The sequence below is a fragment of the Leucoraja erinacea genome, chromosome 23 (genome assembly GCF_028641065.1).
Source record: "Leucoraja erinacea ecotype New England chromosome 23, Leri_hhj_1, whole genome shotgun sequence".
Lineage (NCBI taxonomy): Eukaryota > Metazoa > Chordata > Chondrichthyes > Rajiformes > Rajidae > Leucoraja > Leucoraja erinaceus.
Window position 1 is genome coordinate 15,361,143 of NC_073399.1, and position 141,172 is coordinate 15,502,314.

The 141,172-nt window shown below is 42.3% G+C and overlaps 4 protein-coding genes across 10 annotated transcripts in view; 3 read left to right on the forward strand and 1 right to left on the reverse strand.

Annotated features, from left to right (window-relative positions):
- LOC129708271 (transcription factor MafG) overlaps positions 1-43,838 on the reverse strand; it is a 61,451-nt gene extending 17,613 nt beyond the window's left edge. The window contains exons 1-3 of one of the 7 annotated variants that reach the window (XM_055653918.1): positions 41,227-43,838; positions 30,032-33,922; positions 1,625-1,686 (exon numbers count right to left, since the gene is read on the reverse strand). Coding sequence is in view for 3 of the 7 variants with exons in the window: in XM_055653921.1 (XP_055509896.1) it covers positions 1,625-1,660 (36 nt within the window). In the remaining 4 variants the exon portion in view is untranslated. Of the gene's footprint in view, positions 1-1,624; positions 1,687-20,207; positions 20,232-26,288; positions 26,360-30,031; positions 36,612-41,226 lie in introns of those variants that run through there. The other 6 variants (XM_055653917.1, XM_055653921.1, XM_055653923.1 and 3 more) reach the window with 6 other exon arrangements.
- A 7,756-nt stretch (positions 43,839-51,594) lies between these two features.
- sirt7 (sirtuin 7) lies at positions 51,595-86,254 on the forward strand. Its single transcript, XM_055653925.1, has 10 exons — positions 51,595-51,792; positions 55,719-55,856; positions 58,777-58,881; positions 64,548-64,618; positions 65,736-65,808; positions 71,452-71,550; positions 74,645-74,881; positions 76,197-76,277; positions 78,948-79,054; positions 82,748-86,254. The coding sequence occupies exons 1-10, from the start codon at positions 51,703-51,705 to the stop codon at positions 82,914-82,916; spliced, it is 1,170 nt and encodes a 389-aa protein (XP_055509900.1). The 5' UTR covers positions 51,595-51,702; the 3' UTR covers positions 82,917-86,254.
- Positions 86,255-92,211: 5,957 nt separating this feature from the next.
- LOC129708276 (Fc receptor-like protein 5) lies at positions 92,212-121,552 on the forward strand. The gene is made up of 7 exons (XM_055653926.1): positions 92,212-92,608; positions 96,924-96,959; positions 107,463-107,732; positions 110,384-110,620; positions 112,404-112,643; positions 115,050-115,148; positions 118,542-121,552. The coding sequence occupies exons 1-7, from the start codon at positions 92,575-92,577 to the stop codon at positions 118,562-118,564; spliced, it is 939 nt and encodes a 312-aa protein (XP_055509901.1). The 5' UTR covers positions 92,212-92,574; the 3' UTR covers positions 118,565-121,552.
- Positions 121,553-135,863: 14,311 nt separating this feature from the next.
- The window catches only part of pde6gb (phosphodiesterase 6G, cGMP-specific, rod, gamma, paralog b), an 11,146-nt gene continuing 5,837 nt past the window's right edge, over positions 135,864-141,172 (forward strand). Inside the window, exon 1 of the mRNA XM_055653928.1 lies at positions 135,864-137,123. The gene's annotated coding sequence lies outside the window, so the exon portion shown is untranslated. The remainder of the gene's footprint in view (positions 137,124-141,172) is intronic.

Genomic DNA, 141,172 nt, shown 5'->3' on the forward strand with positions numbered 1-141,172 from the left:
ATTGATGGCTGGTATCAGTGACCTCAAAACCATTCAAGAATGATGTGAAATGGGAGGAACAGGACCCAGGAGAAACAGAAACAAAAATAGGCTTTTGAATCTCTCGAGTCTGTTCAGCAAGAATATGGTCAATCTTTTACTTCTACTCAACTCTCATGGACTATCCCCAAATCCATCGATTCCCTCAATATCCAAAAATCTATCATGACTTTGCTCAATAAGAGAGTTCCATTAGTATTCCAGGTAGAGAATTCCAAAGATTCACTACTCTCTGGAAAAATATGTCTGCTCATCTCAGTCCCAAAAGGCTACTTTTTTTATTTTCAGACCGCGACCCCCTAATTTCAGACACCACACTAGACTTAACAACATTGTTATACCTATCCGACCAAACTCTGCAAGAAATCTTAAGCAGTTCATGGAGATTACTGCTCTAAAGTCAAGAGGGTATGCCCATTTTGCTTAATCTATCAAAGGGAAAACCCCAATTTCAGCAACCAGTCTGGTGAATCTTCACTGCACATGCTCAACCCAAGCATATAGTCTTCTTTAGACCTCTATGTACTATTACAGGAGCAATATAGGCAGGATTGTTTATAAATAAAGACACTTCTCTGCATTCGTATACTTAAATCTTCTTGCCTTAAAGGCGAACTCACCTTTGCTGTGCTATCAAGTTAACTTTCAATGAACAAGGAACAGCAGATGCTGGTTTTCACAAAGGAGTACAAAGTGGAGGAGTTATTTAGCGGGTCAGGCAGCATCTTTGGAGAACATGGATAGGTGACATTTTGAGTCAGGGCCCTTCTTCAGAAAAGAAACCGGTGGAGAATTAAGGAGAGTTTCAATAACTTTCAATGATTTGATTTCAAAAAAGATGCCCAGCTCTCATTCTTTAAAATACTCCAGCTAACAAAGTTGATGTCTTCAGATATTTCAATGTTCTATTTCATCTGCTATGGCCTGACCATTCAATTAGCCTGTTTAAGCTTCTCTACATCCACCAAAACCACTGACATTGCCACTAAGCATTATATGCCTGGACAAGAGACATAACAAAATGAAAAAACTTGAAGAAAGAAAAGTCGGGTTGACCTTAAAATAAAATCTCAGCAAAATCTTACCACATTTCAATCTTAGTTATCTCTAGTCCCTTAACTCGAGGATGAAATGAAACGCAGAGAAAATTTACAAAACTAATTTATTAATGGAAAGGGATACAAAATGCTGGAGTAACTCAGCGTGTCAGGCAGCATCTCTGGAGAACATAGATAGTTGACGCTTTGGGTCAGGACCCTACTTCAGACGCAACCAGACCTTCAATGGACCCAACTTTACTTTGTCCTCCAGATCTGATTCTAAAGAAGGTTGCTGACCCAAAACGGCACCTATCCACGTTCTCCAGAGATGCTGCCTGACCCACTGAGTTACTCCAGCATTTTGTGTCTCTTGTGAAAACCAGCATCTGCTGTTCCTTGTTTCTATAATTTATTAACTGGTTCTAAGGATTGTTGAATCCAATCAAAATTGTTGGTTTTAATACAGGGTCTTGATCTGTCTCAGGGTTTAGTCCACTGGAATTCAGCACCTTGTGTATAAAATATTTGAGGAAAGTCAGTTGTACCTTTAAGGCCTTGTTTCCCTTGTTAGTAGTCGTCATACCACGGCACACTCAATCACGCAAACCTGTGGGAAAAGAAAATAAATGTTTATTCATTTTCGTTCATTCATTTATATATAAGCAGCCAGAAAATTTAAATATTTAATATTCGCAAATGTGCATACTCAAATGAGGTAAGGCATCATTTGGACAAAGGACCCTACCTGGGGTGTCAGATCCATAAAGTTATAGCCCAGATGAAAATGTTTTCAGGATAAGAGCTGGGTTAAGAACCAGTTTGGAAATAAAACCTTTGTCATCATTTTTATACCCTCCCCCCACCTCCAACTGGAATAGCGTGTAGATTTTTTACTTAAATATTGCACAAAGTTGATAAAACATTTTCGTCTCACACTTGCACTGGAGATTTATGACAGAGAGTGTACGGGACAGAGATAATGGGGTCGAAGTTCAGTCACTTACACTAAAAGTGCAGACCATTGATGGTAGCATAATATTGTACCCTTGTTATAAGGGACCATGGAGGAGGGGGTAATGGTGTCCCGTATTGCCGATAGTCCACCATGATGGAGCAAGGGTCTTTCCCCCAGTTACATCACAGCATGCCAATTTCAATAGCTTGTCAATTTCAATAACCTACACAATAATAATATTATTAATTATTTAAACTACTAACGCTAGCAGCCTATGTTTTCAAAGAGATAGTCCGCTGTAAACTGAAATCCATTATAAACAGGTCGGTAATATTAAGGTTTCACTGTACATCTTTAGTTTCTGCTCAAAGTCAACTGAAGTGACTTTCAGAAGTAGAACATGCAGTACTAACACTACCATAGTGAGTGCAGTTCAAGTGCAAGGTTCAATTCCAATGATGTTACCCACTTATAGCAATAGCATGGAAAATCTTCAGAATGATCCAGGATTTTCCACGGGAAAATTTTCCTCGTCTCCAAGACAAGCAGTGGGGAAATGAAAGGCATCATCTTACCTGCAGACAAAGCTCAGCAGAAGAAACAGTGAAACAAAAGGATTTGCTAAAGAGGTCTGTTGGAATATATCCAGGGGAACTTCAAAAAACAGAGCAGTCACCAAGAATTATGTACAAAACTCAAATATACTGTTCAGTGCAAATCGCTCAAGTGGCCAAAAGCAGCAGCAATTTCCTGGTCGAAGAATCCTCATCATCAGACCTAAATGCCGGCCAAGCTACAAGCACTAAATTCACGATGACTCAGCAACTCTCGGTACCATGCTGACAAGGGGACTACACCATAGACACCACCAGGGATCCAAGGGGCAAACCATTGTTGTGTCTTATCAAATACTCTCCAGAAATCCAACGTGGCTGGATTTAGGCTTCCTGTATCCTAAAATCTATAGCATTTTCATCTTTCTGACAATAATGATTCATTTAGGATCAGCTCCACTTAAATGTCATTGTACCTTCAGGAACGCTGCCAGGCACATAAGTTATTGATTAATAAATCAAACTGAAAACTAGAATCCAAGTATTCTTCGTATGAAAAAGCAGAACTGATGCAGTGCTGGTGGAAAAAACAGCAAACCTTCCTATTGTGATCTCCGCCTCTGCTAAATGGCGTCTGCATGGCAGTAATTATTCCATATAATTAATAGGTCAGGGAGTTAAAGCATAGTCGAGCTTTCCTAGCAACTCTCGACTTAGAAATGTCGACCATCTCTTTTCCTGCGCAGATGCTGCCGGACCTAACAAACTCTTCCAGTGTTTTTTTTCTCCTCTCGTCTAGATTATGCGTAACACTAAATAAGAGAAAGGTCCCAATGAGTTTGGTAAAGAAAGGGTCACTTCTTCCTGAAGAAGGATCCCAACCCGAAACATCACCTATCCACATTCTCGAAAGATGTTGCCCGATCCGCTGAGTTACTCCAGCACTTCGTCCTTCTCATTAATAAAGGGCTCAGCTCAAAACCCGCCTTGCTATCATCTGGTAACGAGCTGGCTCTCATCTCCTCTTAAAAGACGAATGGCCATTGAGGAACAGAGTGACTGACACACTGTCGGTTAGGTTGTGCTGAAATTTGCCACATGTTCTGATCAGAGCTCATGGAGTGCGGCCATTAAAACAGAAACCAGCCCTAGTACTCATTGTCGAGAAAGTATTAGGGTTCTGCAGCTTTGCTCAAGAACTTTATCGTTGCAAGAAAGTAGATGTTCCTGAACCTGGTTCTATGGGACGTCAGGTTTCTGCCCCTCTTAGCAGCAAGAAGGCCATGGCCCGGGTGGTGGAGATCCTTGATGAACGATGCTGCCTTCCTGAGGCAATGTCTCATGTAGATGCTTTCAACTGAGGCGAGGGCTGTGATGGACCGGTCCTTTAAAATAAAGTCCTTTGAAATAAAATGTATACAGGAATGGAATTTTGTTACATTCGCTCAGACTGACCTCCTGGACATTAAACACACGTTTTGGTTTCAGACCAGCTTGGCTCTTGAAACCTCACACAAAAAATAATTAAGATACAAAACGACTGCTGTAGGTATCCAGATACGCATTAGTTGACTGATTTCCGGAGATTATACCGGAGTACATCCTGTAGAACAACAGGGATTCAGTCACACCAACTCTGAGATTTCACATTTAACAGCATGACTGCACTCCAAAAGACTTTACACAAGAAACATAGGCAGACCTCGATTTACCAGAGGGTTTCCTTCCAGGAAAAAAATATTGCACGGCAAGAATTCGCAAGTGGAAAACATGCTTCCCATGAGTTTCAATGTAAAGATGATGGCTGCTTGCCAAAATACAAAGAATTTCAGTGCAGATCAACAACTTAAAAATAAACTTATAATAAAAATAACATATAAACTTAAAATAGCTTCAATGCCAAAAAATCTAATATCACTTTACTAACAAGTTAACTCTTAAAATTAATCCAATCCGTAATGTGACCTGACACCCAAGACTCCAAAAATTCTTAACATTGTAGATACAGATCCTTCCACAAAAAAATGTATCTTCACTATCTGTAGATAAAGACATGAAGATAAGATAGACTTGATGTGATTATGTGTCTTGTAGAAAGAAGGATGCAAGTCTTCAAAGTTCCTTTTGCAAAGCCAGTGGAAGTCAAATTTTTTTTGAGGCAGGTTCTTGATGAGCAAGAGTGTGAAAAGGTACATGTGAATTCGGAGGCGAGAGAGCGGTCAGTTCAACCATGAACTGACTGACCAGGGCAGCAGACTAGAAGGGCCCAATGGTCTGCACCTTCTTCAAACTTGTGGCAGCTTTGCTTGACAAGGTGGCCACGGTGTAGGTAAGAGACAAGGTAATCATTGGTGTTCAGGCGATTGTGCTCGTGCATTCAAGCTTAATGGAACTTACACAATTGAAGACGAGGATTGTACTTGGATAGACACAAGGAACTACAGATGCTGGTTTACAAAAAGACGCAAAATGCTGGAGTAACTCAGCTTCTCTGGGGAACATGGATAGGTGACGTTTCATCTCAGAATTTGTCTTCAGATTGATTGCAATGGTGGTGGGGGGGGGGTAAGCAGGAAGGGAGGTGGGGGCAGGGCAAAGGCTGGCAAGTGATAGGTGGATACAGGCGAGGAGGGGGGTTGATCAGAAGATGGTTGGACAAAAGCCAGAGATGAAAAGGAAAAAAAAAGTTTGAGAATGCGACAGATTGCGCGGAAAGGGGGAAGAGCTAGGGGATGGAATATAGGAGGAGGGGGACACAGAGGGGAGCAGGAGGAAGAGAAAAGGGAAGAATAGGTGCATGTCCAGGTGGGCCACAGGACAAAACAGGCGGGGGGGGGGGGGATGGGGGGGAAATGTGAGGTGAGAGGGGGGGGTGTAGGTTTGTAGTTACCCAAAATTGGAGAATTCAAGGTTCGTACCGTTGGGTTGCAAGCTGCTCAAGCTGACTATGATGTACTGTTCCTCTAGTTTGAGTGTGGCAATGGAGGAGGCCCGGGACAGAAAGGTCAGTGTGGGAAAGGAAGGGGAGTTAAAATGGTTGGCAAACAGGAGATGGAGCAGGTCGGGCTCAAGGGTTCGACAAAACAGTTGCTGGGTCTACGCTTGGTCGCGTGGATGTAAAGGGTGCCACATCAGGAGCATGAAATGCAGGGTGGCTAAGGCTCATGAAAGGTGCTCATGCTCATCTGATCAGCTCTTTCATTTTCCATTTGATAAAGCCTCCTGAAGGAAAATTCTGAATTTTCAACAATGCAGCAATGCAAAAGACTACATGGAAACAGACCCTTTGGCCCAACATATCCATGTCCTCCAAGATGGCATTCTGAGCTAGTCCCATTTGCTTGCATTTGGTTCATATCCTTCAAAATCTTTTTATCCGTCTAAATGTGTGTTGAGAACATCATAACAATATCTACTTCTACAGCTTCCTCAAGCGGCTCCAGATATGGACACCTTCCGAGTGAAAAAGTTGCCAGAGATCCCTCTTAAATCTCTTGCCTTAAACCTCGTCCATTAGTTTTACTTTCCTATACTCTGGGGCACAACGACAATGCATTCACTTAGTCCATGTCCCTTATGGTGTTGTCTCCGTCAGCCTCTGATGCTCCAAAGAAATGTCCCAGCCTATCCAGCCTCTATTGCCCCTAGTGTGTAGGGTGTGGATGGGAAAGTGGGATAACATAGGACTAATGTGAATGGGCAATCGATGGTCGGTCTGGACCAAAAAGTTTGTTTCCAGGTATCTCTAAAGTAAACTAAACAATTCCAACCTCAACATAGGATTTTCCAATTTTTAAATAGCCAATTGCATATTTGCAATGCAGTAGAGGTACAGAGCCGGAGATCTGGGTTCAATCCAGACTATGGGTGCTTGTCTGTACCGAGTTTGTATATTCTCCCCATGGCCTGCATGGGTTTTCTCCGGGTTCTCCGGTTTCCTCCCACACTCCAAAGACGTACAGGATTGTAGGTTAATTGGCTTGGTATAATAAGAATTTGTCCCTTGGTTCTTGGTCCTCCAAAATATTCCAAATGGAATTTAAACTGGAGGTGGTGAAGGGAGGGCTTAAGCCAGAAAGGGTTATTGGGAAGCAAGAGCTACTTTAAATTTAGTTGCATCTGGTTGGGTAACTATAGTTGGGTGGAGATTATTCCATGCTTTAATTGTGCGGGGGAAGAACAAATTGCTGTACACATCTGTCTTTGTAGCTGGGATCACAAATTGGATCGAATGCCCTCGTGTGTGTTGGATAGTGGAAGTGTGCAGGGATTGCTGATCAGCGCGGACTCGGTGGGTCTGAAGGGCCTGTTTCCACGCTGTATCTCTAAACTAAAGCCAAATTTAAAATGTGGATTGTAGACCAAAGGCGTTCAATTTTTTGATTCTTGCTTGTTCATGCCACATTTACTGCAGTGTAATAAGCACCTTGTTACATTTTAAAATTTCCTTTGTCCTCCATCTCTTCCTACCTTGACTTAATCCTTGGCACAGGAGACAGGTACTCGGTGGTATCTGACAATGTTTGTTTGGAGCAGGAAGGCCGAGGGCAGAAATTCTTGCTGCCTCGTGAACCTGGTGCAAAGTTCACAACAGGAATGCAGGGAGGGGCCACAGGAAATTCAAGGAAAGAAACTGATATTTAAAAATAGCTGGCAGCAACACAGCCTCATTGTGACAGAATGAGGGGGGTGCTTTGCAATGGAGCACACACACGTATTTGAGATGAATAACCCCCCCCCCCCCCCCCCCGATTTGCTACTGAGCTATATAGGTCACTCATTTTTGAATTAACATTCCTTTCACACTACATCAATAAGATTACAGAAAAAGTACAACTTCACAAGTCTCCATCTAGAGGTTGTAATTTGACGGTCTGCTTCCTTTCCAAAAGCCAGCCTGTGCATAGATTTGCATTGTAAAGCACAACTCGACATCCATTTAAAAAGCTCTCAGGGCGTTAAAGTATTGAGCCAGTTGACACATTGTTCGCCCATGTCACATTTATCACTCATCAATTAGGTTCTTTCCAGCTAAACAAACACGATCATTTATTCTGAACCCAAGATTAGTAGAATTTCCCTTTACTTCAGCATCCTGTCAAACTCTTGTCCTGTTTTCATTCGGAAGTGATTACATGGAGTCAGAGAGTTGTACAACATAGAAGCAGGCATCTCGGCCCACTGGGTCATCATGCCAATCTGTATTAATCTGCATTAACTCTAGACACAAGGAACTGCAGATGCTGGTTTTCAGAAAGGGACACAAAATGCTGGAGTTAAGGGCCTGTCCCACTGTACGAGGTAATTCAAGAGCTCTCCCGAGTTTAAAAAAAAATTAAGCTCGTGGTAAGCACATAGAATGTGCGTAGTGGGTACGTCGGAGCTCGGGACGTCCCTTAGCGGCTCATAACGCTAATGGCAGGTACTCGGGAAACGCGATAAGCTCGTGAAGATTTTTCAACATGTTGAAAAATGTCCACGAGAGCCCCGAATACCTACGAGCGGCTATTACCGTAACTCTCCGAGTTCGAATCAGGGGAAACTCGGGAGAACTCCTGAATTATTTTGTAGTGGAACAGGCCCTTAACTCAGCAGGTAAGGCAGCATCTCTGGAGAAGGTGAATAGGTGGCCCGTTAGGTCTAAAGAAGGGTCCTGACCCGAAACATTGCAGATCCATGTTCTCAATAGATGCTGCCTGAACCCGGTGAGTTACTCCGGCACTTTGTGCCTTTGTTTGCATTAATTCTATATCCCTCTATGCCCTGCTCATTCAAGTAACTCTCCACATAACTCGTAAAATGTTATTCTTGTTCCAGCCTCCGCCACCTCCTCTGGCAGCTCATTCCGAATACCAACTACTCTGTGTATTAATAGTTTATCACTCAGATCCCCTTTAGGCACCTCTGTCATTTGTAAAGAGGCTCTTGCTCTCAACCCCCATCCATGTCTCTCAATTTTATATACTTTTATCACAATCACCTCGGCCTCTTAAACAGGTTTAATTTTGAACTTGATACAATCTATGCAAAATAACACCAGATTCAGGGGGTTTCTTCCCCAGTAGAAATCAGGCAACTGAACCATCCTATCGCCAATTCGAAAGAGTTTCTGTCCTACAATCTACATAATTGGAGACCCTCAGACTATATTTAATCAGACTTTATCTTGCACAATACGTTTTTCCCTTTATCGTATATGTGTACACTGTGGTTGGCTCGATTGTAATCACATCTTTCCGCTGACTGGAAGGCACGCAACAGAAGTGTTTCACTGTACCTCGGAACACATGACAATAAACTAAATTAAAAAACGAAGAGCAAAATGAATGGAATGGTTCAATTTAAAATGATTGCCTTCATTCATGTAAGAAAAAACCCTTCGTCGAGATTGATATTTCAGATAGGTCTGGTTTTGTTTTTCATATGGCAAGAATATTAATCAGTTTAGAGATACAGCATGAAAACAGGCCCTTCGGCCCACCACACAGGCCAGCGATCACCCCATGCACAAGCACTATCCTACACAATGGGACAATTTACAATTTACAGGTCAGTTAACCTACAAACCTGTGCATCTTTAGAGTGTTGGAGGAAACCGGAGCACCTGGAGAAAACCTACGCAGTCACAGGGAGAATGGGCAAACTCCGTACAGAGCACCCGTAGTCAGGATCATAAAGTCATAAGGGTTAGGAGTTGAATTAGTCCATTCAGCCCATCAAGTCTACTCCCCCATTCAATCATGGCTGATCTATCTCTCCCTCCTAACCCCATTTCCTGCCTTCTCCTCTTAACCCCTGTCCTAATCAAGAATCTATCTATCTCAGCCTTAAACATATCCAGGTCTCTGGTGCTGAGGCAACAATTCAACCACTGCACCAACCAAACTCTCCAGAATATTGTTTGCCATTGTTTTCAGTGATGAATGTCACTGCGCATTGACGCAGCTGCAATACATATTGCCAGGCAAACAAACAGATAGCTTAATGTTGGTTCAGACCAGAACTTATTATAGAAAAACTCCTAAGGCCAGTTTGAGTTCAGGGCAGAAAACTCGCATCTGTGGTCGAAAGCTGCTTGGTGGTTACCCAGATTATTTCAATGTGTGCACTACCACATTACAGCACCAAATACTCATAAATCAAGATATATCCTTTAAAAGGAAGCATTCAGAATAAGTGAGTTTCCACCTGACACTATTTTCAAAAATCAAAATTATTCAGGGTAAAAAAAAAATTGTTTTAAAGTCACCTTTTCTGGTCATTGCAGCATGTTAGATCTTCAATTTCTAGTAGTGAAGCACCACTATCACATTTGAGCCAGAGAAAATTTACCAGGATGTTGCCAGGGCTCAAGGTACTGAGCTATAGGGAGAGGTTGAGCAGTCTAGGGCTTTATTCCTTGGAGTGAAGGAGGATGAGGGATGATCCTATAGAGGTGTACAAAATCATGAGAAGAATAGATCGGGTAAACACACAGAGTCTCTAGCCAAGAGTTGGGGAGATCGAGAACCAGAGGACATAGGTTTAAGATGAGGGGGGAAAGATTTCTGAGGGGTAACTTTCTTTTTTACACAAAGGGTGGTGGGTGTAGGGAACAAGCTGCCGGAAGAGGTAGTTAAGGCAGGTACTATTGCAATGATTAAGAAATATTTAGACAAGTACATGGATAGGATAGGTTTAGAAGGATATGGACCAAAAGCAGGCAGGTGGGACTAGTGTAGATGGGGCATGTTGGACGGCGTGGACAAGTTGGGCCGAAGTTTCCACACAAATTTATGACATGCAATTAACATCAGACAGCCATAAACATTAAATAGTTAATTTACTGTGAAGTAAGGAAAAGGTTTACCTAAATTTCTGCAGTAACTCAGCGGGTCAGGCAGTATCTCTGGAGAAAAGGAATAGGTGCCGTTTGTGGTCGAGACCCTTCTTTACAACCTGAAATGTCACCTATCCCTTTTCTTCAGAGATGTTGCTTAACCCACTGAGTTATTCCAGCATTTTGTGTATATTTTTGGTGAAAAACCAGCATATTCAGTTCCTTCCTACACAAAAGGAAAAGGATCAGCGTCAATACAAGTTTTGCACTGCTCTACAATTAATTTTGTTTTCTTGCCATCTACAATAACATTTGATACACAAGGAGGAGTCTGCACGATGTTTGCCGTTTTAATACAGTGTCATGTAAACCGACTAGACTATAGCACTACAGACCATTGTGAAAGGAACACTTCCCCAAAATGACCTTCTGTGCCATTTCTCCACATGTGACAGCAGTTCTGTTCTATCTAGGCCAAGGAGAATGTAACTAGGACAATTGTGTCCTTTTGTTTCTTTCCACTCCCGATCGCAACCACAATCTCCACATTAGAGTTATGCTCAGTTAAATTTAAACAGCATGCCGAAATGCAGGGAGGAATGAGGAAATGGTAAATTTGCCCACTTATCAACGCCTACCCCAAAACAAAAACGCACCCACAGCTTCCAAGAGGTGATCGCATAATTTCCACTAAAAATACTGCCAAATGGAAACTTTGCCTGGCTCAGTTTCCAGTTACTGCTCCAATACGGATAGTGTAAGAAATTGCATTAAAATGTTGAATTCTTAACAGAAAAATATTTTCTTTTAAAAACCGTTCTTTTGCCGTTCATGAACAGGTGGCTGTGTGTCTGTGCGTCTGAGAGAACAGAACATTTAAAAAGGAGACCAAGAAGGGTTTTTACGTCTGCAATTCTGTTAAGAAGAGTAAAAAATATTTGGCCAAATGTACAGGCAGAAAATCTGATGGATTGCCATTTTCTCGTGCAGACGGCAACTGGTGGTGTGCACCCCTCAAAAAATTCCAATCGTTGTTTTGTGGCTTTTAAACTCAACTTAGATTTATTTAAATAAAAAATGACTGAAGAAAAAAGTTCAACCAAAGTTCAATTCAGAACGTTTCAGTCTGAAGAAGGGTCTCGACCCAAAACGTCACCCATTCCTACTCTCCATAGATGCTGCCCGACCCGCTGAGTTACTCCAGCTTTTTGTGCCTATCTTCGGTTTAAACCAGCGTCTACGCAGGTCCTTCCTACACAGAAAGTTCAATGAATTGTTTTTACTTTATTCTCAAAAAGCAGATGTTGATCCCTTGACTCTTCACATCTGTTTTTTTTTTTTTTTTTTTTTTTTCCGAAGATCCAGACTGGGGGTTTAGCCTTCGTGATATAGTTAACTCTCAGGTCAGTCAAAGTGACCCTTGCAGTTGCCTACCAAAGACCACCCAGACACACTTCAAACATGCCCAAGTCTGTGATAGGGTACAAAGGGTTAATGTTGTTCTCCAAATACAAAAAATAATAATTGAGGAAGAGTTGTACACAGGCAAATGGCATCAGAATGTGTCTTAATTTCAAAAGTGCTTAATTTAATTTTTACATAGTTTGCACAGCTGCAATGCAGACGACGAGATACAAAAGAAACTGTCAAAGTTGTCAAATCTCAGGATGCTTTGGTGTTTAACGTGTAGAATTTAGCCGACTGTGCAGATCAGCAGCTGCTGATAGTGCAGGATGTGGGGCTTGTACACGCTGACTATTTTATCACTACAATATGAAACGGAATAATTAAGACCATGTTGAGGTAAGGGGACAGAATAATAGACACAGGACGATCATTTACGTGGTTAACCTCACCATCTCTTTGTTCCATAATTACAGTAAACCCTCGTTTTAAGGGACCCCATTATAATGGGTTTCAGTGCTGGCGGACGGCCTTGCCAACGCCACCCACAGCTCCCACTGCCTCCCCGGCCTCTTACAGCCCCGATTTCTGATGCCACCCCAGGCTTGCCAAGTGCGCCAACGAGCCGCTCTTCACCCACCTAGTTTAAAGGTGAAACGAAACAAAGTACTGGAGTGACTCAGCAGACTGCATCTGAAGAAGGGTCCCGGCCCAAAATATCACCTATCGAGCAACCTCCAGGGGGCAGCACAGTGGCACAGCGGTGGAGTTGCTGCCTTACAGTGCCAGAGATCCGGGTTTGATCCTGACTACGGGTGCTGTCTGTACGTAGTTTGTACGTTCTCCCCGTGACCGCATGGGGTAATTCCATGGGTGCTCCAGTTTCCTCCCACACTCCAAAGACATACAGGGTTGTAGGTTGATTGGCTTTGGTAAAAATTGTAAATTGTCCCTAGTGTGTGCAAGTGTAACGGGGTTTTGCTGGTCGGCGTGGACCGTAGGGCTTGTTTCCACACCGTATCTCTAAACTAACATGAAAAGCAAAATTTCTGATCTGCACAGTTACTCCAGCACTTCGTGCCAGGATTAGTGCAAATGTTTATTTAGTGGTGTGTATGGGCTAGTTGAGCTGAGTGAGGGGCCCCGTTTCCATGCTCGCTGACTGTGAACAGAACCAATTAGGTCCAAGACAGGACCTTTACCCAACACAGTGGCTCACATCTGAAAGGAGATCGCAGCACTAAACATAAAAGCAGCTCGCATACAAAATCCAAATAGAACAACACTGGATCCACAAGGAAAAGATGGCATCAGTTACTAAGAATAACCCAGTACACGCTAGGGGGAATGTTACGAGCAGCATGGTGAATTGATATACACAACGCAAAATTGCCAAATGAGTTCAAAAATCGAATACACTCCCCGACAGTGTGAAACATTAACTAAACAATGCTGTTTCAAGACACTGGCAAAGTCAAGTGTGTAGCTACCAGGACGTCTACATTACTGTAAAAAATAGGACGTTGCAGGTTTGAGAAGTGGGTCAAGGTGCTTTTAATTTTGTATTCAAAAAGCTCGAGCATTTCCCAAATGTGCTTTTAAGGAAACACCAAACGGAGTGCACTTGTAGGAATGCAGAGAAAAGACTCACATTACAGATTCTAACATTTATGTGCAATGACTCATGCTGCAACATTTACATGAGTCCAGATGTTGTTCAATAAATGAATGGTTCAAATTCAGCCACAGGTCAAAAGGTTCTCAGGGAGACACACTGTACAAGGGAATTAAAGCAATGTCGAGGAATTCACCCAGCATCACTGGCAAACAACACTGATTGGAGTAACGATCTGAAAAGCACACCCAGGTACAGACTTCCACAGCTCTCAAATATTTGTCAAAATTCCTACCTTATCAATAGGCTCTAGGGTGGCTCAGCAGTAGAGTTGCTGCCATACTGCGCCAGAGACCCCGGTTCAATCCCGACTACCGGTGCTGTCTGCACAGAGTTTGCACGTACTCCCTGTGACCTCGCAGGTTTCCTCCAGGTGCTCCGGTTACCTCCCACATGCCAAGGACGTGCGGGTTTGTAGGTTAATTGGCTTCTGTAAATTGCCCTGAGAGTGTCCGATAGTGCTAGTGCACTGGCTGATAGCTGGTCAGCAAGGACCCATTGGGCCGAAGGGCCTCTTTCCACAGGATTTCTCTAAACTAAACTAAAAATACTCTTTTGAAGCTTTGGCAAAAGGGCCAGAGATCACAAGAGTCAAGAGTGTTTTTTTGTCATAGGACCTGAAACGGAACAATTAAATTCTTCATTGGACTCAGTAGACACCAACAAAAAACAAAATGTTTAAACTTTAAAAGAAACACAGATTCATAAGGTCATATAATAACTGATTGGAGCAGAATTAGGCCATTCTGTCCATCAAGTCTACTCTGCCATTCAATCATGGCTGGTCTATCTCTCCCTCCTAACTCCATTCGCCCACCTTCTCCCCATAACCTCTGACACCTGTACTAATCAAGAATCTATTTATCTCTGCCTTAATAATATCCATTGACGGGTTCCACAGCCTTCTGTGACAAAGAATTTGACAGAATCACCACCCTCAGTAGATTCATATAACAATGTGGAAGCACTGTCCACAGGAGCAGTGAAGTAACTTTTGACGAGAAAAATTAGGTAGTTAAAATGGCAGTGGGAAGGGAAAATCAGAGCTGTGGGCAACATGACCTCCTTCCATACTGAAGGTCTACATAATGATCTACATAATTATATCAGCATATTGTTAGAAACCTAGAATTGTTATATTATCCATTCTGGTTTTGAGTCGAGCAAGTAAAGTGGCTCCCATAATAGGCTTTGGAAGAGAGTTTAGAATTTAGAAATACAACGTGGAAGCAGGCCTCTGGCCCATCGAGTCCACGCCGTCCATTGATCACCCTGTACACTAGCGTAGGATCTACTGAATCGCACGACAGAAAGCAAAGAACAAACAACACTTAGCTCTTGTGGCTGGACCTTCTTGGGGGGCTGCTGGCGAATCGCTAGCGGTGACAGGCTGTATGCAAAACCAACATGGGCGTGAAGGCGCCACAGCTCCCCCCCTCAGCCACCAAGTCATACAAGATGGCGACTGCCTGGCTTTGTCCTGCCCCGTATCTGGCGGGTTGATTTTATTTTTCCCCCCTTGTATCATATTTATTCCAGATGCCCCTTTTCCCTACATTCTCACCAATCATAACCCATGTGCAGAAAAGGCAAATGAGTGCGTCTGACCTTGGAGTTGTTGTTGAGCTCTAGTGTTGAAAACCACGCTCGTGTTGGTTGTAAAAAGTGTTGGGAAGTCGAATTTTACTTCGTCGACTGACACAGTGTCACTTTTATCGTCATACATTTTGTGACTAAGCGGAAGGTTACGTGTAGCAACGGGGTCACCAGTTGTAGGATCTACTGAATCCCACGGCAGAAAGCAAAGAACAAACGACACTTAGCTCTTGTGGCTGGACCTTCTTGTGAGGCTGCAAGCGAACTAGTTGACAGCGGTGACAGGCTATATGCAAAACCAACATGGTCGTGAAGGCGCCACAATAGCACTCTCCTACACGCTAGAGACAATTTAGAATTTACAGAAGCCAATTAACCTGCAGAGATGCAAGTCTTTGAAGTGTGGGAGGAAACTGGAGCATCCGGGGAAAACCCATGGTCATGGGGAGAACGCACAAACTCCATACAGACAGCACCCGTAGTCAGGATCGAACCCGGGTCTCCGACATTTTAAGGTAGGAACTTTACCGATGTGCCACTGTGCCGCCACAGAGGCAGTGGGATACAGTGATAACCCAATGAGATCCATCAAGTATTTTTAATGACAAGCAGAGCTGCATTCTTCACACCTGGGTCATCCCACACGAGAGTCAAGAGTTGTAGGAAGGAACTGCAGATGCTGGTTTAAACCAAAGATAGACACAAAATGCTGGAGTAACTCAGCGGGACAGGCAGCATCTCTGGAGAGAAGGAATGGGTAACGTTTAGGGTCGAGACCCTTCTTCAAGAGTGTTTTATTGTCATATGTACTGGAATTGCACAATGAAATTTTTACTTGCAGTAGCAGTACAGTAGGTTTGAAAAACACTGTACGCAATAGATAATATAATAAACAAATTAAATGAAGTTTAATAAATAAAAAACCCTGATGTAGTGCAAAAGCAAAGCCCAAAGTCCCTGGTGTAACCCAGGCAGTTTGTATTGACTTGGAGTACGTAGCCTGTGTTGTTGAGAAGAAACTGTACATGGATGTCATAGTTTTCAGATTCCGATACCTTCTCCCTGATGGCGGGAATGAAATGAGAACATGGCCAGGGTGGTGTGGGTCCTTGATGATGCTGGCTGTCTTCTTCAATCAGCGCCCCTTATAGATCCCTTCGATGGTGGGAAGGTCAAGACTCATGATGGACCGGACCGTTTCCACCCATGTTTTGTAAACTGGGCGTTCGAGTTGCCGAACCAGGCCACAATACAACCAGTCAATATGCTCCCTACGACACAAGCTCAAGGGAGTATTTGTCGAAATACCAAATCTCCTCAAGTAGTCCTTTAAGAGGAGAAATCAATTGCCAATTGACACATAATCATCTTGCCTTCTGGGCATTTTTGCAGCATTTCCAGCCAGTGCAAAATAGTGCCAAAGTTTTCAAGAAACTGAAAGATGAAGGGAAGTCCATCTGTTCACTCATTGGGAACTAAATAACGGATCTCACATAATTATTGCATAATGGCTCCAGCTCTCACTTCAGATACTGTAGGGAGCACCAGGCATCTGTGTGAAAGCAACAGTCTCCATTACAAAAACAACACAAGTTGGGAGCAAGGGGGGGGAAGGAGAGGGTTGAGTTACCATCAAATCTGTATAAACAAAGATCTGAAACAAATTCCCAGCTGCACAAGATTCCCCAAATTAACCAAGATTAATGAACCACCCAAATCCAATAGACCAGAGAGCATAGATCAACGTCAAATTCCAAGTGGAAGAAAAGTATTTGCCTACAAAGGGTTTTTAAGATAGTTCAAAGCATCAAGATCTCCAAATACTTGTGTCGTCCTGAACAGTTTAAATTGTTACTGAGTTGACATTCCATTCCTGGTTTTATCAGTTTGCACTTTCAAAGAACTGTGTTATCTTTGTCATATCTCAACAGTTTAAGTCAAAAAGTGACCAGAAACAAGTGCTCTGTGATAATGATATTGATAAGTACTTGTACTGCCCTTGGTGTGATTAAGTTACAATGATAATATATGGAAGACGGAGTGCTGGAGTAGCTCAGCGAGTCATGTTCCTCTAAGATGCTGCCTGAACTTTGTAAACCAGCATCTGCAGTTCCTTATTTTTTACAATGATGCTAGCGTCGTCTTTATTCATTTATGTTAAATACACAAAAACACGAGTGTCTGTTAAAACATAAGCACTTATGGCCATGCTTGGGTTACAAAGACAGTAAAACACAGCATGCATAGGAGCTAGTCAAAATGCATAGAAAGGAACTGCAGTTGCTGGTTTATACCGTAGACACAAAAAGCTGGAGTAACTCAGCGGCAGGCAGCATCTCTGGAGAAAAAAAAATAGGTGACGTTTTGGTTTGGAAACCCTTCTTCAGACGGAAAGTAGAGGTGCGGTGGGGGGGGGGGGGGGGGGGGGGGGGTGCCAAGTAACCTACAAGCCTGTAGGTATTTGGGATGTTGGAGGAAACTGGAGCACCCGTGGAAAACCCACGCGGTCACAGTGAGAACGTACAAACATCTGTAGGCAGTGTCCGTAATCAGGATCAAACCCAGGTCTCTGGTGCGGCAAGGCCGCAACTCTACTACTGCTTCACTGTGCCGCCAAAATAATTTAAAACTATTTAACAAATTTGTCATTTTAATAATCACTGGAGGGGGTGGAATTTATGCAATTTTCATTGACGATAACTATATTCACAAAAGCGCAAGATGGAATGGAATTACAGCACAGTCAGTGGTTATGATATTGAGAAATATCGTGGCCAAGTTCCACAATAGATTACAGGAAAGAAACAGATAATATCTGTTTTAATGTTGTTTCGGAGATATTGATTAAAAAAGGTAGCATTGCCAGTTAATTATATAAACGTTATATATACACAGGATCAGAGTTAGTTGTCCTGAGGTGATAGCATCATAGAAACATACTGTCGAGTTGCATCACAGCTTAGTTTGGGAACAGCTTTGCCCAAGTCCACAAGTGTAGATAGTAACCAGTCTAAGACACAGACCGGACTCCCCATCATTGACTCCATCTACACTTCACGCTGCCTCGGAGAAGAAGCCAACATAGTCAAAGACTTGTCTCACCTCAGTCATTCCTTCTCCTTGATTTTGTTGGGCAGAAGGTACAGAAGATGGAAAGTGCACATCACCAGGCTCATGAACAGCTTCTTCCCCTGTTATCAGGCTTCTGAACGTTAGGGTTCAGTTAGGGTATCACTTCCATAAGTTAGGGTTCGATTCACCTCTACCCCATTGCAGTCATTGGGCTTTGTCCATGGAACTGATACACTGCAAGGCTAAGAACTATATTCTGCATTCTGTATCTTCCCCTTTGCTCTACCTCTGGTACTCGAGTTGAACTTGATTATATTTTTGTAGAGTATTATCTGATCAGATGGATGTAAAACAAAGCTTTTCACTGTACGTTGGAACACGTGACAATAATAAACCTAATTATAGATCCTGCAGGCGTGGCAAAAGGGCACGCACAATAAACACTGCAAAAAATAAGCATGCATGAAGAAAGTAACTAATAACATACTCCAGCACTCCATTAGTCACTCGAGTGAATCTTTGGAATTTAAGCAACATGATTGTGTTCTTTTCAAGAAAAGCATATGTACTGACCAATATTTAAAGTGGGATTACCAAAACAGATGATCTGACATCACATTGTAAGATCTTTCTATGCACAAATCTGACTGCCATATCTTTTATTTTTGAAGAGCCCTCCATATAAATTTTCTTTCTTACTTTCCCAAATGGTCCCCCAAGTCCTTTAAATGTCCATATGATTGAACAGCCAGGCTCATGGTTTAAACACGGCGGCACAGTGGTGCAGTGGTAAAGTTGCCACCTTCCAGTGCCAGGGACCAAAGTTCAATCCTGACCACGGATGCTGTCTGTACAGAGTTTGCACGTTGTCCCTGTGACCACGTAGGTTTTCTCCGGGTGCTCCCATTTCCTCCCACATTCCAAAGAGGTGCAGGTTGGGAGGTTACTTGGCTGTTGTAAATTGTCCCTAGTGTGTATGATAGAACCAATGAATGGGTGATCGCTGATCAGCACAGATTCTGTGGGCCAAAGGGCCTGTTTCCACGAGTTATCTCTAAACTAATCCAAATTGACTGGATATTGAAGGGTCAGCTTTGATAATGGCTTCAAATTCTAGGCTGGATCCTAAACACCACTCTGCTGACTCAGATTCAGCTGAGCAACTGCAACCTTACCCAACGCCGGTAGTTTGAAGTAAGTACATGGCACCCACCATCAGGAAGAGATGTTTAAATCCATTTTGTTACGAAGCGTGAACCTTGCAACCAAAGTTTGCATGTTGAGATGTGTAGGAAGCAACTGCAGGTGCTGGTTTACACTCAAGATAGATACAAAATGCTGAAGTAACTCAGCGGGTCAAGCAGCATCTCTGGAAAAAAGGAATCGGTGACATTTCTGAAGAAGGGTCTCGACCCGATCACCTATTCCTTTTCACCAGAGATGCTGCCTGACCCGTAACTCCAGCATTTTGTGTCTATCTTCATATGTTGAGAGCTGCCTGCTCCGAAATCCAAGTTAAAACAGGAAGAAAAACCATGTGGGTCCAAATACCTCATGGTTATGGACTCATGCTTGCCCGATTCACTGTAATCACAAGACACAAAACGAAAGTCATCGGATTATTTACAAACTTTTCCTTCAAGAATCAAGAAAAACAAGTCTCATTATGCAGTTTGATTACATAAAAGACAGTAGGACGGATACAAAACCCCCCAAACCTGCTCCACCGTTCAGCATCGTTAAGTCAAAAAACCACTGGGGTGGTTATCGTGCATCTGAGCATTACTTTCACTCAGGGGAAAAAAAAACACAAGAACCAGAGGTAAACAATTAAAAACTTAAACCAAACCTGTGTGAAAAATAAAGCGTCACATCGCACCCAATAATCTAGCTGAATGCCGGCAACATGCATCACAGGAAGCCAATTTCCTTGCAAGCCGTAAAACCACACCGCTGCACAAGCCCATCACAAACGCACCCTTACATTGAAGCCTTCTCCTTCTCCGTTTGGGATTCTTCAAGACAAGCAAGCAAATAACATAATGCCGCTCACCCTTGAAAATCCAAGAGGTGTAAAAAGGAGGCTTGGCCGTGGAGCTTTTCACCTCGGTGCACAATAAACTAAACTGGAGATGACAAAGATGAGAAGACAGGACAAGACGGAATTCTGCAACAAAACACTCTGCAAAGGACCAAGAGTTTCTCGTAGTCTTCATAAAGGAACACCATCACATTCCAAACACTGCAATCTTTCACAGTAGATTGAGTGGGTGGAGCATTGGATGGTATTTGCTGAATTGCACAATCTTGATGAATCAGCAACTCCACCTAAATATTATATTTCCCATTTGCTGTTCCATTACCACACCAACATAACTATTCTCGCCAACACAACTCAGACAATTGAGTTCAAAGTACAAGGATAAAGTTGCAATATGCTCCAAGAAAAATATTGTCCTTTATCCCACTTCAAGAACAAAGAAAGTTACTCCCTGTGGCTCTATATCCAAATAAAAGCTTGTGACCAGGTACAACCCGAGGGTCTTTGCTGTAAGGTAATGAACCTCTTTGTCCCTTCCTCAGTCAAGCTTGTGCAGCTATTCTGTGACGCACTTGAGTCTCATTAGGGCCAAACAACTTGATGCAGCAATGAAATAACAGGATTAGAGGGTCTGAGCTATAGGGAGAGGTTGAGTAGGCTGGGACTCTATTCTTTGGAGCACAGCAGGATGAAGGTTGATCGTATAGAGGTGTACAAAATCATGAGAGGATTAGATCAGGAAGATGCACAAAGTCTCTTGCCCAGAGTAGTTGAATCGAGGACAAGAGGACATCCAAGATGAAGGGGAAAAGATTTAATAGGAATCCAAGGGGTAACATTTTCACAGAAAGGGTGGTGGGTGTATGGAACAAGCTGCCAGAGAAGGTAACTAAAGCAGGGACTATCCCAGTGTTCAAGAAACAGTTAGACAGGTACATGGATAGGACAGGCTTGTAGGGATATGGGCCAAATGCAGGCAGGTGGGACTAGTGTAGCTGGTACATATTGGCCGGCTTGGGCAAGTTGAGCCTGTTTCCACACTTTATCACTCTAGGATTTCATGCTGCCTTTTGAAAGCAGCCAACATTATCAAGTTCCACTCACACCCCAGTCATTTGTTCTCTCTCTCTCTCCCCCTCCCCCTCAGGCACAAGATAGAAAAGTTTGAAGCACATACCACCAGGAAACTTCTTCCCTGCTGTTATCAGAGTCTCAAACTGACCTCTCATGTGCTAAAGATGGATTTCAGATCTGCCAGTCTACCTCAGTGCAGAATTTGCATCTTTTTGTTTAGTTGCATTTTCTCTGTAGCTGTAACATTATATTCTGCATGCTTGTTTCTTTTCTATTTTGCACTACCCAATATGCTTGCATATGGTGTGATTTGCTTGGACGGTATGCAAAACAATGTTTTTCCACCGTATCTCAGTACGCGAGAATAATAAACATATGCTACGTACTTCAAAATTCTTTTTCTGCCCAACTCCAGGCTTTTCCAACTTATTTCGTTTAGTTGAGAGATACAGTGCCCTTCGGCCCACCGAGTCCGCACTGACCGGAAATCCCCTCACATTAACATAAGCCTACACACACTAGGGGCAACTTACACTTAAACCAAGTAGACAAACCCAAGCCAATTAACCTACAAACCTGCGCGTCTTTGGAGTGTGGGAGGAAACTGAAGATCTTGGAGAAAACTCTACCGCTGAGCCACCATGCCACCCTATAGTTACTCACTATGTACCTTTTGATACTTGGCATGGCAAAGTTCCAGCAGTGAAATTAATTGGCTGGATCAGCGCAAATAATAAAATGATGACAACTTTAGTTCCTCTAGTGGTGCACTAGACCTGGACAGAATATTACAAGTAAATGTCACTGCAAGGGGAATAGCAGTGCTGATGCGGGAGGAAGAGAGGGCAAGGGGATCAATCTTTGGAATAGAAAACAGAAGGAGCCATCATGTGGAAATAGGTAGAGAAAGCTGGATACACGGAACTGCAGATGCTGGTTTACAAAACAATACACAAAGTGCTGGAGTAACTCAGCGGGTTATGACAGCATCTCTGGAGAACATGGATAGGTGACATTTTGGGTTGATACCCTTCTTCAGTCCGAAGTCTGAAGAAGGGTTCCCAACCCACAACGTCACAGATCTGTGTTCTCCAGAGATGCTGCCTGACCCGCCGAGTTGCTCAAGCACTTTGCGTCAGGTAGAGAATTTTTCTGTTTAATCCATCTAAATGAGAAGGAATGAAATAGTACTGCAGCTGTTCAATATTACAAGAATATATTTTAGATTACATGATTGATTGAAAGATACAGCATGAAAACAGGACCTTCGGCCCACCGAGTCCACGCTGACCATCGATCGCCCGTTCCTACAGGTTCTATGCTATCCCACTTTCTCATCCACTCCGTACACATTAGGGGCAATTTACAAAGGCCAACCTGGAAGCCTGGATATCTTTGGGATTTGGGAAGAAACCGGAGCACCGTCACCAGGAGGGGAGATAGACACAAAGAGCTGGAGTAACTCAGCAGGACAGGCAGCATCTCTGGCGTGAAGGAATGGATGACGATGATGTCGAGACCCTTCTTCAGTCACCGGGAGAACATGCAAACTCCACACAGATAGCACCCAAGGTCAGGATCGAATCCGGGATTCTGAAAGCCCTGTCCCACGGTACGAGTTCATTCCAAGAGCTCTCCCCAGTTAAAAAAAAAAACTTGTGGTAAGCACGGAGAATGAACGTAGCGGGTACGTCGAAGCTCGGGGATGTCTCTTAGCGCTAACGGCAGGTACTCGGGAAGACTCGCTAACGGCAGGTAAGCATGGGAAGACTCGTGAAGATTTTTCAACATTTTGAAAAATGTCCACGAGAGCCCAGAGTGGCCATTACCGTAAATCTCCGAGTTCGAGTCAGGGCAAACTCGGGAGAGCTCTTGGAATTAACTCGTACCGTGGGACAGGGCTTTGACCAGCTGTGCCATTGTGCCACCCAATGAGTGAACACATTTTAGGGCACCAATTGACTTTTTAGAATTGAAACAAAAACTTTCTCTAAGCTTTTTCAACAAGTCAATGTTTTGCAACAGGTGAAATAACCAGGCTAGAATTATCCTCTGTAGTGAGAATGTGCAAAAGCATGGTACATGAGATCCACAAAAGAGAACATCTAGATTTGATTTTAGTATCATTAATTCAAATACAGGTGTGCTAGTGCCAGCAACTTTATAAAAACTTTAAGTATAATACTTGGAATCAGGATGGGACCGGGTAACAAAAAAAGTTATTGGAATCCAGTAGAAATGTCCCACTTATGACCTCCACCTATGTACTCAATAAAAGAAAGCCTTAACTGAAAATAAAGGAGCTCTAACAATAGCACATCGAGTTTCTTGAGCTCAACATGCAAAACCTCCAAACAGAAGCTGCTATCTGTTGCTGTTCAGGAAGGAAGGAAGGAAGGAAGGAAGGACAGAGGCAGTTATCAACTGCACACATGCAAGTTCAAGTTGTGCTTAGTATATATCCACGTTATCACAGTACATGTATATACACCACTTATCTATGCACCAGACGAGAGATTTCGCAGATCGCTTTAAAGCTGCAGGAAACAAATAAAATGGCAAAGCTCAAAAGTTGCTAGAGATAAAATGATATAAATATTCTGTACCTCAGTCAGCTTATGAAGACACTGATGTAGGTCTTAGATTAGACAATCCTATTCTGAGAATCCAGATACAAAATATGAACTCATTCCTCCCGTCCATAGACAGCAGCCGATCTTCAGACTTTCCTCAGCAATTATGGGCGTGTCCCACCTGGGCGATTTTTCAGGCGACTGCCGGAGACAGTCAAGTCGCCGGCATTTGCCTGAACAGCCGGCAACTGGAACGGGGACTATCAGAGCGCGCGCGCACACACACACACACACACACACACACACTGGAACGGGGACTATCAGAGCACACACACACACACACAGCGATGAACAGGAAGGTTCAGGTTGTAATTAAGACGGTGAAAGCACAGTGTACAGGAAGGGTCACGCAAGTCCTTTAAAAGAGGGGGGAAGAGGGAGGGGGAGAAGGAGTGGATCCAACTTTTAAGAATCCAGAGATACACGGCTGTGAAGCTCGGCAGACATTAACATTACCGGTCGGTTATCCTTGGTTCTGAAAACTTCTGCTTACGTTTCCCCAAATCACCTCTCCAAAACAGTACTTGAAAACAAAAATACTTCCAGTTAATGGAACTTTGAATTGAAAAACTTTTACCCACAGATATTAAATTAATAAGCAGGCTACAGTAAAACACTAGGTTTAGTTCTATTATTGTCACGTGCACCAAAGTACGGTGCAAAGCTTTGTTTTGTTATTCGATCAGATAATACTAAACAAAATACATTTGAGGGTGGCATGGTGGTACAGCGGTAGAGTTGCTGTCTTGCAGCGCCAGAGAACCAGGTTTGATCCTGACTACGGGTGCTGTCTGTACAGAGTTTGTATGTTCTCCCTGTGTAAATTGTAAATGGAAATAGTCCCAAGAGTGTGGGATACCGTTACTGTATGGGGATCACTGGTCGGCGCAGACTCAGCGGGCTGAAGGTCCTGTTTCCACGATGGATCTCTAAACTAACGGAAAGTCAAACTCAGTGCAACAGGTAGAGCTTAGGGGAAGATCGAGAGTGCAGAATATAGTTCTCAGCATTGCAGTGCACTTGCTCCATAGGCAAGGTCCAATGTCTGCAATGGGATGGAGGTGAATTGGGCAGTAACCTAGCTTATGGAAGGACCGTTCAGAGGCCCAGTCCTGGGTCTGGTGGTGCACACTTTCAAGCTTCTGTATCTTCTGCCTGGTGAGAGGTCATAGGTCATAAGGAATAGGAGTAGAATTAGGCCATTCAGCCCATCAAGTCTACTCCGCTATTCTGTCATGGCTGATCTATCTCTCCCTCCTAACCCCATTCTCCTGCCTTCTCCCAATAACCCCTGACACCTGTACGAGAGCAGGAAGAAGGATGGGACAAATCTTTATGTTGGCTGCTTTTCCAAGGCATGATGAAGTATCATTGGTCTAACTAGTTCAACTTCAGTCACACATTCAGGATGTCCTGTTGTTTTATTTACAGACTGGAACACACTGCCAGGGGAAGTGGTGGAAGCAGATATGATAGTGATGTCTAAGAGATATTTGGACAAAGCACATGAACAGGCAAGGAATGGGGGGTAGTGAGGGGAAATGGCCATGTGCAGGCAGACGGTGTTAGTTTAAATTGGCATCATATTAGGCACAGACATTGTAGGCCAAAGGTCCAGTTCCTGTCCTATGCTTGCTACCAACATCTCAGTCACAAGATTGTTTCAATGTGATCTTGCTTGTGCTCCTGGGAATTTCCCTTTCTTGTCCATTTAAGTTGTTCCTTCACCTTATCATCACAGGAGCTTGTTGGGCAACCCTATCATTCCAAAGTCTGCAATAGTGGAATTTACTGGTTGCATAGTATCTGGGCTTAAAATCAATTGAAATTGGATATTATGGATTAGCCTTAATTCAACTCATGTACTGTCCTGCAATGGATGTCCCACTATTTCCTTTCACAGTAAAAATCCACCCTATAAGATATATGAAAAAAATGGGCTTTTCCATAGTATGTGGAACATATCAACAATTTGTTGAATTCTAGGAATCCACTTTGAACTCATTTAGTCCAAGGTTATATGAAATGACTTGCATGCAGTTTCCAAGCTTTGTCTTCTATTTACAATAGAGCAACATTTCTACATTGAAGAATCCAACAAGACATTGAATTTATCTGAGTAATGGATGCAACATTATTGTGCTGCCAAATAGCGATTAAAGGAGTGACCAAATTCACACTATTACCTTGTCCCACTTGGATAAGCTCCAGCTTTGCGGACATTGAGTTTATAGGCACAACAGCTGCATTGTGAAAATTTCAGTGCTCTGGAGGAAAGACCAATTTACAGTGGACAAGAGGTCCATGCATAATACTGAGTGGAACAAAGCTCTTGGAAGCAGGTTGCTTTCCATATCAAACCGTTACCAGATTCATCACCACTTACTCGCAGTGATGAGTCGGAATCCTGGAATCCTGCAATTCAAGAAGGTAGCTCTCCACCACTCCACAATCAAGGCTGGCCATGCCAGTCTGACAGCCACACCCCCTGAAAATGAAATTTTGAAAGCACGAATAGCAAATTTGGAAAATTATTGCCTTCATTCAGCAGCTCTTTGCTACATTTCAAATCTGAATGCAATTCATCCCATGTAAAAATATAAATGCCTAATTTGGGATAAAAATAATTTCTGGCTACAATTATAACAAAAGTTACAAAATAAATTGTTAATCTATATCAATTTCATATGCAACAAGCACAGCCAACATTAATTTAGAAAAAACTTTTTTTTTAGAAATTAACAATCTTAAAGTTTCAAAATCAGAAAGTGCAACAGGAGGGTATCAATTGGCAACATGAAGTTTCCTTGTAAGATGGCGAAATGAAAGGTATGTATGGCACAAAGTGAAATTTGATATGCTGCTACCCAGTAATTGATCACACTTAATAAATCTGTTTCTCCCTTCCTTTTATAAAGTTACAACTTTTAGTCAGTCAAAGCCAATGAATCAGCATTCTCTTCGGCAGCATGCTCAGTGTGTAGATGCTTGGGAAATTTAACAAGGTTGTAATTCACCCAGTGGGATGAATCATATCAAACGGATGAAGTGAACGTACTATTGTAATGTACCAGTGTCAGTAAAATCTGTGGCTTGAATTACAGCTATGAACTCTCTCCCCACTAGGGTTTTGATTTTTAATAAACGATATAAAAACATACTTAAGATGGGCACAAAATGCTGGAGTAACTCAGCGGGACAGGCAGCATCTCCGGAGATGCTGCCTGTCCTGCTGAATTACTCCAGTATTTTGTGTCTATCTTCAGGTGTAAACCAGTATCTACAGTTCCTTCCTAAAAATATACTTACACAGTTTGAAAGATAGAACAGAAAAACTATTTCAGAACACAATTAAAGGACCTGTCCCACTTTCACAACCTAATTCATGACCTCTGCCGAGTTTGCCCTTGACTCGTACTCGCAGCATGGTCGTCACGAGGTCATAGGTGGTCGTGGATAGGTCGTAGCAGGAGGTGATGCCAGTCTTGGTACTCGCGGCATCAAGTAGGTCGGGGCGTTTTTCTAGCCCGAGTAAAAAAGGTTGTGAATTAAGTCGTGAAAGTGGGACAGGCCCTTTAGGACTTAGAGGGACCCGGCGTGGGGGCGCTGCCGAGAACAAAGGGGGACTATTGGGACTACATTGAACACTAACTTTGTCAGCGCACTATACCTGGTGGCTCTTTGCATACTTTGTGTTTCGTAAGCAAAACAAAGAATTTCACTGTGACATGTCACATGTGATACTGATATTAAGTATCATTCATTCAGAGTCACACAGCATGGAAACAGTCCCTTCAGCCCAGCTTGCCCATGCCAACCAAGATGCCCCATCCATGCCACTCCCACCTGCCTGCATTGACCCATATTTCTCCAAATCCTCCCTATCCACAAAGTCCTGACCGAGAACAAACAAATCACTTGTAACACCAAGAAAGGGCTCGAAACAAGGTTTGATAACTGCTATTGTGTGGTACACCAGAAACAAAAATACCACTGACACGTCAAAAAGTTGGAAGAACTTTTGGTGAAAAGACAACTTCAAACTTCCCATAAAAGTACAAAATCTTAACAATTCATCATATGGATAATTTTCATTATTAAACTGGAAAAGCTTAACCTTTCTCATGAGATATAACTTCCCCTCGATTAAATAAGTGCCATGAAAACTTTTAGGGTCTTGCTTGAAATCTTCTTCACTAGACCATTCTTCCATTTTCCTCAAACAGCACAGAACATCCTTTCTCACTTTTAAGACCAAGCCCCAAACATAGAAGATGGGATCCCTAACGACTTAGACATTCTTAAATCCGCCTGAAAATGCATTTAGAAAATATTTACACAAACCATTAAAAACATAATTACTGTCATACTTTTTGATTCACAATAATAACAACTGAATAGTGCACTAGTATCATTTTTCTGCATCCATAGCAGCAGATTACCACAATACCCAAAATACGTCATCTTCAAATTAGCTTATTGGCATACACACCAGAGACCAGTGACATTCCTTGTTCACATGAAGTACATAGAGTACACGGTATCCATGGTTGTGACAAATACAATAATAAATACAACAAATGCAAAATAGTAGAATTATGCAAAGATTGCGTTGTAATTTGAAGTAGTGCCAAAAAAAGTTTTTGCAATAATGTAATAAATGAGGTAGAGTTACAAGTAAAACAAGGTGGCCGGGAAGAGGGTGTGAAGGAGGTTATTTGTTCTGGAGTCTGATAGCCATGGGGAAGAAGCTGTTGTTAAGTCTGGGCATCCAGGCTTCCAAGCTCCTGCATCCATTCCCAGAATGTTGAGTAAAAGGAATGGTCAGGGTGGCAGCAATTCCAGCCCTCCTTTCTCATCGTCCCATTAAGATCGACTGGATGGGAGGAAGTGACTAGCTTGTGATGGACTGTGCCATGTTCGTCATCACTCTCTGATGGTTCAGGTGGTCAAGAGCCAAGTAGGTGCCATGCCACGCCACGCCAAGATGAATTCTGTCAGAATACTTTCTATAGCGCATCTGTAAAGTTCAAAATAATCTTCTCAGATGCCCAAGAGAGTAACTATGATGACGTGTAGAAAGGAACTGTAGAAGCTGATTTACACAGAAGATAGACACAAAATGCTGGAGTAACTCAGCCAGCTTCTCTGGAGAGAAGGAATGGGTGACGTTTTGAGGTCGAGACCCCTTTTCATGATGATGTGCTTTCTTGATCACCGCATTGGTGTCAAGGTGATAGAGATGCCAAGGAACACGAAAAAGCATGTTTCCCCATTTAATATCAACACTTATATTTGTGCCAATGCCACAAGTCTGTGAACCATCCGTCTCACTGAATACATTCCTCAGTGCATTGGGATGTATTCACTTAGCGGAGTTGAGTCAGCAGGATTGTTTTGCACACATCAAATTACAATCCTACATTGAGACTCATCCGTTGACTAGTTTTGCATGGAGTGCGTATTTTTTCCCCAAAAATTGTATTCCTTGTAATTATGAACTGCAATATTCTTAAAACATGAACTATTCCAAACAGTCATTTACCCTTAATTACATGTCAAATAAAAATCCCCTGTCAGGTGTAGAATAATCATGGCCCTTTATTTCATCCCATGTAGAACAGTAGTCTGCTGCCCAGGAATGTACCCTGAGTCAGCAGCTCTGCTGAACGTTATGTATTTTCAGACAGGTGCTATCAGATTACACATTGTCTCTGCCCTGCTCGCTCCACTGAAGATCAAGGATGGTCGCTGGTTTCAGTGTGTGTAGGGAGCTTTGGAGTCAGGCTGCATGCAGCCTCTTGTTCACTGTATATGTGTGTGTGCATGACAGTGAGTGAGCGAAAACATAAGAGGGAGAAGGAGAAAGAAAGGAGGGGAAAGGAAAGGAGAGCAAGCAAGCAAGCAAGCCCCTGACTGTGAAGCAGCTTCAGCCCCTGCTCTGCCTCCATTGCAAAGTCCAGTGGCCAGGCAGCCTGACTCAGGGCTGCTGTGACCCGCTGATGAGTCAGCAGCTCTCTCCCCCCCTCTCTCTCCCATACACACACTCATTGCGTTTGCACACTCAGCAAAACCCGGCGCCTTTTCTGCCCCCTTAATCCCACCAAACCCCACCTCTCCCTGACTCACCGAGTCGTGAGAAGCTCCCCGATCCTTCGGCGTGGCTTTGAAGCGGACCCGAGCTGCCAAAGGGCCTGTTCTTCCCCCCTTTTGCAATTGAAGGAATTTCCCCCCACTCGTTGTTTGCGCTTGTGCCGAGGCCAGACGTCAGATGATGTTTTGTCATGTGGCTTCATTCATGAAGCTCTACGCAACGGGAAAACTTTTAAAGGCGCAGGCACTGCACAGCCTGTCAGCAACCTTCTGTTGTTTATATTCCACTTCACCTGCACCTCCAAACCTCTCCACCAGTCTGTGATGATGGAGACCAATCGGTCTCCAAAGAGGTAGATTGTAGTTCATGACTACTCTCTGGCTGTTGGTAGAATGGTTCAGAAGGTGTAGAGGTGTGAAGACACACACCACCAGATTCAGAGACAGTTTCTTCCGAAGAGAGAGACACAAAATGCTGCAGTAACAGGCTGCATCTCTGAAGTTCTATCCTACACAATAGGGACAATGTACCCAAGCCAATTAACCTACAAACCTGCATGTCTTTGGAATGTGGGGAGAGACCGGAGCACCCGGAGAAAACCCACACGGTCACAGGGAAAATGTACAGACTCCATACAGACGGCAGGCATAGTCAGAATCGAACCCTGGTCTCTGGCACTGTAAGGCAGCAACTCTACTGCTGCACCACTGACTCTATGACCCTCCCGCTCAGAAGATGGATCAGTAACTTTGGAGAAAGTTTCAAGAGTTCAAGGGTTGGCATGAATCTGAACCTCATTCTTCATAAGGGTGATGGAGATAGAAAGTCTAATCCCAATTAAAAATAACTTTGATTAGTGCCATCATGGTACACATCAACATAGAGACTAGATTAGATTAGAGATACAGCGCAGAAGCAGGCCCTTTGGCACAACCGAGTCCGCACCGACCAGCGATCCCCGCACACTAACACAAGCCTACACACACTAGGGACAATATACACTTATATCAAGTATACAAATGTAAGCCAATCAACCTACAAACCTGTATGTCTTTGGAGTGCGGGAGGAAACCGAAGATCTCGGAGTAAACCCACGTGGTCACAGGGAGCTCGTAGTCGGGATCGAACCTGTGTCTCTCGTGCTGCAAGCACTGTAAGGCAGCAGCTCTACCGCTGCGCCACTGTGCTGACCTGCAGCTGCAAAGTGTGTTTTTCCCTGCATCGCTTTATTAGTTAGTATGGGCAGAATAATGCCATTAACCTCAACAATTTTATAGAACCCGTTTCTCTACAGCAACGCTCATGATTTTGAATGCCTTCATTCAAGGTTAAATTAACGGTTTAGACTCCAAGCAGGGCAACCTCAACTTCCCCATTCTTCACTTAACTCAGTTCCCCATCAAGAAAAGGGAACTGTAGAAAAGCAAATTCCACTCTTTCTCACACGGAAAGTCCTTCACCATACGGACAGATACATGTCCAAATATAAGATCAAATGAATTATAAATAGCCGCGGATTTTTAAAAAGGAGCGGGTATTTTTAAATGTGGAAACTTAAATGCATTTTTCGAACTCTGCACAAGATTGAAACCCAGATTATGAATCCCAATTAATTACTTTTATACAGAGTACTAAATAAAAATGGGAAAGTTATGGTTGTTAACTGTAAGGGACAACAATGAGGTGGCGATGGAATAGTTCATTCCAGCTGCCTGTCCTTCTCCATCCATATGGGTCTGAGTGTCATTGAGTCTTACAGCGTGGAAAGTGTCCCTGGAGTGGGAGCATGTGGTGCCCATCAGCATGTTCAAAGTCTTGTGCAACTAATGGGCAACTGAGGGACAGGAGCATATTATCAAACCTGCAGAACAGCCTTTAGATTTCATTTAAGTTTTCTTTTTTTCTACTTATTTTTTCTGGAAATTGTTTTCCAGATGTATAAGAATGAGGAAGGGCCATGATGGTGGTTAAGTTTTAGTTTATTGACACAGTGTGATATTCGCATTGTACATAGAATTTGGATAATTGTTTATAAACAGTATATATGTATGTTTGCATGGTGCATATGCGTGTATATATGTATGTATATGTTAGTGTATGTGTGTATATATATATGTAGATGTCAAGGGCCGTGTGGTGGCTGTCTGTGCATCAGTCTCCCCACATTAAACAAAGTCACGCACAGGCCTCCTCCATGAGAAGACAGTCATACGTGTTTCGAGTGACCACCAATGATGATGATATGTATCTAAGATAGTTTGTGAATTAATTGATGAGTAGCGGAGAAGGGGTAGGAATAAATAAGTGTATACTCCTTTTCGAACATGTAAGATTTAATTTGTGATGTTTATGAGGTTATTTAATGAGTTGTTTATTGTTCATTTTATTGTTATTTTGCTTTGTTTTTAACTTTTGTTTTACATGTTCAAAATAAAATATATACAACTACTACTACTGCAGCAACTGTCGCATGTATAAATTACAGCCCAGAGCTTAATAACAAAAGAATGTCACAATCAAATAAAAAAGATATACCAATAATCATCCAGAGAAAACCTTGTGTAACAATCAAGAAATAGCTTTCAGTATCTTGGAGCTTACCTCAGGAAATAAAAAGAAAAAAAGGAAGAGAAAGACAACTCATAAGTTAAAAATCATACAGAAAAGGGTGACATGTTGACAGATTTAGTGAGTCAGGCAGCATCTCTGGAGAGAAAGGATGGGAGACACTTTAGGTCGGGACCCTTCTACAGGGACAGGACCCAAAACGTCATCCATCGTTTTTCACCAGGGATGCTGCCTGACCCGCTGAGTTACTCCAGCACTTTGTGTCTCTTTGTGGTATTAACCAGCAATTGCAGTTCTTTGTTTCTCCATGTGCACAAATGCCATAGTTAATAAAAGTGCTGAAGAAGCTCAACATCATCTTGGTAAAAGCAGCCCACATGATGATACCACATCAGCCACCTTAAACATTAACTTCTTCTATCACTAGCTCACAGTGGGCGCCACATTAAAAATACAGCCAGACTACTGGGGACAATTTACATTTACATCAAGCCAATTAGCATACAAACCTGTACGTCTTTGGAGTGTGGGAGAAAACCGGAGATCCCGGAGCAAACAAACGCAGGTCACGTGGCGAATGTACAAACTCCGTATGGACAGCACCCATAGTCAGGATCAAACCCGGGTCTCTGGCGCTGTAAGGCAGCAACTCTACTGCTGCACCACTGTGCCGCCCTGTACCCACAGTGTACTCCATTTTTTGCATTGCACACGCATTGTAAAAATCTAACACTACCTGTTTGTCTCCCGGATTATTGGTATGCAAACAAGATGGCAAAAAGAAGTAGGCAATCAAAGGGATGACCACCTGGTCTGTACCTGGTGCACACCTCCAGGTAACCAACCGATGCCAGTTCAAGAGTGGAACTGGAAGAAGGTCTATCAACTTGCCTCCTCCGTGGATGATTTTAGGTCAGGGACATAGGACCAAAGTTGAAACGAGATACGGAACAACGGTTAAACAGCAGAAAAGCTCAAATTCCCTCAAATTCCAAAAAATCCTATAATTTTCAGATGGTACAATTACATTTATTGAAATTGTCACCTTTCTTCATGTTTTGACAACAAACGTAATAATATTGCTATTAATAAGACCAATTTGCACATAAAATGCAACATTAAAAATGATTAACAGTCCCCTGCAGAATTTGTTTGACAACAATTTTATTTTCATTTTCCAGTGTCTTCCTGTTGCTCTGTTATGTTTATGTCTGAAGAAGGATGCTGACCCAAAATGTCACTTATCCATTTTCTCCAGAGATGCTTGCAGCACTTTGCACCCAGCTTTGGTGTAAACCAGCATCTGCGGTTCCTTCTTATCACAGTTATTTTTCGTTGCCTCTTCCCGTTGGGAAACTCTAGCAGTAACCAAAAGATCAAAATTAAATCCCAGTTACGTCAATGTAAAGGGAGGGGTGTTAACTTGTATTTTGCACACAAGTTTGCAGCACATAAATATAATGTTTTGGCTGTTGTGTTGCATGCCAGCCGACATAGCGACTTCTCAATTTCATCCCGTGCTAATTGCTGAAGTGAGAAATCAAGGGAAAGTTAAGTTCTTCCCTGTTCACCAGCTTCTCTTCCCTTCCCCCCCCCATTCAAGAGCGACAGCATGATCAAAGGAAAGAAGCAGCTGAAGCCACTCGGGCATAGTTACCGATAGCCAGGAATAAGATATCACTGTCAGGTCACAAATGGGTGAATGGCTTTTGGAATCTCACACAGGAATAACAACTGTTGGGAAGAGGACAACTAGTTTCAGAATTGTTGATGGAATACATTACCACAAGTAGTCACGGCTTAAGTACAACATTTTAGGCAGATGTGGAGAAATGCTTAAAAGTTAGGGAAAATGCTTAAAAACCTAAGCATTTTCCCTAACAATAAACAACTTAGGGAAAACCATAGTCATATGGTGTGGAATCAGGCCCTTCAGCCCAACCTGCGCACACCGACCAACATGTCCTATCTACACTAGTCACACTTGCCTGCGTTTGGCCCATATCGCTCTAAACCTATTTTATCCATGTACCTGTCCAAATGTTTCTTAAATGTTGTGGTAATATCGGCTTCAACTTTCTCCACCACCAGCTCGTTCCATACACCATAAATACTTAAGTAATCTTTATGGATCATTCACCACTTTACCAAAGGCAATTAACCTACAAATCTGCACATCTTTGGACTGTGGAAGGAAACCGGAGCACCTGGAAAAAACCCACGCGGTCACAGGGAGAATATGCAAACTCCGTACTGACAGCACCCGCATTCAGGATCAAACCTGGGTCTGTGACGCTGTAAGGCAGCAGCTCTACTGCTATGCCATTGTGCCACCCCTATCACATGGTGACATCACAAGTCTCATGGCTCATGATTTCCTCCATTTCAGGTAGAAATTGTAACTTAAAGTGCCAGCCAACAAACTTTGCTGATCATACAGAGAAACTCGGAACATATCATGCAGAGGTTGACAATGCAACAAAGAGGCTGCAGGGCAGAACAGTGGCGCAGCAGAAGAGCTATTGCTTCACAGCGCCAGAGACCTGGGCTCGATCCTGACTACAGGTGCTCTCTGTGTGGAGTTTGCACATTCTCCCAGTGACCAAATGGGTTTCCTCCTTCTCCTCCAGTTTCTTCCCACATTTCAAAGACGTACAGGTTTGTGGATTGATTGACATCTTAAGTTGCCCCTTGGTGTGTAAGATGCGTAATTTGGATAAATAGAACCAGTCGACAGGGTGATCGACGGTCGGTGTGGACTCGGTGGGGTGAAGGGTCAGTTTTCATGTTGCATCTCTAAACTAAACTAAAACGAAACATGATATGGCAGCAAAAGAGTCTGCAATGAAGCATCAACGTCCCACACACGACAGCTGCCAGCCCGCTTTCACTAATCAGGGTAAAGGAAACCGTGACAAGTGGTTATCCCAGCCTTTTAGTCCAAATCATGTCAAGGATGCAGAATGTGAACGGCAATTCCTTGATCATGAGTGTGATAATGAGTGTTTTGCAAGATTACATGGTACAAGAGTTTGTCTGCTACTACAAGATCAAAACTGCTCCAAATAATAAAAATCTGCTCAAAGATTGTAGGTCAACCACTTCAGAAATTGTATGAATCATCCTACCATAAAGCCATACTAAGGATGGCCAACAATATTCTGACCCCAACCACATTCTGAACAGGGAATACAATTTGTTACCATCAAACCGGAGATATAGGGTTCCAAAATGTAACAAGGTTAGACTGAAGCACTCTTTTGTGCACCACTCAATCCTCGAACTAAATACGGTGCTTAATCCCAGATCAAATGCACGCTGATGGGCCTCAAATGTTGTCTTCTGTTATTGTAATGTTGTGTTGAATGTATGTATTTTTGGGTCCTGTCTTGATGTCTTAATGCATGACTTTTCAAGTCTCTTTTATCTTTTATGTGATGCTGTAAATGGAGCTGCTGCGATGCAAAACAAATTTCAGACTTTGTTCTGACAATAAAGAAATATCGTATCGTATCAGCATGCAGCTTGTAGTGGAGGGGGCCACTCATGCCCTGGGACTCGACAAGGGCAAAATGTTGGGATAAGGAGGGGTTGGGACCAGCGCACAGTGAACAGCACTGGATAGACCTCCCACATGTTATCACTCACCTCCCAGCAAGTGTTTATGCAGCTGCCCTGAGGTGCTATAGACGAGAGCACCTTCAAAACCAGACATAAGGGGAGCACCACACAGCATTCTTCCTATATAGAACGTACGACAATGCAGCATAAGAACAGTCGTCTTGTTGGGTCTCATAGTCTGTAACTCGTTATACCTAACCCACAGCTAACAATGACCCGTCTCCTTTACCATTGTTGCTTTTTTGCATATCTTTCAATCATTTGTTCTATTTCTCTCTATATCACCGTCTATATCTCTCATTCCCCTTTCTCCTGGCTCTCGGTCGGGTCTCGACCCGAAACTTCACCTATTCCTTTTCTCCAGAGATGCTGTCTGACCCGTTGAGTTACTCCAGCTTTTTGCGTCTATCAGCAGGCCCTTTAGCCCATGTTAATCTTTTGCCTCAATTCTCTGCAGAGAATCCAACTGTGCATTAACCCCAGACACAGCATGTGATTAGAATAAGAAAAGAGAGTGAAATGCAATTTCTAAGCAATGCTTCTTAGTTGAATATTTATTATTACGTTTGATTTGGTTTGCGATGCAAATATTATGTCCTAAACAGCAAAATAAAGTGTAACCTTCGATAGAACTCTTTCATTTGGCAGTGACTATTGCAATTGTAAGTTTTTTTAGCATATTCAGAAAATGTCAGTGCTGTCAACCATTAATTTAAAGTCGCAATCGTTAGATATAACTGAAAAGGCCATAAGAGTCCTCTACACTGCCGAGGAATCATCATTGTTTACCTAAACGCACCAACTAACCTATTACTCTTATCAGGAAGCAGCCTTTTTCATCTTCCTGTAGTGCTAATAGTTAACACCCAAGAGATTAATAATTTATAAGAGAACACGTTCAAGTCGTCAATATGAAATTAACATATTTTACCAAATCCTTCCTATTACCCAGTCAAACTTTTGACATGCGTTCCTTAGTTTTAAGAAATACATAATTTCAATGACTTCCCAAGATTACGCTATCTCTTTCTTTTGCCTCCTGTCAGGCACTATGCAGGGGCAGCACTAGCAGTTGCTTGGACCCTTTGGTGATAGCTCTAAGTCACGGTAATAATGTGCACAAATATTTGAGCCTCTCCAAAATTCCTCCGAATGCTTCTGCCTCCCATCCTTAAATAGCCAACATATTCCTAGGAAGTGAAACTTAACTTTGGACTCAATACCGGGATCTACAATTGTTCTTGTTAATTTTAAGCTCAATGAGTCATTTCAATCCTGATTTTCAGATCGGAAGAGAGTTTCAGAATAGCACACGAGATACACAAGGAACTACAGATGCTGGTCTATAAATAAAGACACAAAATGCTGGAGTAACTCAGCGGATCAGGCAGCATCTCTGGAGAACCTGTGTATGAAGGAACTGCAGATGTTGGTTTACACTGAAGATAGACATAAAAAGCTGGAGTAACTCAGCAGGTCAGGCAGCATCTCTGGGGAAAAGTAATAGATGATATTTCGTGTCTCAAGAAGGGTCGGTCTTGACCTGAAACATCACCTATTATTTTTCTCTTGAGATGCTGTCTGACCCGCTGAGTTACTCCAGCCTTTTGTGTCTAACTCTGGAGAAAAGGGATAGGTGATGTTTCGGGTCAGGACACTTCTTCCAACTGAAGCAGATTCCTTCAGTTATTTCCTGGCAGTTAAGTACAAGTAACAATATAAAACAAAGAGCCCTACAATGACAAATAATACATTGCTTACAATGAATCCTTTCATATCTGGCCTTTGTTCCAACCATCTGCCTATCACAAAACGCCCTTGTCTATGTCCAGCTATCACCTGCCATGCTTTGTCCTGCCTTTCCCCTCTTCCAGCTTTCTTCTCCGTTCCCCTACAATCAGACTGAAGAAGGTTCCTGATCCGAAACGGTTCCTTGTGCTCCAGAGATGCCGCCTAACCCGCTGAGTTACTGTTGTATCCTAAACATGTTGTGAAGAATATGTTGTGAGACATGTTGTGTCCTTTAAGTTTTTCGTTCAGTTTAGAGATACAGTGTGGAAACAGGCCTTTCGGCCCACCGAGTCTGCACCGACCAGTGATCCCCGCACATTAACACAAGCTTACACATGAGGGACAGTTTATACTTATACCAAGTATACACACACCCAAGCCAATTAAAACACAAACCTGGACGTCTTTGGAGTGTGGGAGGAAACCGAAGATCTCGGAGAAAACCCACGCGGTCATGGGGAGAGCGTACAAACTCCGCACAGGCAACACCCAGAGTTGAGATCGATTCCGGGTCTCTGGTGCTGCAAGCGCTGTAAGGCAGCAACTCTACCGCTGGGCCCATGTAATCTTAAGCTTCAGCTTACATAAAAAATGATTCAGAAGTTCACTGCATGTTCTCATACAGCCTGACCAAAGAGGCTACAGTACAACTGTGAAATGTACTCAACAAAGGCCCAAATCTAATTCTGACCACTCGGGTTATGCCTGTTTGATATGATATAGAAATTTATTTATCCCAAGAGGGAAATTAATCTGCCAACAATCATAAAAACACAAAATACATGAATATGAAATTAAAAAGATGAGTGGAATGGATTGTGGGATGTGCAAAGTTTGGGGAGGGCAGGGGAGTCAGTCTCAGTCTCCCCCACGCCAGAAGGGGGAGGAGTTGTAAAGTTTGAAGCCACAGGGAAGAAGGATCTCCTGTGGCGTTCTGTCCTGCATCTTGGTGGAACCAGTCTGTTGCTGAAGGTACTACTCAGGTTGACCTGTGTGTCATGGAGGGGGTGTGCTGTATTGTTCAGGATGCTCTGCAGTTTGAGGAGCATCCTCCCCTCCAAAACCACCACCCATGAATCCAACTCTGCCCCCAGGATGGACCCAGCCTTCCCGACGAGTTTGTTGATCCCATTGGCGTCCGCAGCCTCAGCTGCGAAAAAGATGGTACAGGCTACTGATTGGTAGAACATCTGCAGCATCTTACTGCAGACCGGGTGCGATGGGCCACGATGCACAAGTCGGCAGACAACGGGGGTAAAAGCGTGCCCAACGTCACCCACACCCTGATGGCCACCTTCATGTGTGGCTGCATCAGGCGGAGCGTAGAGCCAAGTGTCACTACCTGCTGAGTTTCTACCTGCCCCCGGTGTTTCGAAGGATGCGCCAGAACTCACCAACAAGCACCAAGACCTGGCTTGGCTGGCGGCGAGGGGAGCCCTCCCAGTCAGATCCTTCCTGCAATGTTGGAACCTCACTACCAGCGCACGCTCCTCTTGGGACAGCTGCTATGGAGAGGCGATGGTTACCCACCTCTTTGCCAAGTGTGGATTCGTAAAGAGAGTCTGGATAGGTCTGCAAGGGTCCCAGTGACGGTTTATTCCGAACAGCTCCATCACAGAGGACTCTGTGATTGACGGACTGTTCCCAGGGACGCATTCAGAGACTGACATCGAGTGTTGCTGAAGGTCATCAACTCGGTGAAAGACGTTCTTTGGTCTGCCCGAGCGTTGTTGACCACCCAGCGGAGCGAGATGTCCGTCGGGGAATGTTGCCGACTGGCCCGCTGCAGACTGCAGGAGTACATGCTGAGGGATGCACAGAAGCTTGGTGCAGCCAACGCCAAGGCTCGGTGGGGGATGACCACAGTCTAGGGTCCTTCCGCTGCTGGACATGGAGTGAAGGGTGTGGTGGAAACGCCATCAAAATAAGGGAAGGGATTCCACGCCAGTGGGCCACATGAGTGGCAAGGGGGTGGGGTAAACATTGTGATTTGGGGAAACTGTATTGTATGAATGTATAGCCTCCGAGAATGTCAGATGGAGTTTTTAAAGGATCATGTATTATTTCTTGAATAAAGTCTATTTTGAAATTTAAAAAAAAAAATCTTACTGCAGATGTTCAAGACGTGGAGCCTTCTCAAGAAGTACAGCCGGCACTGTCCCTTCTTGTACAGGGCCTCAGCATTCCTGGACCAGTCCAGTTTACTATCCAGATACACTCCAAGGTACAGTATTTGTACTCCCTGGTAAACTGCACATTCACACCATTGATGGAGACAGGGATGTTCCTCTCCCCCTAAAGTCCACCACCAACTCCTCAGTTGGTTCTTGTTTATATATATTTCTTTACACGGTTCTGGCATTCATGTTATGGAAACATTCAAGCTGAGGACACTTAAACAACTTTTACTATCTAAGTAAATACTTACTATCTAAGCTTAAACAATGCGGCGCAAATTGTTAATCTTAAAAGCAGTCTACTATCAAATGAAATTGTTCAGTTAAATAAATGTATCTAATATTATGCAACATACACCAACTGCTCACAAGAAGAAATTACATTGTAATTGATCCTTGTCATTTTTTATTCTTAGGGGGACCAGACTATGATCCATTTTAGCCTGGAGTCCACCTGATTTTCAATCATTCTGCTTCATCTTTCAGCTGGAAGAATTTATCACAGCCTAATGTGCTACCCAGCTGCAAACACCCACTGATCCACTTCACAAAATATTACAGTAAAAGGATTGTGCATAGTAAGCTAGTCATTATATCTGTATTTAGAATATTTTTTTTATTTTTATAAACACATGTGGCTTCTGCAGCAATGTGATAACAACAATACGATTTTCACATGATTATATTCATACTACAACAAGCCACACTCATCCACAAGCCATAACAAATTAAATGAAGAGTACAAAACATGAAGCGATTAACAAACTGCTGGAGAAACTCAGCAGGTCAGGCAGCATCTGTGGAGGGAAATGGACAGTTGAGAGCCTCTTCAGATTAATGCACATGCCTAACAGGTAATAGAAGAAAAGGGAAGCTTCGACACATTTGCAACTTATTAAAAACAATTACTGGTCCAACTCTTTAATTTTTAGCCTGCCTTCCAGCCATCCCCCACTTTCAGTCTGAAGAAGGGTCCCAACCCGAAACATCATTCATCCTTTCTCGCCAGAGATGCTGCCTGACCTGCTGAGTTACTCCAGGACTTTATGTCTATTTTTATTGTAAACCAGTACCTGCAGTTCTTTGTTTCTACTTTGTTTCCATAATTCATTGATTTTTATGGGATTCCCATCCACATTCCAAATCTGATCATTCTGATGGAGACATAAAATATTAGAAAAACAAAGTGAATTAGATTTGTAAATGGGCAATAAATTCAGCCCCAAAACCCAATATTTAAAAAAATAGCTAAACCAGAAATCACATGGAGAAAGGTTACAATTTTGGCAGTTTTATTTTAGATTTTATTTTAGACTTTAGAAATATAGTGTGGAAATAGGCCCTTCAGCCCACTGAGTCTGCACCGACCAGCGATCACCCTGTACACTAACACTATCCTACACACTAGGGACAATTTACAATTTACAGAAACCAATTAACCTACAAACCCGCACATCTTTGGAGTGTGGGAGGAAACCGGAGCACCTGGAGAAAACCGGTTATGGGTAGAATGTACAAACTCCGTACAGGCAGCACCCATGGTAGGGATTGAACCCGGGTCTCTGGAGTTGTAAGGCAGCAACTCTACCTCTGCACCAGTGTGCCACCCCAGTTGTGGTAAGATTTGTTAAATTCATGCAAGTATAATGGCTGTAACTCTCCTGGAATTGTTGTGGATTGCTTCACAATTATCCCATGAACCATGTTCTTCCCCTGTTGATAATGGCCAGCTAGAGTCAAAATATGTTTCAACACCACCTCTTACTTTAAATACCTTGCATTTCACAGAAAAGTACTGCCAAGAACACACTGCCAGCAAAATAGATCATTAGATACATGGGGCATAGATACAACTATATAATACAATTTATGAAGGTATATCCCTTAGTTAAGTACTGATCGTAAAAATGAAAGTTAATATAGAGCACTTGCCAGTAAATAAGATCTGCTACCTTCCACCCATTACTTTCCATGAATAGAAAATACTGTGTACCCAGTATTTCTCTGCCTTGCCCATAAACCTCATTCTATCCGCATATGATTTGGGAATCATTCCTTTGTTTCGAACTGGAAATAGCACATTCAAGACTTTTTTCTGCTGTTAAATTCCACAAGCAAGGCTGCTGAACCAAAAGGAGATCAGAGACTGCTGTGTTCTTTGCTTCACTGAAAAATGACTCACTCCGACTTATCTGACCCTGTTATCGAAATGGAGGGTATCTCGATTTATCGCAAGGACCGTACAGAATCCTCAGGCGATAGTCAATGCACTTACACTGCTGTGACGGTCTTAGCTCAATCCTGCTCCCCTGATTTTGAATGCTTGTTTATAAAATGCCATCTTTTTTATCTACCAAGGAAATACTCCTCTACCATCTTGTTGGCAGTCTTCATACCATCCCAGGCCAATGCCGAGACGGTACTGGACAAATTACACTTGCTTGTCAACTCACTTGAGACAGCAAACCTGGATGCACTTTTCATCATCGCAGGCGACTTCATTCAAGCTAATCTCCAGAATGTACTCCCCAAATACCATCATCAAATGTCCTGCCCCATGTGGACTGCTAACTACTCTGCACCGCCATCTAGTACGCCTATCACTCCATCTCTTACCCTCATTTTGTCCAAGCTGATCGGTTGTCAGTGCTTTTTCCTGTCCGCTTAGAGAAAGAGGCTGAAACACAAGGCGTCAACTAATAGTGCAAATCGCCAGTTGTCCGAGGTTGCCAAGGGATTACTTCAGATCTGTCTTGAGTCATGATCAAGACCACTTAATCCAGCCTGAACGAGCGTATCTCAATGATCAATGGTTTCATCAAGAAACGCATTGATGACTGCGTTCCAGCAAATACAATTAGGTCCTACCCAAACCAGGAACCTTGGATGAACAGGGAGATACACTCTCTGCTGGAGATCAGATCTAAGGCTTTCAAGAGGGGATGCTCCTGCAATATTCAAGATGACCATCTTTGATCTCCACGAGGCTACCAGGGATTCCAAGAGAGATTTCTCAAAAACAAACTGGAGGCTCAATTCAGCCAACTGGGGGAGGTCCTGAATGCCATCATGTGCCACAAGCCAAAATTAGTGGCAATCTCTGGCAATGATGAATTTCTACCTGATGAGCTTAATGCTTTTGATGCCTATTTTGACCAGGCTTCAAATGCTGGCTCTTTCTTGACAGAGGCCAGGTCTGCTTTCATGATCGTAAACTCTCAGGAAGTGGCTGGCCATGATGGAGTCCCTGGATGGTTCTGAAATCGTATCAATCAACCGGTCACAGTCTTCACTGCCATATTCAATCTCTCACTCCAATAGTCTTCTGTCCCCATCTGCTTCAAAGAAACTTCCACCATTTCAGTCTCCAAGACAAATAAAGTGGGTCTTTGTCAATGATTCAGTAACTGAAGTATTTTGAAAGAATGGTGATGGCCCACATTTCTTGCAGTCTCTTGGATAATCTAGAACCCCTGCTATTTGCGTAATAGGTCTATGGAGAACACCTCTCTTGCACAATATTCAAACTGGATCACATTGACAATAAGAATACCTATGTAACGATGCTATTCACAGATCAGTCTATTCACAGGTCAGCGTTCAACACACACTGAATAAGTTCATCCCTAAACTTCTGGAATTTGGCCTTGACTCACCTGTAACAGGCTTATTCTCAGCATATCTCAATCAGTTAGAATTGGTCATAACATTTACTTTGTCATGACCCTCAACACTGGTTCCCCACAGGCTGGTGTACTCGTTCCCTTGCTCTACTCCTGGCACTGTATGGTGAAGTGCAATGCACACTCGATCTTTAGCTTGCTGATGGTACCACTGTTCTCAGCCGAATCTACAATGATCAGACCATGTCAAGCAAAGAGATCGAGAACCTTGTGTTATGGTGTCAGGACAACAACCTAGTCCGTAACGCCAGCATGATGAAAGAGTTTGTCGGAAAGAACTGAAGATGCTGGTTTAAATCGAAGATAGACACAAAATGCTGGAATAACTCAGCAGGACAGGCAGCATCTCTGGAGAGAAGAAATAGGTACCACCCACTCCCCTGAAGCAAGATGAAGTTAGGTATTGATCAAATAAAGCAAGGGGTGAACACAGCCCTGTCCTCATTAACAATGCTGCTGCAGAGATGTTTGATAGCTTCAAGTTCCTTGGAATCCATATCAGCAGCAACCTAACCTGATCCCTTTACACTGATGTGGTGATCAAGAAAGCATATCAACGTATTTACCCGGTGGGCCGCGGCCTGCAGGGGAGAAGCTCGGAAGCGGCCGTACTCAGCCTTGAAGACCGGAGAGTCGAGGAGGAGGGAGCTGCTGATGACGACGGATGCTTTGAATGGGCTGGTAGGAGAGGGACCAGGGTATTGTCTCCAGCACCTTCAAGGTCGGCTGCAGGAGGTGCCCCTGGGACACAAAGTTGGTTCGGCGAGATGAGGGACATCAGTTTGCGGGCTGAGCCGGTCGTGGGCAATGGAGGAAGCCTTGCAGCAGCCTGGTGCTTACCCAGATCGGGAGCAGCTCCAGTACATCGACCTTGTGGACTGGACTTTGGAATATTTGTAAATAACGCCAAAATATGGCGACGTGCATTTCTGCTCTATGCAAACAGAATTTCACTGTGCAGTGCATACGTGACAATAAAGCACCATTTAACCCATCGTACTTTCAGAGGCATCTAAGAAGATTCAGCATATTCAGGGGGGATTCTACAGATGTGCTATAGAAAGCATTCTGATGGCATGCAACTCAGCCAGGTACGGCAACTGCTCTGCTCTCGATTGCCTGAATCTGCAGAGAGTGGTGAACACAGCCCAGTCCATCACAGGCTCGTCACTTCCTTCCATCCAGCACATATTCATGATGTGTTGTATCAGGAAAGCTGGAAGAATTGTCAAGGATGCGTGCTGCAATGGCCTTTTCCTCTCCTCTCCTCTCCTCTACTCTCTGGGGAAAGATCCAGGAGCTTGAAAGTTCTCAGGAACAGCTTCTTCCCCAGTGCTGTCCAACTCCTGAACAAATCACCTCTTTCACACCATTTTCTTGGAGATGCTGCCATGTGCTCTTACTCTTAATTCTACCTCATTGTTTATTCTGTTATTGTACTTTAATAGTCTTTTGCATTACTTGATTTATGCACTACAATCTCGCACAACCTGCTGTTTTCCAATGGCCATTGTATTTATTGTTGTCTTTATCATTTCTGTATGTTTACAGTTTTCTCCCTGAGCCTTATATGAACAAGGAATTTCATTGCACTCTGGTGTATGTGGCAATAAAGTAAACTAATCTAATTTTAATGCATTTTACTAGTGTATTAATTACAATATCTGGTCCAACAAATTGCACAAGACCTAATGGTCAAAATTGTGTAATAAAACCTAGTGTGAAATTGATTGCAAGAGAAAAATTATGTGGAGTGAATTGTATGACACTCACTGCATTCCTACATGTGTTGTATTCAATTTATCCCATTACTTTAAATATATATTCATGCACCAACTTTCTCAAAGCTTTCATAAATAGGTGCTTGTTTTACTGCTTTACAGATATTGAGGTACAAATAATTTTGTCTAAATCCCAAGAACCACATGTATGATATATAAATGTACAATTCCATTATATTTCCAATTCTATTTTAGTACCTGTACATGATATAATAGATCTTTTATGCAGAGAAACTGGGGTCTTTAGGTAGACACAAAATGCTGGAGTAACTCAGCGGGACAGGCAGCATCTCTGGAGAGAAGGAATGGGTGATGTTTCGGACTGATGTCAGGGGAGTGAGCGGTGCAGAGATAGAATGTCGTCGGAGACAGTAAGACTGGTGGGAAAACTGAGAAAGGGGAGGTGATGGAGAGAGAGGGAAAGCAAGGGCTACTTGAAGTTAGAGTAGTCAATGTTCACACTGCTGGGGTGTATGCTACCCAAGTGAAATATGAAGTTCTGTTCCTCCAATTTGCGCTGGTCTCACTCTGACAATGGAGGCCCAGGACAGAAAGGTCAGATTGGGAACGGGAGGGGGAGTTAAAGTGTTGAGCAACCGGGGGATCAGGCAGGTTAAGGCGGACTGAGCGGAGGTGTTAGCAAAAAAAAAGCAATCAAGCCTTCGTTTGATTTCGCCGATATACAGGGGTTATTACATATCTAATGACAATATCAAATGAATAGATATAGTTAAAAATCTCATAGCCATTTGATGATTAAGCATGAGAAGATATAAGGAACTGCAAATGCTAAATTACAAAAAAAGTCAGAAAGTGCTGAAGTAACTCAGTAGGCCAGGTAGCATCTCTGGAGAACACAGACTCTCTGGAGAAAGTGGGGTAGGTGCCGTTTAGGGTCGGGATCCTTCTTCAGACTGGATATCGCTGATTAAGTAAATTTGGCAGAACTGCGTGTTTTACCCACTCACTGTTGCTATTAAATGGAATGCTGCTACCATGGTGCAGTACCATATTTACTAAGGACGTTGGAATGCTTGAGTTGCACAACTTGCACGTAGCTGGAAAATTGTACCCAAAACCAATACCCTACAATGTGAGCCAAACACTACCATCAATGGATATTTTTAAAACAAAGATAGATAGATTCTTGATTAGTATGGGTATTAGGGGTTATGGGGAGAAGGCAGGAGAATGGGGAGAGGAGGGAGAAATAGATCAGCCATGATTGAATGGTGGAGTAGACTTGAGGGGCCGAATGGCCTAATTCTGCTCCTATTACTTATGATCTTAAAAATAGGTGGGGGGTTAAATTCAGCATGAAAGTAAAGAAAATAATGGGTGTGTTAATATTTCTTCTTCTTTCCCTCTTCAGGCAGTTACTTAGATGGTAAGGTCCCGACCCAAAACATCACCTACCCATTTTCTCCAGAGATGCTGTCTGACCTGTTGAGTTACTCCAGCACTTTGTGTCTTACTTAGACGTGGGGACGACTTTCTGCCATTTTGTTTTTTTTTCCATTCTAGATCAGCGGGCTGTGAGGTGCCTGACAATGACACAGAATCTGCCGACTGTAACAGATGAGGCAGATCGTTGATCTGAATTCTCCCATTATTGCCTTTGAGATGCCGAGTCCTTGCTCCATTTTGAATGGTCATGGGCCCGCGAGTTCATAGAGGATGTCACATTGTCTCAAGGAGGCTTTGTGAACCCCTTCACCATTTTCTATTGGAAATTGTGTTTTTGGCTGCAACCTTCCGGAAGAAACCTTTTTTTGTGATAATTAAACGTTAAACCACAGGATGTAATAAATTACATTCAAAATAGGGCATCAAGATTGTCATCTCCTGTTCCGTTGTTCCAAAAAAAAAACAAGGAGTTGTGAAACACTTTTGATAAGTAAAATTGTACTTTAATTTTGCCTAAAATATTTTTTAAAGTTAGTGTACTAAATAATTTTGTCTTATCATTGTCTCAGGTTACATATCTGCAACAGAGTTGCAAAAACTCACTTCCGATTGCAAATAGAATCATAGAGCTAAATGCAGCACAGAAACAGGCCTTACGGCCCAACTTGTCCTTGCTAACCTAGCTGCTTAACCGAGTTAGTCCTACTTGCCTGCATTTGGCCCATATCCCTCATGGGATAAAGTTGGGAGACCTTGGTGATTTGGCGGTGGAAAGAGCTAGCAGCTTCAAATTCCTGGGGATTAACATCTTGGATGTAATCCCAAAGAAGCCATACCATGCCCATATTTTCGGAGAAGGTATGGCATTTCCAATGCACAGGAATGCAAAAGATTGTAGATAGTGGTTAATTCAGCCTGGACATGTGACTGAAGTGTCCGTGGGTGAGCCTTTAGCAACCTCATTTCTATTAGTTTTTAAATAGTTATGGATAAGGCCAGGGCGGGTCAACAAGATAAAGTTCTAAATTGGGGCAATTCTAACTTTGCTGGCATTAATCAGGAACTTGCAAAGTCAATTGGAGTAGAATGATTCAGAATGTACAAATATATATATAAAAACATATATGAACGTTATTCAGTATACAGTATATATATTATCTATATTACTAAAAGTCTGATCTTGTCCACTTCCTGTGGTTCTGTATATTGATTTTAGTAAAAACGCTGCCACTTACGGCTGTGATTTTTGGCCATCGTACTCAGTTCCCCTCCGCTGCGCAGGACAAGAGACTTTTTCCCGTCGATGAAAAATAAAAGAGTTATTAGTGTTTAAAAAATGTTGAGATTCTCTCTCCTGAAGGCCACGCCCCTTCCAGAGGGACTGTAAAACCCGGAGGTGTTGAGTGCCTCAGTCAGTCTCTGCAAGATGGGGGAAGCGAGAGGGTCACGTCTCTCAGCCTGAGCTGTGAATAACACGGAACACATGTCTACTAAACTGTGAGTGGTTTTACTGACCTGTCAGTGCCCTTAATGTGGTTTGAAAATATAGTTTGGAAATGCTAGAGGTGTGTTGCCTTTGGTTTGGAAATGCTAAAGCTGTGTTGCCTTTGGTTTGGAAATGCTAAAGCTGTGTTGCCTTTGGTTTGGAAATGCTAAAGCTGTGTTGCCTATGGTTTGGAAATGCTAAAGCTGTGTTGCCTAATTAAAGTTGCCTTGCCTAATTAAAATTGCCTTGCCTTCTATATAATTAAGTCTAATCTTGACCACTTCCTGTTTACCCTCTATATTGATTTTAGAAAAAACGCTACCATGTATGGCTGTGATTTTTGGCCATCTTACACAGAGTCTGCCTCTGCTCATCAGGTGCCAAGGATATTTCCTATCGATGAAAAATAAAAGAGTTATTAGTGTTTAAAAAATGTTGAGATTCTCTCTCCTGTCAATCACGCCATGAAGGCCACGTCCCTTCTGGTGGGAGGGGGGGGAGGAACTATAAAACCCAGAAGTGTGGGCGTGGCTCAGTCTCTGCAAGATGGGGGAAAGAGAGGTCACGACTCGCTGTCTTTAATGGCCTAGCACCCTGCTTGAAATGGTATGAAACTGCACTTGAATTTGGTGGCCTTGCACCGTGCTTGAAATGGAATTTCAAGGAATAGCCTTGAGTCAACTGCCAGCCCACCAGCTGTCGGTGAGTGAGCTGCCAGCACAACAGGCTTGAGTGACTGAGCCGCAAGCCCAAGAATCCATTCGGCCCACAATGTCCATATTAGCCCTCTGGAAACCAGTCCCTTCAACCCACAACACCCATACTAGTGCTCCAGAAAGCCCCTCCCCCCCTTTGTGTGTGTGTGTGTGCACACATACACTGAGTTACTCCAGCTAATTGAATCTATTATAGCGGCACCTGTTGGTGCGCGCCAATATCGAACCGGGCTGTCGGAAGCCGCAGGCGCGTGACCCAGGAGGGGTCGGGGTTTTCGCGCAGTTTTCCTTTTCCCGCGTCAGTTGTTAGACGACCACCGATGTGGCCAGTCGCGTGTGTTGGACTTGTAGTGTCAGAGAACGAGTTTCGAAATAAACATTGTTCAAAGAAACTGATCGTTGTCTCTTCACCGCTAAATTATCTTTACTGTAAACCAGCATCTGCAGATCCTTTCTATACATAAACGTTTATACATTCTGAATAAAATGTATTTTATATATATATATATATATATATATATATATATATATATATATATATATATATATCCACATATATATACGCACATATATATATATATATATATATATATATACACATATATATACATATACACATACATATACACACACATATATATATATACACACACATATATATACACACACATATATATATACATATACATATATATATATATATATATATATATATACATACATATATATACACACACACACATATATATATATATACACACACACACATATATATATATATATATATACACACATACACATATATATATATACACACACACAGATATATATATATATATATATATAGCGATGTTACAATAACTACCTTCAGCGGCGCTGCAGTTCTGCCACTGGCCGTGTACGCAACTTTGGAGCCTTTGAGGGGGGGGGCAGTCAAAAATGCCGTTTTGTACTGCCTATCGGAGGCAGACTTCCTAGGGGCTGTTAGCTGCTGCAGAAAAATCGATCCGTCTCCCAATCGCGCTATATTTAAAAAATAAAAATAAATAAATGAAAATCGCAGGCCGATTTAATATTTGGTTAAAATAAAAAGCGACCGAACGCCCACAATGCCTACAACATTACGGATCACAAGAACGGGACGAAACAAAGTGTGTCGTCTATTTTACATATAATCTTGCTTCTTGAGATGGCTTTAATCTAATTTTACATTGCGAAAATGTGATTTGGGCCCCATACGAACTGGCAGTGTTTTTCCTGCCGATATGGGGTTCAAATTCACCACAAATGCAACGTTCCAATTGATCGCGTTCCAGAAGCAAGATGATTAAAATGCTCTTTTTTTGGAGATAAGCCGTCTAAATTGTCTATATTTTGTGTTATTCTCTCTCTCTCCATGATCATTATTTTTAAACTAAATATTCACAACAGTTGGAGTCACATGTATTGTGCAAACAACAATAATTTGATTATATTTTGGGTGGATGTTTCTAGATTAATTTATGGGAATTAAACATTAAATTCCTTCCATCTGGGATATCAATTCATGACTGCGATTTTAAAATCATGTTATACTGTGAATTCTTGTGTGAATGGGATTAGTTTGTTATTTGGATACTTATGCTATTTAAAAAAATTATCCTTTTCTTAAGAAATGGAATCTACAGGACATTGTTAATGGGAAAGTAGTGGGCAGTTTATTACTACTTCTGTCACAAGTCAGTTTTGTAATTAGCTATAATTAGGTAATTAACTAATGATATGCTTTCATTTCAGGTCATCCAAGTAAGATGTTTCATATTTGTTTCAGAATGCTTCAATCTATAATAACTGAAAATGTCATTCCGTTCTCTTAATTTTTAAGAAAGTTATGGGCTTTTGACTGTCAAGCTTTTGTGTTAAGTCAATGGACAAGCAATAGGGAACAAGATGCTAATTTCCGAGTATGAAAATAGCCATAACGTTTTTAATGCTGAAGATATGAAAGTGAATTAGGTGTCAAATTAAACTTCAATTTATGCTTTATCTGATGAGATAAATTGCAGACTTGATTTTTAAAATTTCAAAATTTTGTAACATTGCTAATATATACATAGTAAAAACTCTTCATGGATTATCTTCAATTCAATACTATATTCATTCCTAGAATATAGGATTATATATATAGATATCTGGATATATAGATATATATGTGTGTGTTTTTTATATATATACACACACACATAAATAAAATTGAATATATATATATATATATTCCGAATAAAGTTCATTTTTGAACAAATTAAGGCCTCCAGGAGGCGGTGGGGAGGTTCGGTCAAAAGATACTAGAGCTCCTCTATAATCTTTGGTTCGGACTCCGACCGCGGGTGGCCGCTGTGGGTGGCAGCGCTGCCCGGCTCCGCGCTCGGGCCTCTCGGTCCGCCGCGCACTCTCCGTCTTTAAAGGGCCCGACGGCGCGGGCGCCCGTCCGCCGGCGATGGCCGGGGTGTCGCAGAGAGAGGCGCGGAAAGCAGCGGAGCGGCGGCAGAAGCGAGCCGTCGAGGAGCAGCGGGCCAGGATCAAACTGGTCAGGTTCCGCCGTTTACTGTGCTCGGCTTGGGGAGGGAAGGAAAGATGGAGGGAGAAAAGGCAGGGGAGAGAGAAGAAGAAAGGGAGGGAGAGGAGGGGGTGAGAACAGTATTTTTCAGTGGGACACAAACATAAAGCCCATTCCAGGGTAATTTATAATTGAGTACCATTTCTCTATGTTCTACAACACTCCACAGGGCCCCCACCAGTCACTGTGATAGTCCTAATGTGGTTTAACGCTCCAAAATGCATCATCTTGCACTTTTCTGAATTAAACGCCATTTAAAAGCATTTACAATTCCTTGGACCAATCTCTCACCCGATCAAAATCCTGCTATAATTCTTCTTAACTTCCTTTGCTGTCTATGACATCACTTATTTTAGTGTCATCTACAAAGTTGCTAACCATGCCTTATAAATTCTCGTCCAAACCATTGATGTGGATGACAAACAGCCCAAGTACCACTCCAAGGCACACCATTTGTCACAGGCCTCCAGTGTGAAAAATGATCTTTCACTATTACCATGTTTGCTATCATCAAGCCAATCTAATAGCCAATTAGCTACCTTGCCTTGGATCCCATGTGATCTAACCTGCCAGAGCAGTCTGCCAGGTGGAACCTCATCAAAGGTCTTGCTAAGTATGTATGATCAATGTGGCCCTGCCCTCATTAACCTTTATTGGCATGTCTTCAAAATATTTGTGAACTTTATTGGCATGTCTTCAAAAAAATTGCATAAAGCTCTGCTGGTTATCTCGAATCAATACTTTCTTATCCCTCGGATTTCTCTCCAGTAACTTGCCCACTGCATTATGGTTTCCAGGATTTTCTGAAATAAAGGCACAATATTAGCCATGCTTCTGTGTTCCAGCACCTCACCCATGGCTAAAGATGACACATGTATTTCAGCCAGGGCTCCTGCAATTTTTTCTCTTATTACCCACAGTGTTCTTGGATATACCTGATCAGGACCTCGAGATGTCTCTCCTCATATGTTTAAGATATATTGCACCTTCTCTATTATGATGCTGATTATTGCCAACACAATCCCATTGACTTTTCAGAGTTCCTTAGCCTTCATGTTGTTCTCCATAATAAAAGCCACCATAACAAAAGGAGAAAAATTCATTGAGGACTTTGTCCATCTATTGTGATCACTGAGGTGTCCTTTCTCTCCCTCTTCACTATTTTTTCTTTTATACTTTAAAAAAATCTATCTATTCTGACAAAGCTATCTTATGCCCCCTTTTTGCCCTCTTGGGTTTCTTAACTGTATTCCCAACACTCTTCCGGGGATTCACAATGGCAACTGTATGTACTTTGCCTATGCCTTCTCCAATTCCCTGACCAGAGCCACAAAATCTACTGCCAGCCTTACCCTTCACTCTAACAGTGACACCAGAACTCTTACTAATTCACTTTTAAAAGTCTTCCACTTGTCAAACCATCCTTTGCCTACTCCAATCAACGTTTGCCAGTTGCTGTTTAATGCCATCATAATCCTCCAATTTAGAACATTAATGTGACCCAGTTCTGTCCTTTTCCATAACTATTTTAATACCAATAAAACTACGATCACTGCTCCCAAAGTGCTCTCCCACTGATACCTCAGTCACTTACCCTGTCCCATTTTAGAAGAGTAGGTCAAGCTTTATTCTCTCCCCAATAGGGCCCTCTATATATTGCTAGAGGAAACTTTCCTGAACATACTTACATTTGAAATACTTGCAAAGATTTCACTATTCAGTGCAAAGGAATATCACATGCCAGCTCTATTCTCCCTCGCTGCTTATCTGCAAATGTGTCCAAGATGACCAAATATGGATCTTAATTCTTGTACACCTTCCTCATGCATTCAAAGTTATTTGAAACACACCAGAGAGGGTTAATCAAAATTGTCTTCTTGAGTGGTCAGTTATTCAATAAACACCACTGTCATAGATGAAGGTTGATGAGTTTGGAGTTCCTATGCTGGAAACCACTATGAATTGGTTTGCAGAATAGTGCTTTCAGAGGAGGCAATTATGGAATTATTACTGTAATAGACTTTTAAAGTGAACAGTGTTGTAGTGTATTGTACTTGGCTCTGGCCAAACAGCTAAGGAGAGCAAATTGGTGCCATGATGCTCCTAGAAGTGTTGTGAGTAATTAGTCATCGATGGAGACCAAATTTGAAAAATGAATTACTTTAGTGATATAAAATGCCATTTTCTATGCAGGGTTGTCTGAAACTGAGGTTTAAGGTAGGGTGATGGGGGCTGGGGAAAGAGTTTTAAAAGGGATCTGAGGGGCAACTTTTTCAGAGGGTGGTGTGTTCGTGGAGTGAAATGCCAGAGGAAGTGGTAAAGGCAGGTACAAGTGTGACATATAAGACATTTGGACATAAGACATTTGTCAAAGAGCCTGTTTCTGTACTGTACAATCCCGTAAATTTCTGATTCTAAGTGGGTAAATTGCATTTCTTAAATTGGGTGTGCATCCTTTAACCATTAAGTTCAATGCAACATATTTCTAATTAGGATGGAGAGAATCATGGTAAGTGCCGGGGGGGGGAGGGGAATATTATGCATCTATGCTTTAATTATATAAATGTTTGCACTGGAAAACATTTCTTTTTTTAGTCCTTCATTACGTGATTAAAGCCAATGAATAAGTATCATGTTGTCCTTTAATGAGGCATTAATGGCATTCTTCCAGTTTTATCCTAATATTAAAACATCAAATGCCTGGAGAGGTGACATTGTTATAGTCATTACCACATGGTGGCAGTGCCATTACATAATAAATTACCTGTTGCTTTCCAGCGTATTTATTCTCCACCATTGATCTTTTAACACCAGAGATTATGTATTTATAAAATTGCATTTTAATTAGTTCCTGTAAAACATAGGTTGACATTTTTTTGCTTTCACACAAAATGCCTGTGTGGTACACAGTTGCCTATTTCTACTGCACAGTCACAGGTAGGTAACAATGAGGATGAAAAGGATTCTAAATTGCACTGTGTCAATAAGATTTTAGTTGTGGGTTGTGATATCTGAATGTTGAAAAGCCCTCGGCAATATAATTTTCTTCCTAATGTTACATGTGCATTAATTTTAATGGATGTGCAGGTTTGTAAACAAGTTTAAAACAATTGCACTATGGAAGAAATTGTAGCCTGTGACCTTGCGCCTAGAGGGCATATTGAGTTGTGTACCTTGCATTGATTTGACAGTTGTGCAGAAATTTGAGATCTATGAAAAATGGTGAACAGGAATTGCAGGAATGAAATGATAAAACTCATCTGACTTGGCCTCTATAGTTTTGTAATGCAAAGGTTGAGTGTTTCCAGTATCTATTAGGTGATAAACTCACAGAATCAAGTATTTTTTTCATTGAGAATTTCCAACTGTTTTCTTTGGATGTCCAAATTGTATAGATGTATAGACCTTAATTCTAAAGACACAATAGATGTATAGATGTATAGACCTTAATTCTAAAGACACAATACATTAATAATTTGAAATTGTGAAGAAAATTATTTTTTACACCAAAGATAGACACAAAACGGTGGAGTAATTCAGCACGACAGGCAGCATCTCTGGAGAGAAGGAATGGGTGACATTTCAGCTCGAGACCCTTCAGACTGAATCGGGGGAGTCGGGACCCTTTCCTCTGATGTTGAAGAAGGGTCTTGACCCGAAACATCACCCATTCCTTCTCACCAAAGACGCTGTCTGTTCCACTGAGTCACTCTCGCATTTTGTATACCTTAGAAAATGTCTCTGATTGCAAAACCTTTGTTGTTTTGAACACTGTTACACCTGCCTGGTCTAGATTCATTTTATAACTACTCAAATGTGCGATTGAATCTGCATCAGCAACAACTAGTGGTAATCTGTTACTTATTTTAAAATATCCCTAATTTATTCTCCTGCAGGTCTCTACAATACTTCAAAAACCAGAAGAGCTACGAACAAAGGATGACGTCACCCTGCTTTCAGCATGTGATGACACTGTGCAGGAGTTGGAGAAGCGAAAACAGAAGACTGAGGCACGAAAGAGGAAGCTGGAAGAAGTGGGTAATTTATACAATTTCTCGTACATGGCTACTGAATTCTTCTTTCAGATATCGATTAGGTCCAGCTCGAGACCTTTTCCTGATAGACACTGGTTTATAATAGGGAATCAATTATTAAAAAAGCTAGAGATATACACAAAAAGTTGGAGTAACTCAGTGGGTCAGACAGCATCTCTGGAGAAAAGGAATGTGACGATCTGGATCGAGACCTTTTGTCACATTCCTTTCCTCCAGAGATGCTGTCTGACACTGAGATACTCCAGCTTTTTGCGTCTGTGTTTGGTTTAAAGCAGCATCTGCTGTTCCTTCATACACATTGAAAAAGATAGAACTAGTCTGCAGTTAAGATCAATACCTGTAGTTATTTCAACGGCGTACAAATAGATTTGTATTCCATCGCATGTACAAAATCCCACAGCATCCTATGTACTTTCAGCTTGTAACCTAATCCTTTAATTATAGCCACTTTTGTACTGTGGGAATACTGGCAGCCAATTAGCCATTAATAATGTCCCGCACTCACTAAATAAAATAATTGGATAATCTGATGGCTTTGTTGAAGGATAAATATTGGAAAATATTAAAAAATAACTTCCCAGCTATTCAAAATAATGCCTTGGGTTTTAAAAAAAAATCTATTCGTGGCACTAGATTAGCTGCTGCTATCAAGTAATTTTTTCAGAAAATCCAATGTTCTATTGGAAAAAAAGTTTCTAGAAAATCTGAAATAAAAACTAAATGTGCTGGGATACTCAGAAGGTCAAGTAGCATCCACGGGAAGAGAGAAAGAGTTGTTGAAAGATCCTGATCCTGAAATGTTAACTCTTGCACTCTTCACAGTTGTGAACAGTAAGCAATTGACAAGAAAAAGTAACCAATGCTATAGGTTAAAACAGGTAATGGTACTTCCAAAAGTGGAACACATTCCTGGTTTTCTAATTTTAGTGTGGACTATATGCTCAAAGGGGCAGCACGGTGGCGCAGCGGTAGAGTTGCTGTCTTACAGCGCCAGAGATCCAGGCTCAATCCTGACTACGGATGCTGTTTGTACGGAGTTTGTATGTTTTCCCCATGACCGCATAGGTTTCCCCTGGGTGCTCCGGTTTCCTCATGCACTTCAAAGACATACAGGTTTGTAGGTTAATTGGCTTGGGTAAAATTTGTAAATTGTCCCTAGTGTGAAGGATAGTGCAAACGGGCAGGGATCATTGGTCGGAATGGACTCGGGCGCTGAAGGGCCTGCTTCCCCTCTGAATCTCTAGACTAAACTAAGACCTTGGAGTAGGGCCATAAAGGATTTCTGAATCGAGGGAGATGCAACTGATACAATAGTTCTCAATGTTGGTGGCCCTTTCACTGCGTTAGAGTTCAGTATAAAAGCAAATTGTTGCTGCTGCGTGACAACCGAAATGTGGGGAAAAAATGAGTACTGGAAATACTGATGAGTGGCCGTTTTACTTGAAATGTTAACTGTTTCTCATGCCACTGCTGCCTGATCAGCTGGGTATTTCCTGCTATTCCTGTTTTGATGTCGTTCATTCATCCACTCCCTGAGCCTGTTATTCCAGGAATCAGTTCTTTGGCAGATAGACTGTTCCTTATTCTGAACCAAATAATGAAATTAAGTGTAGATTTTCTGCTTTTGCCTGAGGAGAGCGGCGGGGTCTAATCTCACGACCTTGATTATTGACTATTATTGGAAATGAATGTAAAGAAATTAAAGAATGTAATTTTCACTTTCACCATAACAATGCATAGTGAGAAACTATTAGCACTATTATTAGTACCATGTGTCCAATGGTAGCACTCTTGTCTATGGTTCAGGTTATAAATTTACCACAATTCAAATAAACGATAATGTACAATGATATTGAGCTGTTAAAGAGGCCCCTGCGGTTTTGCAGGCCCATTTAATTTGAAGAGCAAGAGAATTCTTCTAATGTCTCACCTAATATCTATCCCTCAATATATATTGCCAAAAAGAATAGCCAATCATTTATCTCTCAGTGATATATGACCATGGTGTGCAATTTTTATCTACCCAGAACAGCGATAGTTAAACTTCAAAAAGTCACTTAACAGGTTTTGAATAATTTGATTATCTGAGCGTGTGAAGTAGACCATGACCACTTGTAGATGCACATCCTTTCTTTGCAAGAAGCACAATTAAAACTTTCCCAAATAGATTATAACTCTCACGGTGAATGCAATACAATGCTGTCATCAACAGAATTAGCCAAAGTTCCAACACATGTAAAAACAAAAGCATGATTAACTTTTCTACATTTATTTTTGAACATAAGCGCATAACTAGGCAAGGCATATCAATGCAAGTTCACTTCATTGTCATGGGTGTCATAGTTCAAATGAAATATTAAACCAAGGCCCTGTGGTGCCTATTATACTGCTTCTTAAGTTAAGAGTTCTCTTGCTCTGGTAGTAAAATATCAACACAAGTAAAACAGATCACTTTTCCCACTTGGTGGCATAGGTTTCAGGTTAGAGGGAAAAGGTTTAATAGGCACCTGAGGGCAATTTTTTCGCAGAAGATAGTGGGTATATGGAAAAAGCTGCAAGAGGATGTAGTCTAGGCAGGTACAATGACAACATTTAAAATACATTGAACAGGAAAGCGGATAGGAAAGGTTTAGAAATGTGGGCCAATAACAGGCACACGGGATTAGTTTAGATGTGGCATCTTGGTTGGCATGGACAGGTTCGGCTGAAGGGTCTTTTCTGTACTCCCTGGCACTAATTTGAAGTCATGGGGGTATTAAGATTAGACTGTCAAGCCTTTAGAGCGTTTATTTAACTAACTTTAAGCGATTTACAGAGTGTTATTCTGCAAGATGTTGATGCATAAAGGGTGCATGTTAATTCTTTAATTCCTGATATTTTTTTTGATTTTCCTATGTAGGTCATAGATGAACCTGATGAATTGAAGAAAAAAATTAACCTGCTGGCAGCAGCTATTCAGGCAGCACGATATTTAGTGATCTATTCTGGCGCTGGAATCAGCACGGTAAGGCAGTCATGTAACTAAGCTAGGAAGAAATAAGAACCTGTTATTTAGAGCTCATTAGAACCAACTGTTGAAGCAGCACTTTGTACTCAAGGCAAAATGAAAATGTGACTGTAGATTCAGATTCAATTTTAATTGTCATTGTCAGTGTACAGTACAGAGACAACGAAATGCATTTAGCATCTCCCTGGAAGAGCGACATAGCAAATGATTTGAATAAATAATAATAAGTGTCCGGGGGGGGTGGTGATTGGCAGTCACCGAGGTACGTTGTTGAGTAGAGTGACAGCCGCCGGGAAGAAGCTGTTCCTCGACCTGCTGGTTCGGCAAGGGAGAGACCTGTAGCGCCTCCCGGATGGTAGGAGGGTAATCAGTCCATGGTTGGGGTGAGAGCAGTCCTTGGCGATGCTGAGCGCCCTCAGCAGACAACGCTTGCTTTGGACAGACTCAATGGAGGGGAGCGAGGAACCGGTGATGCGTTGGGCAATTTTCACCACCCTCTGCAATGCTGCAATCTGCAGGAAAAAAAAACTATTGGAGGAAATCAGTGGGTTGAGCAGCATCTGTAGAGGCAAGGCGATTGTCAATATTTCGAAGATCCTCTTAAATCTCTCTCCTCTCATCTTAAGCCTATGCCCTCAAACGTGGAATCCTCTAACTGGGGAAAAGGCTGTGTTCACTTTATCAATGCTCCTCAATATATTGTACTCACTAAGGTCACCCACAACTCAGCTTCCTACTTCCCAAAGAAAAAAGTCCCAGCCTGTTGCCATTACTGTCAGAAGAAACCACCAGAGGGCAAAAAAATATACCTTTCCTTCAGATAGATGTGACCATTGTGAAGGATTTCATTAACTTACATAGCATTGAGTATCCATGTAATAATAACTCTTGTGTCGTTTTCTGGGATAGGATTTGTATAGACTTGTGGTGAGATGCAGAAATTGGTCGCATAGTCTGTATAGGAAGGAAGCAGTCTATTTTGTTCAGTGGGTCTTTGAGTCATGGTTGTAGTTGTACAGCACGGAAATGGGCCATTCAACCCACCACGTCCTTGCCACAGCTCTGAACAAGCCTCATATCCCTTGTCAGTAGGTACTTCTCATTTTGTTCCTTAAATTCTTATTCAACTGCTCTTAAATGCATCATGCTATTCACGTCAACCATTTGTAGTGGTATGTTTTCACATTCTCACCATAAAGTAAAATGGTGTCTCTGTTATTATTAACACCTAACTGTATGGTGTTTAGGTTTTCTTACAAATGTAAACTTTGAAATATCGACTCCACCTAAATATTATCATCATTTTAGAAAATGGGTCACTGGGTTAGATGGTGGCAGAACCATCAGCTTTTTCAATATTTCCTGAGTTGTACTAATTTCCCCACACCTCATATTCTACCACTTTTCTTCACACAAGGAGCAATTTACAGTGACCAATTAACCTACCAACCTACATATTGAGCACCCATAGGAAACTATGTAGTCACCGGGAGTATGTGCAAATTCTATCCAGACAGCCCGAGGTCAGGTTTGAACCCAATTATTGGTTCCGTGTCATCGGGTCTCTTAGATGTCCCACGATGCTGCCACTGCTTACGTTATTCTTTATGTCCGATTTGCACTCTCTGTTTTTTCCACTGGAGACTAGTGAAATTAATTACATTTCATTTCATATTAAACAAAGTACAGGAGCATATATCAGACCATTTTTAAGATTTTTAAGAACATTGAGATTTCAAAGAAACAATCGGGGAAAGTGAAAGTAATTAAAAGTACTGTAAGTGAAGTATTGTAAGGACCATTTATCACTGCTTTTAATGAACTGGCCTCCATAATAAGATTTGAAAAGAGGATTTGATATTTGCCGTATGTTTAATTCCATTCTCAACTTCAGTAACTGAATAATTCAATTTATTCGTGCAACAAAACTTGAATAATGGAGAAACAAGAATCTGCAGATGCTGGAAAGTTGAGTAAATTACAAACTGCTGGAGGAACTCAATGACTCGGGCAGCATCTGTGGAGGGAATGGACAGACGATGTTCGGGTCAGGACCCTTCTTCATACAGATGGGGTAGGGGAGGAGAAAGATGGAAAAGAAAAATTGGGGGAGTGAAGAAGAAAGAGGGGGATAAAAGGGAAATGTGTGATGACATACAGGGAGAGAAAAGGAGCTGGGTGACTAGACTGGTGAGAGATGGTGGGAGAAACGTCTGTGTGGGTGGGTGGAGGAAATAGAGAATTTGATATTCACACCATTGGATTGTAAGTTCATATGTCACTGGTGCAAAATTGGGCTATTTGGCCCATCGAGCCAACTGCCATTCATCACGCCTGATTTATCTTTCCCTCTCAACCCTATTCACCCGCCTTCTCCCCATAACCTCTGACACCCTTAATAATCAAGAATCTGTCAATCTCCACTTTAAAAATACTTAATGACGGCCTCCACAGCAATCTGTGGCAAACTTCTGACTAAAAGTCCTCCTCATCTTCTTTCCAAAGATACATCATTTTATTCTGACAATGCCCTCTGGTAATGGACACTCACCAGTGGAAATATCCTCTCCACATCTGCTCTATCCAGGCCTTTCACTAGTCGGTAATTTTCAATTAGATCCTCCCCCCCCCCCCCCCCCCCCCCCCCCGGTCCCCTCACTCACCTTCCTAAATTCCAGCAAGTACAGGCCAATTGCCAATAACTCATCATGCGTTAACTCCTCCATCCCTGGGACCATTCTTGTAAACCTCCTCTGGGCCCTCTCCAACGCCAGCACATCCCTCCTCAGATATGGGGCCCAAAACTGCTCACAATATTCCAAACGTGGTATGACCAGTGCCTTATAAAGCCTCAGCATTATATTCCTGTTTTTATATCCTAGTCCTCAAAATAAATGCTAACATTGCATTTGTCTTCCTTACTACTGATTCATCTTTCAAATTAACCTTTAGGGAATCCAGCACCAGCACTCCCACATCCCTTTGCATCTCCGATTCCTCCATTCCTCTCATTCCTGTCACTTCACCACACAAACCAGAGCATATCTGTGTGTCATGGTTGGTTAAGATGTATGCTGCCATCTACTGGGACTTTGTGCCTATGCTGAACAATAGGCATAAGAGTTTAACAAACGTGAAGAGCAATTCTACTTCACTCGACTCAACAACGTACCTCGTGACTGCCAAACACCACCCCCCCCGGACACTTATTATTATTTATTCAAATCATTTGCTATGTCGCTCTTCCAGGGAGATGCTAAATGCATTTCGTTGTCTCTGTACTGTAAACTGACAATGTCAATTAAAATTGAATCTGAATCTGAATCTGAATTTTCCCTTTTAAAAAAAAAAAAGGAATAGATCTTTCATCTCCCGTGTCATTGAAGTAAAGATTCTCATTGTACTTTCAAACGCAAGATCACCTCAATCCGGTTTGGTGCCCTTTTTGTTTCTGTAAGGTTTACTATCCGTTTCAAAGGTTTCCTGTTTATTACTTTCTCAACTAGAAAATGTAGCGCACTTAATTTGAGAGCAAAGATAATGATCGTACGATAGTCGTTTGAGCCCTGGACTCCCAGCATTGTTTCCTTCCTAACTAAGGCACAGTATGAATGGCATGTCTGGTCATTAGCCTGTGAATTAGGAGATGGATATATCATATTTGTCTATGTTGTCTGAAGAAAACTGTCCCAACCAGCTACGTCGACTGTCCATTCCCTCCACAGATGCTGCTTGACCCGCTGAATTCCCCCAACACTTTAGGTTTTGTCCATATTTTGCTGCCTGGAGGGTGAAGGTGAGTGGGTCTTATGTGTGATTTCTGATCAACAAATAAATGATGGCCAAGACTCATGAGTATTTATTTACTTTGTTTGCAATCTTCATTTTGTGGACATTAGTCTTCTTGCGTTTGAGGCAGCAGATGGTATGTAACGCCATCCAGGCTCTGTAGCCAGTTCAATGTCCTGTTGTTGGAAACCGCACAATTACCACACTCTGCTTTGGCACTGCAATAGATATTTTAAAGTATTAAGTATTTTTTGTGTATATTTAAGATAAGATAAGATAAGATACATTTAATTGTCATTTGGACCCCTTGAGGTCCAAACGAAATGCCGTTTCTGCAGCCATACATTACAAACAAATAGACCCAAGACACAACATAATTTACATAAACATCCATCACATTGCTGTGATGGAAGGCCAAATAAACTTATCTCTCCACTGCACTCTCCCCCCCCCCCGATGTCAGAGTCAAAGTCAAAGCCCCCGGCTGGCGATGGCGATTGTCCCGCGGCCATTAAAGCCACGCCAGGTGGTGCGAGGTCGCACACCGGGTCTTGGTGTTAGAGCCCCCGGCGTGCGCTCGCAGATTCCCGCGGCCATTCCAAGCCGCGCAGGGCAGTGATGTAGGCCCCGCTCCAGGAGCTCTTCAACCCCGCAACTCGGGCGGGGGAAGTCGCCGTTGCGAGAGCCCTGAAAAGCGGTCTCCCTCCAGGGACCCGCGGGCTCCCGGTGCCACCGTCCACAGACCTGCCGTTGAAGCCTCCGACTCTCCGGTCGGGCCAGCAGCAGCAGCAGCGCACTCCTCCACCGCTCCACCCGCTCCGGACTCGGCCAGCCCCGCGACGGCGACGGTGAGTCGTCGGCACCAGAGTCCCCGGTCTCTTCCTGTTGGAGGCCGCTCCTCGTTGCAGCCCCAACGATAACGGAAACCCGACGAGAAAAGGTCGGGTCTCCCGTGCAGGGAGAGATTTAAAAAGTTTCCCCCCCCCCCCCCCCCCCCCCCACCCCCACCCCCCCCCCACACACACACACCCCAACAAAAAATAACAAAAACTACATAAAAACATAGACAGAAAATAATAAAACGCGGACAGACTGCAGAGGCCGCTGCTGACGAGAGTCGCGCCGCCCACCGGATTTTTAATATTTAAAAAAAATCCAAGCCTAGAACACAGTGCATATTATCTAGGTAATATTGAAGAGTATATTTGCATATGATTTCCATTCTGACTTTATTTTTGAATAATATCGGTTTTACTGACTATTTCCTATCCAAACCCGAATCTCAAGTTCATAAGTTCATTAGTCATAAGAGCAGAATTAGGCCTTTTGACGCATTGAGTCTACACTGACATTCAATCATGGCTGATCTATTTTTCCCTCTGAACCCCATTCTCCTGCCTTTTCCCATAATCCTTGACATCCTTACCGATCAAAAATGTGTCAACCTCTGCCTTAAAAATAATCAGTGACTTGGCCTCCACAGCTGTGGACTAAATACCTTGGCCTCCACCCCTTTGACTAAATACATTCCTCCACATCTCCTTTCTAAAGGTATGTCATTTTATTCTGAAGTTATGGCCTCTGGTCCTAGACTGTGCCACTAGTGGAAGCATCCTGTCTGCATCTATTCTATCCAAACCATCTAATACCATTTTACAGAGCCACCTTGTGACCAAACCTTCAGTTTCCATGCCCCAACTTTGAGAGTTGTATCTCTGCCTCGACTATACTCAGTTTGTCCATGCCTGCCACTTTGATCAAACCTTTGCCTTTCCCAGTTTCCCATGATTGTATTTTATTTATTTATTTAAGTACTTCATTTTTACCTTGCCTTGCCATTAAAACACTGCTCTATTGTTTTATACCTTGCACAGGCTGCTTCAATTCCAGATTACAGGGGCCCTAATGGAGTATGGACTTTATTGCAGAGTGGCAGGACAGTGAGGTAAGAAAAATATTTTTATGCAGGGGAGTATTTCAAATAATAACTTTTTAGGTTTAGATTTAGGGATTAAAGAATGGTTCATAGGTTCATTTATTGTCACATACACCAATTGGTGTAGTGAAACTCAAGTTGCCATTGCAGCGCACTAATAAGAATACAATACAACACAACATTAAAGAAGAATTTCACATAAAACATAAAAACATCCTCCCACAATGGTTCCCACTGTGAGGGGAGGCACAAAGTCCAGTCCCCATCCCCTTGTCCACCCATAGTCAGGCCTATTGAGGCCTCCGCAGTCGCCGCTACGGGGCCCGATGTTTCAGGCCCTTCCCGCCGGGTAATGGTGCTCCGGCGTCGGGAGAACCCTCTCAGCTGCTTGGGATGCCTGGAACGGCCGCTTCCTTACCGGAGACCGCGGCTTCTGAAGCCGACCGGCCGCGCTGGACGGAGCTCCACCACTGGCGATCTTAGCGAAAGATCCCAGGCTCCCGATGTTAAAGTCAGCGCCACCGCCCGCGGCTGGCCGCTCCACAGACCCACAGCTCCATGATGTTCAATCGGCGGACTCAGCATTCCGGAGCTCCAGCGTGGCGACCCGGGCAAAGCATCTCCAGCTCCGCGCCGAAACTGAGGTTCTGGCCGGTCCCGTCAGGAAACGCAGTTCCAGTTTATTTAATGTCAGCAGATGTTATAGTTGAGCTTGCAGTATATTGCTAAAAGCTTTTTTCAGTACTCCCAGAATGATCTATCTAGCTTTTTTTTTAAATGCGCACTTTCATTTATTATATCCTTAAATTGCAGCTAACATAGTATCCAAGAGTTAGCTCCAATAGTGTTGCTTGAAGGAGGCTTAGTCAGAAATGAGAGCCCATTCTATGGTTGTTACAAATTGAAGCAATTGAACGCTTCATGATAATGTGCTTATACTAATATGCATGTAGCTGTTATTGATCGGGTTGTACGTTAGTTGCCAAAGTGCACATCTTGGGATTACTTGGTAAGTATTGAGTTTCTAACGAGTAGTATTATCAATAGACCTTCTTTGGTCATACAAAAAGCAATATCATATATTTGTTCGTTGTTTTGAAGGTTTTTGTTTGTCTTTGTTATAAAGCGCAGGAGACCTCAGTGAGGCAGAGCCCACGCTGACACACATGGGTATCACAAAACTTTACAAAGAAAAGTTGGTAAGGATTATGACTTGTATTTCAACATCTGTTCTTCAGGACACTTTAGTGCACCTTTAGTAAATCTTGAATTTAAAGGGTAAAATATGACATTTTGGCATTGTAATAGACAATTAAGGTAGACATTTCAGAATCCTGGTCACATTGGTAATTAATAAAGTTATGTCGGCATAGCAAGATTCATAATTGAATTCTAAAAGTGATTTTTCAATGAAAAATTAATACAATTTTATTATTCATATCGCAAGCAATATATTTTAGAATCCTTTAGCAACAGGGTCAAATCCACTCAGTAAAAGAGCAGCAGAAGAACGAATATCATTAGTGTATTTTAGGTAAGAGGTCATCAAGAAATCATTGAAACAAAACTGAATTACTCCTAATTTATTGTGCTTACACTCTTTTGGAATTTGAACACCACCTATCAAATTTCTCCAAATTGACTGCAGTATGTAACATTTACAAAATATAGTGATTTGTCATATTGGCTTTGGCTCATTCTCATCTTGTGAAGTCTGCCATCTAGAGGATCAAGGGCAGTGGACTCATCTGCAAGTTTTCGTTCAAGTTACATACAGTTCTAACATATACATTCATAAAGTAAATTTATGTTGTATTTGGTGTGGCAACTCGAATTGCCCTGTAGCACCCATTCATACTCTCTGAAACTGGGTGCATCACTTTAGCCTTTAACATCTTAAGTTGGATAATGTCTTGGTGGTGTGATGCCATAGCTGCTCCTTGCAATTATTCATGGACTTTGATAGAACCCAAAGTTTGGTGAAACATCTATTCCATTGTTAAATCATTTATTGTTTTAATAATTTTCAATTGTCTTCGACATCGTGGCAGCCACAGGAATTCAAAAATAATTCAAAATTCAGCCTCAGTTTTTAAAACCTCAAAATTAATTACAAAAAAAATAAAAACAATTATTGTTTATTTAAAACTATAAATTACATGACTTGGAAATAGATAAAGCATTAAGCTGTAATTTGTTCTTTACCAACTGATCCATAGGCTGTGAATTGCCTTTGACATGAACCCTTCTCCAGGTTTGTCACAAATTAGGACTGGAAAGGTGATTGGGTGGTTTACTTTTTCCCCCTTTACCCTTTTTTTGTGTTAATACACTGACTAATCCCACCAAAGTGGATGCTGCTTCTAGACTCTGCAGAATCCAATAGATGCAGTAACAAAGGTACTGGCATCTGTCACAACAGCGGCTTCCCAGTAGATTCAAGATTTCCATGGGAGGAACTGAATGACTGTGTTAATCTCCATGAATTCCAGGCCATTGCAGGAAGATTCACTTGGTGTTTTCCTTTGTCATCGAGGCTCCTTATCCAACAACATTATCAGATAATCTTCACCCCTTATGGCCATTTAGGGATTCCCAATAGCTATTTGACAACCATCAGCGCAAGTATTATGAAAATATATTCAATGTGTTTCTGGACTGCATTTAATTGAAATTTTCATCCCCTCTGGTGCCATTTTCTAGCTAACTTCCTCAGCTCTCTATCATCATGCCTGTGTTATGGTGACTACAATTGCACACAATACATCTGCTGCTGCCTAACTGCAACATAAATTTAAAATTTTACTCTGCCAAATCGAATGGCATGATATGCCTTTTAGAAACGTTTGCAATTTTACCACTCACCTACAAAATCTTGTTTGCAGGTTTCTGTTATAGCACACACCTTATAACGGGGGTCGGCACCTAAGGTCCCCGGGCCGAATGCGGCCCGTAACCCAAAATCATCCAGGCCGCAGGCGGATTTATTTTGCCGTAATCATCCGGCCCGCTGAGCGCCCGTCCCGAGCGCGGCCGAGCGCCTGCCCCGAACGCGGCTGTACCACATCCTGCCCAAAGCCACTGGCACGGCCGCGCACCTTCCGTGAACACGTTTAAGGAAGAACTGCAGATGCTGGAAAAAATGAAGGTAGACAAAAATGCTGGAGAAACTCAGCGGGTGAGACATGCAAGGATTGCATGAGGCTGCCTCACCCGCTGAGTTTCCTCAGCATTTTTGTCTGCCTTCTGTGAACACGCGATTTGATGCCTGCCATCTGGGGCGGGACCCATGTGTATATGTGATAGATGTGGCTCGCCATCCGCTCACAGACATGCGTCTCGGCCCCTATGCAGACCAAGGTTGCCGACCCCTGCCATAATCATGCCATTTATTTAATTAATGCTACATGTTTTCTGAGCAAAATTTATCTCTCAACTATTCACAGTATTACATTTTATTGGCCATATGTCATTCTATTCCATCCTGGGATATTTTACTATCATCCTTATCATCCCCCATATTTTGGAGTTTTGTGTCATCAAACGATTTGAAATTGTCCCGGGTACACTGATGTTTAGGTTGTTAATATGTATTTGAAAAAGTGTCCTTGCATTCATCCTGGAAGACTGGATAATATTTATTTATTATATTTGGTTTTCTCGTTAATTTCTTAACCATTCAGACCCTTGAGTTACATGGGCTGCAGTTTTATATATATATTGTGATTTATCAGATAGGTTAAATCTGTGGACACAATAGCAACCCCAATGCTGACATTAAGTTCCCTGCTAATTATTAAGAATATCTCAGTCAAGTTGGGCAGACATTGATTTATTTATTTCCATTTATACTGCCCATTTATTTCCAGCTGCACTCATAGTTCACGTGAAATCCCCAAATCTGACAGTCCAGTTTCCCTGTAAACTCCGTCTGTGAGGTTTACACGCCTACTTCTTTAAACTTTAGAGATACAGCGTGGAAACAGGCCCTTCAGCCCACCGAGTCCATGCCGACCAGTGATCACCCTGTACATTAGCACTATCCTACACACTACGGGCAATATACATATTCCAAAAACCAATTAACCTACAAACCTGTACACCTTTGGAGTGTGGGAGGAAACCAGAGTACCCGGAGAAAATCCACGCAATCATAGGGAGAACATACAAACTGTAGTCAAGATCGAACCCAGGTCTCTGGCACTGTAAGGCTGCAACTCTCCCGCTGCGCCACTAAGCCGCCTAATTCTTATTACATTCTGTTTTGAATGTTGTAGTGCTGCCATTTTGGAAGTGTTCAATTTTTTAAATTCCAAATTGGAAAAAGTACCAAATTTATTAGGACCAGTAAGTTGAGAGTGTATGCAGATTAATGGTAGCGCAGTAGGCCTTGGAGTTGGTCAGCTTGGCCCAAGAGCTATGATACAATAGTTCAGGTGCCAGCCATCTTCTGTTGCTTTAACAATGGCCTTCTATTAGCAAAGTTTGCCAATGATTGTTCAGAATTTGCTCCATTCCCAACTCTTTAAAAACTAAATCAGTCCAACATTCCAAAGTTTTACGCTATCTGGTTCAAAATACCCCAGAATATTAGAATCCCGTGCCAAAGCATTAATTCCCTCTGTTAGCCAAATGTGGGTGCACATCTCGAGGGCAAGTAAGGATGGGCAATAAATGCTGGTCATACTAGCATTACCCACATCCCAAAATAATTTGTATTTTTGTAAAAGCACAAATGAACAATTTCCTCGTTGCTTCCTGCTGCCTGGAAATCTCTGGTGCACAAAGGAAATAGCTTTGATGTCACTACTGTAAAGTATGTCATTTTGTTATCCTTGAAAGTTTGTTAGGATGTCAAATTATCTGGAATACAACTGATAACAACCTACCATGGCAAATGATTTGAAACAGATGAACATTTATTCATTGAGCAGCTCACTTCAAAAGATGCTTCACTTTTGAATCTTTCACTGTGTCATTTAATGTCCGTTGCATTCTAAATGGCTTTGGTGTGGTGCTGAAAGACAATTAATGAAATAACCTAAAATTAAATGTGGAAAAGCTAATACTCTTAAACTTATCTTATAAATATAAAAGTAATAGATGTCATGAAATAAGAGTAAATGTCTTGGGTGGCATGGTGGCGCAGCAGTAGTGTTACTGCCTTACAGCGCCAGAGACCCGGGTTAGATACTGACTACGGTACTGTCTATACGCTCTCCCCCTGACCTGTGTGGGTTTTCCCCGGATGCTCCGGTTTCTTCCCACACTCCAAAAAGATATAGATTTGGAGGTTAATTAGCTTCTGTAAAATTGTAAATTGTCTCTAGTGTGTGTCAGATAGTGTTAGCGTGTGGGGATTGCTGGTCAGCGCGGACTCAGTGGGCTGAAGGGCCTTTTTCTGAGCTGTATCTCTAAACTAAACTAAGGTGACAATTTGCTACAGCTGGGTTAAGAACAATCGATGAAATATAAACAAGACACTGAAATATTATGCAAGAACTGTTCTAAATATTATAGAATGGTAGAAACATTCTGGTTACAGTTGAAAGCTGCAGCTGTTAAACAAGTCAACACTTAATAACCTCAACAATCCCTGGAAATTTCAGGATTCTTGCCCAAGTTTTACGTAAGCTTTTTGCAAAGGTTCCTTTGCTGACTGAAGCCACATTCACATTTAACTGTGTCTCGGGTATTTTATTGTTAGCTCAGGATTTCCTGAGCAAGATTAGTAACTATACAATAGGCAGGACAAAAGGATGCCCACAAATGGAAGAGGTATTTGAGCTTTTATTATTGTATAATTAATGCTAATTATGTAGCCTAACAGTCCTGGTTCTTATTGAGGTTATGTTGCTGCAGTCTACCAACTTCTGTTTTGAACATAGTTTCTTCTAATTCACTGAAGACCTATTCATTTTAATTGATTTTCAATATGCAATATAGTTATCTTTTGTGAGTGTAGTTCACCCTTGCTCATTGTGCACAGCCTTACCATTGACAAGTTTGCAAAATCTTCATTCTAAACATTATTTTTACAGTTTCAGCTTTCTAAAGTCATTTGTTGCTGATTTGAGTTTCTTGGAACCTAGTCCCACAATGTCTGTGCTGAACATGGTGCCAGGATCAACTCTTTTCTACCTGCACAAAATCCATATCCGTCCGTTCCCAGCATATCCATGTGCCAATCCAAAAATATTTTAATGCCACCATACTATCTGCCTGAACACCATCCCCAGCAATGCATTCCAGGCACATTCTGGGTAAAAATGAAACCTGCTCCGCACACCTCCTTTAAACTTTGCCTCTCTCACTTTAAAGCAATGCCCTCTAGTTTTTGATATTTAGCCAGGGAAAACAGCTCTGACTGGTCCTTCTATCTATGCCTCTCATCATTTTATTTTCTATCAGGTCTTTCCTCTAACTTTACATTCCAGAGAAAAAATTGAGTCTGTCCAACCTCTCCCTGCAGTTAGAACATTCTAATCCAGACATCATTCTTGATTTGTGAAAATTAGGTTTTGGGAAAATATATTGCCGTGGGATGTTGCAAATTATATTGTTTAACTTGCAAAGTAATTGAAGCAAGGGAGATGTGTTATAACAGAACGGTTCATTTTCACGTGAAAGATTCGCCCTCCAATAACCCCTGAGACAGTTAAAGGTGAATGTGACTTAGGCCCGTTTCAGTCACTGCAAATTGCTCTTTTGGCCTCAGCCTTGAATAAATTAATCTTTCAGAACAATAGCAGGTTGACATTTGAATACCTTTTGTGTTTTTAACCAAATCAGAATTATTTGATTGTAAAAGGTTTGTATTCCTGTTACTCATTTCCTTTCAGGTGCAACATGTGGTTTCTCAGAATTGTGATGGGCTACATTTACGAAGCAGTTTACCTAGGAAGGCGCTTTCAGAACTGCATGGAAATATGTACATAGAGGTAAGGTAATGAAGGGCATTGGAGCACGCGTTGTAACATCGTTCTCTCGGAAATTTGTGAACACCCGTGTGATATGTCATGTATGTTATAGATACAGTCATAATTAGCCTATTTTTTAATTCTCGAGGTTAGTTGCAAATATCAGTGTATTAGTTTTGTTTATTATTGTCACGTGTACTGAGGTACAGTCAAAACTTTTTTCTTGCATGCTATCCAGTCAGCAAAAAAAACTGCAGGATTACAATCAAGTCATCCACAATGTACAGATACAGGGCTGCCATGGTAATCAAGGATGAGTCTCACCCCAGACTCTCCCAAGTCTCCCCTCCCATCAGGCAATTCAGGGACAGTTCCTTCCCAGCTGTTATGAGGCAACTGAATCATCCCATCACCAACTGGAGAGCAGTCGTAACCTACTATCCACCTCATTGGAGACTCTCGGATTTTCTTTAATTCGACTTTACTGGACATTATTTTCCACTAAACGTTATGCCCTTTGTCCTGTATCTATGTCTGAAGAAGGGTCTCGACCCGAAACGTCACCCATTCCTTCTCTCCAGAGATGCTGTCTGTCCCGCTGAGTTACTCCAGCATTTTGTGTCTATCTCCTGTATCTGTACACTGATTATAATGTTGTGATCTTTCTGCTGACTGGATAATACGCAACAAAAAATATTTTCAATGTATCTCAGTAAATGTGACAATCAACTAAAGGGTATAGCATTTAGTTGAAGATAAAAGGCAGTAAAGTCCAATTAAAGATAGTTCGGCCTACAATGAGGTAGTTGGAATTCAAGACTGAACACCACTGTGCTTAAAACCTGCAGCAGCTTAAACAAAGATGATGATATTTGTATAAATGGTCGTTATTTCAGTAAGTAGTCAGTTCCTTCAGGGGAAAATATGATTTGTTTTCCAAAATCATCCCTTCTTTACTCATTGATCTACTTTCATCTTCAAATGGTGATTGGGATTGCGTGTGCATTGTAAACACAACTTGGGGCCGGTTGTTTTCGTGACATTGGTTTGATGGAGATGAGCTAACTTAATCTACCTGGAGGCAAAAGGGGATTACTGTTAAGGTGAAGGCTTGTTTGAGCTTTCCAAATTCTGCAAAGTAAAAATTCAAAATAGTTTATTTTATGTGAAAGGATAAAATTGAGGAATGGTGTTCAAAGAGTAGCTCCAACCACAGTACAGCAACATTTTAGCCTTGGTGATCAAATGGACTAATCTGTTTAATTTTAAATTAAGTGGAATTTTCTATTGTAATCACAATGAAACTGTAGGTAGTGCAGCTCTCTCGAAAAGTTCCAGTAGCCCAAGTTTGAAGCTGACCTATAGCGCCACCCCTGAAAACTTGAAAACACACCACAAGGATCCGGTAACACAATCAAGGCTGTACTTTATTAAAGAGTGCCTGATACAACGGCTGTTGGGAACAATCCAACTAGATTGCTCCTAGAACAAAGATTCACGTGATCTTTTAGAGTTTTCTCTGCTTTCTACGTATCCACTAATTAACCCATAACAGATTTTACAAAGGTACCAGCTTTTCTCTGCTATCAGAAGGTTTTGATAACATCACGACGGTGCAGTGTTAGAGTTGCTGACGTACAGTGCTTTCAGCGTCAGAGACCCAGGTTCGAACCCCACTATGGGTGCTGTTTGTACGTTCTCCCCGTGACCGTGTGGCCTTTCTCCAAGATCTTCAGTTTCCACCCACTCTCCAAAGACATACAGGTTTGTAGGTTAATTGGTTTTGTATAATTGTAAATTGTCCCTAGTGTGTGTAGGACAGTGTTAATATGCGGGGATCGCTGGTCGATGCGGACTTGGTGGGCATCAGCATATCTTTGGTAATTGGAAGCATACCTTGATATCCAGAGATAATCTATACATTCATAAGGAGAACATGCAAATTCCACAGATTGACACCAGAGGTATTAATTGAACCCAGACCATTGGCATAACTGTTCGTGTTCTAGATTTGATGAGTGACGCAGTGATGTAGGTCTATTGTATTTGCTATTAACCATTGCACTCCTAATTTTATTCACTCCAATTCACTGCTCCTTGGAAAAAAATGTTTTTGCATGGTGAGCTCAATGAGATAGATGTGCCTGGTTTGGAAGTGGATAAACAGGAGATGCTGAGAAATTGTTTACTTGACCCCATCCCAAAGCAAACATTAAACTTTGCAATTTCAAATAATACCGCCCTCTCGTTCCCATCCTCCCACCAACCTTCATCCTCTTCCCACCCAGACCCCTCCATCTGTGCATCCATCACTCCCACCAACCCACACCTCAATCACCCTGCTCTTTCCCCCATCCCCAATCCTCTCTCCCTCTCCATTTCCCATATTTCCTTTTATCCCCTCTTTCCCTCTCCCCCTGCCCCATTCACTTCCACCCATATCCCGCCCTCTCGTTTCACTCCTCTTCTGTCTTTATCTGACACGCCTCCTTTTCACCTGTAGCATTTGCTGCTATCACCATCACTATATTTTGCCCCACTCCCACCCTTCTTTTACAGCTTTCTCCCCCCTCTTTCTATCAGTCTGACGAAAGATCCTGACTTGCAATTTCATCTGTCCATTCATTCCACAGATGCTGTCTCACCGACTGAGTTCCTCAAGCACTGTTAGGAACTGAGATTACATTTGTTTGTGTAGAAGCAATCATTTGATTTTTTTTCAGAGAACTGTTATTTAGTATATTCAAGAGTTCAATAGATTTTTAGACAGTAAACATGTTTGGGTTATATGAAGATTGAGTGGGGAAATAGAATTGAGGCAGAATTGCCACAATCTTAATTTAGCCTCAGAGCAGGACTGAGGGCTGGCTTGTCAACCCCACTCTATTATGTGCCCCCTATTTCTAACCCGCCACTGAGTATTTGAGCAGATTTTCACCAAACTTTAAAATTGTCATAAAATAAAGCAGGCCAATATTTTCCCAGTACTGTTTGTGTTAAAGTGACCCCCTCAACTTTAATATTTTTAATCTGTTATTTCTCCTACAAAATGCAAATAAGGATGTTGGCAAATGTCTCAATATTTGATTTCCTGTCACGCCATGGTTTTTAATAGGTCTGCACGTACTGCTCTCCTAACCGAGAATACATCCGTCTGTTTGATGTCACTGAACGCACATCGCTACACAGACACAATACTGGAAGAAAGTGTCACAAATGTGGCGGTGAACTGCGAGACACAATTGTGCACTTTGGTGAAAAGGGAACACTGGAGCAGCCGCTGAACTGGAAGGGGGCAGCGGAGGCAGCCAAGGAAGCCGATGTCATCATTTGTCTTGGATCCAGTTTAAAGGTTAAGCATTGTTTTCCAGAAATGTCCTTTGTCACTGCAGATGCTGCATTAACTTACTGCTTTTGAACCTCTTGTGTCACACCCCATTGTATATTTTATGTAAATAAGAATTGTTATAAAGATAGTTTTGAATAAGGAGCTATACAGTTTCTATAATTATTTTTAATGGAGAATTGCTGTTTAGAACATGAGTACTGCACATATATTATATATACATTATAATATTATAATATATATATTATACATATATCTTATAGTAATATATATAATATATAACATATATGATATATATATTATAAATATATGATATATTATATATATGTGATATATAGATAGATTTTTATATATATATATATACACACACACACACACACACACACACACCTACACACACACACACACACACACACACACACACACACTGGACACACTCACACACACTCTTAAATTAATTCAGAGGAAAGTGAATTAGAGCCATCAAAGTAAATTAGGATTTTCACATCTTAAAGAAAAGAGACTGAACAGGATTGATGCAACTATTCTATTCTATGAAATGGTTAATAATTGCATTGTAACAATTCTAATTCAGTGATTATCTTCTGAAATTGCTGGTTCTGTATCTGAAAGCTAAGAACCAATATTCTATAATATGATAGTTTACAGTGTAGAGGAAAAAGGAATATAGGACACCAGACTTTGACAACTAGCTCTGTTTCTTATTTAGGGCAGGATCCTTTTATTTACTAGTCTTGTTTAGATTCATTTTGCATCCTACTTCATAAGGGATATTGTTGCTTTACTACTCATTGTACTCATTTGGCACCAACCATTGGCAGATAATGTAAACTGTAGATTGAAACAGTTTTGCTCCATCACAAATAGAAATATACACATCAGAAAAGCACTGGAACGATTCTGAACACAAGGATTATCTCATATACATAAACTACTGTTCAAAAAAACAGACACTCAAAGAGGAAACAAGAGGGAACATGTGAATAGTTTTACCACATTCAGACTTTCATTTTCCCAACAAGGATCATCTTGCGACCCTGGAGCTCATGGGAGTTTATTTTAAGGTTGCCTTTAATTAAGGGCACTATTTTTAGACACTTATGGGTGTTGGTGTGTTTTTTTCTGACAATGTAGGTTTGAGGAGAATGATTTTTTGGATGTCGATTGATATTTCAGTTTTCAGTTTTAATATTTTTACGTTAGTTCCAGACTAAACTTTTATTCAGCAAGTAGCTCAAATGTTAAATGAACCAAGTGCAACAAGCTATTTTAGATTAAACGAATGTATTTTTGTTTTCAGGTTCTTAAAAAGTATGCATGTCTTTGGTGCATGAGTAGAGTACCTCACAAAAGACCCAAACTGTATATAGTAAACCTACAGGTAAGAGCTACATTTGAGAGCCAATCAAAAGATACACTGGTATAAAGATAACTGCTCTCTGGTTAGATTGCATGGGATCCAAGGAGAGATAGCTGACTGGATAGCAAATTGGCTCCATGGAAGGAAGCAGAGGGTAATGGTGGAAAGTTGCTTCACAGACTGGATGCCTGTGACTAGTGGTGTGCCTCAGGGTTTGGTGCTGAGCCCATTACTGTTTGTCATCAACATCAATGATTTGGATGAGAACATACAGGGCAAGATTAGCAAGTTTGCTGATGATACAAAAGTTAGTGGTTTTGCAGATAGTGAAGATGGTTGTGAACGATTGCAGCAGGATCTGGATCAATTAGCCAGGTGGGCGGAGGAATGGTTGATGGAATTTAATACAGAGAAGTGTGAGGTGTTGCATTTTGGAACGTCGAACAAGGGTAGGACCTACACAGTAAATGGTAGGTCTCTAGGTAGTAGAGCAGAGGGATCTAGGAGTACAGGTGCATGGTTCCTTGAAGGTCGAGTCACAGGTAGATAAGGCGGTCAAAAAAGCTTGTGGCTTTCATCAGTCAGAGTATTGAGTATAGAAGTTGGGAGGTCATGTTGCAGTTGTATAAGACGTTGGTGAGACCGCATTTAGAATATTGTGTTCAGTTCTGGGTATTATGTTATAGGAAAGATATTGTCAAGCTTGAAAGGGTTCAGAAAAGATTTACGAGGATGTTGCCTGGACTAGAGGGTGTGAGCTATAGGGGGAGATTGAGTTGGCTGGGTCTCTATTCCATGGAGCGTGGGAGGATGAGGGAAGATCTTATAGAGGTATACAAAATCATGAGAAGAATAAATCAGGCGGATGCACAGAGTCTTTTGCCCAGAGTAGGGGAATCGAGGACCTCGAGGTTCAAGGTGAAGGGGAAAAGATTTAATTGGAATCCGAGGGGTAACTTTTTCACACAAAGGATGGTGGGTGTATGGAACAAGCTGCCAGTGGAGGTAGCTGAGGCTGGGACTATCCCACCATTTAAGGAACAGTTAGATAGGTGCATGGATAGGACAGGATTGGAGGGATATGGACCAAGTGCAGGTAGCTGGGACATTGTTGGCCGGTGTGGGCGAGTTTGGCCGAAAGTCCTGTTTCCACACTGTTTCACTCTATGACTCTATAACTGATTTCCTACCTTAAACGATGTGTTTTATGACATTGTACTGTTAACAAGTGAATGTATTCCAATAACGGCTTAATTATTTTAACCTTTATTGCTTGGGTTTAGTATTATTATTATCCTGTGTTCTGAGAAACAGTGAAAATCTGTCTTGGAGGCAAGAGAATAATACTAAATCTAAACCTAAATCATTAAATAAAATGTGTTTTTGTCTGCTGTTAATTAGCACCTATTCTTGCTGTCATGGTCCTGATTTCTGTGCTGCCAAACCATACATAGGTTATTGTACTACACCATTAACTTTTATTCCTTATTTTGCTTTTGATTAAGATTTACCATCACACAACCTCAGTTTTTCAAACCTTTGTCTTGCAGGTTGCTTTTATGTTTAAATGGGTTATGTGTCCTTTAAAGTGACAGTGTAAAAATGTCTTGGGAACAGTATACAACTGGCATCTAAAGCAATATATAATGAACCAGTCAACAATATGCAGTTTAGAATGCATATTGTCCATTTTATTAAAGGATGAAAACATAGCTCATTGGACAGAGTACAACCTTAATATGTGCTCTATGTTATTACTTCAACTGGAGGATGTTTTGAAATTAATTCTAGCCTGGGCTCAATATAGAGTTATATGCTTGTGTGAGGGAAGCAAACTTTTGACATTGAATGTATTTTTATATTGAACGCAGATTATACATTTACATTTAAGTTCAATGTTACGGTCATGGGGCCTGTCAACTGTATGGGCCTGTAGAGTCCTACAGCAGGGGGACTGACCTTCTGCCCTACTTGTCAATGCTAACCAAAATGCTCACTTACACTAGTCCCACTTGCTCGTGTTTGTCCCATATCCCTCTGAACATTTTCAATCCATGTACCTGTCCAAATACTTCTAAATGTTATAGGACCTGCCTCAATTACCTCTGGCAGCTCATTCTGTATGTCCGCCATCCTGTGAAAAAGCTGCATCTCGGGTTCCTAATAAATCTTTCCCCTCTCACCTCAAACCCATGACTTCTTGATTCCCCTATCATGGGTAAAAGTGCATTCATCCTATCCCCTTCATTATTGTATACACGTCTGTAAGATCACCCTATAGCTTCCTGTTCTCAAAGGGCTAAATTCCTAACCTCTCCCTAAAGCTCAGGCCCTAGAGTCTTGGCAATATCCATGGAACTCTTTTCAGCTTAACAACATCCTCCAGCAGGCTGACCAAAACCGAACCCAATATTCCAAATGTGGCCTCACCAATGTCTTGTACAACTGTAGCATAACATCTCAACTTCTATACTCAATACCCTGACAGATGAAGGCAGATGAATTTAATTTCAATTCTGTCATATTTAACCTACTTAAAGCATTAGAAGGGTGCATTGTTGTCTTGGTTCACTTCTCCCTATTGGACGGTAAATTAATTTACCTTTGATATCATCTTATTTTGGCAGAAAACCTATTTTAAAGACATTATGTACAAGCTGTAATTTGGTGCTTCTCCCTCATCTTTTTCAGTGGACACCAAAAGATGGTGTAGCTACACTGAAGATTCATGCAAAATGTGATGATGTCATGCAGCTACTACTGGAAGAACTTTGCCTTGAAATTCCACACTATGATAGGTATTTCCATCTGATTTTGCGTCATCTTCAGGCTTTTCTCCAGTTCTTCCTCAGACTATCCTTTTTTTGAGTTTTCACCAGAATGCACTATCTTTTGCATCCTATACACTTATTGACTCAATTGCAGGTATGCACATCTCAGACCTTTCCTTTTATCCCTTCAAATTCACTATATCAGCAATCAATTCCCTTTGGCTCTGGCATTAGACTCTCTTTTCAAATCCCTTTCACCAGCACTTCCAAACTCTCACCTATCTTGGTTCTGGTCCATAATTTGCAATGATCTTTGGGAGCTGTTCGGCCATTCCCCAAATTCCCCTTTGTCTCTGTAATCTCTCTAGATCACTTTCTCCAGAATAGTTTGTCCTCACTACATCAGTCCATGATTGAATCACATGAAGTATGATCATATGTCTTCTTCTCTATCAGAATAATTCACTGGATCATCCTGGTAAACAAATCAAAGCTCTTTCATCTTTCCTCCAATATCCTAAAAATCCATCCCTTTATCTCCAAAGTCAAGGAGCAAGGAATTACTTCTGCTGCGTCTTCTCCTTTGCCCATCAAACCAATCCACATCCTGGCACAACTCCATACTTCCCTCACTTCTTTCCTTTCTGACGTGCCTTTAGGTCATGCTTGATGAACTTGCCAACCTCCAACATTCCCACTAAATCGCTGACCACCCAGCTTTCATGGCTTCTTTGCTAGATGATATAGTAAGTAGTTTCCTCGCACTGTTGTGCTCTCTTTCAAAAATGGTGACATAGCCCCAATCCTCAAAATAAACACCACTCTCGAGTACAAAAGACAACAACGCTGGAGGAACTCATTTCTGGTTGCGACCCTGCATCAGGACACTATGATGGATATGAGATACGCTGATAGGTGGAACCAGTTGGAGAGGGGTTGTTGGGTAGCTGGAACTATGTGGGGGAAGGTGGGACATGGGTGGTAGGTGATAGAACTAGATAAGGATGTGATTGGTAGATAGAACCAGGGGGAAGAGAGAATCAGAAAGATGGACAAAGGCAGAAGAAAACGAGATGGACAGTGAATGGATGTGGGAGAAGATAGGTTATCTGAAAATGGAAAAGTCAATGGTCATGCAATGGTTGCAATAAGTTTCCCAAGTGGAATATGTTGTTCCAATTTTTTGTCTTTCCATATCAATGGCTGAGGACAGACAGGTTCGTGTGTAAGTGTAGAGAAAAATTAAAATGCCATGTAACCAAAAGCTTAGATGTGAAACAGCACAGGTGCTGTGCAAAAAGGTTGTGTAATCTACGCCTTGCTTCATCGTAGAGAAGGCCACATTGCTGATGCCTACTGCAGTAGACTAGATTGGAACAGATGCAGGTGAACCTCTGCCTCATCTGGGAGAGCTGATTAAGTGCCCTTTGTCTTCATACTACAGACTTAAAGTACACGGCATTGGGGGTTCAGTATTGATGTGGATAGAGAACTGGCTGGCAAACAGGAAGCAAAGAGTAGGAGTAAACGGGTCCTTTTCACAATGGCAGGCAGTGACTAGTGGGGTACCGCAAGGCTCAGTGCTGGGACCCCAGCTATTTACAATATATATGAATGATCTGGATGAGGGAATTGAAGGCAATATCTCCAAGTTTGCGGACGACACTAAGCTGGGGGGCAGTGTTAGCTGTGAGGAGGATGCTAGGAGACTGCAAGGTGACTTGGATAGGCTGGGTGAGTGGGCAAATGTTTGGCAGATGCAGTATAATGTGGAAAAAATGTGAGGTTATCCATTTTGGTGGCAAAAACAGGAAAGCAGACTATTATCTAAATGGTGGCCGACTAGAAAAAGGGGAGATGCAGCGAGACCTGGGTGTCATGGTACACCAGTCATTGAAAGTAGGCATGCAGGTGCAGCAGGCAGTGAAGAAAGCGAATGGTATGTTAGCTTTCATAGCAAAAGGATTTGAGTATAGGAGCAGGGAGGTTCTACTGCAGTTGTACAGGGTCTTGGTGAGACCACACCTGGAGTATTGCGTACAGTTTTGGTCTCCAAATCTGAGGAAGGACATTATTGCCATAGAGGGAGTGCAGAGAAGGTTCACCAGACTGATTCCTGGGATGTCAGGACTGTCTTATGAAGAAAGACTGGATCGACTTGGTTTATACTCTCTAGAATTTAGGAGATTGAGAGGGGATCTTATAGAAACTTACAAAATTCTTAAGGGGTTGGACAGGCTAGATGCAGGAAGATTGCTCCCGATGTTGGGGAAGTCCAGGACAAGGGGTCACAGCTTAAGGATAAGGGGGAAATCCTTTAACACCGAGATGAGAAGAACTTTTTTCACACAGAGAGTGGTGAATCTCTGGAACTCTCTGCCGCAGAGGGTAGTCGAGGCCAGTTCATTGGCTATATTTAAGAGGGAGTTAGATGTGGCCCTTGTGGCTAAGGGGATCAGAGGGTATGGAGAGAAGGCAGGTACGGGATACTGAGTTGGATGATCAGCCATGATCATATTGAATGGCGGTGCAGGCTCGAAGGGCCGAATGGCCTACTCCTGCACCTAATTTCTATGTTTCTATGTTTCTATACTACCTGCAAGTATTTTGTACTTGCACATTACTCCCTCATCTCCAAACTTCCCTTTCTCTAATACTTCAGCTCTGGAATCTCTTAACGATCTTACTATAATATTTGAAATGAGCAAATTCACTTCACAACAGACCTTGCCACCGTCAACCACAATCCTCCTACACCTGTCCTTTGTTATGAGTTTGTTGTCAATTTGTCACTGTCACCTTTCCAGTTATAACCAGCACTATAAATGGGCTCTATTCTTACCAAGTGCCATATACAGACTAAAATTCTCCAGGATGTATTTTTGGCTTCCACGTCTACATGATATCTCTAGCTAACTTCACCTTTATCAATATTTTCTTCCTTTGACACACATTTTGTTACCTTGCCACTAATTCCATTCCTCTTGCCACAATCAAAACTCTGGATTGAGCTTTCAACTGTTGATCCTCTCCATCACTACGACAACCCACTTCTACAATAATTGCCCATCATCCATCCTCCCACAGCTCATCTGTGACTGAAACCCTCATCTGGGCTTTGTCAGCTGCTGTGTTGTGTTGCAGCTTCAATGAACATCAGCTCATGCAAAGCACTGCCTATATCCCGTCATCCTCCAAGTCCCGTTCACTCGTCACTGCTGTGGCCTCCATGGCTGTGGCATTATTTAAAAATACCATCCTTGAGTTTAAATCCATTGCCTCTCTTGATCTTTCACTTCCTTCAGACTTATAATCCTCTGATCTGTTTCAACCAACTCTGATTTCTTGCGTGCCATCTTTATCTCAGCTACAGCAGCAATGGATTTGGTTATCAAGGTCCTGATTCTGGAATTGCCTCTCTAAACCCCTCCTGTAGTTATCCTCATCTCCTTTTGGATTTGCGATTACTTTTTAAAATCTGTACAAACTGAAGGTTTTTTTGGATTTAATGTAATTGGGTGCCATTATAATTTATTGTACCATACGTGTAGTTGGGGCAAAGACACAAAGTGCAGGAGTAACTCAGCGGGTCAGGCAGAATCTCAGCAGAACATGGATAGGTGAAGTTATGGGATGGAATGATATCATTAATAAACTGTGGGATGGTTGTTGATTAATACCTAAAAATAATTTTCACTCTGATGCCTGATTCTCTTGCAGGTCAAAAGATCCTATTTTTAGTCTAGCTACTCAACTGAGGCCAGGCGAAGAAGACAGTCACAGCCGTAAACTACTAACTAAGGACAACCCAGGAAGTGTGGGCTCCACTGTCTCAGGTGGTTGGTATGGCAAAGGTTGTGCAAAAGGCAGAAGAAAGAAGAAAGTCTAATCAGGGAATTGTGACGGTCAATGTTTACATCTTTAATCTTTTTCCCTCCTTCCCCATACAAATTCCATTTTGGGGAAGGAGCAGAATCAAAGCAGATTTCTGCAAACCCTGACGCCAATACTGGAGAGACGGACTCTGCCGACCATTTGACCAGAACGTGATTTTTACATGTCCGGTCCACCTTGCCACCTGAAATTGGTATCGATCTGTAAATACAGATAATCAGGCTGTTGGCATATCAGCGGGCTATTACATTTTAAAACTAGTAGGATACAGTTTTAAAATCATGTGACATTTGGGGACTAAATATTCTGTATGATGTATAGTAAAATGTTCCAAGGAATAATTTTTAAACAGTATAAATTGGGAAGAATTGGGGGAAATAGTGTTCCTCTTAACTTTGGGTGAAAAATGTTGACAATGTGTGATTAGGGCATCCTCACTGTCAATAGAAATGCTGGTTCCTATGCACCCAGCACTAACAGCAATATAGAAAGTGTATCAATGACTTAAAACAATTGTTCTTCCACTGTCTTTCCAGAGGGAACTCTGCATGTTATTTTCAAGCCACGTACTCTTGAGTCAGTGGCATACAGCCTCTCCCTGGTTTTCCTGCAGTAAGAACACAAGACCAGGGTGAACAACATACTATTTCTGCGAATTTTGCACCCACTCAAAATTTAAAACATCTCCAGTTAATGTTAAACAGTATTTGTTGAAAAATGTACAAAAAAAAGTTGGGAGCCAGTGACGTTCCACAAGTTTTCAATGCAGTCAGCATGTGTTGTACCCAAGAACAAGAATAACTTGAGCAGAAAATCTATACCTGCAACAGTAAAAGTACTGTTTCAACATATGAGGTAGTGTAATAATATCTCTCACCAAACCTGGTGAGTGAGTTCCTGATAAATTGCTTGCTGCTTTTGTTGGGATCTAAGGACACGGTCCAACAACTTAAACTTACGCACTGAAATTATAGCTGAGTGCCAAAGTAGCTTTTGTAAATACAACAAACGGCTTGTGTCAGATGGCATTACTTATGAAATTGGAGTTTCATCTACAGAACACAAACTCAACCAATTTTTATCAGTAATGGCATCAGAGCAGATAAAGCAGAAAACCTGTCTCCAATCCTCACGGTGCTCTGAAAGGTTACTTTTTAAATTTTGAAAATAAAAGATAAATCTCAAGTATATTTGCACTAATATATATTTCAATTTTACAATACCATTTGTATGTCTTTGTTTATTTTGTTACACATTTGGACTACTTATAGAATTTTCAAAAACCACCATTTTTACACAGGGATTTTTCTAGTGATTGATCGCTTTTCTAGTTTTACTAATCTTGCTCATTGTTAGAAATCTCTAATATGTGTTGTTATGGTTTACTGTGATGTTTCAGGCTAAGCTATTGATGGGTTGATCATTTAACAGCAATTTATCTGCCTTGCCATGTAAATCCTTGGTTCTGTCTTCAACCATTCGCTGTGATACCCAAATCGCAAACAATGTCGCAAATTGGGCTGCAAACAATACGGATTGTGTCTGTTTCTTCAAGCTGAGCAAGGCACTTGCTAATAAGCAGAAATTTTAACGTAATACTAATGATAATTTTCATACAGATAGAAGGTTGTAATCCAAAGTAGTTTGGGTGGGATGGGATGAGTGAACCAAGATGTTGCGGAGGGAGCGGTCTCTGAGGAAGGCGGACAGGAATGGAGATGGGAAGATGGAGGAGGATGGAGATGTATTGGATGCAGAGGCTGGTGGGGTGAAACATCAGGAAAGAGTGATATAGCGTGGAAAAGGCCCTTTGGCCCAACTTGCCCACTCTGGCCAACATGTCCCAGCTGCACTAGTCCCACCTGCCTGCGTTTGGTCCATATCCCTCCATACCTGTCCTATCCATGTACCTGTCTAATTGTTTCTTAAACCCAGCCTCAACTACCTCATCTGGCAGCTTGTTCCTTGCAGCTGCCACCCTTTGGATTCCTATTAAATCTTTTCCCCTTCACCTTAAATCTATGTCCTCTGATACTCGATTCACCTACTCGGGACGAGACTAGGTGCATCTAAGGGGATCTTTGTGTCTGGGGGGGGAAGGGGGAAGGAGGGCAGAACTGCAGGACACAGGAGACTAGGGTGAGGGTTGACAGAAGGGAGAATTCTTCAACTACTTTAACTGCTTCTGGAAAATCAGCCAAATCCCAGGGTTCAGCATTATGATTGCCGAGAATAATTCTCATTGATTATACTGATTCTTCATAGTGTGCTATTTATTGAAAGGACTTTTGCTTCTCAGCCCTCGATTGCCCTTTTGTTTCAAATCACAACAGAAAAATTGCTGTTTTAGGATTAATCTCTTAGCCACGAGACAATATGGAATGTTGTGGCTTATCTTTAAAACCATATTTATAAAACGGGTATTTTTTTAACTGTCAAATAGATTTGAGTGTTGGTATACTGGCAGTTAAGGAACAAATTGAGTCAATATATCATGTGATTGAAAGGATTAAACAGTAAACAAGAAGAAAAATACTGTGAATACTCAATCTCTGAAATAAAAACATTAAATGCCTCTAAGTGAGTTGTTTGGATGTCAATATCCTGGACGTGAATGGGAGGATGAGTGCACTGAATGATATGTTGCTGGTAGGCACTGCATTGACTCAAAGTCTCCTGCTTAACTGGGAGAATGTGTGCATTATTAAAAGATGCTGCTGTTTTGATCTGATTCGCTGGGACATTTTTATAGCCCTTTCTGACAGGTTAAAACATTTGGCAAAATCTCTGCATTCCTGCTTTTAATAATGCTGAATGAATTTGCTTTACAAATTTAAAAATGTTTAAAAAGTAATGCTTTGGCAAGGATGTCGGGATGGGATTTGGGCAGATTTATAGTTTAATAGAATCCTGACCTCTCAACGCAATTCTCAAATGGGTTTGTTTTTCAATGCCCCGATGTTCAACTAGCATTATCAACCCATGCTTCTAAATATGCAAAATCAGTAAGGTTCAAACATACAGCTGTAAATTTAACATCTGGTTTGCTCTACTTGTGTAACATTGGTAATGAGATTGTCTCATGTTTCTGTCACTTGAAAGGGTATTTTTTTTTTCAAATATGTGCCTCCAGAATCCCAAACGTAATGTGCATGATAGGATTTCACTTTACGGAACAAGAAAACTTGGTGATATAGCTGGTGGATGAACATACAGTTAGGGACTTGCTGGAAGAGAACAGCCCAACTGTATAGTTGCACTTTATTTGATACAAATCGTCAATCATATTACAACTGTAATTTTCATTTCTAAATAAACAATCCTAAATTGAGAGTCTGCATCCTTATTGTTCAGTGTAAACTAGGTAGTTTAGTTTATTGTCAGTTGTACCGAGGTACAGTCAAGCTTTTTTACTGTCTGCTATCCAGTCAGCGGAATGAGGAAATTCACTATTAAATAAACTGCTTACAGAGCATACCTTCTCTGCTATAAGATGAACACTATCTATTAAATCTCCCAAGGAAATTTCAAGAGTCAAGAGTGTCATCTACTGATATTGGAACAATGAAATTCTTACTTGCAGCAGCTTAACAGGCCTGTAAACATAATACACGGTATATAATAAACAAAAAAAAAATAATTTAATTTAATACTGTGGCTCAATCTTCACAGGCAAAGGTGATCTTATGGATTTGTACAAAATCATGAGAGGAATAGATCGGCTAAATGCACACTCTTGCCCAGAGCAGTGGAATTTAGAACCAGAGGACACAGAATTAAGGTGAGTGAGAAAAGATTTAATAGGAACCTGAGGGGTAATTTGTTTACACAAACTGGTGCGTGTATGGAACGAGTTGCCAGAGGAGGTAATTGAGGCAGGCACTATTGCAACGTTTAAACATTTAGACAGGTACATGGATAGCATAGGTTTAGAGCGATATGGCCCAAACGCAGGCAGGTGGGACTAGTGTTGATGGGACATGATAAGCTCTCAACCAATTTCTATCAAAAATTGCAACCAAGCAGATAAAACATTGCACCCTGTCTAGCGGTGGTGTTCTGCAAGTTTTATTCCAGATTTAGCAAAAGCATTTAATTGTACAAATGTGGGCTGGCTGCTCAATCACACAAGCGTGTTGTGCTGGCAGCTCACTCTCTCATGGCTGGTGGGCTGGCAGTTGACTCGCGGCTATTCCTTGAAATTCCATTTCAAGAAGGGTGCAAGGCCACCAAATTCAAGTGTAGTTTCTTACCTTTTCAAGCAGGGTGCAAGACCACTAAAGACAGCGAGTCGTGACCTCTCCCTCTTCCATCTTGCTGAGACTGAGCCATGCCCACACTTCTTGGTTTTATAATCCCTCACACCAGAAGGGGCTTGGTCTTCATAGCGTGATTGACAGGAGAGAAAATCTCAACATTTTAAAATACTAATAACTCTTATTTTTCATCGATGGGAAAAATCCTCGGCACCTGATGAGCGGAGGGGGACTCTGAGTAAGATGGCCAAAAATCACAGCCATACGTGGTAGCGTTTTTTCTAAAATCAATGTAAAGCGCAAACAGGAAGTGGTCAAGATTAGACTTTTAATTACATAGAAGGCAACTTTAATCAGGCAACACAACTTTAGCATTTCCAAATCAAAGACAACACAGCTTTAGCATTTCCAAACTATATTTTCAAACCACATTAAGGGCACTGACAGGTCAGTAAAACCACTCACAGTTTAGTAGACATGTGTTCAGTGTTATTCACATCTCGGACTAAGAGACGTGACCCTCTCGCTCCTCCATCTTGCAGAGACTGACAGGCACTCAACACTTCCGGGTTTTATAGTCCCTCCGGAAGGGGTGTAGCCTTCAGGAGAGAGAATTTCAACATTTATTAAACACTAATAACACTTATTTTTAATCGATGGGAGAAATCCTCTTGTCATGAGCAGCGGAGGGGGACTCTGAGGAAGATGGCCAAAAATCACAGCTGTAAGTGGCAGCTTTTTTTCTAAAACCAATATACAGAACAACAGGAAGTGGTCAGGATTAGACTTAGTAATACAGGTGCACAACCTTTTATCCGGTTTTCCAGAAACCGAAAAGCTCCGAAAACCGGCCATTTTTTCCAGATGTCGTCTGCGCACCAAAGCTCGCGTTTGGCGCCAAACTTGACCCAAAACGACCCACGGTCAACCCAGGTCTGTACTACTGTAGCGGCTGCCTCCTCCCTGGAGACCGGGAGACGCTTAAACATCTGTAAATCATTACTTAAATGTTAGTCAGTTAGTTTGGAGGGCTTTTATGTGAAGGGGGGGTGAAGGGGTAAACTTTAATTCTTAGTCCCCTACCTGGTCGGAGAGGCGGGGAGCGGTCAATGCCTTATCGGGTTGCCGTGCAGTAAGCTCCGCAGCGCTGTGGCCGTTGGGGCTGCGGGCGGCGCCAGTTGTAGCTCCGACCCCGGCAACTCTACCCCTGGCTGCGAGGCGCTCCAAATCCAGCGCGGCCCGCGGCCGGACGCCCCAGCTCCGCAAATGTCGGGAGTCGGCAGCGTCGCAGCGCTGGGAAATCAGCAGGGAGCGGGCAATGCCTTACCGGGTCGCCGTGCGGCAAGCTCCGGAGCGCTGTGGCCGCCGACACACAACATCGCGGAGCGTCGCTGGATTTGGAGCCGCGCAGCCAGGGGTAGAGTTGCCGGGGTCGGAGCTCCAACCGGCGCCGCCCGCGGCTGGACGGAGCCCCCAGCTCCGCGGCTCCAAATCCAGCGACGCTCCGCGATGTTGTGTGTCGGCGGCCACAGCGCTCCGGAGCTTGCCGCACGGCGACCCGGTAAGGCATTGCCCGCTCCCCGCTGGTATCCCAGCGCTGCGACGCCGCCGACTCCCGACATTCTCGGAGCTGGGACGTCCGGCCGCGGGCGGCGCTGGATTTGGAGCGCCTCGCAGCCAGGGGTAGAGTTGCCGGGGTCGGAGCTCCAACCGGCGCCGCCCGCGGCCGGACGGAGCCCCCAGCTCCGCGAGGTTGGGAGTCGCCGACCAGGTAGGGGACTAAGAATTAAAGTTTCCCCCTTCACCCCGACTCCACCACCACATAAAATCCCTCCAAACTAACCGACTAACATTTATGCAATGAGTCTCCCGGTCACCCGGGAGGAGGCAGCAGCTCCAGACTTTTCAAGCCGCCCGCGCTACCTACCTAATCTACGCTAAAAATCTTCCATTCCGGAATCCGAAAATGTCCGAAATCCGACAAGTGTCTGGTCCCAAGGCTTTCGGATAAAAGGTTGTGCACCTGTATAGATTTACATTGCTATTTGCATCTTTTCCGTGCATCATTACCACCGATTTGAATTACTTGAATTTTCAACAGTTCTTCTTAACAGTGGTTTTTCTACTGACTAGGAACTTTAATGAATTAAAAATCATTTGCTGACACAAACATTCAGTTATGGAGTTATGGATACTAGAACATGGTGGGTTTTCAAAATAAAAAGATGACTATCAGAAGGTAATTTATTTATACTGGTAAGGAGGGAGAGGTGGAGCGCAATACATTGGGTCAATTACTGTGCATGTAAAGCCTTGAAAACATCACCAAATCCTAGGGACCACTTGCGTGATTGTGGGGAAGTCAATAATTCCCTCTCGTCATTCTGTCTGTTTTTACAGGATGCTGTTTTCAAAGGATTTTGCTTTTCGGCCTTCTACCTTGACATTTTTTCCTGTTCAAAATCACAGTGGAAAAAATAGTTTTGGCATCAATCCATGAGAGAATGCTACAGCTTATTTCTTACACAATTCATACTCATGACAAGAGGATTTCTCCCATCGATTAAAAATAAAAGTGTTATTCATAAAATTGTGTAGGAAGAAACTGCAGGTGCTGGTTTACATCGAAGTTGGAAAAGTTTTTCTTGGTAGTTTATACATTTAAGTATTACCCTTTTAGCAGTTAACTAACAAATTGACTCAACCTGTCAAAAGAAGGATCAAATGACAAACAAAAAATCCAAAGTACTCGCAATGTTCAAAATCTGAAAAAACCTTAAATGATTATATCAAATGGTAAATGAGTGGATTGGATGTCAGCATCGCAGAAGTGTATGAGATATTAATGCCTAGAGAGCTATGTTGATGGTGATTAAGTGGCAACATACGGAAGAAAACATTTGAAACACCCTAGTAATAATGAGTGGGAGAATGCGTGCTTTTAAAAAATGTTGCTATTTATATCCAATTCCCTGAGGATTTCATTGTGGCCCTGCCCATGATATGTTTAAGTTAGGCCACACCGCAAAAAACAGCATTATAGTTTTGTAAAAGCTGTAGTCCAAAGACGTGCAGATTATTAGGTGAATTAGTCATCATAAATTATCCATAATTGTAATTATACATTATAAATTAGTAAATTCCAATTCAGTCACATCAGTATGGTGTAGCATGGCTCTAAATGGTTAACATCCTTATTTTGTTTCTGGCTATGTGACACTACATTTATGAATCATCTGACCACAACGTTTTGTATACAAAAAGCACTGGAAAAAGCTTCTGGCGGCAGGCGCGGGCACACCGCAACGCCCTGTGTCTCCCTTTCAAGGGAGATGCTAAAAATGCATTTCGTTGTCTCTGTACTGTACACTGACAATGACAATAAATTGAATCATTTCATTTTTTTTATTTTTTTTTATGTGCCTACGTGCCTCTCCATTTATAAAGAATTTTATAATTCTGTTTCTTTCTTTTCCACAACCCACTTCCAATCAGTGAGATACAGCATTACCGGACCTTCAGCCCACCAAGTCCATGCTGACTATCACCACCATTTTACACTACTATATGACTCTGATAATTTCATTCTCCTCACATTCAAACACTATATGTTTAATGTTTGATGAAATGTTGGAACCTGTACCGAGCTGTACTGATAACAAATTCCACCAGCCTGGCTGTGTGGTCATTAAAATACAATGCAATACAATACAATACAATTCTCGTCATCTCCTAGTTGACATTTCCGTTCGGGTACACAAACGGCTGTAGAGAAGGATGGGTCATCAAAAGCATCTATGGAAGGCACTAATTCAAGTAGACCATATTGATAATCAATAACCCCACCATTGCCCTCAGCTCTCTAGAAGTACAGAAGCCCGAAGTCCCAAATCACCAGATTCAGGAACAGCTGCTTTCCTGCAACTATCAGGTTTTTAAAATCAACCCACGCAACCTCAATCCTACCCCAGTCACAGAATATTACATGCCACCTCTTGCATGACCTGTTTTGTGTTTTGCCCATATATCTTGTTTTTTTTCTGCACACTTTTAATTCTCACTGTCTTGTAACAGTAAAATGTATCTATAATTTATGCTTGTGTATGTCTGAATTTATTGCGCCTGTGATGCTTCTGCAAGCAAGACTTTCATTGTACCTGTACCTCACTGTGCTTGTGCATATGACAATAAACTTGACTTGACCCAAAGGATTGACTGTCCATTTCCCTTCACGGATGTTGCTTGACCTGCTAAGTTCCTCCAGCAGGTTTTGGGTCTCGACTTTCTGGTCGAGACCCGAAACGTCGCCCATTCCTTCTCTCCAGAGATGCTGTATGTCCCGCTGAGTTACTCCAGCATTTTGTGTCTACCTTCGATTTTAAACCAGCTACTGCAGTTCTTTCCGACACAAGTTCCTCCATCAGTTTGGTTGTTGCTCCAGATTCCAGAATCTGCAGTCTTTTGCGTCTCCACCATTGCAATAGTTTGGTTTTATACAACGGCAGATGCATTGCGTATTTAAACTGACTTAAGGGTACATTTGGTATATACCAATCAGTGTAAATACTCTTGCATTAGCAGGCAATTATTATTGAATAACATACACAACCAGCCACGTTTTCATGAATTTTGCCAAGTGCCATCTTTGGGTAATTGGAGGATACATGCTGATTTGGTTCCAAATTTTAGAATTAAATGCCAATTTGTTTTTGGATATATAAAAAGTAAACCTATCCACAGCCTTCTCAGCTGTACACTTCTTGTTACTAGTGGTAATTTAAATTAAAACATCTTTATAGGTAGTTTCCAATGCAACAGCAAGTTCTGTCCTTTTAAGTTATTTATTTAAACTTAATCAATCTGGGTTAAAGAAGCCTGCTGTTTTCTTTATTGAGCAGCGCTGTCTAAGAATGCGGTTTATAAGCATGCAAATGTAAGTCAATTCCTACTTGAATTGAAATGTTTATTTCCTGTGGGGAGAGAGAAATGGCAGTAGAACAAACTCTCCCTGGGGTTCAGTAATTAGTTTTAAAATCAACCAGAATTGTGACCTAAATGGAAGACGTGCTTTGCTGTATCCTCTCATTCAAATTTGCTTTAGAAATTACAATTGTGCTGTAAAGAAAGACTGGTGAGTTGGTGGTGAACATTTACAGGGCAGGATGTCCTTGGCCTTCCTCGTTTCCGTTTTATTATCAGACTCGCACAGCTATCACTGCTCTGGGTGCGTGCTAGCAATCCCAGTCCCGGGTGTGGTTCTTGCAGACAGCTGCCAGCGCAAGAGGGGAAAAAAAACTCTTCAATTGTCTCTGCAGTTTTTGACGAAGAACGAAAGACTTTGCTCTCGATCTACACTTGGTGTTCGTTCGCTAACAACCAGTTGCATCAAAGAAGAAAATGAATGTCGTCTTCCATCTACAAGTTCTGTTTGGTGAGTTGCCGTTTTCCAAAGACGAGGATAATTCTGCGTATTGATTGATAAGTAATTCTTTACACAACCTTGAAGCTCATCTTAACTGAAGAGTTGTGTAGAAATGCTCTATCATATATTTATTTGTTCTAGTAATTCATCCTAACACCAGTTGCTCAACTCAATTCGTATAGTTTATTGTCATTGGTTTTGAAATTCAGTTTGTTGTCATGCTGGAGGCATTGACTTATTTTGAAGTGTGATAAGACTCTATTGCAATTCTCAGGCATTTAAATACATTTAAGATGCCTCCAACTAAAGCAACTGGTTTGTAAACAATTTAAGGCCAACACATTAGATATACGAATGCAAACTGTGAAAAAAAGTAGATCTTTGTCTTCAGAACCAGTCTTCACTGTAGGGTATTTTGTCAGCGAGCTGAACTTGCACGGACAATCCACAATAACAGTTGAACTTTCCCCGAATATCTGTTGAAGCACTTTATGTAGTTAACTGCACGGAAATTGATTTCACGATAAAAAAAATGACGCAGTTATAATTGGAACTTTGTGTTAATCACCTAAATATTTTTAATAGAGATGGAAGTAAAACGACAGTTCACTACGGTCCTTGCAAAACGATACTAAATGGAATAAATAGTAGCATTAACCACACATATTGCCATTGCTCTGTTGTGAAGTCATTTTGAGTAGGGTGCACAGAACATACTGTGCAATAAATTGAAGAAGATTAATGGTTGTCTGCAATTGTAAGAAAAAGATATAAAAGTGGGATGAAGCTGTTCAGCTCTTCGTGTGCGTCCTGTCACTCAAAAGGTAATGCCCGCTCTTTTATCTCAGCAACCTTTTCAAGCATAAACCAAATATCTTGTGATTCCCTTGATATGAAAAAATCCAGTAACACCCATGTTAAAGAGCCTGTACAGCCCTATTGTATGGAGGATTTGTTACCCCCTCAGTGAAGAAATTTCTTCTCACCTCTCCGCTGAAGGGTTAAGACCCTAACTTGAGATTGCAAGTCCTGGTTCTGGACTCCACAGCCAGGGAAACTTGCGTACTCCACATTGATCTTTCAAAGCACTTTTGTATGTTTTGCAGAAATCACATCTAATTTTTCCAATTCTATACAGCATAGTTTAACCTCTAGTTGCGATTCCAGGCACCATTCTGGCGAACCTCGGTGACATTCTATCTCTGCTGCAAGGATATCTTGCCTTGGGAGGAAAATCAGCTCATAAATAATGTTTCAGATGTGGTCTCACCAGGGCATTGTCGAATTGAACCAAGATGTCTTGGTACTCAAATCCTCTGGCAGTAAAGGCTGAATGTATAGTTACCTTTCTAAGTTTGCTGTATCTTCATATTAACTTTCAGGGATTCATGCTAAAGACACACAAGTCTCTCTGCACACTATATTCTTCCCCCATTTTAAATATGGTCCACTTTCCACTGTTTCTACTAAAGCAGATGATCTTATATTTTCCATGTTATATTCTATTTTCCGTATCTTCACCTGAATGTTAAAATTGTCTATATTTTCTAAAACTCTCCCTGCATCTACCTCACAAAGCATATTGCCATCCAATGATGTGTCTTCAGAGTAGGAGTAAACGGGTCCTTTTCACAATGGCAGGCAGTGACTAGTGGGGTACCGCAAGGCTCAGCTCTGGGACCCCAGCTATTTACGATATATATTAATGATTTGGACGAGGGAATTGAATGCAACATCTCCAAGTTTGCGGATGACACGAAGCTGGGGGGCAGTGTTAGCTGTGAGGAGGATGCTAGGAGGCTGCAAGGTGACTTGGATAGGCTGGGTGAGTACTGCATGGCAGATGCAGTATAATGTGGATAAATGTGAGGTTATCCACTTTGGTGGCAAAAACAGGAAAGTAGATTATTATCTGAATGGTGGCCGATTAGGAAAGGGGGAGATGCAACGAGACCTGGGTGTCATGGTACACCAGTCATTAAAAGTAGGCATGCAGGTGCAGCAGGCAGTGAAGAAGGCAAATGGTATGTTAGCATTCATAGCAAAAGGATTTGAGTATAGGAGCAGGGAGGTTCTATTGCAGTTGTACAGGGTCTTGGTGAGACCACACCTGGAGTATTGCGTACAGTTTTGGTCTCCTAATCTGAGGAAAGACATTCTTGCCATAGAGGGAGTACAGAGAAGGTTCACCAGACTGACTCCTGGGATGTCAGGACTTTCATATGAAGAAAGACTGGATAGACTCGGTTTGTACTCACTAGAATTTAGAAGATTGAGGGGGGATCTTATAGAAACTTACAAAATTCTTAAGGGGTTGGACAGGCTAGATGCAGGAAGATTGTTCCCGATGTTGGGGAAGTCCAGAACAAGGGGTCACAGTTTAAGGATAAGGGGGAAATCTTTTAGGACCGAGATGAGGAAAACTTTTTTCACACAGGGAGTGGTGAATCCCTGGAATTCTGTCCCGCAGAAGGTAGTTGAGGCCAGTTCATTGGCTATATTTAAGAGGGAGTTAGATGTGGCCCTTGTGGCTAAAGGGATCAGGGGGTATGGAGAGAAGGCAGGTACACGATACTGAGTTGGATGATCAGCCATGATCATATTGAATGGCGGTGCAGGCTCGAAGGGCCGAATGGCCTACTCCTGCACCTATTTTCTATGTTTCTATGTTTCTATGTTTCAGCAGACTTGGAGCTGTTACCCATCCAAATCATTGATCTCGATTGTGATCAGCTGGGGCACTTGCAATGATTCCTGCACCACTCCATTATTTTACAGAATCGCAATATTATTCCTACTCTGTGTCTATCTCAATCCATGCCTGCTCAACATTGAACTTGTCAAAGCCCTTCCTTTTCTCGAGAGATGCTGCCTGTCCCGCTGAGTTAATCCAGAATTTTGTGCCATTCTATCACATCCCAACTATTGTGCATCCAATTTTTTTAAAATATTCACCCTTGTGAGGCATCTTATTGAAGGCCTTCTGCAAACAAAAACATGTTTTTTTTCTCTTTTATCTTCTCTGCTGGTTACGGCCTTAAAGAACTCCTATCAAACTTGTTTTATCATTCACAAATCCATGCCGATTCCACCATATCCTGCCATTTTCCAAGTGCTCCGTTATCACTTCCTTAATAGATTCCAGCACTCTCTTGCTAATCAATGTTGAGTTTAGTGGTTTATAGTTCCTTTTTTATTCCTCCTCTTTCCTTCTTAAATAGTTGAGATAATTACAATCCAGTTCCTTTCTTAACATCTTTTCTTTAAAAAAAAAATGTAATTACTGGGGCGGTCACGGTGGTGGAGCGGTAGAGTAGAGCAGCGGTAGCTGGGTTCGATCCCGACTACGGGTGCTGTCTGTATGAAGTTTCCGTTCTCCCCGTGAACCTGCTTGGGTTTTCTCTGAGATCTTCCCTAGTGGGTGTCGGATGGTGTTCATGTGCGGGGATCGCTGGTTGGCGCGGACCCGGTGGGCCGAAGGGCCTGTTTCTACGCTGTATCCCAAAATTAAACTACTGCCAGTGGTGGACTGGCCAGGGTGTCAGCTTACCCGATGGCAAGTGGGCCCCTGATTAAGTGGGCCCCCTATATCAAGTGGGCCCCTGATGAAGTCTCCTGGCAACCAATATTTTTAGACCCAGTCCGCCACTGACTACTGCTACTTTCTTTTGAATTTCTCACTCACTATCCTAGTGGTTTTCAACTATTCCCAGGAGTTTCCTGTCAACTTTCATAGATATTTGTTGAGTTTTCCTGCCTGCTCCTTATTCTTCAATATAATTTATTCTCTATCTTTTGCAGAATAACTTTAATACTATTTTTGTTTTTCATTCCATTACAATGTTTCCTGCATTCTACTTTCCCTTATCAACAGCCCGGTGCTCAGATATTGTATATCTTCTCATTGCAGAACAACTGATCTCTCCTGGGTTAAAAACTTAACTTAGTCTAGAGATATAGCGTGAAAACAGGCCCTTATGCCCACCGAGTCCACACCGACCAGCGATCCCCTCACATTAGAACTATCCTACACACACTAGGGACAATTCTTTACATTTATATAGTTTTACCAAGCCAATTAACCTACAAACCTGTACGTCTTTGGAGTGAGGGAGGAAACTGGAGATGTCAGAGAAAATCCACACGGTCACGGGGAGAAGGTACAAAGTCGACCCGGAGTCGAGATCGAACTCGGGTCTCTGACGCTACTGTGTCGCCCTAATTTTGTTGGGGTTAGATTGTTTAATCTATAGGATACAGAAATGAAATTTGCGTAGCTACTGGTGTAATACTGAAAATGTATATCAATATTCTCTTCTTACAGTGCTGACCCCGTTCGCTGCATGCCAGGGCCACATAGGTGAGTACTACACATTATACCACAGATTACATGCAGCTTTTCCAAATTGTATTCAATACTATCAAGATCCTTTGACAGAAGAAACATTTGCTGCATACACTTTTGATGTCCCATAGGTAATATCTGTATGACAGTGGAGTAACATGACCTTAAAGTTCTAGGATCTTAGTTCTTATTGAATCTGGACCTTAAGCTATGTTACAGCCCAAGGGCACTAAAGACTGCTGTACTCCTTTATGCACAGGGAGTTAACTCCATGTTAACTGTGCATGGAATTAACAGACTCTGTGTGAACGGTGACAGCACCTTGTGTCATAGTTCTCTTTAATAGTTCCAACTATTAAAATAGCTTCTACGGACTTCTCAGAAGGCAGGGGAATGGGGTTAGGAGGGAGAGCCATGATTGAGAATGGGCGGAGTAGACTCGATGGGCCAAATGGCCTAATTCTACTCCTATCTCTTATCTCAGTCTGACTTCCTGTCCGTGTTCTGATTGCATTCGTGTCCCAGGGAATCTGTCCACTATAGAAAGTGCACTGACCCAACTGGAGTGGCCGCCAACATTGCACAATATCTGACTCTCAGTTTCCACCCAATGTGGAACTATATGTAAATTATTTTGGATGGTATGAATTCTGGAATTCCCCTAAATTTTCTCACTGACTTGAATCAGAGGACCCAGGTTAGTGAGAGACACCAGTGGAATCTTGGGCAAAACAAATGCTGGAGGTATTAAGCGGTAGGGTGGCGCAGCGGTAGAGTTGCTGCCCGGGTTCGATCCTGACTACGGGTTCTGTCTGTACAGAGTTTGTACGTTCTCCCCATGACCTGCGTGGGTTTTCTTCGCAAACTTCAGTTTCCCCCCCACACTCCAAAGACGTACAGGTTTGTAGGTAATTGGCTTGGTATAAATGTAAAAGCTGTCCCTAGTGTATGATAGTGTTAATGTGTGGGGATCGCTGGCCGACGTGGAGTCAGTGGGCCTCAATGCCTGTTTCCACACTGTATCACTAAACTGCACTGGGCCTGTACTCACTGGTGGAAGAGTCTAAGACCAGAGGTCATGGCCTCAGAATTTAAGGGCGCTCTTTTAGAAAGGAGCTGAGGAGGAACTTCTTTCGTTAGAGGTTAGTTATTCTGTGGAACTCATTGCCACAGAGGGCTGTGAAGGCCAAGTTTGAACATTTTTAAGGCAGAGATAGACAAATTCTTGATTAGAACGGGTGTCAAGGGTTATGGGGAGAAGGCAGCAAAATGGGGTTAGGAAGCAGAGATCAGCCATGATTGAATGGCGGAGAAGATGCGATGGGCTGAATGGCCTAATTCTACTCTTATAACTGGTGAACTAAAACTAAACTAAACTAAACTTAGCAGATCAGGCAGCATCTGTGGAGAGTCCAGGTCCAAATTGTCACCTATCCAGGAGTCTGAATAAGGGCCCCAAACCGAAACGTCTCCTGTCCATTTCCTCCATGGAGTTCTCTTCACAGTTTGGATCTAGATCCTCCACAGATGCCACTTGACCTGTTAAGTTTCTCCAGCACTTTGTGTTTTGCTGAAGATTCCACTACCTGCAATGTTGGCACACAGTTAGGTCACTGCATTTTTTAAAGTGGACAGATTTCTTGACACCAGGGGTACAATCAGAGCAGTCCTGTGTGGAACACAAAGAGCTGGAGTAACTTGGCGGGTCTGGCAGCATCTTGTGAAGGGAATGGACAGGCAATGTTTTGGATCAAGATCCTAGAATATGGACGGCGCAGTGGTGGAGTTGCTGCCTCACAGTGCCAGAGACCGGGTATGATCCTGATTGGGTGCTGTCTATAAGAATAAGGGGTAGGCCATTTAGGACTGAGATGAGGAAAAACCTATTTACCCAGGGAGTTGTGAATCTGTGGAATTCTCTGCCACATAAGTCAGTGGTGGCCAATTCACTAGATGTATTCAAGAGGGAGAAGATTTGAATTTATTACCTTCCATCACAGTGAGGAATGTGGGGTGCCACTGTGGTGGATGTTCATGTTAACTTTTATTTTATGTGGCTGTGTGCCTTGTTGCTTTTCACTTAGTATTGCTGTATGGTAACTCAAATTTTGTACCTTAATTGATACATGTGACAATAAACTGACCTTGAAACCTTGAAACATTGAAAGTTAGATATAGCTCTTTGGGCTAATGGAATCAAGGGATATGGGGAGAAAGCAGGAACGGGGGGTACTGATTTTGGATGATCAGCCATGATCATATTGAATGGCGGTGCTGGCTCGAAGGGCCGAATGGCCTACTCCTGCACTTATTTTCTATGTTCTATTTTTTTATTATCCCAGATGGCTCACCTGGTCGAGCTGTTGCCTCACAGAGCCAAAGACCCAGGTTCGAGCCTGACCTCGAGATGCTGCCTGTGTGGAGTTTGCACTTTCTCCCTGTGGCCATGTGGGTTTCTTCTGGGTGCTCCTGTTTCCTCCCACATGCGAAAGTAATGTGGGTTTGCAGGTTAATTGACCTCCATAAATTACCCCTAGTGTGTAGGGAGTACTTGAGAAAGTGGGATACCATGAAACTTGAGTGAACAGGTAATCAATGGTCTGAATGAACGATGTGCCAAAGGGCCCCTTTCCATGGTGTATCACTAAATTAAAGTAGTGCTTATTAATAGATTGTACGCAAAAAAAAAAAAAATCCTTTTATGGGATATTGGGAACTTGCTGCTTAAAAAATAAAGGCTGCCCATTTAAGACTGATGAGGCAAAATGCTCTCTTCTGTGTCTTTGAAAACCCTTCAAGCAATGGTAAAAACAGCTTTTAATAGTTTTAAGGCAGAGTTAGATAAACAAGGGAGTGACAGAGGAAGGCAGATGTGAGTTGATGTTATAAATAGTTATGAACTCACAGAACGACAGAGGCATTCAAAGGACCACTTCTGCTTCTAATTCGCATGTAATCATAAATAATTTCATTTTCCATTAAAGTTACTCATGGCTGCATCAGATCAGCAGCTTTGGTTCAGTTGAAATGTAGTGAATAAGAGGGAGCCAACATAGTGAAATCACCATTGACGTCATCTAAATGATTAGACTTGTTGTTGAACCAGATAAGAGAAAAATATTATATATCTGCTCAACACCAGTACCCTTGCAGCAGAGAAACGCCCCATAGTACGTGACATCCACAAGCATTGGTCGGTCAGGGGGATCTTTCTGATGCCCAGATCAGAATTACAGCTGAGCAACGTATGCCACAGTAATCCTCGGAGAAACCGGCTATTCGCAGTAGGTCGGATCATAAGTGTATGCAGAAACCAAGAGAAATTTGAGGACTGATAAGGCGTCCCAGTGCAAAGCATAACAGATAAAAACAAATGACACTGGATGGGAAGTAAATGAATGGAAATGTACATTGACCATAGCTTCCTCTTTGTTTTTCTGGTATAATACAGCAATGCGTGTTGGAAAATTCCACTCAGTTGATGATGTTCTGACTTAACATTTTGAAAATAATTGGGTAAAGTGAGGAGTTTGCTGGTAGCATAAGCACTACAAGGGTTAAGTTAAAACAATGTAATTGAAAATTCTAAATTGTGAATAAGTATTAAACAAATGTTTATTTATCTATGAGCAGTATAACAGCATGGAATTAAAGTCAAGCGTTGTTCATGTTATAAATGCTATGGAATGAAAATATTACATTATGGAAAATGATATTATTGAATGGGTCTACACCAGAACCAATCTCAATGTAATCCAATGTCAAACACAGCTGCATCATTCCCCAGTGCATCTCAATCTTTCCTGCTGCTAGAAAACATCTCTCCTTGAACAAACTTCCCGTGGGAGCGGAGCTAATTTTCCAAAGTTTAGGAGGCGGCAAAGTTGAGCAGCAGTAGAATTCCTGCCTTACAGTGCCAGAGACCCAGGTTCGATCCTGATTTTGGGTGCTGTCTGTACGAAGTTTGTATGGTCTCCCTGTGACCACGTGGGTTTTCTCTGGGTGTTCCGGTTTCTTCCCTCACTCCAAAGATGTAGGTTAATCGGTATGGGGATGAATCATCTTCAATCTCAAGGGACTGCCCAAGAAGAGGAAGAACGGTATCTTCACAGATAACATAATCTTATAAAACTGAAGATAATCTGACAATCATCTATCTTTCTTTGAACCCCCCATTCCATCCCATTGTGTTCAGAATGTATCCTGAGAGTATTAGCAATGGATGGAGAGGGCAATGTAGAGACTCCTCTTATTGTGTATAGGAAGGACTGCCCATGCTGGTTTACACTGATGATAGACACAAAATGCTGCAGTTAACTCGGAGGGACAGGCAGCATCTCCGGAGAGAAGGAATGGGTGACGTTTCAGGTTGAGACCCTTCTTCAGATGGAGAGTCAGGGAAGAGGGAAACTAGAGATACGGAAGGGTACAAAGAGCATGTAAGGTGTGAAAAGGACCGATCAAAGCAGACAATGACAACATGGTCGCCGAAGAGAGCAGGAGGAATCAGAGGGCAAGCAGTTTGTGAACTCTTGTCGGAGAGAGGAGGAGAACTTCCTCAATGTGGCATACCTTGAGGAGATTTTGTGTGATTATCTATCCGGGAACAAGGTTGTAGGAAAGATAGAAGTTGGACATTTAATATATTTATTTTGTGCGGAATCATGCCAAGTAAGACGGACACCATTGTGCAGATGCCGAGAAGTGCGTTCAGCTCTGGCTGAACAACTTCTAATCTTGTGTGTGGACTCGATAAAAAGAAGATGCCAAGTAAAATAAACAGGAGAATAAAAAGAGTCCTGTTTTGGCAGTTTCTGCAACAGAAAAAAAAGCTTTAAGCACCAAAAAGAAACCTATTTATCCATCACACTTTTGAAGACATTAGACAAAGAAAAAATGGCAGCTGTCAGTGAACACTTAAAATAACCTTATTAATACTTTTTTTTAATATCATTTAAAAAAATTGTTAAAAACGCAATTCAAGTATTAACATGTAACATCTTATTTATAGCTCAGCGATCTAAGTGTATCTGGCTTGGTCTAGCACAACATGGATTGATGTTATTTACAGTAGATGACTTTTTCTATTGCAAGTTTGATGCAATTTTTCATGAAGAACCACCTAACACAAAGAGCAATGCATTGTTAGCAGTTTCCTGGTATTTGAAAATAACTCTGCTAATACAAATTCCAATTTCCTGGACAATGTTTCTTTTTTACGTGTGGTGTTATGTCCTTGGGAGGTGAAATAGTGAATGTAATTGTATTACTTAATGGGGATAAGGCCTCCTTTCTGATTGTTATTCAGGAAGGATATACGCTGACAAACCAATTGTCATTGCGTGTGAGTGTTAGGTAGCTGATATTCTTGTTCTCTGGAAATAGTCCCATTAAAAGTTGAGATCCATCCTGTTCTTCTGGAAAGAAAATACTTAATTTCCTCGGCTTTGACTGTCTCCAATTCCAGATATTATTCAAACAAACACAGTTTTTTGGGGGATTCTCAGATGAACTATAATCAAACACTGAAACAAAGGAAACTGAGAACACGCATGATCTCTTGGACATTGCAGCAATCTACAGGAACAAGGGAAGCAGGAGCAGGAAAGGGCAAATCAGCTCCTCACGCTTCCTCAGCAGTTCATGGCTTTACATTATTGTAAATAGTGGTGGTACATTTGTATGAAACACACAATCCATACAACACAGTAACGTTGCTTTCTTAAGCATTGTATCATTTTCTCCAAGTATAAGTGGAGCAATGAGATCCCCCTAACCGCCACCTCTCTTGAACTGTCCATACTCTCAATTTTTTTATATGACATTCATTATTACCTAAGCAGAATGTTTCTGTAAAATAAATAATTGATTGATTGAATGCTTTATCTTGTGTTCCCAACATGTATTCTGTCTCCATGACTGCCTAATTCATCCTAGCAACTGAAAATTGAACCAAAGATAGGCACAACATGCTGCTGTTCCTCAGCGGGTCAGGCAGCATCTCTGGAGAAAAATGAGGGGTGACGTTTCTTGTTGGGACCCTTCTTCAGACTCGTGTTTCGGGTCTGAAGAAGGGTCCCGATCCGAAACATCGCCCATCCTTTTTATCCAGAGGTGCTGCCTGACCCGCTGAGTAACTCTAGCACTCTAGCACATCTGCAGTGCCTTCTACATGTGAAATTTCACGCAGTCTATCTGCAACCTTTATACCATATATGGTCCTGGACCTATCCCTGCAACCTTATCTATCTCTGCTGCCTTATCTGAAATCCTCAAAGTGGCCTTGCCATTTCCAAACGTTGCCGTTTCAACATAGTCCTGCCAGCTTCACTTATATAGCTCTCTACCTCACAGACCCTTCCTCAAACTGAATCCTGTTTATCCTTCACCCTGCACCAACTGTCCTCCCTCAGCCTCTTGTTGAACAACACCTTAATGTTTTAAATTGTTCCTGGATCCCTCTATAGATGCACCCTTCCCTGTCATTCTGGTCTTCACCAGTCCCGTCAGCGTCTGTGATTCTCTAATTCCAGCCTCTTGCTTATTATAGAATTTAGTTGCTCCACATTTGGCACATCCCAGACTGTTCCTTGCCCCTCTCCCTAGAACCTGCCTCTTTGACCAAGCCCTTTGTTTTTTATTGAGTGACTGTTTTTTGTCTGATAAAGTCCCATGAAACTCCCTGAGAGTATTGTGCTCTGTTAAGGATACAATACATGGAAATTGTAAGATAGCAGCAGTCCATACATAACTGAGCATAGATTTCATGCAGATAATTGCAATCACAATGGAGGAAACGTGGCAGCACAGGAGTATGTGTACCCAGGAATCCCTAGGCTTGTAGGCAGTTCATTCCTCCTTTGTAGAATTCACTCTTTGTAACTTTTTGTATTGCAATCTGAACTGACGAGGTCATAAGGAGCAGGAGTAGAATTAGGCCATTCGGCCCAACAGGTCTACTCCGCCATTCAATCATGGCTGATCTATCTTTCCCTCCTAACCCCATTCTCCTGCCTATCACCATAACACTCTGACACCTGCCTTAATCAAGAATCTATCTATCTCTGCCTTACAAATATCTACTGACTTGGCCTTTTGGTCTTTGCAAACTATTCACTCTGTAAAACCCAAATGTTTTTAAAGATGATTTCAGCTTCTACCTTGATCAAATACCAAAAATCTAAGTTAACATTTTCATTTTCTCAGGAAGATGCTTCATGATTGTACGGATTAAAAACATTTTTTTTTTAAAGTATGGTATTTCAGATTAATTCATGGTGTAATGGTTTCCACTTTCATGTTGCACTGTGACATACACTAGAAAATGTACTTAAAGGGGCTGTCCCACTGCAGCGACCTATTTGGCGAGTTTAGAAGAGTTTAGGAGAGTTTAAAAAAGTGTCATGTTGAAGTCCTCCTTCGACTATGTAGAAGACCTCCTTCGACTTTGTTGAAGACTAGCTTCGACTAGCTTCAGGAAAATTGGACTCCGAATAGTGGAGAGTGAAGACGACCCCCTTTGATCTCCTTTGACCTCCCTTCGACTATGTTGAAGACTATCTACAACTAACTTTGACTACCTTCGACTACCCTCAATTACATACGAATAAGATGCCGACCTACTTCGACTAAACCTACGAGTAAAAGACAAAAATTGTTTTTTTTTTCCATGGTGACCTTTTTTACTCGCGAGCATTTTACAGCATGTTGAAAAATATGCCACGACCTAGCTGAGGCCTCGAGTACGCGGGGACTACTCTCGAGCATGAAGGAGAGTTACAAAGACCTCCTAAAGTCCTGTGTGTCGACCATGCTGCGAGTACAAGTCAAGGGCAAACTCTTCTAAGGTCGCTAATTAGGTTTCCGCAGTAGGACAGCCCCTTTATGCTCTCCTGTGTGCTACTTGGGAGAGTTTTCAATCAGATTGGTTGACATTACCTGATGTCAGAGAAATGCCACTTGACAACAGTTGGTGGCAGGAAAGGTAAATGCACACCACTGACTTGGCTGGATCTTTGAGGGCATGTTTTGTGACGATCAGCAGAGATTACTCAGTTTGCACAGTTTGCAAACTTCAGGCCATGGTGCCACTTGTCCTGGTGAATCACAAACTGCGCATCAGTGAGCAGGTTATTGAATAATGTGTGCTGCTAACAACACCTTCCATCACGTTGCTGACTGAAAGGGGTCAGCAAGGATCCATACCAACCTTCCATGAAATATGGGAAGAAACCAACCTGGTCACATGGAGAATGTGCAAATTCCAATGCACTATTGTTTATGCCTGTAACCAAGCAAAGGTTTAGGAAGGAACTGCAGATGCTGATTTACACCGAAGATAGACACAAAATGCTGGAGTAACTCAGCGGGTCAGGCAACATCTCTGGGGGGAAAAGAATGGGTGGTGTTTCAGGTCGAGACCCTTCTTCAGACTGAAGATTGACGTTTCAGCATTTTGTGTCTATTACCAAGGAAAGGTTGGATTTTGGGAGCATAATTTCCTTTTATTTAATTGCATTTACAATGGAACAATTCAGAATTCCAGGCAAGAACACAGATTGAATAAATCTGTGCAGTTACAAACAATAATCCTGCACTTAATCCTGATCAGAATCTCATTTAAAATGAGTACCTGCTGTCAATTAAAAATGTTGAAAAATGGATCTTAACTCTTTGCACACAACACATCATAACCTATATCGTAAATAGCACAATGGCCCCAAGAGGAATTGATATTTGATAAGCACAAATATAGAATTTTATTGAGAGCGTTGACCACAATGATGCAAATGTGATAATCCAAACAATTAAAAAGGAAACAGCTGTTATGTGATGAGGGGCCCATTATCTATGGCAGAAGATTTATTCTTATTCACCAGATGGGAACCACTGGAAACACCAGCATTTATCGCCCATCCCTCACGTCCTTGAGAAGGCGGTGGGGAGCTGCCTTGTACAGTTGCAGTGTGTCTAACTACTCCCACCCTGGAAGATAACCTTTGAATTGCAGAAGGAATTAACTAGGAGGCAAAAGAGTAATTAAAGGAACATTTGATGACAGTTATTCACATTGAGTTATGGATTGATTCCTTCCTCTCCTGCTTTATAAAAAATGATATGTTGAGAAGAAGTTCATAAGTACAGGTAATTAGAGCAGAATTAGGCCATTCGGCCCATCAGGTCCACTCTGCCATTCAATCTTGGCTGATCTATCTTTCCCTCTTAATCCCACTCTCTTACCTTCTCCCCATAACTCCTGACACCCATACTAATCGTCTGTCTGTCTGTCTGTCTGTCTGTGTCTGTGTCTGTGTCTGTCTGTCTATCTATCTCCATTCCATTGAAGGGATCACAAAATCACAGTGAATTTAAAACAAATAAACCATTGTAAATGCTTTAGTCAGCAGCTAACATTAATACATGTTCTTTCTGCCCTAAAATACATAGAAGACTTTGGTAACGAGGATTCTGATGTGACTCGCCAATGTTTCTTTAAAATATAAAAATAACTAGAACTCTGCCATTCAAAATCAATCGACCCATTCTGGTTATTGTTAATCTGAGTGACCGCGTGCATTTCCTCTCGATGCTCCAGTTTCCTCCCACATTCCAATGACCTGCAGGTTTGTAGATTAATTAGCCTCTATAAGTTTCCCCTACTGTGGATGTGAAGGTGGTATGACATGGGGTTAGTATGTGTGGGTGATCAATGGACAGCATGGTCTCAGTGGGCTACAGGGCCTGTTTCCATGCTGTTTCTCTGAACTCTGTATGGGTTTTAGTCTCTTCATACCAATAACAAATAACAATAGTCTGGGTTACGGCTATAAAGTCTCTTGTACAGCAGTTAGGCTATTCCGGGGCAAATGCCATGGATGGCAAATAGGCCCATGAGTTGTCAGTATTACTGACAAGGCCTGCATTTCTTGCCCAAATAAACTAGGACCACAGTCAGGATCCTCTACTGGGCTCCCATGGATGTGCTGGAGTCACCCAAGTGTAGTTGAGAGTAGTTTCGAGATGCAGCGTGGAAACATGCACTTCAGCTCACCAAGTCACCTATTCGTACTAGTTCTAAGTGATCCCACTTTCTCATCCACTTCCTATATGCCAGCGGCAATTTACAAGGGCCAATTAACCTACAAACGCGTGAATCTTTGGAACATGGGAGGAAACCAGAGTACCTAGAGGAAACCCATGCGGTCACAGGAAGAACGTGCAAACTCACACAGAAAGTACCCACGGTCAAGATTGAACCCAGGTATCTGGCGCTGCGAGACAGCAGCTCTGCCACCTGCACCACTGTGCCGCCCTTATTAAAATATTACAATAGTGGAACATTCCCCCATGTAACTGCATGTAAAATGTTGAACATTGGACACTAATAGATCATTCAATAAATAATGATTTGGCACCACGCTGCACTTGTCCAGTTATGTTTTTGTGTGAGCTGTATTTTTAAAAGGAAGTTAAAATTATCATTTTCAAATGTGACATGTTTTCCTTTTGCTTCCTCAGTTCCAGCATCCAATCCTGAGATTTCTGCACAAATTGACTATAAGTTGGAAAAATCAATGGTCACAACTATTTCCTGTTTGTCACCAAAAGGAAGTTTGCCAATAAACTACACGTTGTATCGAGACACAACGTTGGTGAATACCCTTGTTGCAGAGATTCGGCGTAGAGCGGAATTTGTTGTGAATCTATCATTCAGTGAATTACTGGAGACTCTTAAATGTAAAGCAGATAATGGATTTGGCCCAAAGTACAGCAGAGGGCTGATTATAGGTATGAATATTGACAGTCTAATTATAATTTTTTCAATTTCGGTTTTCACTTTGAAGTGAGTGCTAATTATTGTGCAAATTGTAAATGGTATCAGTGTCCTAATACGATTACAAAGGCACACTGAAACTGTAGACATACCTGTTACTAAAACTCCAATAATCCGACACCCTTGTGATGTTTGATGGTGGAAGGACACTAAGTGCCGGAGTAGCTCAGTGGGTCTGGCACCATCTCTGACTGGATAGGTGATGTTTCGGGTCGGGACCTCTCTTTAGTCTGAAGTTGAAGGTTCGTGTTCCAAAAGGGCATGTTCTCCAGAGATGCTGCCTGACCCGCTGAGTTACTCCAGCATTTTGTGTCCTTTTGTGTAAACTAGCACTTGCAGTTCATTTTTTCTACACTCTGATATTTGATGGTGATGGATTGACAGTTTCTGGACTATTGAATATTATTCCTTTTTATCCCTCAATGCAATTGTAATTCACATTTCTTAGATATTACATAGCGGTAGTACATATTTTCCAGTGAACCTGATATGTTTAAAGGGAGCATGGAGAATATAACCCTGGCAGATTCTAATGATGAATGGGAACAGAACTATGTGAGCTAAATGCTAAACCATTTGGATCATGGAACAACCAGAGAACAGTTTATTGAAAATTTACTGTATGATTGTGCACTTCCTTCACCCATGCTCTCTCTGCTTGCTGTTCTACCCTGATAACAAAGCCTGATTATATGATTCTTATCCGTTTTTTAAAATCCGTCTGCATTCTGTATGACCCCTTTCCGTGTCATCTCTTCCAGTCCAACAGCCCTCTTAGATTTCAATGTTGGGGCATCCACAACAGGAATGCACCACGGTTGCTGGCATGACATTAAACATATTCCCTGAACATATTCCCTCACCATCTCTCTTTCCTCATTAATTTGCTCCTTCGCACCTACCTTTTTGCCACCTGTTCTATTTTATTTTCTTCTCTCTCCTTTCTCCCTGCTCAACCTTTTGCACTTGCATTTAGCTTGATTGTAATTGTGTCCAGTATTATCTGATTGGATAGGATAGCGAGCTTTTCACTGTGTCTTGGTACACGTGACAATAATAAACCTAGGATGAATGCACCTAGAGTAGAATCAAGAATCCAAGGATACAGGTTTAAGATGAGAGGGAACAGATTTAATAGGAACCTGAGGAGCACTATGACTCCATGACAAACTGTTTTGCTATGTTAAAGATCTTACATAAACCAGGTATTATTATTGGAGGAGAACCAATCCACACAAAAGATTGCTTCTGACGGCTGTCTTTTCTTTCAATAACTTAATGGTATCCTGACTTTTCCTGAAGATTGCTTGAGTTTCTGCTGCCTGACTTCTACCTTCCCACACTGATAGCAAACATTTCTTACCGGCCTGCTGTTCTGAGTGCTCCATAAATGCTATGGGTAAAGCTCCTACTAATAGTTTCATTGTGCCAGGTTTTATAGCGCTAGAGTTGCTGCCTCACGGCGCCAGAGACCCGGGTTCGTTTCCGACTGCGGGTGCTGTCTGTATGGAACTTGTACGTTCTCCCCGTGACCTGTGTGGGTTTTCTCCGAGGTCTTCGGTGTCCTCCCACACTCCAAAGACGTACAAGTTTGTAGGCTAATTGGCTTGGTATAATTGTAAATTGTCCCTAGTGTGTGTAGGGTATTGTTAATGTGCTGGGATCACTGGTCTATGCAGACTCGGTGGGTCGAAGAGCCTGTTTCCGTGCTGTATCTCGAACCTAAACTAAAAAAAGATATGTTATGGATGTTAAGTTTCATTACATTTCATTATAGAGGACGCGACCTGCAAAGATTCCGTCATAGTTTTAAGATTAAATCAGAAAACCAGGGAATTAGGCTTAGATACGCTACCTTTCTATTATGAGGAGAATCTTAAAAATCTATGGGTGCATTTATGGAGACAAAGCTTCTGCTGATGATAATTCAATTTGAAGAGTATCGTCTTTTATGCTCTGAATTTCATGATAATTTGACACATCAACTTTCGATACCATACGATAAAACTTAATTCATCCCCGGAGGGAAATTGGTCTGCCAACAGTCACAACACTGTACACGAAAACTTGAAATTAAATGTGAATTTGCACTCATTTGCAGTCTAACTTACAAAACCAATAACCTGGCACACTTTGGATCCAGTAATGAACTTGACTCGCATCACAGTACAGAATCAATTCATAGTTGGGACAACTGCTTTATAACTGCCCGTAGACACAAAATGCTGGAGTAACTCAGCCGGACAGGCAGCATCTCTGGAGAGAAGGAATGGGCGACGTTTCAGGTCGAGATCCTTCTTCACACTGATATTACCGCTGACTGTTTGGATGATTAGCAATGAGATTTATGTGCTGGGGAAGGCCCACTTTTACAATGGAACAATCAACTATTTAATTAATTCAGAGATGCCTCTGTTGGACAGATTTATATTTATAAAAACAATGACAGGAAATTAAATGTTATTTTCTCATTAGTTGCCATTTGCACATCAGATATAACCATTCAAAAAGCATAGCATTCCCAGAAATGATGATTATGCAAGATTTTAACAGTAATTTCACTGTTGCAGTGCATTAACATTGCTGTTCTGATTTTTTTTTCCAGATTTGTCTGTTAACTTGACCTCAAAGCCAGATCCTCCTATTCTGGGCCAGCAGCTGGCATTGTCTTGCGCTGTAACTTTCAATACTCAACACTACGAGTGGTATTTTGTTTACCCAACAAAGAATACAACTAATAACACAGTGCGGAACCAGTACATTATTGAATCCACAAACGTAGGGATATATTACTGCTCTGTATATGGTTATGTTAGCAACGGGATTGAAGTACTAGTGCAAGGTAAAGTCCTTCTGAGACGCTGTCATCTACTATTCAAATCTTGTGCAGGAAAGATTTTTGTATTTATACAGAGATTAGCAGAGCTGACAAATTAAACATGTTTTTATTTTCTCATTTTCAATCATTTTTGTTGAGTATATCTACCTCAAAACCATGGAATAACGGTGCTGCCAAATGCATATTGACAAAGGTGAGGGGGGGAAGATTTAATAGGAACCTGAGGGGACAACTTTCTTACTCAAAGGATGGCAGGTGTATGGAGCTGCTGGAGGAGGTAGTTGAGGCAGGGACTATCACAACATTTAAGAACCAGTTAGATAGGTACATGGATAAGATGGGTTTAGAGGGATATAGGCCAAATGCAGGTCGGTGGGACTAGTGTAGATGGGCAAGTAGGTCGTCGTAGGCATGTTGGGTCGAAAGGCCTGCTTTTGTCTGTATGACTCTATGATTCTATGACTCATAGAAGTTTGCCAATTTAGGATGTACAACATAGAACATAGAACAGTACAGCACAAAAACAGGCCCTTCAGCCCACAATGTCTTTCCTGAATATGATGCCAAAACCATCTTTTATCGACCTGCAGGTTATCCACATACCTGTACCTCTATTCCCAGCATATCCCAATGCCTATCCAATTCTCTTAAATGCCACTTTTGTATCTGCCTCAACCACCAATCCCAGAAGCATGTTCCAGGAACTCACGACCCTCAGTGTAAATAAAGTCACCCTGAACATCTCCTTTAAACCTTGCCCCTCTCACCTTAAAACTATGTTTTTTATTACTCTACTATTTTATTCCGTCGCGGAAAAGGTTCTCACTGTCCATCCTATCTATGCTTCTCATAAATTTATATACTTCTTTTAGTCTCACCATAACCCCTGGCATTACAGAGAAAATAATCTGTGACTCTCCAACCTCTCCCTGTAGCTAATACCTTCTAATCCAGGCATAGTTCAGGTAAACCCCCTCTGCATCCTTTCCAAAGCCCCCATACCCTTCATGTCATGGGGCAACTTCCATCTTCCTTCCCACACTGAGACCAAACATTCCTTATTGGCCTCCAGTTCTAGGTGATCCATAAATGCTACCAATATGTTCATTGTGCCATTGGGAAGAAGATATGTTATAGATGTTAAACCTCACCACAAGGGGCTCCAGCAGAGGTTGCGACCTGCAAATATTCCGTCATACTTTTCAAGATTAAATCAGCAAACCAGGGAATTGAACTTAGATAAGCTACCTTTTTATTATGAGAATTTAAAAAAATCCATCAGTGCATTTGTGGAGACAAAGCCTGCTTGACAATTTAATTTGGAAAGTATTGTCCAATGCTGTGAATTTCATGATAATTTGACACACCAACTTGCACTTATTTGCAGTCGAACCGACAAAACCAATAACCTGGCAGATTTTGGATCTAGTAATGAACTTCTCGCATCACAATACAGAATCAATTCATAGTTGGGACAACTGATATTACTGCTCAATATTTGGATGAATAGCAATGGGATTGAAGTGCTGGGGAAAGCATACTTCTGCAATGGAATAATCGACTATTTAATTCACAGATACGTCTGTTGGACAGATATATATTTTTAATATTTATAAAACAATTACAGAAATTAAACGTTATTTTCTCATTGGTAGCCATTTGTACGTCAGATATAACTATTCAAAAAGCATAGAATTCCCAGAAATGATGATGACACAAAACTTAATTCTAACAATAATTTCACTGGTGCTGCACATTAAAGTTTCTGTTCTGAATTTCTCTCCAGATTTGTCCGTTAACCTGACCTCAAAGCCAGATCCTCCCATTGTGGGCCAGCAGCTGGCACTGTATTGCACTGTAACCTACGACACGAAAGAAAACTACACGTGGTATTTTGTGCACCCAACAAAGAACATGACCAAAGACACAAAGCAGAACCAATTCATTATTGAAGCCGCAAACTCAGGGATATATTACTGCTCTGTACACGGTCATTTTAGCAACAGGATTGAAGTACCAGAGCAAGGTAAAGTCCTTCTGAGGCACTGCCTCAACCACGAATCCCAGAAGCATGTTTCAGGTACTCACTACCCTCTGTGTAAAATACGTTGTCCTGCACATCTCCTTTAAATCCTGCCCCTTTCACCTTAAAACTATGCCCTTTAGTATTTGATTCTTTCCATCCCGGGAAAAGGTTGTGACTGTCTACCCTATCTGTGCATCTCATAATTTTATACATTTCTGTCCCGTCACCCCATTACATCAGGCGTTCCAGAGAAAACAATCAAAGTCTCTCCAACCTCTCCCTGTAGCTAATGTCCCCCAAGCCAGGCGTCAATCTGGTAAACCTCCTCTGCATCCTTTCCAAAGCTTCCACATCCTTCCTGTAATGAGTAAACCTGAATTGCACACGAATTGCTCCAAATGCAACGTAACCAAATAAACCAACCTATAAAGCTGCATCATGACTTCCTGACTCTTATAGGCAATGCCCCAACCTGTGAAAGCAGATATAATACTGTATGCCTTATTTACCATTCTATCTACTTGAGAGGCCACTTTCAGGCAGTAATGGACTTGCACCCTAAAGTGACTCCAATTTGAAACCACTTTGATGTTAGCTACCAAATTCGAGAATAGGTATTTGCCTGACTCTGGCGGGCATTTCAGTATTAGATTCAGAGAATCCATTAGCATGCCCAAAATGCATCGCCTCATATTTGTCCACAATAAACTCCTTCTGCCATTTTTTCAGCCAATTTTACCAACTCATTAATATCTCTCTGCAGAATAAGACTGCCTTCCGCACTATCAACAATACCCGTCTTCATACATTCTACCAACTTATTGATCATGACTTCCATATCCAAACCTAAGTCGTTATGTACATTGCAAAGAGCAGGAGGTCCCTGCATCATTTTTTGTGGGGCACCAGTGGTTACAGGCACACACACACAAGCATTTTATCGGGATGCATCAGAGCATGGTTTGGGAACAGTTCCATCCAAGGCGGCATGAAATTGCAGAGAATTGTAGACGCAGCCCAGACCATCACACAAACCAACCTCCGTTCCATTGACTCTACGTTACACTTCAACCTGCCTCGGCAAGGCAAATATAAAGCAATGGGGGGGGCAAAAGCTATCAAACCATTGATGGATCCAGCAGAGGAAAGTTAGATAGGTAGTTGGAGCCAGGTGGGGAGGGAAGTGTGGAGACAGCGACTCAGGTGGGAAAAGTTAGTTTTTCTCTCTGGAACACTTTCCAACACTAGAAGACATAGCTATAGGGTGATAGGGAAGTTTAGTAGGACAGTTTAATGGAGATGTGGGGTGCAAATATTTCACACAAAGTACTGGGGTCTTGGAATTCATTGCCAATGGTGGTGGTGGAGGTAGATATAACAGTGGTGATACAAGGCTTTTAGACAAGCACATGGTAGAACTATGGATAGAGGAATATGGATCATGAACAGGCAGAAGAAATCAGTTTAACTTGGCATCATGTTCAGCACAGACATTGTGGGCAGAATGGCCCGTTCCTGTGCTGTGCTGTTCTAATGTGCCGGAAGGAACTGTAGATGCTGATTTACACCGAAGATAGACACAAATTGCTGGTATAACTGAACGGGTCAGGCAGCATGTCTGGAGAAAAGGAATAGGTGATGTTTTGGGTTGGGACCCTTCTCCAGATCTGTCTCAAGACGGGTCTTGACCAGAAATGTCAGCTCTTCCTTTTCTCCAGTGATGCTGCCTGACCCGCTGAGTTACTCCAGCTTTTTGTTCTAAGTTCTGTTTCAAGTGGAGACAAGAAAGGCCTGGAGATTATAAAACTAGGAAGGTGTGGAGTGGAACTAAATAAGGGAAGGATGGTGGGCTTGTGAGATCAGTGGTAGGAGACGGGCCTTTGTAATGTGGGAAAGAGGAAAGGGTGATTGGGGCTGAGGCAGGGAAGTCTTGGTAATTGTATCAATTTTACACTCAGCTGGCAGCATCTGTGAAGAGAGCATCATATTTAACATTTCAGATCAATCATTTTTTGTGGGAATACTTTCCCTTTGCTGTTCCATTCATAAGACAATGTCTTGCTTAAGATATCAGGCCAAAAATGGAAATGCAAATACAATAAAAGTTCACGTGCGAGTTGTTTCAAAGCCTAATTTCAAAGCTTTGAAACAAATCAGCAGAGAGGTAAGTTTATGCATTTCAGTAGAATGAGGTAGATATTTTATCAGAACGTAAGGAACAGGAGCAGTATTGGTCCCACGTCTCTGCTCCACCATTTAATAAGTACATGCTGCTCTGATCTCGCCCTCCACTAGTTCCCTGCCTTGATTCCCTTATAGCACAAAAATCTTTCTTGGCCTTGAATATATTCAATTTCTCTTGTGCAACAGAAAGAAAACAATAATCTGTTTGGTTCTTCTTTCCAGATTCCAGTTTCCAGCCAGTGGTGGTGGGTGTCAGCGTAGGAGCCATTCTGCTACTCATTTTGATTATTGGGTTGATCTGTTATTGTTGTGCAACTAAAGGTAGGTCATTAGAAATAAAACATTTATTGAATTTCCTTGTGCTTAATTTTACTTTGATCTGATAGGAATTGTTTTAATATCAATTTTATTTGCAATTTTCTATGTGGTATTCATCTTCAGAACATTATTTGTGCTGCCCAGTGCCGCAGCAGTGGAGTTGCTGCTTTACAGCACCAGAGACCCAGATTCTATAATGACTCCGGACACTGTCTACAAGTGATGTCTGTACGGAGTTTGTACGTTCTCCCTGTGACCACATGGGTTTTCTCCAGGTGCTCCAGTTTCCTCCCACATTCCAAAGATGCATAAGTTCGGTAAAATTATAAATTGTTCCTAATGCGTAGGATAGTGCAAGTGTACTGGGTGATCGCTGGTTGGCTCGGTGGGCCGAAGGTCCTGTTTACACTGTCATAGGGGGAATGTACAAGCTTTGTATAGACAATCACCCGTGGTCCAGATCAGATGCGGGTGTCTGGTGCTGTAAGGCAGCAACTCTACCGCTCTGCCACCATGCCGCCCCATGTGGGAAGTGCAAACGACCAGTGAAATCATTTTCGTACAAACAGTCCAGTGAAGTATTGCCACACTAAGCACATCCCCGATTAGCAAATTGTACAGAAATTGTACATGGGGTGCCATGTAGACTTCATGAATTAAAAAAATGTGGTAACTCAAGAGGAAAATAACAACTATAAAGGACACCTTTATTGTTATAGCATAAGTAAGCAAACTGAGAGATTGTTTATTTTTGCATTCATTGTTTAGTCCCTGTTATGTAGTGTTCCTCACTGTACGAATTCCACAAAGGCTGCTCCACTTCCTGCAGAACAGGGTGTGTCACTGTTGGATTCTTCAGTTGGAACACTTCAACTATGAATAAGAATTTCTGGCAAGCAAAGAACTTCCATAGCCAAGGAAATGCATAAGGAAACGTCCAATCTCTTGTCTTTTTCAATGCACTTACAGTGACATTGGTTTAGAAAATGCAATTAGGTGCAAGCATCTCCTGGATGATTTTAAAATGTTAATGCAAGCATTTCCAATGAAATGTAACCTGAACAACAAAAATCCAGGCATTTATCATCCACTTACTCCAGTAAAATTGTGCTTCATGGATGTTATTTTCTACAAAATGTGGCTTAGTCAATAGACAATAGACAATAGATGCAGGAGTAGGCCATTCGGCCCTTCGAGCCAGCACTGCCATTCAATGTGATCATGGCTGATCATCCCCAATCAGTACCCCGTTCCTGCCTTCCCCCCATATCCCCTGACTCCGCTATCTTTAAGAGCCCTATCTAGCTCTCTCTTGAAAATATCCAGAGAACCGGCCTCCACCGCCCTCTGAGGCAGAGAATTCTACAGACTCACAACTCTGTGAGAAAAAAGTGTTTCCTCGTCTCCTTTCTAAATGGCTTACCCCTTATTCTTAAACTGTGGCCCCTGGTCCCCCAACATCGGGAACATGTTTCCTGCCTCTAGCGTGTCCAAACCCTTAACAATCCTATATGCTTCTGACACTGGAATCTTAAAACCTACTGCACTTTAATTCCCTGTGAACGTTTGGGCCTCAAATCTCTATGCTCTTTCACCTCATGCGGCCTGAATATAATTCTTTACCGTTATTCATCAACTCTCTCTATTTGGGCTTATAAAGGATTCATAGTTTATTAGACTAATCCATTTTTAATAGCAAAAATGCCTGAAAAAATAATCCCTCTGCAAATTGGTTTGCACTATTTTTTATGTACACCTTCCTACCACCTAAAACATGATGGGGCTTTACTAATGCTTAAACCCTGCTTAAGATCTCACCAGAATTACTCATTTATGTTGAAGCAATGGAAGACTGTGGATTTCAATGGTCAAAAAGGGATTTGGTACGTTGGCCGTCAGTCAAGATATTGAGTATAAAATTTGGGATAGACGCAAAAAGCTGGAGTAACTTTTTGTTTCAGCATCCAGCTGACAGCTTTTTGTGTCTATCTTCGATGCCAACCAGCATCTGCAGTTCCTTCCTACATATAAAAGTTGGGATGTTGTGTTACAGTTGTAAGATGTTGGTGAGGCTGCATTTGGAGAATCGTGTTCAATTTTGGTCACTGCTATTGGAAGGATATTGTTAAGCTGGAAATAGCACAGAGAAGATTTACGAGGATGTTGCCAGGACTCCAGGGCCTGAGCTGTAAGGAACGGTTAGAGGCTGAGGGGTAATCTTACAGATGTGTATAAAATCATGAGGGAAATATATCGGGTGAAAGCATAGAGTCTTTTACCTAGAGTAGAGGAATCAAGAACCAGAGGACATAGGTTTAAGCTGAGAGGGAAAATATTTAATAGATACCTGAGGGGCAACTTTTTCACACAGATGGTGGTGAATATATGGAATGAGCTGCCAGAAGAGGTAGTTGAGGTCGGTATTATGAGAACATTAAAAAAACATTTAGACAGTTACATGGTTAGGAAAGGTTTGGAGGGATACGAGCCAAACACGGGCAGGAGGGACTAGCGTAAATGGGACAATTTGGTCGGCATGGACAAGTCGGCCCAAAGGCCTGTTTCTATGCTGCATAACTCTTTGACCCCAGTGTAATTATTTCTGACACTTTCTTGTGGACCCATGAGATTCCTACCATGATGTGACCGAGAACACATTGTTAACTCCTTGGTGAATGCAGGCTCCCTGTGGCTCACCACTTTAAATGACTCACCTGTTCCCACCCTTTCATTTCTGCATTGTTGCCATGAACCTCGGTAAATTTCAGTACTGCCAGTGGTTCTCTGACCCAGGCATTGATCTAACTATCTGCAGACCAGGGCGGCACAGTGGCACAGTTGGTAGAGCTATTGCCTCATAGTGCCAGAAACCCGGGTTCGATCCTGACCTCAGGTGTTGTCCATGTGGAGTATGCACATTCTCTCTGTGAACACATGAATTTTCTCCGGGTACACCAGTTTCCACCCACATCCCAAAGATGTGCAGGTTTGTAGGTTAACCTGCCTCTGCAAATTGGCCTTAGTGAGTACAGATTGGATAAGAAAGTAGGAGAACAGAATGAGAATGGGTGATCGATGGCTGGCGGGGACTTGGTGGGCCGAAGGGCCTGTTTCCACGCTGTAACTCTAAACTGAACTATGCTGTTAATTCCAAAGCATAATTTACAGCAATAGTCTTGGAATAATGTTCAGCATTTATCAATATTAATAATACTGCACCTCAGAAAAAAATTATGCTTTGCAAATTTAATTTGAGTCTTAAACAGATAGGAATGTAAATAATCTTATAGGTAATTTTTGCAATGAATCCCGGAAAAAAATGTTTTTGATGGTTATGGTTTATGTATCAATGCCGTCTCTGAAAAGATATTTCCATTAAAAGAACATCTCTTTTAGCCCACAGATTCGATATTGCATGATTCATGTGATGTGCATCTGTCAATGAGGTCCTGCTTCATTATCCTCAAGCAAAGGACATTTGATCCAGGAAATCCAACAACCATCATGACCAACGCCTCATGTTATTGCCAAACAGTACGGGTTATGTTAGAGCAGCACACAGGTCTTTGATAAGTTACGTCGCCCTCACCATGGGGTCCGTCTGCTATTTTATGTTCTACGACGATGTCGGCTTGAAACGGCAATAAAGTCAAACCCAAGTATCAGTCAAGGCTGGGGTGCATCCTCATCTGATACGACAACGCCAGCCAACCCTGCAAGACTGAAGCTACCCGGATACTGGAGAAATCAGATTAATGTTACTGACTATGATGACTGTAGTTTCAGATTTTGAACTTCCAAGATTCAGGTATAAAGGATGTGATGTGATGCCATTCTTCCAGCTGTGTCCACATATTCCAAAGGAAGATCAAGGTATCCCAGTCTGCTTGCAAAAAATATTTGTGGATGCTGTTTCACAAATACAAATCATGTTGAGTTAAAGAGATCGGTGAAATAAATCAATGTAATATCCCCAGAGCTCCAAACCTATTCACAAAATGAGTCCAGCACCAGTTTTAACCTATTCCCTATATTTTGCATATGATACAAATATTTAGACTGCAGGCAAAGATTGGAACCTTACAAGAAATTTGTTAAAGAAACACAGCGTTAACACAATGAATGTTATCTATTGTACATTGAAACATTTTGGCAGGTAGAATGAGCTGAGTGCCCTCCTTTTATACTTTTATCATTTTTAGATTCAGAAATGGACATTAATTTTATTTGGCCCAGAAAAAAACTAGTTAAAGCAATGCAAATACTGACAAAGTGCTCAACACCCTGCATTTTTATAAGGAAGAAAGTTCAGGCTAATTCTGCCTTTGGATTTATATTTAGGGTTGGCTACAGATGATTATTTAAAATTGAATCGGAAGATTATGGTACCCAGAAAAATAAGTCAGTTTAACACCCATGCTTGCAACATTTTCTTTGCATTTGTATAAAAACTGTTGTCATATTAATTTTCCTAAGTTTTGCGATATGTTTTTTATTGAGGTTATTTTTGTGGATTAGATTGAGTCACATCACAATACATCCCCTGGTACAGAAAAATGCTGGAGAAACTCAGCGGGTGCAGCAGCATCTATGGAGCGGAGGAAATAGGCAACGTTTCAGGCCGAAACGTTGCCTATTTCCTTCGCTCCATAGATGCTGCTGCACCCGCTGAGTTTCTCCAGCATTTTTCTGTACCTTCGATTTTCCAGCATCTGCAGTTCCTTCTTAAACACAATACCCCCTGTTGGTTTCTTCATACCAGACAGTTAAGGATGCATGCCATCCAAGAGGGAGAAACAGGGAACAGCTGGTTAATACACAAGACACAAAGTACTGGAGTAACCCAGCGGGTCAGGCACAGCATCTCTGGAGACATGGATAGGTGATGTTTCAGGTTGAGACCCGTCTTCAGACTCGACCCGAAACGCCACCAATCCATGTTCTCCAGAGATGCTGCCTGACCTGCCGAGGTACTCCAGCACTTTGTGTCCAAGAAGGACATTGCTTGTCCTTTACCCTGATCAACCCAGGCTAATGTTGGTGACGGGGAGGATCCTTTCCTCATATATACACATACTAGGGAATCAGACATTCGCCACTCTAATTTAACCACTGATAATGAAGTGTCTTGTTACAAAAGTTGTAGTTAAAAAAAAAAAAAAATCTTTAAAAGAAAGATCTTATTTTTGTGTCCAGCCACGAATGGCAGACGCTTACCTCAGTTGGCATGATGGTCCAGAATCTTGTATTTATACACAATATTCATTTAAATATTTAAATGGAACAAACTGTCCATACCTTTTAAGACATGTAGTACACATATCTGCAGTTTCAACAAAAGATGTAACAAACTTTGTTAATATTAGGCTAGTAGTATGTAGCATAATATACATTTAATTTGCCATTCTTTCTGTGTTTTTGAGGCTTTATTTACAGTACCCCTTTCTGATTGATTGATTGATAGTTTATCACAGACATGTCACAGTGAAACGCCTTGTTTTACACACCATACACAAAGTATGCAAAGTTTCGCCACCTATAGGGCACCGACAAACTTACAACGTGTTCAATGGAGTTCTCTCAGCAGTCCCCGCACTCTCCTCTTCTTGGCAACCCCCACCACCCCCAACGCTGGGTCCCCCAGAGGTATCAACAAGATAGGGTGTAGAACTGTCTGAGATATTACCATAGTGATCACTTTTTAGTTCAGAGTGCATCAAAATTGAATTTTGCCATCAGGTTTGCAGTAAATGTGTATATGGAGAGTTGCAAAGACTTTAGGCTGATGCTAATGCTAATAATTGGCAGAGATTAAAATAGCGAAACATAACACAAATAATCTGCACACCATTGTTTCTTTAATAAGATATTTCATCTCCTCTACTTTTCTGTGCTGAAACATTGCTGTTGTATCTGATAATGTAGACATTCTGTGCATGTGAATGATTTATTTTAGTCAAATATATAATGGATTAAAGGTAATTTGTAAATCCAGTGTATTGTGCCATGCTGTATTTTTCATATTGACTCATTGTTTATTTGCTATAAATTGTGTTGCAGTCTCATCATAACCGCAGGACCAGAGTGAGAAATAAGGAAATGCACATGTTGGCTTATCAAGGAAAGACGCAAAATGCTGGAGTAACTCAGCGATTCAGGCAGCATCCTTGGAGAATATAGAGAAGTGATGTTTCGGTCAGGACCCTGACCCTTCTTCATTCAGATTGCAGGGGAAAATCAATCTGTAAAAGTGACCCGACTCAAAACGTCACCTTTCCATGTTCCTCATGGATGCTGCCTGACCCGCTGAGTTACTCCAGCATTTTGTGTCTATCCAGCATGATCAGAGATTTTGATGCAAAATATTTTTTATCGATGGTCGAGAGGATTTTTGTTATCTATGGTAAGTCCAGCAGTTTTGCAAACTCAAAAGTAAAGAATCTTTGCATAGATGTATTGAAATTAACCTTATGTAGAATATTGTTACTTTATTTTGTGTCCAATTTCAATGCTATATTACTGCTAGTTAATCTTTTGTTGCTTTACTCTAATTACTGAACCCATCTGAGATTCATTGATGGAGTATATTCAGTGAGAATTTGTTCATTACCTCATGTGTTCCTCTGCATTCCCCAGCTGTCGCACCCTTTGGTGTTTGGCGTCTGAAACTCTGTGCCACTGCCAACGTTTTTACCGTCTGTACAGTCAGCTGGCAATTCAGTCTCCATCCTGCTGCTATCAATTCAAATCTCTGTGGCTCAATACCCGCCCTAGGTTGAATTGAGCAAATCATTCAATTGGAGGAAATATCAAACCATTGAACAAGTTCCAAGAGGAAGGAAAGAATACAGGAGCAGGATTCAGTCATTCGGCTCCTCGAACCTGGCTTAGTTTAGTTTAGTTTAGAGATACAGCGCGGAAACAGGCTCTTCAGCCCACCGAGTCCGCACCGACCAGCGATCCCCGCACATTAACACTATCCTACACATACGAGGGACAATTTACACTTGTACCATACAATTAAACTACAAACCTGTACGTCTTTGGAGTGTGGGAGGAAACCGAAGATCTTGGAGAAAACCCGCGAGGTCAAGAACAAACTCCGTACAGACAGCACCCGTAGTCGGGATTGAACCCGGGTCTCCGGCGCTGCAAGCGCTGTAAGGCAGCGACTCTACCGCTGCGTCACCGTGCCACCCTATCTTTATATTCTATCTTTATATTCTCAATGGTCTATATTCATAAATGATTTGGCCTTCCTTTATCAACTTCTAGTTCATCCTCTTATGATTCCAAATTGCACCTGCTCTGCTTAGAGTTTAGAGATACACCGTGGAAACAGACCCTTCGGCCCACCAAGTCCACGCTGACCAGCGATCACCTGTACACAAGTTCTATGTCTACTTCTCTCTGTAAAATTCCTCTGGCCTTCAAACCATCGTCAGGTTCTCACCCCTTGGTCATCCCTGGATTTAATTGCTCCACGATTGGAGGCTGTATCTTTGACTGCCAAAACCTTCACTCCACAATTCTACCCCCTGGAAAACTTCTTTCTTCAAAATTCCTTCGTAAAATTTGTCTATTGGACCAACTGTCCCCAATATCTACTCATAAGGCTCATCTTTTAGTTTGAAAATGCGGCTATGAGGTGTCTTGGTTTATCAAAGGTGTATAAATAATTCCTGGCAAAATTCAAACCAAAATATGTTGCCTCTTCCAAAAATTCACAATGTTTTTTTCAGGGACAGTACAATTAAAAAAAGTGAAAACAAGTGTATAAACAGAGTGAATGTAAAGGATAAGATACTGTACATCTTAAATTGTCTCACAGCTTCCCGACAGGTATATATACTTGTGGAAACAAGGAACTTCAGAAGGTGGTTAGCAAAATAAGACACAGAATGCTGGAGTAACTCAGTAGATCAGAGTGCGGATATAATTATGTTTTTTAGGAACATTACCAAATATAACGCTGATGAATGTGTGTAGAGATGTGGAGAATGTCGGAGAAACTTTGCACAGTTCTTGTTTTGTACGTTTTTTAAATCCTGAATAAAGTTTATTTTGATTTTTTTTTAAATCAGGCCACATCCCCGGAGAACATGGATGGGTGACGTTTTGGGTTTGGACCTGTCTGAAGAAGGGTCCCGACTTGAAACATCACCTATCAAATGTTCTCTAGGGATGCTGCCTGACCTCCCTGACCTACTGAGTTACTCCAACACGATGTGTCTTTTTTAAAATATATACTTGTGGGCAGCAGAGGGCAACATAAACCTCATCATGTGTAAGACAGAAGTGCAGATGCTGGTTTACATGGAAGAGAGAGAGAAGGGAGGGGGAGGGGGGGAGGGTGTGCCCATTGGTACGGAACATTTGCATTTTTCAGCTTGAAATTGTGCAATATGGTGCATACTGTAGCGAGTCTTTTAACTTACACTTGAATGCAATATATATGCTTTAAATTCGGCACAGAGACTCTCACGGCAGCGGCGCAATGCTTCGACGCCTCCGACGGCCCGGGACTCTTGCACTGATGCTGTTCCATGGCCGGAGCTGCAGTGAGTGACTCGCCAGTCCGGCAAACACTCGCCAGCCCCGCTCCCCGTCCGCATCTGTCCCCGCCGCTGCTTCTGCTTTCAACACCCGCGGCCCATGCAGTTGATATGAGTTTTGAAATTTTTGTTGATCACAGAATTTCTCACAACAGAGCGAGAGAAATTTGTGATCAACGTGAGAATTTGGTGAAATGCGTGATTCTCACGCTCAATGCATGGGAGTTGGCAGCCCTGCCTCTCAATCCCCCTCTCCCTCTCCCTCTCTCTCTCTCTCCCCCCCTCCCCCCCTCTCTCTCTCTCCTCTCTCTCTCCACCTCTCTTTCTCTCCCCTCTCTCTCTCTCTCTCTTTCTCCCACCTCACTCTCATCCCTCTCTCTCTCTCCCCCTCTCTTCCGCTCTCTCTCTCTCTCTCATCCCTCCTCTCTCTCTCCCCTCCCCCCCCTCTCTCTCTCCTCTCTCCCCTGTCTCACCCCCTTCTCTCTCTCCACCTACCCCCTCTCTTCTCTCTCTCTCTCTCTCTCTCCCCCCCCTCTCTCCCCTCCCTCCTCTCTCCCTCTCTCCCCCTCTCTCTCCCTCTCTCTCCCCCCTCTCTCTCTCTCTCTCTCCCCCCTCTCCTCCCTCCCCTCACCTCACTCTCCCCCCTCTCTCGTCCCCTCTCTCCTCTCTCTCCCCCGCTCTCCCCTCTCTCCCTTCTATTTCTATAGTTGGGGGTGGGAGGGGTCTTTGATGATCTTCCCGGCCCGTCTCAGACACCGTTTTCGGTGGAGGGCATCCATGGCAGGGAGTGGGGCACCGATGATGTACTGAGCGGTTTTCACCAACCGTTGTAGTGTCTTCCTGTCCGCTACGGTGCAACTGCTGTACCATACCGTGAAGCAGGTGGTCAGGATGCTTTCGATGGTACAGCGGTAAAAGTTGGTCAGGATCTGGGGGGACAGGTGAGCTTTCTTGAGCCTCCTCAGGAAGTAAAGGAGCTGCTGCGCCTTTTTGATCAGTTTGGTGGTGTTGAGGGACCAGGACAGATCCTCCGAGATGTGTACCCCGAGGAATTTGTAGTTGGAGACGCGCTCCACCTCAGTCCTGTTTATATGGATGGCGGTATGTCTGCCCCCTCTGTTCTTCCTGAAGTCAACAATAATTTCCTTCGTCTTCTTGGAGTTGAGGACGAGGTTATTGTTGGCACACCAGGTTGTCAGGTGCTGGACCTCATCCCTGGAAGCTACTGGAATTGGGGCTCAACACCTCCCTGTGTGCCTGGGTCCTGGACTTTCTCACCGCCAGGCCCCAGGTAGTCAAGATGGGAGGGAATACATCGAAGTCCCTCACCCTGAGCACAGGATCGCCCCAGGGTTGCGTCCTCAGCCCCCTATTGTACTCCTTGTACACACATGACTGTGTGGCTAGGTTCAGCTCCAATTCAATAATTAAGTTTGCTGATGACACTGTGGTGGTGGGCCTGATCTCAGACAATGATGAGAGGGCCTACCGGGAGGAGGTGGCTGGTCTAGCACTCTGGTGCCAGGAGAACAGCCTCCTCTTGAACATCAAAAAAACGAAGGAGCTGATCATGGACTTTAGGAGGGCACATCATCCGAGGACGTACACTCCATTGAGTATAAATGGGGATCCTGTGGATAGGGTGAATTGTTTTAAATATCTGGGAGTCCACATCTCTGAGGATATGACATGGTCATCACACGCCTCAGCACTGGTGAGTAAGGCAAGGCAGCGCCTTTACCACATCAGGCAATTGAGGAAATTCAGAGTGTCTCCGAGGATCCTCCAGTGCTTCTACGCAGCGGCGGTGGAAAGCATCTTGTCCGGGAACATTACCATCTGGTTCGGGAATTGCTCTGCCAAGGACAAGAAGGCTCTGCAGAGAGTAGTGCGTTCGGCCGAACGCACTATGGGAACTTCACTCACCCCCCTGCAGGAACTATACAACAGGAGGTGCAACTCCAGAGCCAACAAAATCATGAGAGACCCCTTCCACCCCTGCAACGGACTGTTCCAGCCGCTACGGTCAGGCAAACGCCTCCGTTGCCATGCAGTGAGAACGGAGAGGTTGAGAAGGAGTTTCTTCCCAGAGGCAATTCGGACTGTAAACGCCTTTCTCACCAGGGACTAACTGTACAGAACGTTTTTCCTTCTATTATTTATTATGTAAAATAATATGTGTGTTATGATTGTGTTTATAATTTGTTTGGTTGTTTTGTTGTTCCGCGAGCATTGCCACTTTCATTTCACTGCACATCTCGTATGTGTATGTGACAAATAAACTTGACTTGACTTGACTTGACTTGACTTGACTTGACTTGACTTGACTTGTAGGCTGACTCGTCGTTGTCACTGATCAGTCCTACCACCGTGGTGTCATTGGCAAATTTAATGATGGCGTTGGAGCCATTCTTAGGGATGCAGTCATGGGCGAAGAGGGAGTAGAGGAGAGGGCTGAGCACACAGCCCTGTGGCACGCCGGTGTTCAGTGTTATAGTGGAGGAGGTGAGGTTGTTGACCCTAACAGACTGTGGTCTGTTGGTGAGGAAATCCAGTGTCCAATTGCAGAGGGAGGTGGAGATGCCAAGTCCACTGAGTTTGGTGATCAAGCTGGCGGGGATGACAGTGTTAAAGGCAGAGCTGAAATCAATGAACAGCAGCCTGATGTAGGTGTTATTGCTGTCCAGGTGGGTCAGGGCAGAGTGTAGGGCCACCGATATTGCGTCCTCTGTAGACCTGTTGGTCTGGTAGGCAAACTGATTGGGGTCCAGTGTGGGGGGGAGGCTTGCTTTAAGGTGAGTCAAGATCAGCCGCTCAAAGCACTTTGCAATGACAGGGGTGAGTGCCACTGGGCGGAAGTCGTGGAGACTCCCTGTAGCTGATTGTTTGGGCACTGGCACAATGGTTGATGTCTTGAGGCAAGTGGGGACAACACCCTGGGCCAGTGACAGATTGAAAATGTCAGTGAAGACCAGGGATAGGTGTCCAGCACATGCCCTGAGCACCCGCCCGGGGATCTCTCTCCCCCTCTCTTTCTTCTCTCTCTCCCCCTCTTCTCTCTACCTCTCTCTCTCTTTCTCCCTCCTCTCTCTTTCTCTCCCCTCTCTCTCTCCCTCTCTACACACTCTCCCCTCGCTCTCTGTCTCTCCTCTCACCTCTCTCTCTTCCCCCCTCTCTCTCTCATCTCTCTCTCCCTCTCCCCGCCATTTCTCCCTCCCACCTCACTCTCCCCCTGGTTCTCTCTCCCCTCTCTCTATCTCCTCTGTCTCTATCTCCTCTTTCTCTTTGCCCCCCCCCCATCTCTCTATCTTTTCCCCTCTCTCCCCTCTCTCTCCCATTCTCTCCTACCCTCTCCACCCTCTCTCTCTTCCCTCTCACCCCTCTCTCTCTCTCCCTCTCTCTCTCCCCCCCTCTCTCTCTCCCCTCTCCCTCTTCTCTCTCTCCATTCATGCCCTCTCTGTCTCTCCCCTCTCTCACCTCTCACCCCCTCTCTCTGCCCCCACTGTCTCCCTATCTCCTTCCCCTCTCTCTCTCTCCACCTCCCTTTGAGAGTCTGTCCCTTCGGCACAGAGACTCTCGCGGCAGCGGAGCTTCCGACGGCTCCGCGGCCCGGGACACTCGCACTGTCCGGAGCGCTCCATGGCCGAAGCTGCAGCGAGCGACTCGCTAGCCGCGCAAACACTCGACAGCGCCGCAAACTCACCAGTCCCGGCTCCCCGCATCTGTTCCCGCCGCTGGTTCTGCTCCCATCCCTCCCGCAGCCCCGGCTCTCCAACACCCGCGGACCGTGCAGTTTATCCGAGTTTTTTAATTTTCGTTGATCACAACATTTCTCACCGCTGAGCGTGAGAAATGTCTGATGAGCGTGAGGGCGTGAGAGTTTGCTTGAGGGCGGGAGTCTCACGCTCAAAGCGTGAGAGTTGGCAGCCCTGGGTTTAGACTCAGAACACAGTTATCAGCCCAGTGAGTCATCATCTGCAGCAGGATGGAAATGGTCATTGAGATTTGTAGAAAAATCCCATGTTGCAGTCTCTCGCTGAATGCTAAAGCAAATGGTCACATAAACATTGTATCGGATACTGGCACTGCATTCCTGTCACATCCATTTGTTAAAGAAAGCGGATAAATAAACGACTGATCAGGATGTGCAAAGAACATAAAACCCACAATGTCTGTATGAAACATGATGCTAAGTTAAACTAATCTCCTCTGCCTGCATGTGATCTATATTTCTCCATTCCCTGCTTGTCCATGTGCCTATCTAAAAGCCTCTTAGTGCCACTGTTGTATCTGCCACCACCACCATGCCTGGCAGCTCATTCCACCACTCTCTGTGTATTAAAGAAACTGCCCTGAACATCTCCTTTAAACATTGCTCCTTTCATTTTACAACTATGCCCTCTAGTATTTGATATTTTCATCCCAGCGTTGCAGAGAAAACGATCGTCTGTCCAACCTCTCTTTGTAGCTAATGCCCTCTGATCCAGACATCATTCAGGTAAACCTTCAGCTCATTGTCTGCTCCACCATTTGATCATGGCAGATGTATTTTTCACTCTCAACCCCATTATGCTGCCTTCTCCCCATAACCTTTGATGACCTCATTAATCAAGAACTCCACCTATTCCTATTCTCCAGAATTGCTGCCTGACCCGCTGAGTTACTCCAGCACTTTGTGTCTATAATCAGGAACTTATCTGTTTCTGCCTTAAAAATACCCAATGACTTGGCCTCCACGTCTGTCTGTGGCAATGAATTCCACAGATTCACCACCCTCTGGCTAATGAAATCCCTCCTCATCTCTATTCTAATCTTTTAACTCTGAGTCTGCGCCCTCTGGTCCCTAGACTCTTCTGCTATTGGAAACATCCTCTCCACATCCATTCTATCGTGGGACCAAACTAGCAAAAATAATCAACAGAAAAGAACTCCGAGGAAGTCATAGATTTGAAACCGTTTATTGCTGAAAGCTCCATTTTCAGCCTCTTCTCTGCTCGTGCTTTAATTATATTTTGCTCTTCAAGTCCCCAAAGCAATATATACATTTAATTCAAGTGTGAAGATTATGCATGTAAATTCAGTCATTTATGTAAAATTATTCTAAAAGATGCATCAATTTCGCATTTTTTTATCTACTATTCATCTGCCCCTTGGGACCCTGATAAGCCACATCAAATAACCTATTTGAAAAACTTGCCAATTTTATATCAACTAACTGAAAGGCGTAAGTTGCAATTAAGCGGTGGTTCAATGGCACAAGCGGTAGAGTTACTGCCCCATAGTGCCAGAGACCTGGGTTCTAGCCTGACCTCAGTGCTGTCTGTGAGGAGCTTGCATGTGCACACTGTAACCATGTTGGTTTTCTCCGGGTGCAGGTTTGTAGTTTTATTGAACTCTGTAAATTTCCCCAAGTATGTAAGGAGTGGGTGACATAGAACTGGTGTGAATGGATGATTGATGGTCTGCGTGGACTCGATGGGCTGAAGGGCCTGTTTCTATGCTGTCTTTCTAAACCAAATTAAACTAAAATAGAAGTAAATCCAACATTCATTTGATTATTTAGCAAATCATGTTCCTTTAATAATCAATCATATGGATATGTTTTTGCACAACAAGTACAATGTTTTTCTGTCTTTACATTTTGATTTATTGTTTGCACAATTTGGCCATTGATTTATTATAGTTACTGAAAACACCTTCTGATCTATCTTTGTTGGAGTTCTAAAAAGAAAGCATTGTGCTAATAAATTTGAAAATGCTCAATCCTCCTCACTCTTTCAAGCTGGAAAGGGAGCAGAGAATGTTGGGCAGAGGATGTTGGCAGGACTCGAGGGCCTGAGTTATAGGGAGCGATTGAGCAGAGCCTGGACTCTATTCCTTGGAATGCAGGAGGATGAGGGAGGATCTTATAGAGGTTTACAAAATCATGATTGGAATAGATCAAGTAAATGCATGGTCTTTTGGCAGAGGTAGGGCATCGAAAACCAAAATACATAGGTTTAAGGTGAGGGGGGAAAGATTTAATAGGAACCGGAGGGGTAACTTTTTTACACAAAGGGTGGTGGGTGTATGGAACGAACTCCTGGAGGAGGTAGTTGAGGCCAGTGTGGGCAAGTTGGGCCGAAGGGCCTGTTTCCACTGTTACACTTTATGACACTATGACTATTATTGCAACGTTTATGAAACATTCAGACAGGGACATGGATAAAATAGATTTAGAGGGATTTTGCCCAAATGCAGACAAGTGGGATGAGTGTAGATGGGGCATGTTGGGGGGCGTGGACCGAAGGGCCTGTTTCCATGCTCTATGACTAGATTTCATGGAGTAAACTGAATTAAAAAGTGGAAAATTCTAATTCAAGTTTGAGTCAGATTTGCCCGAGGCTTCTTGGCCCATTCCACATCGTTTGGTTTTGGCAGTAAATCATAACATTAAAATTCACTAACAAAACATGTATCAAGAAGTATTAAGCCTTGTGCTCAGATAAACAAATGTCACTGTGATGACCATCTATCTTCATAAAATAATCAGAATTTTTAAAGTAGTCGACAGCCTAATGAAAGGGAAGATTTGTCACAGATGTGATGTGTATATTAATTGGCATAACTGAGGGAACTAAAAGAGGGGTTGACACAGTGGCGCAGCTGATAGGGCTGCTGCCTCAAAACGCCAGAGGCCCGTGCTCGATTCTGACCTCGGGTGCTGTCTGTGTGGAGTTTGCATGTTCTCCCTGTGACTGCGTGGGTTTCCTCCAGCTGCTCTAGTTTCCTGCCACATCTGAAAGACGTGCAGGTTTGAAAGTTAATTGCCCTCTGTAAAACACCCCACCTGTGTAGTGAGTGGGTGCAAAAGTGGGATAACATAGAACTAGGGTGAACGGGTGATCGATAGTCAGCGTGGGGATGGTGGACCGAAGGTCTTGTTTCCATGCTGTATATTTTAATTAAAAAGAACTTATAGCCTCATAGATGGGCAAAATGCAATGAATGGTATTTCTGTATTGGGCTTCATTGCTCAGCACTCAATCCTGCAGCACGGAAACAGAACCTTCAGCCCATTGAGTTCACATTAACCATGAAGTACGCATTCACACTCATTTAATTTTATCGTCCCACATTCCCATCACCCCCTCCCCCCCTCTCTTCCCCTGCCATATGATTGCAGCTTTGGTGGCTTATGTAACACAGACATGTTCTCCCTTTAAGAAATATTGTATGTTTTTCAATTATACTTTATTGTCACATGTCCCTAGATACAGTGAAATGCTTTGCCTTGCATACAACATGGTAACATCATGTAGCAGACCTCACCTCGGCAGTCCACAAGTTTTAGCACTGCCAAAGTTATAAAAGTTCGTCGAACAATCCTATCTACTGCCTGGCACTGCACGTGGCAGCAGCCCCTTCCCTCCTTCCCTCCTTCCCCTCTCCCCCGCGCCGCCGGCTCCCCTTTATTCTCGGCACCCCCCTCCCACTCTGGGCCTCTGTTTATTGCTCCAACTGTTTCAGTTTAGAACAGTGCGGAACCAATATCGTTGTGTGGGAGTAAGCACAAAGTATACTTATCTTTGTACGTTAGTTTGTTTAATAAAGCACTTTGTTGGTTTAAATTATTGCTATCCATCAGTGCTTTCGTGAGTGAGTGAGATAAAGATACCAAGACAATGGAAAAGTAAAAACAAAATTACCACAGCAGGCTATTCGGCCCTTCGAGCCAGCACCGCCATTCAATGTGATTGTAGCTGATCATCCCCAGACATCTTTCTTTACTTTTCCTTCTTCTCATTTCAGAGGTGTTGAATTTTAAAGGGAACATTTCAATGGCAACCAGGAACCTTCTGTTATCTCAGACCATTCTTAATATCTAATGAGTAGACAACGATAGACTGATAGACGGAGATATGTCATATAGTTTCTCATCCACTGCCCCCAGTGATCTTTGGTAGTCACCATGCGGCAAGGAATGCTGGGCAATTTAAGCCACTGCATGGCCAGAGTCATTTAGTCATACTTTAATTTTCTAAGTGACTTCAGCTGAATCGAACCTCAGACGAGAAATCTTTTGATCCCTTTGCCTCACCTCCATGTGATCTGGCGATTTACCCTCCAAAGGGTGGATGTGCAGAATTATCACATTAAGGATTTACTTTTTCTCAACCAGGAAGTTAATTGGCCTTCAATTTTTTTCTCTGCTCATTAAACATAGATTCCAGCAGCAGCTAAGCATTGTGCTACTCTTTCCCATCTTAAACGGACGCTTGTCTACCACATTGCTAGATTATTCAATCCCATCATAAGCACTTGCGTTAAACATGATTGCATTACCATGTATTACGTTAACAAGAGCCGATTAAAGTAAGGTTAAGCACACACGAGCGTAATAGAAATAAATAACACCAGTGATTGTCTGACCTCTGTTGGGCATTAAACCACTTGTTCATTGTTTATCACGTGAGAAACAAGAACTGTTTCATACACAGTTCAGGTGATGCCGAACAGTGTTAATTTGTTAACGTTAAATGTGGTTCCCACACAATACGCTTCTTGCAATTGCTTCATTGGAATTGAGTCTAAGAGTGTTGTATATTCTAGGTTCTACACTTCAATTTAGCCAGGTGCATTTGGACAGGTACATGGAAAGGACAGATCTAGAGGGATATGGGCTAAAAGCAGGCAGGTGGGACTAGTGTAGATGGGACATGTTGGTCAGTGTGGGCAAGTTGGGCTGAAGGGCCTGTTTCCACTGTAAGACTCTCACTTTGACTCTAATATCAGTAGACAAAGTAGTTTACTCTGGAGTTGTGTGAAGCATGAAAAACAAGATTATTCCACTGCAGTAAGGAATTAAATAATTAGATCAATTGTTAAAGTTAAAAAAATAACTGCAGATGCTGGAAATCTGAAATAAAAACAGAAAATGAGGGACTCAGGTCAGGTAGCATCTATGGAAAAAAAAATCAAATTTACATCACACAATTCACTAAATCTTTTGTAAGCTATAATTTAACGGTGAAATTCTACAGGGGTTCAAGAGGATATGTATGCTTAGCTTAGCAAGGGGTGGGTGTGTTGGGTGAAAAAAGAGAAGAAGCCTGAGTTGAGAGATTGGGAATCTGATTGTAAATGGAAGCCAGTATTTGTCAGAGCCACTGCAGCACCAGCCTCCCTCCCCCGACGCGAGATTCGATCGTCCGGCGTGGCGGAGCTGACATCCCCCCGATGCGGGAGCTTGATCGCCTCGATGCGGAGGGCCCGAACGCTGCCGGCTACGGGAGTCAAGATCATCCCGTCAATGTAGGGCTCGAGGCCCCCAACCGAGGAGGAACAAAAGGAAGGACTTGGACTTTATTTCGCCTTCCATCACAGTGAGGAATGTGTGGGAGTCACAGTGGTGGATGTTCACGTTAAAATGTGTTTTTGAGTGATCTGTTGCTTTTAATTGTATGACTGGGCCAGTGAAATTTGTCGTATGTTGCAAAACATATTTGGCGAATAAAATCTGATTCTGATTCTGATTCTGATTGTGGTCCCATGAATCCATTTCATTCACTATTTATGTTGAATCAATTTAGTTTCAAAGGCATTCTTCCCTTTCTTCAACGGTGATCTCACATTGAGTGTTCAAAGCTATCCCTCCCTCTATTAGTTACAAGTGCATGCTACCAGAATCTTCTGTCTACTTTTTGGTCCACAGAGTGTGGAAATCTCTCGCAAGCCCACCATTTATTGTCCATCCCTCATTGCCTGAGCTCAAGAGGCTGTAAAGAGTCACGCATAATGGCGGTATGTGTAGGAAGGAACTGCAGATGCTGGTTTACACTGAAGATAGACACAAAATGCTGGAGTAACTCAGCAGGTCAGGCAGTATCTTTGGAGAAAAGGATGGGTGAAGTTTCGGCTCGGGATCCCTCTGCAGATCTGTCAGACTTGTTTTGAGCAGTTTAATTCCAGATGTATTTAATTAATTTAATTGAAATTCCACAGCTGTCATGGTAGGATTTGAACTCAGATCGTTGGATCAATGAGCCAAGCCTCCAAGTGTAACTTAGCCACCATGCCATTATGGTGCATATTGTTTAGTTGTTTAGAGATACACTGTGGAAACAGACCCTTTGGCCCATCGAGTCCACACTGACCATCGCTCACCCGTGTACTAGTTCTATGTCATCCCAGTTTCGCATCCTGCACACTTTACAATCCTACACAATTTACAGAAACCAATTAACCTACAAACCTGTATGTCTTTGGAATGTGGGAGGAAACCAGAGCACCTGGAGAAAACCCACCCGATCACAGGGAGAATGTGCAAACTCTGCACAGACAGCACCCATAGTCAGGATCTCTGGCGCTGTGAGGCAGCAGTTCTACCAATGTGCCACTGTGCCTCAAGGGCCTGTCCCACTTATTCAACCTTTACAGGCGACTGCCGGCACCCGTCATAGGTCGCCGAAATTTTCAACCTGTTGGCTTCTGTAAATTGCCCCTAATGTGTAGGACAGTGCTAGTGTACGGGTGATCGCTGGTCAGCATGAAGTCGGTGGGCCGAAGGGCCTGTTTCCATGCTTTATCCCGAAAGTCGAAAGAAAGCTTTATGCCATTTAAATAATGCACTGCCTTTCCGCTCTTCTGCCCGAAGCGGGTAGAAGAGTGTAACCTGTTGAATATCAATTGAATACATTATACAATGGGAAAGATACTCAAGCAAAATATTATTTCCTGCAAATAAATGTTATCCTTATAAATTTTAGAATCTAAATAAAAGTGGTAGTCATTTTCAACAGAACAACCAGACACAAATGACTGCAGTAATCACGTGCCTTGGTTTTAGCTTTAAAATGAGGTTCCACAAACAGTGACTGATGGGTACCAAGTCGATTTGAGAACAAATAACTTCTCATCCAACTAAAGTTATTTAGCTGGAAAATGAGATGTCTGTAAAACATGATGCGTAGTGTTTAGGAATCACAAAGCAAAAACATTGCTGGAAATCAAATAAAAATAGAAATACAGGTGCACAGCCTTTTATCCGAAAGCCTTGGGACCAGACACTTGTCGGATTTCGGACATTTTCGGATTTCCGAATGGAAGATTTTTAGCGTAGATTAGGTAGGTAGCACGGGCGGCTTGAAAAGTCTGGAGCGGCTGCCTCCTCCCCGGAGACTGGGGAATCATTGTAAATCATTGCATGAATGTTAGTCAGTTAGTTTGGAGGGATTTTATGTGGTGGTGGTGGTGGTGGGGGGGGTAAAGGGGGAAACTTTGATTCTTAGTCCCCTACCTGGTCGGCGACTCCCAACATCGCGGAGCTGGGGGCTCCGTCCGGCCGCGGGCGGCGCCGGTTGGAGCTCCGACCCCGGCAACTCTACCCCTGGCTGCGAGGCGCTCCAAATCCAGCGCCGCCCGCGGCCGGACGCCTGCAGCCCCAGCTCCGCGAATGTTGGGAGTCGGCGGCCACAGCGCTCCGGAGCTTACCGCACGGCGACCCGGTAAGGCATTGCCCGCTCCCCGCTGGTATCCCAGCGCTGCGACGCCGCCGACTCCCAACATTCGCGGAGCTGGGGCTGCGGGCGTCCGGCCGCGGGCGGCGGTGGATTTGGAGCGCCTCGCAGCCAGGGGTAGAGTTGCCGGGGTCGGAGCTACAACCGGCGCCGCCCGCGGTCGGACGCCCGCAGCCCCAGCGCTGCGGAGCTTACTGCACGGTGACCCGGTAAGGCATTGACTGCTCCCCGCCTCTCCGACCAGGTAGGGGACTAAGAATTAAAGTTTACCCCTTCACCCCCCCTTCACATAAAAGCCCTCCAAACTAACTGACTAACATTTAAGCAATGATTTACAGATGTTTAAGTGTCTCCCCGGTCTCCGGGGAGGAGGCAGCCACTACAGTAGTACAGACCTGGGTTGACCGTGGGTCGTTTCGGGTCAAGTTTGACTCTTGACTCTCAAACGCGAGCTTTGGTGTGCAGACGACATCCTGGAAAAAATGGCCGGTTTTCGGAGTTTTTCGTTTTCCGGAACTCCGGATAAAAGGTTGTGCACCTGCAGTTGGAAATGTTCACTAGATCGGGCAGTATCTGTGGAGTGAGAAGGTCGGTTGCAGGGGGTGGTCAGCAGAGGAGAGGGACGTCGAGTTGTGGGCCTGCAGCAGCCTGGGGTTTATCTGGGCTTTGGACTGTTTTTTTCCCTTGTAAATGGCACCAAAATATGGTGACTGTGCATTTGTGAGTTCTGTAAAACAATTTCACTGTACTGTGCATACGGGACTATAAAGAACCTTTGAACCCATTGAGAAAAACAGTTGACAACTGTAAAACAAGCAATTTTTAAGATGTAACGAAGGACATGATCTACTTTTACTTTTACGTTTTATTTTATTGTTCTTTGAAGTTTATTCGTGTAATCTATTTTTTGCTCTGTTAATTGATTTCTCTGTCCTGATGGAATGAGACATTATTCATGGAACATTTTTGTTTACGAAGGAACTGCAGATATTGGAAAAATCGAAGATACTGGAGAAACTCAGCGGGTGAGGCAGCATCTATGGAGCAAAGGAATAGGTGACGTTTTGGGTCTTCAGACTTCTTATTCATGGAACAGGTCATTTTCACTGCCACAACAGTGATTGGCAGTCATTAATACTTACCACGTCAAGAGTACGTACACTGGGATTGATTCGACTTAACTTTTTGTGACGCGTTTAGTTTGTATCTGCCCAGCAAATACAACAGCTTTACATCTCTCAATCCACTTCAACAGTAAGGGAAGCAGTGAGATTTTGTTCTCACAATACAGATGTAACCTTGTCTGGCAACCTTTTGGATATCTTGCATCTGTGCCTTACCAGAGACTGCTGTATCGTTGGCAAGTGAATACGAGTGCCATTAATGTCCCTAGCATTTTGACAGCATATTCCTGGCCTATCTGACAAACCCTTATATCAAACTGTAATTTCCTGTCAAGTTTTTTTTAAGGCAATTCTCAGCCGTCTTAAGTTTTTACTGTTGTCTTCTTGCCTCTCTCCCAATGCACTTTCACCATATGATCCTATTAGAAAGAAGTTATTTGCAATTGGATTATTTTCACAACACCAAACTAAAATGACATCGTGATTTCAACAAGGTTTACCTAAGAAGCTGGAGAAAGGGTCCCTATTGTTGTTGTTTTACTCTGCAACCCAAAGCAACAAAAGGTGACATCTCCATTGAGCCCCATCTTATCTTCATATCAGCTTTCTCTTCAGTGGTGACATCACCAGATTAGAAAGGGAACACTTCTGACATCAAAATCCTATTATGCTCTCCCCCTATAAAAGCTGGTTTCCACCCCAGTGGATCAAGAACTGCATAGTTAGCACAGAATTCTTACGAGAGCTAGTTAGAGCTCCCGCCTTCCATTGTCGAATGTTTCCCTTTGCCTCCACATAGTGGTAAGTACCTGGTCTTTCCATTCTCAGCTGCGCGGGACCAAGGTATAACGCTTTTCACCCAGTTAGGTTTTATAGTAAGATACATGACATAAAGAAACATAACACTAATGTAATCAAATCGAACGTTGACCGAGAGAGTTTATAGTCTAATCAAGCCAATAAATGAAGGCATTTTAAAAGTATACCATGGGACTAATGAAAATCAATAAATATCTGGCGTAGGACGTTACTTTTCTTTGAAAATGTTAATACGTTAAGATATAACTTTAACTGGTTTAATGCAGTGCAGACCTTGGTATCAAATCTTCCAAGAATCCATTATGTTTAGTTACAGATGGTGTTAGATTGTGTTCTACTCAACAGTAAAGCTGTGTACAGGCTTTGCTTTGTTTGAGAATTTGCATGGAGCTCAGAATGTAAAAACGTTTAAAGTATTTTTACATGACGAGTTTGTGTCTGCCAAGGAAATTCAGCAGCTTTGTTCTTTTAATCCAGTAAGAGAGGCAGTGAGATTTTGTCATTGATTTAGTCCATATCAGAAAGTCTATGCATACTGGAGAAGAACATGAGATAATGATTTTAGCATGTCAGAATTTTTGGACCTTTGCCCTTCTCTTTGCATTGTTTTATGATTAATTATTCTAACATATGAGGAAACCTTTACTGTAACATTTCACATGAGCATAACTGATAACATTAATTAAACCAATGCCTATGCAGAGAGAAAGGACGTTAATGTTTAGAATGTCAATTCAAATATTTTAGAATTTCGATTAAATTTGCTGAATGATTATATTAGCATGTTTATATTAAACATGCTGAGTGTGTTATATTAGCACCATTTTACATCCATCATCTTGACAATCAGATCTTAAAGGGCTGATTTTAAGTCACAGCTAATTTCCAGTACAGTATACGCAATTGAATTCAAAAACCAAACACAAAGAAACCTAATCACCCATGTATCAATCCTACACAGTAGAGCAGCGGTAGAGTTGCTGCCTTCCAGCACCAGCTACCCGGTTTCACCCAGATTACAGGTGCTGTCTGTACGGAGTTTGTACGTTCTCCCCGTAACCTGCATGGGTTTTCTCCTGGTGCTCCGGTTTCCTCCCACACTCCAAAGACACACAGTTTTGTAGGTTAATTGGCTTCCGTAAAATTGTAAATGGTCCCTAGTGTGTGTAGGATAGTGTTGGTGTGCAGGGATCACTGGTTGGCACGGACTTGGTGGACCAATGTTTCCGTGCTGTATCTCTAAACTAAAACATTATCTCAGTTAGATAATCTTGGTCAGGTTGTTGATTCAGTATTCCTTATCATTTGTTCATCTAGTCCTCTGTGTGTGTGTGTGCGTGCATGTGCGTGTGCGTGCGTGCGTGTGCATGTGTGTGTGTGTGTGGGGATGTGCGTGGGTGTGTGTGGTGTGGGTGTATGTGTGTGGGGGGTGTGTGTGTGTGTGTGTGTGTGTGTGTGTGTGGGTGTGGGTGTGTGTGTGTGGGTGTGTGTGTGTGTGTGTGTGTGTGTGTGTGTGTGTGTGTGTGTGTGTGTGTGTGTGTGTGTGTGTGTGTGTGTGTGTGTGTGTGTGTGTGTGTGTGTGTGTGTGTGTGTGGGTGTGTGTGTGTGTGTGTGTGTGTGTGTGTGTGTGTGTGTGTGTGTGTGTGTGTGTGTGTGTGTGTGTGTGTGTGTGTGTGTGTGTGTGTGTGTGTGTGTTTGTGTGTGTGTGTGTGTGTGTGTGTGTGTGTGTGTGTGTGTGTGTGTGTGTGTGTGTGTGTGTGTGTGTGTGTGTGTGTGTGTGTGTGTGTGTGTGTGTGTGTGTGTGTGTGTTTCTAAAAACAGAACCTCTATGATTATTTTATCATAAAAACGATAACTGCACCAACAGAAAATTTGTCCAATGATGCTCAGTGTCATAAATAGATAGAGTGATACAGTGCGGAGACAGGCCCTTCGGCCCAACATGCCCACACCGGCCAACATGTCCCAGCTATACTAGTCCCACCTGCCCGCATTTGGTCCATATCCCTCCAAACTTGTCCTATCCATGTACCTGCCTAACTGTTTCTTAAATGTTGGGATACTCCCCGCCTCAATTACGTCCTCTGGCAGCTTGTTCCATACACCCACCACCCTTTGTGTGAAAAAGTTACCTCTCAGATTCCTATATATATATCTTTTCTCCTTCACCTTAAACCTGTGTACTCTGGTCCTCGATTTACCTACTCTGGGCAAGAGACTGTGCATCTACTTAATCTATTTTTCTCAAGATTTTATACACCTCAACAACATCACCCCTCATCCTCCTGCGTTCTAAGGAATAGAACTCTCCCTATATCTCAGACCCTCGAGCCCTGGCAATATCCTTGTAATTTGTTTAAAATATTTATAGTTGCTTAGTCCCCAAAACTATCACATTTAGATGTAATATTTATTACGTTGCATAAATCTTTTCTTCAAACATTGAAACACCAGAACAAAAAACAGTGTTTTCTGGCAATACTATTGCATGGGCATTGGTATATTCCCTTCAAGCCCAACTGATGAAACGGAAATGCTGGAGAAATCAGACACCAGGGGAATATTTCTCTCTTGGATGATGGTTTAATATCTTATATGAAAGATGGCACTTTCTGCACAGCTGCACACCACAGCAATACATGGAGGGGTGCCCAGTTTCTGAGGTGCACTATGTTTATTTCATTAGACACGTCTTGTTCAAAGAACTGGCACAAGAGGCAGCTCTCAGAAAGCAGGTTCTAATTTCAATTGGAATTTGTAAAGTGTACCAAAAGAATAATGTATTTAAATTACTCATTGTTCCACCATCTGTCTCTAATCACATTGAAACTGTAAATATAGTGCATACCCTAAAAGGCCGCTGCCCGAATGTTACCCTGAGGGAAAATATTCTTAAAAACCCGGCCCAAAAATATGTATAATCATTTGGAAAAGGATCCTAATCCAAATTCAAATAATTTAAGAGGAGGAGTTATATATTCTTAAAGTTGCATGCCCAAAGTGAAATAATTAAAGTGTAAAAATATAGTTAATGACGGACGTTAAGGAAGGTGTGTTTGCATATGGTGCCATAATTCATTTGAAATGTCACTTGACCAGTTCAGCTGCTCAAGAACAGATGGCTAAGTGTCAGGGATTTGCGTGAATAAGCTTCTTAACTGATCGGCATTTTGCGTCAGCATATACTTACCTCAACTAATTAATAAAAATGCATTCACAGTATGTCAGGGACAATTTGACCTTGAAACCCAATTTCACGTCTTTGGAAAGGTTACCACTTAACTGTTTTGAACGAGAATGCTCCCATCAGAGAAATAAAACCAATTTCAGTTAATTAGTTTGCTTTTTCAGAGTTTATGTGCAGTTTATTGCTGGCAATTTGTATGAAATAAAACTGCTTTGTTCAACAATAATTCCAATTGATAATCTGGCTTCTGGGGTTTTCATTTTTTGACAATCTTACAAAAATGTATCTCAATTTTTATAAAAGCATTATCATCATAAATATAATTTTCCGCCAATAGAAGGTTAACCTTTCAAGATGTGAAAAAATGTGTTTTAAAGTTTTCACACCATCAAGGTAATTATGAAAATCATAGAGTGTTCTGTTTGAAACCGTGCAAATTTTCACACTTGCTCACCAAATATATATATATTAAACAGAGGAATTAAACATTTGAACAATAAAAATAGAGCTTGACAATAGCAAATTTATCTGTGTGATTATAAGTAACAATCCCATTTTTATCACCGAGTCATCCATCTTAATGAATAGACATAAACCCTTCAGCTTGTATCAATATCCTTTTGATAAGTGGCATGGGCAGTATCAGTTAATTTGTTGATGTGGTCCCTCTATTTATAAAACAACATCACCAGGGGTTTAAATGTCACTAAAGGCATTGGTTTTTAACAAGGTCCCTGGGACATGTTTAGTTTGACATAGAATAAGGCCATTTGACTCATCAGATCCATGCAAGCACCTAATAGATCAATCCCATTGGTCCCAGGGTCACTCTTCATATTTCTCT

Bases quoted from the DNA above. Each gene is read 5' to 3' on its own strand.
- sirt7 (XM_055653925.1), top strand. From the start codon at position 51,703: ATGGCCGGGGTGTCGCAGAGAGAGGCGCGGAAAGCAGCGGAGCGGCGG. The intron at 51,793-55,718 runs GTCAGGTTCCGC...ATTCTCCTGCAG, and splicing joins AGCGGGCCAGGATCAAACTG to GTCTCTACAATACTTCAAAA. The intron at 74,882-76,196 runs GTTAAGCATTGT...TTTTGTTTTCAG, and splicing joins GTCTTGGATCCAGTTTAAAG to GTTCTTAAAAAGTATGCATG.
- LOC129708276 (XM_055653926.1), top strand. From the start codon at position 92,575: ATGAATGTCGTCTTCCATCTACAAGTTCTGTTTG. The intron at 92,609-96,923 runs GTGAGTTGCCGT...CTCTTCTTACAG, and splicing joins CCATCTACAAGTTCTGTTTG to TGCTGACCCCGTTCGCTGCA. The intron at 107,733-110,383 runs GTATGAATATTG...TTTTTTTTCCAG, and splicing joins CAGCAGAGGGCTGATTATAG to ATTTGTCTGTTAACTTGACC.